The sequence below is a fragment of the Aricia agestis genome, chromosome 15, assembly GCF_905147365.1.
Source record: "Aricia agestis chromosome 15, ilAriAges1.1, whole genome shotgun sequence".
Lineage (NCBI taxonomy): Eukaryota > Metazoa > Arthropoda > Insecta > Lepidoptera > Lycaenidae > Aricia > Aricia agestis.
The window spans coordinates 10,547,334-10,691,512 of NC_056420.1; the positions used below are offsets into that span (position 1 = coordinate 10,547,334).

A 144,179-nucleotide genomic window follows, 5' to 3' on the forward strand; every position below is an offset into this window, starting at 1 on the left:
CTCGCTACCTTTTTTCAATAAATACTATCGATATTTTTGAATTGTTTAATTTCCCATCACTATTGATTATCGATATTTAACCAAAATGTAAATTACGAGATCCAAATGAACTCGTAATTTATTTTTGTTAAATTGTACAATTACGAGGCCCTTAAGTTCTCGTAAATTACTTTTGAGTTTTTCTCAATCATTTTTACTGCTATCTCCGGGCGGGGTCACATACTACAAGATACATTCATTGTTTATCGTTTCATATAAATAAAACAGGAAATCAGTCAGTTTTCAGAAAAATATTAAGGTTTTAAGGAAGCCACTCGTACGAGATCTAAAGAGTCTCGGTGCGTCATTGCGAAAGGAAAGATACGAATACTTTTCGGTCTCGTAATGCCAATTTGGCAGATCGTACAAAGCGCAGACACTATAGATTTTCAATTGCTATGCGGCAGCCGGCTTGGGGATTGGTGGGTTAAGTGATGATCAACCACGATTACCTTTAACCAGACTGGGTGGAGTCGGCTTCAAGATAGTAGACTTAATTTATTACATCAAAAATTAAACCTACTTAATTTTCTTTTTAAAACTAATAATTTATATTGTACTAAATATTGACCACAACTGCGTTGCGATAAAATGCGTTTGTAGTGGGTATCTGTACCCCCCGAGGAGAAAGGCTTGACCCCCGATGCCCGGAGAGCCTCTCGATGCAGACAGGCGGCGGCAAAGGCTGATGCAGCCGAAGAGGTGCCGGAAGCGGCAAGCACTGTGGAGGTCGCGGTTGAATGCATTGCGATTCCGCTCCTTCACGTGTAGCGTTGACGAAGTCATGGGGGGTTTTAGTCGGTAGACCTCTGTGGAGGGAGACCGACATACCCCTGTCCCTTCTCCCGAGGGGGCGGGGGATGCGTAATGCATTTCTCCTCCTCAAAAAAAAAAAGGTTATCTGCACATTGTCTACTTGCTATAAAAATTACGGCCGCTCGTCCTTTCCCAACTGAAAGGATTTTCATATAAATTTTACCAAGATTGATCCAGACGTAGGCGCAAACATGTACCATAAAGACAGACGGATATACAGACACTTTCGCATTTATAATATTAGTTTCCCTATAGCTTTAATAATACTAGAGATCGCCCAATGGTCCTTAAATTTAATTATCATCTTCTTTTGGCTCCTCGTTTAAAGTATTGACTATTTCAGGTTTAATAAAAAAACAACAATCCATTTTTAATTTGACAATAGACTTCAACCATAAAAAGAGTGTAATTCGTATGTATAGGCTTGTCATTCAAAAAGATGGTAGTGTGCACATTTTAGTGTGTCATGTGTGTAATATGTTTTATTTGTTTAAAAAATGTATGATAAAAGCATAATTTCAAAATTATATTAATTCGATGCACTCCTAATATAAACTATAACTGTGCAAAATTTCATTCACCTACGTTTCAGCATTTTTCGTCAAAAGGGATCAAAAGTTTTTCGCTCGCGTGTTTAATATATAATATGATGATTATGGGTGATTCGTAATGTATAGGCGTACGAATCACCCATAATCATCATATTATGACCTTTTAACTAATAACGAGGCAAACGCTTTAACATTAACTTTGATATGTAAATCAAAGATCGTTCCCTCAAACTCATTTCATTAATATCTCAATATCAGTACGCATATTAAGGTCATTGAAACCTTCGGTCCGAACAACCTTTAACAACTGTATACATAACCAGTCACCCCAGGGACTTACAAAATAGTTATGTTGTTTGTTCTCATGAGTAAGTATGGTTCAGTAATATCCCGGACTTACGCGATAGGTGGAACCGAGCGATTGGCGCGTAAGTCAAATTCGCGTATTTAAGTCGGGTTTCAACTTGCCATATTAATACATAATATAATATATTTTTTTTATGAAATAAGGGGGCTAACGAGCAAACGGGTCACCGGATGGAAAGCAACTTCCGTCGCCCATGGACACACGCAGCATCAGAACAGCTGCAGGTGCGTTGGCGGCCTTTTAAGAGGGAATAGGGTAATAGGGGAGGGTAGGGATGGGAAATTATAAGCATAAGGGAATAGGGTAGGGGATTGGGCCTCCGGTAAACTCACTCACTCGGCGAAACACAGCGCAAGCGCTGTTTCATGCCGGTTTTCTGTGAGAACGTGGTATTTCTCCGATCAAGCCGGCCCATTCGTGCCGAAGCATGGCTCTCCCACGTCTCGATGATAGGTGGGATTCGATTATAGATTCGACTTGCTTTAAGAAAAAGAATGAGAATTTGTGTCCAAAACAGCGGCGGACATCTAGAACATGATATGTAATAAAAACAATAATTAATAAATATTTACTGTTTACATGGTTTTGTTTCATTTTTAGAACTAACTATTATTATATATATAACTATATTACAATGCCCGGGGAGGCTATCATCTAAGTTTTTTTATGAAAACTACTATTACCCTATAATGTTATACATTTTTGGATAGCTGACAAAATGGAGATATTTTTAAGCTCATCTGCAAACAGACTTCCATAGATTTTTTTTGAGTAAAGAAAAACATCTTTATTTTTTTATTGTATTTTTGACTTTGGATAAACTTGTATCTATAAAGAGTTCTGAGTTTTGTTCAGCACCTTCGGACCATAGTAAATCTTGGTGCAAAATTTTACTTTTGGTAACATAATATTATGCCTGGAATACTTTATGCAAAAGCAAAATCGGCATGTTTCTATTTAAATTATGAGGAGTTCCTTCGATTACTTGGATCCCTTTACCAAATTTCTACCTTGGTACGCTAAGTACCAATTATACAGGGTGTAACAAAAATAAGTGATAATACTTTAGGGTGTGTACGTGTTCCTTGTAGAGAGTTCACTGTGAAAGTAGCAGCGCTGAAAGACCAAAATTTTTTTTCACTTTTGTATGGGGAAACTCGTGACGCTCGGGCCCTTGCCCATACAAAAGTGAAAAAAAAAATCGTCTTTCAGTGCTGCTACTTTCACAGTGAACTCTCTACAAGGAACACGTACACACCCTAAAGTATTATCACTTATTTTTGTTACACACTGTATAATATTATTTTAAAATAGTAAAAGGATTTTCGCAAAATCACTCATCTAACGACAGTGTATTGATCAAAGGTATCTGTCTCAACCTAAAAGACTATGAAAAGTGCTAAATAGGTTCAAAATACGATGATGCGTGGTTTGAGGAAAGTGATGATGATGACGAATAATTTAATATGCTTAGTAGCATTTAATGCTTTCAGTTCTTAAAACAACACCGAAACCCCCAAACATGTATATTCAAGGAGGTTGGAGTTCTGTTCACCACCTTCGAACCATGGTATAATAATATCTTGGTGCAAAATCTTACTTTTTGGTAAAATTTACTTGGTAATACTTCATTATTTATTCAAAATCACTATAATTTTCCATTTGAAATACTTCAGAGTTCAGATTATAAATCGAAATCACAATATCATCCAGATAAATATGCGGTTTTAGTATAAATAGCGAGGAATTCCCTCAATAACTTATGGATATTATATAATGAAGTCACCTTTTTTATGAACATGGTACCAAATTCGGATTAAACCCGGCCAAGTGCGAGTCGGACTCGCGCACGAAGAGTTTCGTACCGCTACATAGCAAAAATAGGCCAACAATTGTGATTTTTGTATGGGAGCCCCCCTTAATTTTTTTATTTTATTTTAATATTGTTATTAATTATTAAAGTACAAATATAATTAAGGCCTTGGTGAAAATTTCAAGTGCCTACCTGTTGCCGTTATTGATAAAGAGCAAAAAGAGCCAAACCTCCGTTCGTGCAAAAAATTTTTTTAACAGTTATACAGGATGTAACAAAAGTAAGTGATAATACTTAAGGGTGTGTACGTGTTCTTTGTAGAGAGTTGACTGTGAAAGTAGCAGCGCTAAAAGACCAATTTTTTTTTCACTTTGGTATGGGGAAACTCGTGACGGTCGGGCCCTTGCCCATACAAAAGTGAACTCTCTACAAGGAGCATGTACACACCCTAAAGCAGGGTTTCTCAAACTGGGGTACGCGAACCCCTAGGGATTCGCCATTCGACGGCAGGGGGTTCGCGACAAGATTTACGTAATGGTGGGTAGCTAGACAGGCAGAGTATTTCGAACTCCCACGCAAAGCGGTGAATTTCCTTTTACCGTTTGCTACAACATACTTATGTGAGAGTGGGTTTTCACACCGTCATAATAAAAACTAGATAGAGAAATCGATTTAATACCGAGTCAGAATTAAGGTTAAAATTGTCCAAAATTACTTCTAACATTGAATCCATTTGCGACAAGAAACGAGCACACCCATCACATTAAATATTAGAAAGACATTTCTTTTGGCGCTATGTACGTGTTACATTTTATTCAAATAAAAACCTTATTTGCTTCAACAGTCAATTGTATTAGTTGGTAAGGGGTTCGCTGTCACCCGGGAATTTTAACAGGGGTTCGTGGAGCCGAAAGATTGAGAAACCCTGCCCTAAAGTATTATCACTTATTTTTGTTACACACTGTATAATACATAAAATTTTTACCATGTTAGGGAAAATAATAAATATTATTTTAATTGTCTAAAAAGGGAAAAGAGGTCATAAGGTAAAGATGGCCAGTATTCCTGCTGGCCCTCTTAACGTGCAGGAAGTGATGTTTGATAAAATTAAAACAAAAAAATAACATATTTTCCTTATAAGTTATAACAAACAAAATACTTAGTATTTTTTAGAAAACCTGGTCATAGCAGAGTTTAACTATTCAAATAAAGACTATAATAAAATTCATTAGCATGCATTAAGTTAATGAAATGAATGCAAAAACGTTGAAGGGCCACAAACATAGTCCGTTTTAGAAAATTATTTTAATATTTCACGCTCTTATGTTATTTTTATATGAAACACTTTAACTGTATTTTAGTTTTTCATGCTTTAAAAATTTTATTTAATATTTGAAATCTGTATAAAATTGTTGTTAGTTAACTTTTCTACTGTACACAAAAATATACTTTTTTCTACGTAACCAACTATCAAAGGAAAAGTAAAATATGAAATAATTGTATACAAGCAGTCCCACACATTTTTACGTAAAAATTTGGCATTGCAGGTTTTTTGGGTCCAAAGTAAGTCTTTGACGTGGATCTTTTAATCCTCTTTCATGAAAATGCACGACGGATAACTATACAGTATGCGAGAATAGAAATACTAACTTATCAATTCTTCTGTAGAATTTCTAGTATAGATATGCTAAATCTGACCTAAAATAACAGTATGATGTTATTTTATGGCAGATATGAAGATCGTCTTCCAAGGCCAAGCCGTCCTGTTTGTGCCGATGCATAGCTAATTATGTTTTTAATCGCTTCCTTTGAATCACGTCAAATGGAACGTAATCTTATCTTTATCAATTATCTTCATGATTGCGGTCAATATTTCTGATTACCACAGAATACCCTTTGTTGTTGCAATCACAAACAATTATAATTTCGTATTTCGTGAATTTCCAATTACTTTCTTTTGTTGTGAATTGTTTTCTGTGCTGATGTGAATGTAAAATTGAGGCAAGGTAAGTGTTTAAAATGTAAGGATATAATATTGGAAACATGTTTAGTAAATGTTTATTTAAAGTCGTCTAGTACTTCTCTATAACATATTAATGAAAATATATGCACGTGCTCTTAATTAATAATCCATGAATATTTTACTGTAGGCCGTTTATATACCGTTTTATATCATTTTTATATAAACGTTAACAAAATTTTTAAGTTAAGAACGTTAGTGTATTTTTTCATTGCGCGTTTGAATTAGTAGTATTTTAAGTATTTATAGCTTTGAGCATTGACGCTACTACAAAAAAAATACCAAACCATTGTAGATATAACCATGATTAAAACAATTATTGTGAAGCTATCTGTAGTATATGCGCAGATGCAGTCGATTATGGGAATTCGTCGTCATCAAGAGAAGTTGAGTCTTTCGTCCCATACAATTTCGTCCCAGTGGGACGAATAGCTAGAAAAGAAGAAGTCGCGGACGAACAGTGTTTTATAAAGTTACTAACTGACCTGACAAACGGTGTTTTACCAAAAACGTTTTTTCGGGTATGTAAAATGGATGATGGCCGATTCTCGATTATACCCAAATAAGGACACATTTTTTTATCGATCCTGATTGATCTTAAATAATATTTATATACAAACTAAAAATTGTTTATTCAAATCTACAACTTTTTGCTAAATCTACTGATTTTTACTTGAAAGTCATAAAAACTCATTTAAACATGGAGCTGGATGAAAAAAAACTCGGTTCCAGGTATTCGTAATCGCTCATCTTGGTCCATCATGATTCATGGGTCATTGTGGCCGCATTACCCTCAATGTTCAGTTCATTGCGATTACGGTTCAAATACTCATAGTGAAATATCGAAAATTGGGCTACTCACCGAAGCGAAAAATTAAATTGATGAATCCTCAGAAAGTCATGTATCACGATGTTTTTCTCAGAAAATTAACGATAAATAGCTCTGCTAAGGAACATTACTTATTGCCAAAGTTTATTCTATGTAGTCATAGACTAAAGACCGCACTCAAAAACTTGATAACTTAACTTTAGTTTCATGAAGAATTTGACAGAAAATGGTGAGTGAATATAAAGTGAATAAATACATCTAAACTATTATACATACATCCATGTGGCTTTATAAAAGATTTTATTTCGTAGGTACTAGATAGCAAGTATTTTATACTAACCAACGTTTTAGTTTTGTGTATTTTAAATGTGTAGACGATTAATAATAATAATACTCGCTTTAATTACAATTTTGATAAATAATAATATAATTAATAATTATTATGGTATTGTGTGTGCGATATTTATCCTTGTATTTCGATTTAAGGCCTTATGACTATTTCCAGAAGATTGAATTGGAAACAAACACAACTTCGGTCTAATGTTAATGTGTTTGTTTGTTTTAGGGTTAATAATTTATACGTCATTAAATTGTGCAGTTTTGCATGCTAGGTATAATAAAATTGGTAATAATTGATACAAATCTATTTTACCGTTTAGCTTTTAGTGCCTACTTTGGTAGGAAAGCAGTTTATTGTTGTAAATATACAAAATTTTACTAAGAAACATTACATTAAGTTCCAATTAATTTTATATTATAAGTAACACATATTTCGTAATTTATGTATTTTTATAGTTTTCAAATTTCTATTTAGGGCGATCACAAAAAGTAAGGAAATGATACCACATGTAACTAATTCGGACGAAAACTTGGACGAAACGGACGCAAAGTTTCAGTTTACAAGTTTGAGTGAGTATAGACCACGTATTTTTTTTTTTTATGAAATAAGGGGGCAAACGAGCAAACGGGTCACCTGATGGAAAGCAACTTCCGTCTCCCATGGACACTCGCAGCATCAGAAGAGCTGCAAGTGCGTTGCCGACCTTTTAAGAGGGAATAGGGTAATAGGGGAAGGTAGGGAAGGGAAGGGAATAGTTGAGGGTATGGAAGGGAATAGGGTAGGGGTTAGAGGATTGGGCCTCCGGTAAACTCACTCACTCGGCGAAACACAGCGCAAGCGCTGTTTCACGCCGGTTTTCTGTGAGAACGTGGTATTTATCCGGTCGAGCCGGCCCATTCGTGCCGAAGCATGGCTCTCCCACGTATAAACATAGTACACTTTTTACAGATAGCTGACACGAAATACAGTTTCTGACCTAATAACTGCCGATACTGCATATAAAATGTCAAAATTCGTTTAAAAATTCTACACCATATTATAAAATATAGAGTACCTACTCACTATCGGTATATTACTCGATAGTTTTACTCCAAAGTCTAAATCGAGTAAAAATTTTCGTGTGGACCGCAAAACTCACAACTCGAAGTCTCACATCGAGCCGGCTCGATGGAATTAAATAAATGTAATTTCCTTCGAAACTCGACGCAAACCGTCGAGCACGATAATTTTTACTCGATTTGGAGTAAAACTATCGAGTAATACTGAATGTGTGGACGAAAGCCCAAGCCGTGGTTTTTACTCTACGTGATTTCTCGATCGAGTAAAACTGTATGTGAATACTTAGCATTACATCTATCATGTACTATAAGGCCCCAGAGACTCAAAGTGTATTTTGAGCATTTCTGCTCCTTTCATTATTTTTGGTTCAAATTCAAACATATTTCAGAAATACCATGGTACGAACACATACTGCTGAACAGACCGCTCAAAGTGGTGCTGGCTATGATCATCTCCGCAGTCGCGATACCGCTGTTAATCTACAACTTTTACTTCTTCACAACTTTTGACATGCCGCCCGACGCGTACTCCGTCGGAACTTGTTTAATACCCCGTGAGAACAGAATACCCTGTGGCATTGGCAACGTGCCTCAGGAGGAATGCCACTCCCAGTGCTGTTACGACCTGAGCAGCCACTACTGCTTCCACCGCGTACCCTCGAGATTCTCCTACATCAGCGCCCAGCCATGGCACGAGGACGTCCGAATCTATCCCCGAGTTTCCACAGTACCATACAACTTCCAAGACAGTCTACCCAACATCAAACTGTCGATCGATGAGAGATCGGACACGCATATCGTGCTACACATCTACGACCCAACAAAGCGGTCCTTTACCGGCAATAGATTGGACCAAAAGGAATATGTTTACGAGGTGTCAACACCAGAAATGGGTATCGTCGTAAATTCCACAAGAGGAACGATATTCAACATGGCGCGCGGCCCGCTTATAGCCTCCCAAAATATCTGGGAGACCTCGTTTATATTGACGAACGAGTCGATGTATGGCTTGGGTGAAATACCTCTGAGGGTAAACGTTACCAAAGTTTTGTATAACAATGATAAGGGCGTGGCGGGCGTTCCTCTCATTTTCGCGCGAGTTGAGGGGCGGTATCACGGGCTTTTGATAGAGAGTGATGACCCGACGGAGATCTCGGTTCACGGGGAGAACAGAATAGTGGTGAGGAGTATCACTAACTTGGGGTTCACATTCCACCTATTCGTGGGACCGAAACCGAGGGACGTCATGCAGGATGTCATGAAGATCATCGGTGGCAGTAACAAGTTGGAGTATTGGATGCTCGGCGCTCATGTCTGCAAGTGAGTAACAAATTGTACTAAATAAACAAAATAAATAATATCTGTATACCATACATCAGAGAAATAATTTTTGATTTGCAAAAATATATGTAGTAGATTTGTTAAACATAATTTACATACCTATCTTGTATAAGTAGGTATGTAAAGATTGGGACGCCTCCGTGGTCCAGTAGTTAAGAGCGTGGCTCTTGACTCGGTGGTTGTGGGTTCGATTTCCGCGTTAGAAACATGTTATTTCCAAGTTTAGTTAGGACAATGCAGGCTTATCACCTGATTGTCTGACAAGATGTTCCATGCGTCGGAATGGGCATGTAAAAAGTCGGTTCTGCGCCTGATCTCTCGCCAGTCGTGTCGGTCTTCCGTCCCACTGGGTTATGACTTATGATAGTAAAAGGAATGAAGAGAGTGCTCTTGTGCACTGCGCACACATTTGGGCACTATAAAATTACTCCTGCGTAACTGGCCTGGTTTCAATGAAACCACCACCACCGTCCACCGTCACCGAAACCGGTGTGGGAGTTATTATTATAATATTATTATGTAAAGATTTTTTTTGCACTATGATTATTTTGCACAGTATACAAATAAGTCTATGATTTTGCACTTCGTCTAGGTTTAATATGACACTTGAGAATATCTTATAGAAGTCCCATAGTAAACAAAATTTATTATTCTAAAACTTGAGAAGATCTTAATTTTCTGCATTAAGAGACAAACAACCCTTCAGTTTGACGAACTATTGCTAAGGGCTGGTTAATTTATAAAGAGTCTCGCGTATTTAAAGTGCTTACTTTAACGGTGGTATGAATAAAAAAATCTATGAACGTTGAGAGGCAGTTGGCAATTTTCCAATTTTACTACTGTTATTTTATGTAATAAATAAACATTATTATAGTTTAAAAACCAATTTTTTTATTTATTAGTTTACGACAAAATATTAAGGTAATTGGTACGCCGTACGGCTGAAATACATAAGGTCATACACAATTATTATTTTTTAACAAAAAATTAAAACCGACTTCCGAGGTAAAAACAGAAGTAATATTCTTAAAAATAATCTAAAAATAATCAAATAATTCTTATTCCTTATTATAGTGCCGTCTTTACACTTTGCCTAAACCTCAACTATTTCTACTACTACCAGCCCGGAAAAGTTCTGAGATCCTTGGCATAGAACTTACGCTAAGGTAAGATGGTACCGACTTCGAAAGCATTAAGATTGAGTACAGAAATAGTTGAGGTTTAGGCGAAGTGTGAAGACGGCACTATAACAAGGAATAAGAATTATTTGATTATTTTTAGATTATTTTTAAGAATATTACTTCTGTTTTTACCTCGGAAGTCGGTTTTAATTTTTTGTTAAAAAATAATAATTTTACCCTTTTTAGTTACCTATGGGACCACTTTACTTATAGCTTGTTGTCTTAGAGTTGTACATATTATTACTAGCGGTCGCCCGCGGCTCCGCCCGCGTGGATGTCGGTTACGGCAGCAAAAAGCCTACCCAGGAAAGACTCGGTCAGCAAAATGATTCCCAGGTCAATTCACAGACTCCAACACTGACATCGACGACGCGGACGCAGTCATTATCCGAAGGGATGCATATAGTGCACACTGCACATATATTGTCTTCCTCCCGCACGCGCACCCCCGATTGGTGACGCCCACTATCGTTATATTTTAATTTCGCCATAATTTCAAAACTAAACGTCCAATTTTAATCATTCAAAGACTAAATGTTATTTACATAAACTGTACTTAGTGATGAAATAATTTATTTTTATAAGGATTAATATTAGGGTTGCTGAGGATTCCTCTTCCGCTTCCTCATAATGAGGAAGTTCCGCAATATTTTGGGTTCCGCAACCGTTACCGCATCCTCATAAATAAGAATTAAAAAATCCTCTTCCGCTATCGCTTCCTCAAAATTTAAGAGGAATTTATGAGGAATTTCACTGCACGTCGCGTATCCAATCATGGCAACGCACACGCCAAAGCGCGAGAAGTGTATCATTCACTCATCCTTTTAGGGTTCCGTACCCAAAGGGTAAAAACGGGATGATTTTTTTGGCTTTTTTTTGCTCGTAATCAATCATGGCAACAGGTACGCACTTGAAATTTTCACAAAGTCCTTAATTGTATGTGTACTTTAATGATTAATAATAATATTAAAATAAAATAAAAAACTAAGGGGGGCTCCCATACAAAAACACAATTTTTTGGCCTATTTTTTCTCTTTAACGGTACGGAACCCTTCGTGCGCGAGTCCGACTTGCACTTGGCCGATTCTTTTTGTGTGCGTGTGTTGTGTGTGTTACTGAGCTCCTCCTTAAGAGGAGTCCACACCGCCGTTTTTCCATACAAACGTTGTCCCCTGTTTCCTCCCTGGATAATTCCGGTAGAGTTATGATTTTTTTCCTGAATATCTATGGCCTCTAGTAGCATGTCCCTATGTTTTCTTTTTTTTTTCATAATTTTATTATTAAAATAGATAAGAACGTCCAAAAACCCAAAAAAATGGCCAGATTTTCCTCTGTGTTCAAACACCCAGAAAACAAAACTGGCTAAAAAATACAAAAAAAAAATAAAACATAGGAACACAGCTCAAGCCTTGCTTTAATTCTTAATGAAAAAAGTACTTAAATCGGTTAAGTTTTGGAGAAGGAATCAGCGGACAACGATTCGATGATTTTCTGTTCTTTTATTAGAACTTTTGTCGTGTTGTCTCTATCGCGCTCTGCGGTGAAAGACTTGAGATTGGTGAGACAGCAATACATTTTCAAAAACTTATTTTCAATTTCTCTCGCCCCTGGTGTATCCTCTTAATTAACTGCTGGGCCGATTTTGATGATTCTTTATTGTGTGTGTTTTGAGAATGGTTTAGATTCATAGTTTGGTCCACTGGAAAATGCCCTTTTAATTATTTTTTTGTGTGATGTATGTACCTAGTTATTATGTAGGTACAGACTGGACAAAGGCTTTTGTTTTGGGTCCGCTAGTATTTTTTAATTTCCTATCATCCCATTCCTCATCCGCTTCCTCATCCGCTTCCTCATCCGCATCCTCTTCCCCAAAAAATATCCTCTTCCTCATCCGCATCCTCTAAATTTGCGCGTGACAATTCCTCTTCCTCCTCCTCTTCCTCATAATCACTTCCTCAACAACCCTAATTAATATCATAAGTAAAATAAACGCGTTTAAATGTAGTCCAAAATAAATTTTTAAATAAAAAAATGGTTATTGTGCCTCACTCGACATAGATAAGTATAGTGAGTCGCGAACTTTTTTGTAGATATTTATAAGATCTACAATTACTTAGAACATTTTATGGTTCTATCTTTTATAGTTTCGGCAGCGTACGCAAAATAAGTAACTTTTCTGGTTGATTTTACACCTGGCGTCCGAAAAACCCAAATATCTTACGAAACCCAATTTTTTCGAAAATAAAATGTAGCCTATGTTCAGCAGAAATAATGTAGGATTCATGGGCTTTTGCTTGGAGTAGTTTAAATAAAGCCAAAATCCTCGAACTTGTATCTATAAGGAGTCAAAAGTTCTGTTGGGTACCTTCGGAACCAGGGTACATCCTGGTGCAAAATCTTACTTTTTGGTAGTATATGCTTGAAACACTTCAGAAAAAATCGAAATCACTATATGTTTTCATCATATAAATTTTGAGGAGTTCCCTCGATTACTCATGGATCCCATCATCAGGTCACCACTTTTATGAACATGGTACCAAATTCGAGTCAAACCCTATACAACACAAAAAGAATTTTGTAAATCGGACCACAAACGGCTGAGTAATCGTTGAACATACATTAAAAAAAAAGGTACATACAGCCGAACGTATTACCTCCTCCTTTTTGGAAGTCGGTCAAAAATAGCATAAATTATATCAGTTGAAGTGATTCGTGCTAAAGGCCTGTTTCACTACTTCCTGATAAGGTGCCGGATAATATAATTATCCACAACTTATTTAACAAATGCTCCATACTCTGTCAAGTTAAGTTGTGGATAGCCTATCCGGCACTTATCAGGAAGTGGTGAACAGGCCCTAATTGTTAAAGCATTTTTAGACAACATTATTTATACAATTTTTCGCGGACACTTTCAGTGAGTTACCAGAGGAAGATCTTACCAGTTTCCTAGCCAAGGCAGCTGCTGAAAGTTTGCCGTACGAGAGCATTTGTGGCCATGGACCACTGGTCTTCGACAGCAATCAGTGTAGAGACAATATCACGAACACAGACTTCGAGGATGGAGCCAACCTGGTCAGAAGAAGCAACAAGCGATTTATACCACACATTTCTCCTTATGTAAGTTTATTGTATAAAATACCAGATGAGCCGGTGATCTTCGTATCACTTCTATCCTAATATTAGACTCCTGGACTTCTATGAATATTTCTATAAGACTAATCAGCCAAATCGGTTCAGCTGTTCTTCACTTTTAGTGAGACTAACAAAATTGAAAATTGATGTTTATTTGTATAGATAAATCAAATAACACGTGTTATAACTTAGTTCAAATACTTTTTTTTTATGAAATAAGGGGGCATACGAGCAAACGGGTCACCTGATGGAAAGCAACTTCCGTCGCCCATGGACACTCGCAGCATCAGAAGAGCTGCAGGTGCGTTGCCAGCCTTTTAAGAGGGAATAGGGTAATAGGGGAGGGTAGGGATGGGAAGGAAAGGGAATAGGGGAGGGTAGGGAAGGGAATAGTGTAGGGGATTGGGCCTCCCGGTAAACTCACTCACTCGGCGAAACACAGCGCAAGCGCTGTTTCACGTGTGAGAACGTGGTATTTCTTCGGTCGAGCCGGCCCATTCGTGCCGAAGCATAGCTCTCCCACGTACTTTTTAATGCCTTCTACTGCGGTGAATTAAAAAGTCTTCCACATTGGGTTTTTCGCGTAACTTTCTGCCGCGCACTGTAAAACTCTGGAATGAACTGTCACCAGCAGTATTTCCGGACCGATACGACCTGCAAACCTTCAAGAAAAGAGCGTATTCCCTCTTAAAAGGCCGGCAACGCACCTGCAGCTCTTCTGATGTTGCGAGTGTCCATGGGCGACGGTAGTTGCTTACCATCAGGTGACCCGTTTGCTCGTTTGCCCCCTTATTTAATAAAATAAAAATAAAAAAACATAATGATCTCCGCGGCTTACTCTACATTTTTGCTAAATTGTATAATATCGGTCCAGTAGTTCTGGCACAGATTACTAAGTACTACATAAGTTTTGGAGTTCATGCAGTATCCGATGCAAACAAACTTTGTCCGGTTTATTGTGGCGTTTAAATTACAATTACAGTTTGAACTGGCCATACTTAACGTTACACGTGGCCAAGAAGCCGCAAATCTAGATCCAGACTAGTAGGCAACTTTAATCAGCAAATATACGCTCTTGGCCCTTGGGACTTAAGTAAGGTTTAACGTAGTTAGTTACACGTTCTTTATTCTATGCTATTTATTTAATTAGATAGAAATCTGTCAGTTTTTCGTTAATTTTTAGGGTTCCGTATCAAAACGATAAATACGGGACCCTATTACTAAGACTTCGTTGTCTGTCCGTCTGTCTGTCTAAGTTAGACTTCTGAAATGTTCACAGATTGTGTATATCTGTTGCCGCTATAATGGCAACAGATATACACAACCTGTATATTAAAAAAAGTTGATATTTAAGGGGGGCTCCCATACAAGAAACGTGATTTTTTTGGTCTTTTTTTTTCTCGTAATTAATAATGGTAACAGCAAGGCACTTGAATTTTTTACAAAATCCCTAGTTATATTTGAAATGTAATAATTAGTAATAAAATTAAAATAAAGTACTTAAATATAAAATTAAAATATAAAATTAAAATAAAGTAAATAAGTAAAAACACAAATGTTTTGTCTACTTTCGCTCTATACCGGTACCCTTCGTGTTGAGTCCGACTCGCACTTGGCCGATTATTTAAACAACAAAACACTAAAATTATTCTACAATGTATAGTCAATTTTCTTTCAGAGTGCAGTGAGAACAATATAGAATACAAGATGGTCCCATAGATTCTATATATATATATATATATATATATATATATATATATATATATATATATATATATATATATATATATATATATATATATATATATATATACATGCAGGTACATGTTATGACGTAGGCATCCGCTAAGAAAGGATTTTCATCAATTCCAACTCCAAGGGGTTAAAATAGGGGATGAAAGTTTGTATATAATAATCCTTCTTAACGCGAGCGAAGCCGCGGGCAAAAGCTCGTATCTTATATGTCTGATATAATAATATAAATTACCTATTAAGGGTAAGTAACAGATATCAGAACTTTCTATATAACCTTCACATAATAGCGAAGGTCTTTTGTGTTTCACCATTCATCCATGTGAGATAGGATTTCACCTGGCCAATTATTTCTGAACTGAATGGCCAAGATAATCCTACGCGAAATATGATACTGTTGATACAATTTGTACTTTAAATATACTTAATCAATATTATTACTTACAAATGCTTACAAGTAGGTATAGTCTGAAAAAAAAGGTGTTGTCTAAAAAAAGGGTGTAGTTTGATGTACAGCAATTCGTTTATTGGACAGGAACTATACAGATTATTTTATCTGCAACAAATTAGTACACTTTAAGTTCGGGAAAAGGAACTATACTTGTGTCTAGTTCCTTTTCCCGAACTTAAAGTGTCTACTTACCTAATTGGTTCAGCGTTTAAAAAATAACGGACATACAGACTCGCTTTTTCATTTATTCATATTAGTCTACATAATTGGTCTTTTCTCCTCTATTATACTTATTATAATATTTATTATTTATAGTCTGTCAAGAAAGAAAAAAATAAAATAATTCTTAGATTGATTTGAAAGGGATGACACTACGATATTGCCACTTTTTAATTTTGAAGTAGGTACCAGATAGCTGAATATTTAGTTCTCTGACAGAATATTTGAAACTTTTGGAACTGGCACCGACTTCAAAATTATGAAGATTGAGTACAGAAATAGTTGAGGTTTAGCCGAATTCGGAAAAAGGCACTATTAGATAGGAAAAATTATTTAATACTTTTTAGTTCATATTATAAGGATGTTATTATTGTTTTTACCTTGGAAGTCGGTTTTAATTTTTTGTAAAAAATAATAATTTCACTCTTTTTAGTTACCTACTAACCATCGCGTAAGTATATTTAATATTCTACGTATCTTAATTGTTATTACAATTTGTTAAGAGTCAGACGTCGTGCTCACAAATATCAGGTAGATAATTTTAAACAATACATTTAAAAAAATCGAAGTGAACAGTAAACACGTGCTAGCCGCTAAGCAATTATTGTACCTATAAATTGCATAGGAATTCGATCTGTATATGTATCAAAATCGTGTAAATATAAACCGTATAAACAAAGTATTTTTTATACTAATTGCGATTGTATTTCTTATACCTATTACGATGTAGATTAGCTATGTATGTCCACACTGTGCACTTTCATCTTCAATTTTCGTCATCTTCTTTCATTCAACTTTCGTATTGGCGCATTCAATAATTGAATGCGTCAAAGAACGCAACGGCAAAATTGTATTTTTTTTTGTTCGGTTGGCCTGAAGGAAACGGGGCACTATGGGAAAAAGACTGACGAAAAATTTTGACGACAAAAATACAACCCCCTATGATCACCCCTTTTTATTATACCAATCGATAGGGAGCGCTAAGGGAAGCAAAAAAACTCAGATAAACTTTTCTCAAAAATCAACCCCTGTCGAATGACAGGCCGAAATGTGACCCTCGTTAGTATGGCGAAAATACTTCAACCCCTTAATATTATCTTAATCTTGGTAAATGTTTACAAACCTACCCCAATTTATTTGACAAACTACTACAAAAGAAAGTCGACGGAGCCCCGCTGCGCGGGGCTCCTATTTCTGGGTGTTGTGATCTAAGTTCCAACCTAACCTAACCTACTTTTGGACTTTCTGGATGTGTTTGTTTTTGTTTTGGCGGGGGGCCGCGCCCCCCGAGCCCCCGCCTTAGGGGGGGGGGGCTGCCCCCCCCCCCCCCCCCTTCAGTATCCGTGGCTAAGTAGTTAAGTAAGACCCACTCATCACAGCCTTGAGATGCCTTAAAAATACTTAATAAACATCAGAAAACAGATGATCTTATCTGAAGATTTAATTGACGTAGGTTTCTAAACCTTAGCCAAATTTCGGCCTGTCATTCGACAGGGGTTGATTTTTGAGAAAAGTTTATCTGAGCTTTTTTGCTTCCCTTGGCGCCTCCTATCGATTGGTATAATAAAAAGGGGTGGTCATAGGGGGTTGTATTTTTGTCGTCAAAATGTTTTTAAGTATTTTCGCCATACTAACGAGGTTCGTATATCGGCCTGTATCTGGCCGGGGGTTGATTTTTGAGAAAAGTTTATTTGAGCTTTCTTACTCCCCCCCTATCGATTGGTGTATTCAAAAGGGGTGGTTATAAGAGGTTGAATTTTTTCGTCCAATTTTTTAAAGTATTTTCTCCGTACTAACGAGGGTCATTTTTGAGAAAAGTTTATCTGAGCTTTTTTGCTCCCCTTGGTGCCCCCTATCGATTGGTATATTCAAAAAGGGTGGTTATAAGAGGTTAAAATTTTGACGAAAAATGTATATCTTTTTGTATTAAAATCGCTTTGAAATGTACCAAATAAATAAGGACATAACGTGATGACTGATGATATTTTATGGTGTTGTGTGTATATTGTATCCATATACAACCATGTGAGTTGTGACATTGGTGACCCTGACATGGTAGTGATGAGGATGATGATGATGATGATGATGATGAATGTAATTTGCATAGTAGCATATGCTTTCAGTTCTTAAAACAACGCCTAAACCCCCAAACTTGTATCTATAAGGAGTCCGGAGTTCTCTTAGTATCTTCGGAACCATAGTATACCTTGGTGCAAAATCTTACGTTTTGGTAGCATATGCTTAGGATGCTTCTCATAAAACCAAAATCACCATATGTTTCCATATAAATTTTGAGGAGTTCCCTCGATTACTCATAGATCTCATCATCAGATCACCACTTTTGTGAAAATGGGACCAAATTGGAGTAAAACCTAAAATAACAAAACAAAAATTTTGAAAATCGGTTCACAAACGGCGGAGTAGTGGTTGAACATACAAAAATAAAAATAAAAAAAATATCCACAGCCGAATAATATATATAACCTTCTCCTAAACCTAACCTTGAAAGTCGGTTAAAAAAGGGATGACACTACGATGTTGCCACTTTTAATTTCTTCACTTTCTTGACAGACTATAAATAATAAATATTATAATAAGTATAATAGAGGAGAAAAGACCAATTATTTACACTAATATGAATAAATGAAAAACTATATACGCATCTTCATTTTATACACTGCAATGAGAAGGAAATTAAAAAAATCACAAAAAAAAATTACGGAATACTCTCGCATTTCTCGGCTTTGATCAAAACAAGTGTAAAGTTCGGATCACTTTGAGAGCGTGCCTTTTTCATCTCTATCTCGGTTTATAAGTTTCTTCGCACTTTTATAACAAGTTCGGAAGCAAAACGTATAAAATAAAAGTAAGTTTCTTGTACGAAAGCAAATATTATGCAGCCTTTATGTATACTAGAACAAATATTGCTTCACAGTAGCGTTGAATCGTATTAGAAGGGCTTGTCTAACTTAAAATGACGCGCCGCTCTCTCGTATTCACAGTATAACATTTTTCAAATTAATTAATATCAACTATACTGTACCATAGTAAAAAGAGGGGAAGTAAGTTATCTTCATACAAAGGCGCCGCGCGCGGCTTGTATGTGTGCGCCATAGTATTAATGCGTCGCAACGTACGGCACACAACAAAATCTCGGCCAGTTTAGCTTCGTGGGTACCGCCGAGATTTTGTTGTGTGCCGTACGGGGCGACGCATTGATACTATGGCGCACACATACAAGCCGCGCGTGGTGCCTTTGTATGAAGATAACTTACTTCCCCTTCTTTTACTATGACTGTACTCGGCGATACATGGCGGTAGCGGTCATTGACTCCCTATCAAAAACTTGTCATTTTCTATATAAACCGCGATTGACAACGAAGTGTCAGATGTTGTCAATCGCGGCTTTATATAGAAAATTACAAGGTTTTTTACAGGGAGTCAATGACCGCTACGGCCATGTTTCGCCGAGTACACTATAGTGAAGTGGTGGGGCACGTCATTTCAAAGACAAGTCAGTCTAGTACCTATAGTTTTCAACATAATAACAATTATTAGTAATTAACAACATACGTACAATAAATTATTTAATAAAATATTTACATGACATACCAAAAATATGAACGATTACAATATTTACATAATAAATTGTAATCGTCCATATTTTTGATGTGTAAATATTTTGCAGTGAATCTTTGTACAGGAACCTAGGTAACTGCTGAATAATAACTCAAATATGGTAAATATTATCGTATGGGAAATTATCTTGGTATTACGTTTGTATGAGAACTGCGAGGTCACCCGGACTCTTAAGTAGTAGTAGATAAGTGTTTTATAATTGTGTTTTATAATTTTGAATTATATTCCTACAGATTCGATACCATGGTGAACTTCAAAATAGCAATGAAACAGAAAACACTACAGAAACAGAGATGCAACAAGATATAGAAGAAGAAAATAATGACGTAAATAGCACAACATGTGGTATTTTACCTAATTTTAAAAACATCATACTACGTGACAGTGAAACTTTGGATATATATAAAGGAGTAGTTGATAATGAAGAAGTAATATACCCGAACTACGAAGATGCATCTCATTACTTCATGGAAGACCTATGGCCATTTGAGGTTACCCCTGATGGGATTATATTAGAGAACAATTGGCCTTACGATGAATCAGAGAAAGTCTTGAATGAAACTGGACTGCCTTATTTTAGCAAAGTAATAATATTTTGGATCACTTTATTTCAAACTCTTATATATGTCGCAGGGAAAAGAAGATATCAGGGATATCCCGAAATCCCTAGGGATATCACGAAATCGCGGTAGATACCGAATATTCTTGTTCCTTACGTCTTCTTACTAAACAAATCTAGTGATATGTCATTTCACTAAACTAAATCTAGTGAAATGTCAGAAAAGCGGATATCGCCGAATAAAAATCGAGCTACGCATTTCTCTCGCTCGCTCAGCTCGCTTATGCCCACACGGGCACTAGTGGGAGTGAAACAAATGCGTCGCTCGAGCTGGCGCGACTCGTGTGATTTTAGTCGTTAAATTATTAGGTGTACGTTAAGTTTGAATGCGATTTTCTAAATATCACCTTTTACGACTCTCGAGTTTCAACATTTTTTAATATTTTCCAGACTTACGCGCATGTTACTTGCATGGTTCGATAGCCTGTTAAATGTATATTATGGGGATATTAATAACTCATTACCTATAATAAGATCCCTTCACACTGATAATGCCCCATTCGCGTTAAGAGGGCGACTAACGCAAAAAATCGTCCTTCTCTCTTCAAACTCACGCCCGTCTTTCATATGCCAGGTGAAAAAGGACGACGCGGATTCATTTAAATAATAAGAAAATTATTTTTTTCCTAATAACTCGATAAATATGTAACATTTAAAAAGCCGCTAGGTCAGTTCCTCAATGATAGAATTTTATACAATGTGTTAAAATATTAACTTAGTTTAATGCACGGTTATGGCAATATATGAAAAATTCGTGAAAATTAGATGCATCTTTGTGATCGAGAAAATTTTAAGATATCGTGTTTTTGCTAGGTCTGATTCTCGGAAATATAATGTAGTATCTATGTCTACAAAATGAAACAATTCGGGGCTTATTTTCAAGTATAAAAATGAATTATAAAATCGTCAATTTAGGGTTAGTCGCCCCCATAAGATAGTGATAGGGTATTAGAGCGAGCGAGAGAAATGCGTAGCTCGATTTTTATTCGGCGGTATCCGCTTTTCTGACATTTCACTAGATTTAGTTTAGTGAAATGACATATCACTAGATTTGTTTAGTAAGAAGACGTAAGAAACAAGAATATTCGGTATCTACCGCGATTTCGTGATATCCCTAGGGATTTCGGGATATCCCTGATATCTTCTTTTCCCTGCGACATATATATGCATTTAATCCCTTTCATTCAAAACAATAAGTTAAAATATTATTTTAAATGATGTACTAAAAAACCCTTTCTTTCAATCAAAATAACGAAATGAAATTTTCTATTCTAGGATTTTCAATTAGCATTCAACAAGACTCCGCAATGGAATTTAGTTCATTCAACTAGCAATAAATCCTATCTTTTCGAGCACCAGAACTATGGAAATAATTTCGTAAATGTATTCAGAGAACTTTTCAACGAATCAATGATTTGGTCGAGCAGCCAACGGATGCAGGGACAAATAGGAATTAATAGACAAAAGATTGATATATCCTGGACTAATCTCAGGAAAGAACTAGTCGAAGCTGCTTTAGGTGGAATATCAGGTCACTGGTTTTGGTCTACGCCGGTTTGTGGCGACACTGAAGCATTCGATATAGAGACTCATGCAAGCCTATGCGTAAAATGGTACATGGCAGAAACGTATTTTCCCATGATAAAGATACACTCGAAATCCAACCCCAGGCATCCATTAGCATTTACCGGAACCCACAAAGCATTGATACTTAAAGCGCTAAACGACAGAATAAGCTTCCTACCACACTTCTATACTATTCTGCAGAAAGGTCCTTTGCTACGACCGATGTTTTATCAGTTTCCTGAATCTGAGATTCTTCAAGACCTGAGTACTCAATTTAGTGTAGGCGATGACCTACTTATAGTCCCCAATTTGGAGCCAAGCCAAAGTCATGTCCACGTTTGGATGCCTCCTGGCACTTGGTATGAGTTTTGGAGTGGAATGAAGCTGACTGCTGCGGAAGGAGAAGTAGTTACTCTTACTACTACCGAATCTGACTTCCTTACTCTTATACGAGGAGGCTCCGTTGTAGCTATTCAACAGGTAATGCAATACCTCGTAAATGTTTTTTGTTTTAATGATTTTAATTATCTAACAACAATAATAACGCATTGCATAAGAGTTAGTAATAATATTAATATTATGTTTGTACTTCATTTTTAGGGTTTCATACCCAAAGAGTAAAAACGGGTTACGGGACCCTATTACAGAGACTTCGATGTCTGTCCGTCTGTCTGTCTCCAGGCTGTATCTCAAGAACCGCTATAGCTTGACTTCTGAATTTTTTACAGATTGTGTATTTCTGTTATAACAACAAAGACTAAAAACAAAGTAAAATTAATATTAATTGGGCTCCCATAGATACAACAAACGTTGTTTTTTGGCCATTTTTGCTCGTAATCAATAATGGCAACAGCTAGGCACTTGACATTTTCACAACATCCTTGATTGTATTAATCGTACTTTAATAATTAATAATAAAATTTAAATAAAATAAATATTTAAGAGGAAGCCCCCTTACAAAAAACACATTTTTTCCTACTTTCAATCTATAATGGTACGGAACCCTTCGTGGGCGAGGTCGACTCGCACTTGGCCGATTTTATTAAAAAGTTATTGATCAGAAATTGGCCTAGAGTCTAGAGTACACAGAACCTCAATCAACCAACTTCAAAAATAAAATATATTATTATAACGTCTTTCCTACGTCATTTACGATGAAATGGACTTTTCAAAATTAACCTTTTGATGTCATCAAATACAAGCATATTTTTGTCATTAAAGTTCATTCTGTTTTTAATTTTTAATACGAATTTTAAACGAAAATATTATAACTGTCTCATACCAAACATAATTTTCAACATGCTTTTATTTAAGTATCACTTTAATTTCATTATGCATAATTAAAAAAAAAACATTATAACATAATATTTATTTTTCAGGATACGAGAGATTCAGTCGAACAAACGCGATGGCTTTCCAGTTTCTCAATAATCATAGCATTAGAAAGTTTCAACGAAACCTTTGGAGCCAATGGAAGTCTATACATAACAGACAACATGACACTAAATTTTCAGGCAAATTCCCAGAATTTTACCATCACGGCTACTGGAGATGATTTTGATCCAATCTGTGATTGGTTTGGGGGCACCTGGGCCTACGATATAAGGAAAATTAGGGTCTACGGTCTTGAAGATGAGTTCAATAATTTTGACAATCATAGGGAAATAACTAGTTTTGTAGATATATGCCTTTTGGAGACGAGGGACGAAATTGTTGTTGATTTAACAGCAAATTAGGATACGGAAAGGCTTCAGGCTTCCGTCTCGAAATCAGCAGGCAGCGGGGCGGGAGCGGCAGCGATGCGTGACAATGTATAGATTTTTATGGATAAGCCGTACAATATGCTGCGCGGCGACCGGCTTTCAAGGCCTATCCATATAAATCTATACACTGTCCCACTCCTGCCCCGCTCGTTTCAAGACTGAAGCCTTATTATTTTGGAATGTGTTACGAGAACCTTTTATTACGTAACGCCTAATTTATTGGTTCATTACAAACTCTTTGTTCTAGTCTGCGCGAAATATCGTATGTAGGTTAATAAAAATATTGTTTTATTTCGTCTGAACAATAAATTTTTATATACCCACTCAGATTGTTTTCAATTGGACCTATGATTGAACTTCATTGATTTTTGAGCTAAAGCTTAGGCCAAACCTACGCGACCAGGCGACTGCGAAGCGGAGCGCGGTGTCAAGTTATCAATGTGTTTTTTGTATACAAAACACACATTTGACAACTTGATGCTCCGCTTCGCAGTCGCCTGGTCGCGTAGGTTTTTTGGCCTAAGCTTTAAGTTGGCACTATGCAAGTAATAAAAATCCCAATATTTTGTCTTGATCTCAATTTCCTTTGTTAATTTCTATTCCTTTTAATACTAATATTACTTACTAATACAAAACAGCAGTCCACAGCTTGTATAGTGAGCTGCAAAGGTTGATAGGATTATGTCGCCCGCAACTCCGTTGCGCCAAAATTCGTTTCACATTTTTCCGGGATAAAAAGCACCCTATGTCTATTCCCGGAACTCAAAAGTACCTCCTTACCAAATTTTAGCCAAATCGGTTCAGCAGTTTTGGCGTGAAGAGGTAACAGACAGAAACACAGACACACTTTCGCATTTATAATATTAGTAAAGTATGGATGGAGAGAAGATATAAAATGTTGATTATACTTTATGGTAACTTAATTTAATTTAAGTATTTATTTATATCAGGCTACATAGGCCCATACAATATATACATTAATGACTAACATACATACACTTAATAACTACACTTTATCACGATGTTATCGTGATAAAGTGTAGTAGACGACACGCTCGCTTCATTCCGGAGTCTCCCCCGGAACCTTCGGTAGACCACATCAGTCGGCCAGAATTCCTCCGCTTGAAAGGTTGAACTTAGGTTCTAACTCCCTCTAGTGAATTAAGTACCTGCTTTACAAGTATGTAGATTGTAGATACTTACAATATACTTTTGTAAAATATGTAGATCATATTATAATATTATTACATAGTTACTTTTTGCATTACTCTAACATCTATATTATACCCACATAAAGTATAAAGACCATCTTGATCAATCAGAAATGGTTCCTATGAAGTGCTCGTTACTTTTCAGTCATAAAGTACCTAGGTCATAAACTATTTAGCAAAATGATTAAAAGATTTTAAATGGAAAAATGTCTCAATAACTCTGAAGACTGAAAGTGGAGATATTCTGACAACTGACGACTGACGGTAAAAGTGACCGTGCCTTTCAAAACATTTAATACCCTCGGCAGTTTGTATTTATAACCCAAGAGCCAGACTTTCGTCATTCTATAAAATGGCTCTTGGACCAATAGGTATCGATTACGGTACGTAAAAGTCGAAAACAAAATTGAAACGTCAATCACAGTTTAGCCCATGTAGAGACGAGGTGGCTTTGATATACTTTCTACAGTTTACTGTTTCTGAAAAACATAGAAATATATTTCATTTGTAAGCTAACTTGGTTGTTGGTTATAAATTTTTATGACACATGGTTTGGACCTTACTGCTTATTATGAGATTCTTGTTATACTTCATATTTTGTTTTTATGCAGAGGATAAAAGTTATTAATATCGATAAACTACAAGTTATATTTAAAAAATTATCTTCAAAAATAAATATTGAGTCGATGTACATAATTCGGGCAATCTAGTCATTAAGTAATTAGGAAAAATTGAACAAACAAAATATAATTGTAAATTTTATTTTAAAGGTTAAGTAATTTTTATTATTTATTTTAAAAATTTAAAAAAAGTGGGCCACGTGCGAGTTTCTTACGCCGGTTCTTCTCGCCGGGTTAGTTCCCGAACCGGTGGTAGGCACCGTAGTATCAACATTCTGAAAGCATTTTCTTAAGAGCTCACCTGACTCTAAAAATCAAACATCGTCCTTCTCTCTTCACACTCACGCCCGTCTTTCATATGCCAGGTGAAAAAGGACGGCGCGGAATCATCGCAAAGTTAGTTTTACTTGAATAAAAGACGAACTATAATGATTATGAAAAAAGTGTTTTGAGCAAATTTAGGTTTTATCAATACCTTTTTAGATATTAAAAAATATTAAAGAAAAGGCAGCAACTTCGAAGATCCAAGCAAAAATGTGTCTAAAACAAGGTTTTTTGTAAAAAAGAAACTATCGAGCATTTTTTGAGTAATCGTGTTTTCGTCTTGAGCATTTAATCTTTATGAACTGAAGTTACTTGTGTCAAAAAATCAGTTTTCTAGACCTTACAGATTTTGAGATCTAGGTTAAAGTATGTAGTCAAGTTAGGGTCATATGGGCTCTTAAAATCTGAAATAAAACAACTTTTATTTCTTTTTTATTTTATTTATTACCGAGTACAAAACAACAATCAGTTTATGATGCAATCGCCGTTTATGTATCGTTATGGAGACGATAAGTACGAGCCACTGCGGGGTGGCTGTTATGTCAGGTGACCTGGTGAACTGTGATAACAGTCACACGCAAATAACTTGTTTATTGATCACAACACTTTAGGACAGTCGAGCTAATGACTCCGAGCAATTGTAACGAGAGTGACAATAAGAAAGACGACAAAACTCCAAGAATGCCGAACATCAAAGTCTTCACCGGAAGCTCCCACCCTGATCTCGCCAAAAGGATCGTAACACGCCTCGGACTGGACCTCGGAAGAGCCACGACCAAGAAATTCAGCAACAAGGAAACCAACGTCGAGATAGGAGAATCTGTGCGGGGTGAAGATGTCTACATCGTACAGAGTGGCTGCGGGGAAATCAACGACAATTTGATGGAACTCCTGATCATGATCAACGCTTGTAAAATAGCATCCGCCTCCCGAGTCACAGCCGTCATACCCTGCTTCCCATACTCCAGGCAAGACAAGAAAGAGAAGAGCCGAGCGCCGATTACAGCTAAGCTTCTAGCCAACCTCATATCAGTTTCTGGCGCTGATCACGTGATAACTATAGACCTCCACGCGTCTCAGATACAAGGGTTCTTCAACATACCCGTAGATAACTTATACTCGGAACCAGCTATCACCAAGTGGATTAAGGACAACATACCGGAATGGAAGGACAGCGTCATGGTGTCTCCAGACGCCGGTGGTGTTAAACGCATGACGTCCATAGCCGATAAACTCGACATCGCCTTCGCGATCATACACAAAGAAGGTCAGAGAGCGAACGTAGCAGAGTCCACGGTACTCGTCGGAGATGTGAGAAATAGGACGGCAATCATGGTCGACGACTTAGCAGACACCTGTGATACCATAGTGAAAGGAGCTGAAAAGTTGCGCGAAGCAGGAGCAAACAAGGTCTACGCGATTTTGACGCACGGAGTTCTCGCTGGTAACGCGATAGAGAAGATCAACAACTCTTGCCTCGAAGCCTTCGTCATAACGAACACCATACCTCAGGACAAGAACATGAAGGTGTGCCCTAAGCTGCAAGTGATGGATATATCAGTGATGCTAGCTGAGGCGATTCGCCGTACGCATTATGCGGAATCAGTGTCCTACCTTTTCACAAACGTACCTTATTGAATTAACGGACTTTGTGACTTAACTAAGATTGACGGCTCGCGAAGGCCGTTTTTATTAAGTTTTTAATAAAAATATATGGTTAATTTTGATTTTAATTCATTTATTTTAATCAGATGTTGCAACCAATGAAAGTTCTTGGCTTTACTCAATTATATTGTAACTAGATGATGCCCGCAACTCGTGATACGTGGGAAAGCCATGCTTCGGCACGAATGGGCCGGCTCGACCGGAGAAATACCACGTTCTCCCAGAAAGCCGGCGTGGCCCTTCCCTTCCCATCCCTACCCTCCCCTATTCCCTCTTAAAAGGCCGACAACGCACCTGCAGCTCTTCTGATGCTGCGAGTGTCCATGGGCGACGGAAGTTGCTTTCCATCAGGTGACCCGTTTGCTCGTTTGCCCCCTTATTTCATAAAAAAAGTCAATTTCGTTTCTCACTTTTTGCCATCAGATCCTGGTAGACCTAAAAATTATAATTTATAATCCTTTAAACGTCGAAAAACTGTCCTTCAACTTTATGCTTACAGATGGCGCTGCTGTGCAGTTGCTGATAATATTAATTAATACCTAATTGATAAATCATAATGAAGGAACCTCTGCTTATCAGCTGACAGCTTTACGAGCTGTCAAGTTAAAATGACAATTAATCTGGCGTGTTCCTATATTGAACCAGGTAATTAAGTTCAATGGCACGTACGATTTGTAGCGATTTGATTAGTTATTGAGGTGGCAGATAGCACTGGTTCGTACACTGAGACTAGGAAAGGAACGCTAATGTTGGAAATTGTGTTGGAAATAAACAAAACGGATAATGAATTAATCTAGAACATCTAGAAGAAAATAATGCAAATATTAGGTAGATATAGATAATAATAGCATTTTTAAGTAAAAAAATTAAAACCAATTAAAATGAAATTAATGTCAGCTTCAAGTTTGTTGCTACTTGCTTGTAAAGAGTCAAGGAACTTTCCTTGACAAACAAAACTTATGCTAAACTTTGACCCTTCCTTTGATTAAATATTTATTTTTAACTATACCTACATTATTGTTGTCAGTTATCACTAAAACCTCTTCTACCTCAGTATAAGTTCCCAAGTTGGTGTGTAAAAATGCTGACCCTTTACAAAAACGATGCAAGCCCGCCAGCTAGAGCGGTAATGATGGTAGCTGATATTCTTGGTGTTAAATATATTTCGCATACGATTAATCCTTTGCTCAGAGAACAGGATACAGAAGAAATGACAAAGGTAAATTCTATTTAGTTTTAAACTTGCAACTTATTATTTGAAACTTTTTGTAGAATATCATGTAGCAATGTACCATCGAGGAGGTTGATTCCTATGCAATTGACAGACCAACGTTATTAATTGGTCGAATATGTCAATTCAATGTTAATTGTGATCTGTCAGCTGGGTTTGACGTAACGCAACCAAACTACTTAGGTCCCCGATTTGCATAGGAATCAACTTCTCTGATAGTACCTACTAACACAGTTGTTAGAACATGGTTAGAACTATAACCATTATCCTTTTCAATGAATACCCACTGTTTTTTTTTTTCAGATTAATCCAATGAGAACAATACCATATTTAAAGGATGATGGACTTTCTTTAGCCGATAGGTAAATATTTACTTACCTTTAATTATTGGATAGTTCACTTTTCTGTTTGCTTTGAAGATGCTTTTTTTAAATTAAGTATTATTTTTTTTCAATTCATTCCATATTTTATTTCTTTAAGCCATGCTATGATGATATATTTGTTTGAAAAATATGGGACAGAAAAACATAGTCAACTGTATCCAAAAGATAATATCAAAGTGAGAGCAACTATTAATCAAAGATTATTCTTTGACTGTGGCATCTTATTCCCAAGATTAAGGTCTGTTATGGTTTGTATCTTTTTTTGAACCTATAAAAATAAGAAAATGAGAATTCAAGAGATCATAGAGCAACCGTGTTCAATATCTTATAAGCTGTAAAATAATATTATAATAGCTCCCACACCGATTTCATTGAAACCAGGCCAGCTACGCAGGAGTAATTTTATAGTGCCCATCCCACTGGGTTATGAGAGTAAAAGGAATAGAGAGTGCTCTTGTGTACTGCACACACGCAGTACACAAGAGCACTCTCTATTCCTTTTACTCTCATAACCCAGTGGGACGGAAGGCCGACACGACTGGCGAGAGATCAGGCGCAGGCCCGACTGCAGGACAGGCAGGAATCGAAACTACGAATACTTAGGTCCTTATTAATAAACCACTCTTACACTCCTATTTAATACAAAACTTGGCTGACACTCAAGTCCGTCTGAGACTGATTTTGAGACTGGATTTTCTCTATATCAGGATTCAGGGGTCGGCAAGTAGATTTTGGTGGGGTCCGGATACTGTGGGAAAATTTTTGCGAGGTCCAGAAAAAAACAATTGTTGTCCTATGTAGGTTAAAAATTTTTTTAATTAATTTTTTATTTAATAATTATTTTTAATTAATAAAAGTGTATGTATACTTATCTATGTATTAATTGATACTTTGTATAAAATACATTACAATATTGTGCGGTCCGAGATTCAACCTGTCGCAGTCCGCATGCGGACCGCCTACCATGGCTCTGTAATATTATGATATGCTATGGTAAGTCGGATAATCTGGTGTACTAAGTTGGCAACATTTCAGGCCCTTACCTACTCAGGAAGGCTAACAGAACTATCAAAGTCAATGATTCGAAACATAGAAGATGCCTACAGAGTGTTAGAGGCTTACCTCGCTGAGAACTTGTACATGGCTGATAAAGTAATCACACTGGCCGATATAAGCATAATGACTACTATGTCGACTCTAAGCGGTCTACATCCAATCAGCCATGAAAGGTTTGTTATCTGAAATTATTTTTTCTTTTCATTTCTTGTTATTTTTTTATTGTTCTTTAAGATTGGCTAAACACCTTCAAATAGTGTATTATAAAAAGCCTTTAAGAGATAAAATAAAAATGTTAACACTTTAACAGGTATCCTAAACTTGTGAAATGGTATGATAGTATGTCACAACAAGAGTACTGCAAGCGCATCAACGCACCAGGGGCTGCGGATCATGTAGCCGGTTTGAAAGCATTTATGGAGCACAATAAAAATAATGTGAAATCTAAAATTTAAATATTTTGGATTCTGTGATCATCATTACCTCTTAACCTACTTGGTGATAAGTAGGTAAGTTGTTAACTGCATCATGTACAAATATGCTCATTGCTCATTTTGATTCATATTTCTTATGCTGATCATATTTATAAAAATGGGTGTTAAGATTTTATAATGAAATGTAACTACAATAAATAATTCTTTAAAATGGTGTAGTATTTCAACTGAAGACCCTTATCTGTATAATATTGAGGACTGGAGGTTAAGTAAAACAACCAAACATGTTACGAATCACAGGTTTTTTCTTTTATTCCATAACTAAAAAGAAATGCAAAGAACTTTCAACTTTACACTCCAGTAACGTCTAGGGCTACCATATGGATAACTTTATGAGAAATTAATGATTACAAAAAACGTTACAGTAAACATTTTCCTATAAGTCTTGTGTAGTCTTTCGGGACGCCCGTCACACCTCAACATTATTAGCACTTAATTTATCGATTAAAGTACACAAACAATACTCCGACTTGCACACAGTGTCCACAGCATAGACCCCTCTCAAACGAGCTGGGAGATTCACCTCCCGGCCTGTTTCAGTCACTTGTCAAATTTAGAGGATAAATGTTCGTATGGGCGTTACCGACTATGCACGTTTGTCTTACGTTACGGCAAGAGGAAGCAACGATTAGCCATCCTCTTTCGGCGGAGTAAACCATCCTGCGAACAAACAAAATGTGAATTTTCTGGGAATAGTTGTGATTTGATAATGAATTGAAAGTTTATATCAGCCTTTCATGTTTCATGAATGGCTGAAAAAAATATCCGATTTTAGCACTCGTATTAAAATACGAGTAATATATAATATTTTTAAGATATTATATTATGGCAGAATAAAGAGGCTCGATTTTTATGTATCCGCGCGACCGATTGGCCGCTACACTACGAGATCACATGGCGGTGCGGCTTTTTATCTCGTTGTGTAGGGGCCAGACCATTTGGCCGAGCGGGCTTATCTAAATTGAGCCTGATGAATCTACTTTGCTGTAGTGTACACCAGTAAAAGAGTTACAATAGAGCAGGGGTGCCCAAACTGTGCGCCGCGGCGCCCTGGTGCGCCGTGGAAAGGCAAGAGGGGCGCCGTGAGTCGATCCTCCATCATTATCCGAAACCACAAATATTTTAAATAAAATTATAATATTAATTATACAAAGCAGGCAGATGATTAAATTTTTTTTGATTATTGTTTATCTGCTTAACGTAACTATAATAATCATTAAATGTGTTTATTTATGTATATTTTTGTAATAGCTAGGTAAAGAAAATAATGAACAAAATAATGAACTTGTAACTGTGCCGCATGCTGAAAAAGATTGGGAACCCCTGCAATAGAGTATAGACTGTACTCTATTGCAGGGGTTCCCAATCTTATAGAGTATAGAACTATAGACCATTCAGTATTACAAATTGATTCAGATGAATATGATAATATTATGAACTAGCCTGCATTGTTTTTCTTTTTCTAGAAAACCTGTTTAGTGGTACACCAACAACCAACAGTGAAACGCGATTTATAATAATAGAAAAGATATCAGCAGCATATTATGCTACATAGCAGGAGTAGAAGGTATTTCATTATAGACACTCTCCCACTTTGTTTATATTCCATAAGCAAAGTGGGAGACAGCCAAATTGCAACATATTTGACGTCTGGACAAGAAGAGGAAGGACCCATAGTAATAATAACAATTTATTTATAACTTGCTTATTCATACATACCATTCTTCTCATGTATCTGCACGAGGCACTTGAAGCTCTGCTGCGCGCGCGCAAGGCTGTACTGGGCCTGCGAGACCACTTTCGTCGCGCCAAACTGTATGCGCGCTTTGCCCTTGACGAGCGTCGCGGCGATTTGCATGATCACCGCTTCCACTGTGTACGCTGACGACCAACCCTGTTTGGTGAGGAGCTCCATGCATATCGCGCCGCCGACTAGCACGTAACCTCCTGGAAAATTCAAAATACGTAGTACGATTAAAATTTCTAGGTTTTTCCAGGTAGTTTGTTGTGCCGAAGTTTATCGCTACATTTGTATAAATCTATCCTATGTCCTTTTTCAAAGATCTGCATAGTATACTAGGAAATAATGAATGTTAATGTACTTTTATTAAAACGATCTATTTGCCGAAAAAAAATGCTACTTAGAACATCGTGCGCCTTTAATCTAATTATCAAGTGAACTGTTCAATAAAATTGAAGCGTGACAATTGATAGTGACATGGTGCTTGCAATGCCTCATATCAATCTCATAGATTTTCGATTTTCAACTATGTGAAATTATGCAAAATGATGACACCTGACAAATCAACTCACCTGATATGATGGGATAAACTACTCGGACGAAAGGCGGTTCAAACGGGTATGTCTCCTTGAACATGATGTTGAGGAGTATGGAGTCCTTGCCCTCCTTCTCCTTGAGGACGAGCAGGTCGTTGTGTAGGGGGCTGTCGGGGTCGACAGAACGCAGTCTTATGTTCCACTCGTATAGTGAGTCGTTAACTAATTCTGTAAGAGAAAAAGTTAATGATTACTTTGTGAGTAGGAAAGATATAGGAAGTAGGCAGCAGCACATGTCACGAAAATAATTTGGTAACGACAATTGGCGGCACTTTCTTTGTATAACAGAACGTAATGCAACTAAAGGTGGCAACACCGTCGTTGTCCGTAGCGTACTTTGAACGAAAATAAAGAAAGCATTTTTTATTAACAATTTAAAAAATATGTTATTTTTTTTTATATTTATCATACCAAAGTAAAAATCACAAACTATGTGATTGAGTAATATAACTCTGAACCATAAAGTTAATATATCTAACGGAATAGAGCAACAATCTCGAGCTGTCAAACAAAACCAAAATTGGTTTTCATCTGTGTGAAAAATATGTGTACGTATACACTTACACAAGCATGATTGAACATGAATTCTATAAGATTAAATTTTCAACGTGCGGCACGTGCCGACTGGACATCAAAAAAGGGTGCTGCTGTCATATATCACACGTCTCTTTTTACCACGCAGTGTTACTGATAGTGACATCTCTCTTGCTCAGGCCTTTGTTTCTCTATTCCGCTAGGTTTATAAACTTTATGCTCTGAACATAAGAAATAATGTATAGTGCTGATAAATACCAAAATCAATAAACTTTAAATGGACCTCACCTATAGAATACATATTGTTTTTGAAGGAATGCGAGCGGTATATGTCTCTGAGCTCCTTCATGAGGCGGTCTGTGGCCTGTAGGCTGCCGGACACACTGCCCGACAGGTAATCCTGCCTCTGGTTCTGCCGCAGTCGCTCCAACGTCAGTAAATGCTCCGCCTCCATGTCGTCCTGAAGTAACAATAATTTTGTGTTACATTGTCTTTGAAAATAAGAGTTGCCACAAACGAGCTGCAAGGACAGCCACAAACTCCACTACAAGAATATAAGAGTTGCCACAAACGAGCTGCAAGGACAGCCACAAACTCCACTACAAGAGTCCTTACTTATAATATTAAAAATGCGACAGTGTCTACATATATTATATTACCCCTACACGCCTAAACCGCTGAATAGATTTAGATGAAATTTGGTATACTTTGAGGGAGGGTAAAGGACAAAGGATAGTTTCTGTTGATGAAAAATGTACGGTTTCCATTCTACTTTTCTGGGATTTAAAGTTTCTGCATATCAAATTTCATCTCAATAGGTTAAGCCATTTAAGCGTGAAGACTAACAGATGGACAGACAGACAAACACACTTGATATTATAATATTAGTAAGGATTATTAATATTAGGATAATTAATAATTATTATAGATTAGTAATATTAGGATGGTTGTAGAGATAGAAGTAGTGCACCTTATTGCCAGGGCTCGGAACCGGTATTTTTTTAAACAGGTTAAAACACTCTTTAACCAGGTTTTTGGATAAGTGTTCATTCGGAGCAAAATAGAGATGCGAGCGGTATTGCTTCTGAAATTAACCTGGTTAATTTCTCGCGGAAAGTAACTAGTGCAGTGATATCTTCTATCCCTTTCTAGTGCACCATCTACTACCCAATAGGCCATAACTTGTTTATGTGTGGGCAATGGGTGATGGTCGTGGTGTGTGTGAGTGGGTGGGGCGAACATAACCGCGAACGGTTCTAACCGGTATTTTGAGCAGTGAGCAATTTCATTTTGCTCTTAGAACAAAACCAGAAATAATTTCGGTCCGTTCAGAGCGGAATCGAAATAAAAACGCTCTTTTGGAAATGTATGGCGTTTCTAACGAACAGGATCGCGAAGATTAAGCTGGTTTCCGAGCCCTGCCTATACAGTATACATTTATAGTAGGTCGTAAGTAGTGTACCTTATTGCTGCGCGCCGCGTCATCCACCATCTCCAGTGGGAGGTCGTCCTCGCCCTCAGATTCGTCGTCCTCAGCCGCCATCTCCTCGTCCTCCTCTGTGCCAGACTCAGCGCCGTTTGTCACAATCGGTACCCTGAAATTTAGGTTAAATATTGGTTAAAACTATGTTGAAGAGCGTCCGTGGCCGTTATACTTCAAACAGACATTACTTAACTTTCAAACAAATTAATGACTGATTGATTGGGTACCACCCTAAACCCCTACAGATTTAGATCAGCTGTACTCAACCCAGTTTGGGTTGCGGCCCGCGACTCCAAAACCCACACGAGTTTGTGGCCCGTAATGTATAAAAAAAGGTTGAGTACCACTGTTTAGATTCACAAATCAGTTTGTAAGATGGTGCTGCAGGGCAACATCTATCGGGTCCACTAGTTACTTATATATTATAATACTTTAGCACTTTTGTATAAAAAGTGAAAATGTTCCATCATTTTCATCTTGGATTCCATGGATGATGAAAAATTACTAGGCATAGATTGAACTACATATTATAGTAATATTGTTCTTGGTTTTACCTTCGTATTAGCTGTTGCCTGTTATTATCAGTGTTAGGTTAGCATTTCGATGCTGATAAGGTTGTTTATAAACATTACAATGTGAAATCCTATGATGGAAATATGAGTAGTGTAAATGCGCCGCCATATTCTTTTAAGGAGTGAGCACACTGAGACGGGCCGTGCCGGGGCTCATCGCAAAAATCCGCCTCCATACAATTTGTATGGAAGCGCAAATCCGCTGCGCCCCGACACACTGTGCGATACGCGCATCCGCATCCATACAAATTGTATGCAGGCGGATTTTTGCGATGAGCCCCGGCACGCTGAGCCCCAGCACGGCCCGTCTCAGTATGCTCACTCCTTTACTCATACTCTGCGCGCGAATTCCGAAGAATTTTATACAAACCTTTGGGTGTGCAATATTACTTGTGTTGTGAGTTTCTTTTTTTTATCATAGTCTAGAGATTATTATTGTTTCTTACGCGGTACTTTAAGAATACTCCACTCATTGCGATTGTTGCATATGCACATAATAATATGCACAGATAACAGACTATCAAAGGAAATTCATAATTCATAGGGGCGGGCTATCATAAATTGGTCGCGTTATTTCATAACCCAGCTGCCAGATCACGACTAACCTTATTGTGCGACTAACATTAAATTGACATAACCCGACCAAATGACGTAGGTCGGCCATCTGCCTATAAATCAACTTCTATGATAGTACAATAATATGGTGCTGCCAATAAGATGCTACCATCGAATCACGATGTACCAATAGCGAGGACGGTGCGCGCGCATTCACTGCAGTTTAAAAGTCGAATACCGCGTATTTTTCACCCATTTTTACAACATTACACATCAACATTTTCTAGGGAGATTGGCTATTGTTGGTGTGTGCATATCTTTCAGAATTTTCATAAGCCACCAACCACCAACAAATCTGCTCTTAGTTTGAGGACTGATTGCAAGATCTAGCAATTAACAAAAAATCTCTTTCTGATGATCTTACCTATGCTGGGGTGGTGCTGGATGGACGGGTAATGATAACGAGTCGAGATCTGGAGGCTCAGGGACACCATGTAATTTGCACAGCTCCCTCAATAATATGCCGACCTGAAAATACAAAATTTATAAATTAATTTAGGGGGGGCGTGTCCTAGGATGGCGGCAGTGTGTGTACATAGGGGCGGCAAAATTAAAGTGGCATATACTCATAAAAAACATAAATCTGGCCCTGCCAAGTTAATACCTGATTTATAACATGATTGTCTCTGCCCTGTGTGTTACTGAGTATCTGCACAGCGTTTGTCACGATGGAGTCCTCACTGTCCGCAAACCACACTGGAGGAGTGGTCGGGTATGTCTCCTAGAACAAAACATATTATTAGATATTTAAAAAAAAAAAGCCAAAGTGTGTCTGTCTGTCGCCCAAACCGCTGAACCTCTCAGAGATACTGTGAGCCCCGAGAAAGGACATAGGATACTTTTTATCTTGGGAAAATATTTGCTTATTGAAAATATTTGTTTTATTTATTTTTGTAATGAGTATGGTAAAACAAATTAAATAATTATTTTTTTAATTTATTCTGTATAGATTGTAGCTGACTACCAGTTGAGATGTGGTGATATTATGGCCATAATGAAAATCTACATATTATAATATTACCCCCTTACTAATAAACATTGTATAAGCTTTGAATAGTTATACAGTGTTTTGTTCCTGTAACACAAGTGACATTTTTAATTGGATTGAAGAAGACAAAACACTGTATAACTATTCAAAGCTTATACAGCGTTTATTAGTAAGGGGGATAATGTTTAATTAAATTATTATTTCCAGTCTTCTAATACCAGTTATAAAACTAAATGTTTGAAACTGTATTCCAACAAGAATCCTTCACTAACTCGTAGCAACTTCGAGTCCTTTGTTAGTGAATAGGTCAGCTTCGAAACAAAAAATGTTTAACACACACTTCAGACTTGACCTCTTTCAGCTAACAACATCTTGTATGTGAAAGGATATTTGCTTCTAGGACAGTGTTTTTAAACCTTTCAAAAACATTAAGGAAACTAAGGGCCAGAGTCACCACTTCCTGATAAGTGATGAATAGGCTATCCACCAGTTAAGTTGACAGATCAAGTATGGACAATCTGAAAAAAAGTTGTGAATAGCCTATTCAGCACTTTATCAAAAAGTGGTGAAACAGGCCCTTAATTTACTATCCTAAGTTCCAGTTAACATAAAAAATTAAGGTAAAATATCTGTGAATAGAATGTAATAATTGTAAATGAACTTTAAAAAAAAAATGTTTTTATATTTTTATATGCCTATAATGAAATATGTCTCATTTTTATGTTTACCTTATGACTATCTAAAAATGATGTATTCTTAAAAACATAAACAAACATTATTGCTACAGTACTTTGTCCTTGTCTGATGCTCTAGAATAGTGGTGTGACAGAACAGGCAAAACATTCAAGTTATATTTTTAACTAGCTGACCCAACAGACGTCTGTCTTAACGATAATTATTTAATTCAATTGGTATAATTAAGAAAAAAATAGATTACAATTAGTATCTCCATGCCAAATTTCATCAAAATAGATTGAATAGTTTAGGCAAAAATCATAAAAGTTTATTGTGCGGGAACCGTACATTGTCTAGAACGAAAAGTATCCCTTGTCCTTTCCCGAGACTCAAAGTATCTCCATACCAAAATTCATCAAAATCGATTGAATAGTTTACGCGCAAATCATAAAAGTATATTGTGCAGTAACCATACATTTTTCCAGGATAAAATGTATCCGGGACTCAAAGTATCTCGAGCCGTTTATGCGTGATGTCGTGACCAAGGGATATTTGGATTCATTTTTATTTATATAGATATAGGAATTAATGTATGAGGATCTCCATAACATAGAAGGTAAACTCAATATAAAACAACAAATGTTATCTTTTTTGAGCTTCTTGTATTTTATATACTGTGACTTGCGAGTATTTAATATGACTAACATACAGTCATCTCCTTAAGGTGACAAATTGAAATACAGTTCTTAGAAATACTGATAGGCTAATATACTTTTGTTTTGAAACCATTGCACAAAATACTATTGATACCTCATGTTATGATGCAATTTTAAATAAGATATCCAAGACAATAGCAATTGATTGTGAAATATTTGAACTTACAAATATACATTTATTTTGAAATTTTCTATTACATGTGAATGAGGTAAATGAAGTAAATTTTCATCATAGATTTTGATAAATCTTTAACCCTCTGAAATTTAGAGGGTTCATTACTTTAAGTCTAAGGGCCTGTTTCACCACTTTCTGATAAGTGCCAAAAAGGCTACCCACCACTTAACTTGACAGATTGGATAGCCTGTCAAAAAAGTTGTGGATAGCCTATATGGCAGTTTATTAGGAAGTGGTGAAACAAGCCCTAAATAATGTACAACCACTAGATAGTGTTAATGTTTTGTAAAACTAACATTTTAGTTTGTATTCTCAACCAGATTCTTTAAAAATATTTTTGTAGTTTTAGGAAGTGTGAAATAAAATACTGGTTTGTGTTTTAATGAACATTTAAGCCCGGGCGCGCACTAGCGGCCAAACCGCAGCGGCCAGATCGCGACGGCCATCGAGATAGATACCTTGTTATGAAATTGCCATAGACCACACGCACCTGGCCGCACGGTGGCCAGCAGCCACACCATACTTTCGATGGCTGCTTCTGCCTGGCCGCTAGTGCGCACCAGGCCTTATTCACATTATGTTGCCTACAACTTTGTTGGATGGAAATTTGATTTTTACACAGAAACTGTACTTTTTTGGAAATAAAATCATTGAATTCTAACATATTCCATCTCAATTGGTTCTGCAAGAAGAGATAACAGACAGGCAGACTTTATAGACAGGAAAATAATGCTAAATAATATTTGTCAACTGTGAACTTGTTTACAACAGTAGACTACAATAGTTCACATGTAAGTATAAGTAACTAATCAGGTACATGCTACACTTGAATGGGTATGACATGTCGTACTGTAAGCAATTGTTACTCGAGAATGACAAAACCAGTGATGCACAATAGACGAAATCGTAAAAAAGCAGGTAGACAGCATGACTAAACCTTTGTCCCAAAAACCGTATTTACCGTTACCCAAATATCGATCTTACGCTTTCGACTATATTTACTTGTCAAAAACCAAAACGATAGTGTTGATCAATAACACATTTAGAATGAGTTTAGGCATTCAAGATAAATAAATTCGGAAGGCACCTCTTCCAAATGGAAAACCAATCCTGTATTTCCTGAAAAATAACAAAATAACTTCCGTGTACCTTTGTTGACAGCCCTGCCCTCGTAAACAGGAGTCTTTGTCCAGGCTAGCGATAATCAATAAACGCCAACATACAATTTATAGTCGCACAAACTCCGCGAAACTTTATCATGCTAATAAATATAGGCACTTACGGTGATATTCGCATGTATTTCATATTTCTTTCCATTTTTGCCAACGAATCTGCAGGTCAGTTCGTCGACACTAGCTGACATTATCTGAAATCGCTCATGGCTTTTAGGAAACACTTGTTCTAACGTCTTAATTTCTAACTTAAGAGTATTTAAGCAAGCCATTAGTGCATAAGGACACTAATTTTAAACTAAATAACTACGTTTCACTTTTGAATACATATGAAATAACTCGACGTTCACTCCACACCAAGCAAAATGGCGGAACGCAATCACGGAAGGAACCTATTGACGATAGAGGGCGCATTAGAAAAACTTGATTATTGACGTGCACGCACAATTTATCACAATGCAAATAAAGTACTCTGTGGCATGATTCAACGTCAGAATTTTTTTATGAAATCAATAAATGTTTGATAATAAATTGTGGAGCATGTTTTTTGACGGAGTTACTTTTCCTTAGTTTTTATTATTCGTAGATTGTAATCCAAAGATCTTTAATCATATTTATCTTTATTTCTCACAGATAATGACGTTTATTATTTTTCTGTTCTGTACTGTCTAACGCGTTAACGGCGCGACTAGTAGTGAAAAACGCGAGAGTGTACAGTAATGCGCTCGCTTTCCTCGCGAGACCCTTTGCCTCGGGCGTAAAATACCGATACCGGACCGAGAGGGTCCGAGACAGGCGAGACGAGGCAAGCGCACCCATTTACACTCTCGCACTCGGGCCCGGCGCGGGCGCGGCCGCGCTCGCCGCGCTGTGTCTCGGCGAGAGTGTACAGCCGACATAATATGTTCCAAGTTCCAACTTAAATAAAACTTTGTGTTACTCAGTTAAATTGTGCTGTTGCATTTCACGCAAAAACAGAAGTATATAATAGACATGCAAAGTATGCAAACATGAACAGAAGCACAGTAGGCAAGAAGTTTACACCCTAATGGAGGTATCATAGTGAACAATAGATTGAAGATAAAAAATATGTCCTTGGATGACGTCATTGTTATGTGCTATCCCTTTTCTTTAGGGTAACCAAAGTTTTGAATATTCTAGGACAAACAAGTAGCCTTAACTAATTAGTACGGGAGCCCTAGAACAAACTTTCAAACAAATAAAAAAATGATTGTTCTAGAGCTTCCGCACTATACAGGGGGAGAACCTTGCTATAATTTACTAATTATTCTAATGCCCGGGCCGCACCTGTGTAGTGCTTCGTGCTTAAAACGATACCGTATCCAGGACAATCTGCGTGTATCGTAATCATAGCACAAAGCTTCGTACGATAGACGCATGTATGGCCGCGGCATTAGTCATACACTACGAATAATAAAAACTAAGGAATCGTAACTCCCACACTATTACCGTTTTAAATTTGGTTCCTTTTGATCTGTCATGTAACGTCAGCCTAGTACCGCTCAAGGTCACCTAAATATTGCAAATGTATTGAAATGTGTACCTATAAGGTACACTTTTTTGACAAGTTTGGCGTTTTGAAGCGCGTGTTAGGCGCGCGCTTCAAAACGCCCAATGTGTATTTTTAAAATGAGCCCAGTAGTTTTTGAGTTTATCCATTACAAACAAATCTTTCCACTTTAGAATATTGGTATGAAGTAAGATATTTTTCTTGGCTTTGTATATGAAATGGAGTAGAATTAAAAGACAGCTTCATATGAAAGATTTTTTATATTAAAGTCAAACAAAAAATTGGGGATTGATGGGTTTTAAGTAGTATTCTTATCAAATCAATCAAATCAAAATAATTTATTCATATAGGTCACACGGTAACACTTATGAACGTCAAGATTCTTAAATAGTTATTACAAAATAAACATCTCATTCTTAGATACATTAATACATGGTAATTATCACAATTTGACTTACATAAATTACTGACAAATTCCATTTTATATCTCTCTGATCATCTGATTTTAAACCTTTTTAACATTGGTTTTAATATATTTCTGTTATTTTTAAATAATGAACAAACAGGTAAAACGATAGCTTCTTGCACTTCCACAATTTGTTTCTTTTTAGGTGGTTCATTTTCATCGAGCTGAAAGAGGTAGCAATGTGAGATGAAAATGTAAATGATAATCTAAGTCTCAAAGTCAGCCATAAAATTTTAATGCTTACATATTTTTCAAGTATCGGCATTGCTGACGCTTTAGCGCAAGGAGTTTCTTGTGAGCTTGAAGGAATATTAAGACATTCCTGAAAAAAATAAGTGATATTAAGAAGAAGAAGACACAACTTTAAATGATTAGTTACCTTTTTTTTATGGAATAAGGGGGCAAACGAGTAAACGGGTCACCTGATGGAAAGCAACTTCCTTCGCCCATGGACACTCACAGCATCAGCTGCAGGTGCGTTGCCGGCCTTTTAAGAGGGAATAGGGTAATAGGGGAGGTTAGGGAAGGGAAGGGAAGGGAATAGGGTAGGGGATTGGGCCTCCGGTAAACTCACTCACTCGGCGAAACACAGCGCAAGCGCTGTTTCACGCCGGTTTTCTATGAGGACGTGGTATTTCTCCGGTCGAGCCGGCCCATTCGTGCCGAAGCATGGCTCTCCCACGTATAAAATTACCTGAAGTAATCTCATTTCTTTATTCATACTAATGTACTATCTTCATTGTCTGTGTGTCTGTCTTTCTGTCTGTTGCATGCTTTACAACTGGACCGATTTTTATGAAATTTGGCATAAACATAGATAAGATGTTGAGAAAGGACATAGGTCATAGGTTACTTTTATTGTGCATAAATACATAGTTCCCATGGGAAACGGTACAACCTAATTTTGCCACAAGGAAGCCGCAAGATACCTCTAGTATTTAGTAAAATAATTCACTATTAGAACTTACCAATGTTTCGCAACACCAACAAATCTTTGGTATAGCAGATTTCAATAAGCGGTCAGGTCTATTGACATCATAGTCTTCAAGTTCAGATCGAAAGTGTAGGCTACAAATTCTGGCAGATTTATAATAATTTGATTTTAATGGTATTTTAGATAACCAAGCTTGCCTCAGGTCAGGGTCACTAGGGAACCTGTAACGTAAAATAGGTGCCATAAATGTAAAACGCTAAGTAAAGTATTACCATTGAAATACAAGGACAATCCAATCCAAACTAACTAATAGTCATCCTAGCCTAATATATAAAACTTTTGTCCATAACACCTTTATCGGGTAGTAAATCATTTGCAGTTATATGTACGAACTACGAGGACAATCCAATCCAAAGTACAGCTAATGGTCACCCTAGCGAAATGTAAAAAATATTTCATTTAATTAACTTACCCGTGAAATTTCACACCACAATTTGGATACCATGCACTTTTACAACCTCGAAGTACACAACTCACTGTATTTTGTATTAAAAATAATATGCTTTATTTACTTTATGTAAAAAATCGAACAGAGATGCTGTCAACAATCGGCAGCCATTATGTTTTGACTACGTTCTGACATTTGCTTGTGTTGCTATTAAAAAAAACTAACATTATAAAATGGGAGTAATGTAAATAAAAAAAAACATAAGTTTATTTTTCTTTTTGCTTTTGATGTTATGCAACCAAAAACCACCCTTGAATTATTATTTATTTAATTGTAAGGTTTTTTTAATCGTGTATATGGGACGTATTTTAGGCTTAAAAACTAAAATTGATTTTGTTAATAGGGAAAATATAAAACACTTTGGCAACTCTGTGTTTTACAAGTGAGCGAGTGAGAACTATCAAAAGAAAAGAACAGGACATAACAAAAAGGTCAACAGAGTTCAAATATTTGATCTTCACTTTTTTGTTCTGTAGGAAAACTCCATTAGGGTGTAAACTTCTTGACAGTAGGTATAGGAATATTAGATATGTCATATTGCTATACTGTGACAGAAGTAAAGATGGCATAGACAGTGGCTGCGAAACCAAAGCCTGTTAAATAAAGAGGTAAAAAAATACATGTCAAAATGGCAGTGTCCTGTGTCACTGTCAAGTGTCAACTACTACTGCCATTTGTATTTACTATTTTGTAAATAAACATTATTTTTGAAAATTTAAATATAATGGTTAATAAAATTAATTGCAAATATTTGCAGTCATGAGTTATAAATTAGCCGGAAATTCTTCTAGAAGTTCATATAAAAGAAAACGTTCACCATCCGTCGATTCAGATCACAATAAGGATCGCCTTAAACTACCAAAAGACAGAAATATTTCTTCATCTTCTAAAGCCAACAATGAATTGGATGTAGAATTTAGTTTTTTAGATTATAAGAGAGATTTGAATAAAATAATTCTATACAGTAGCGATACGAACACTGTCGCCAATAGTATAGACGATTTTTGGATATTTGTTAATAAGTATGAATCTACTCTGAGGAAAGCTGGTAAACCAATTTTTGTTAAGGATTCCGACGACACAAAACATACTTATGTTGATGACATTCCAAAATCGTTTTCTAAACACCACTGTATAAATTTTGTAAGTAAAATAAAATTTGTGGATAGAGTTCAAGAAGATAGACATAAAAGATTGAACAAAGATATATTTAATGCATTTTTAAAGATAATATCAATATACTTAGATTTCAAGAATAAGGAAAAGTTTGAGAAGTTGAGGAAGTTAAGGAAAGCTCAAAGTGAATTACCTGTAGCCAGCTACAGGTACCTATATTTTATTAGTTATTTCTTTTTTTGTCATAAAAATTAACATAACATTAAAATTATAAAATGATAATTATAACAAGACTCCATAATATTGAAATGTTCATAGACGTTTTATTAATCACTAGCTATTTGACCGAGCTATGCTCGGTATTCGATAAAACATGAATTAAATGACATTTCTAAAAATTATTCCTAGCTAGATCGATTTATTGCCCCTGAAACCCCCTATATACTAAATTTCATGAAAATCGTTGGAGCTGATTCAGAGATTCCAATTATATATATATGTATATATACACAAGAATTGCTCGTTTAAAGATATAAGATAGGTGTCTTTTTTATCATTTCTTCTAATAGAATACAGTATATCTTTCTTCTGCTACAGGGAAGAAATAGTAGCAGCAGTGAAGAATGAAAAAGTGGTGATAGTTGCTGGAGACACGGGTTGTGGCAAGTCAACTCAGGTGCCACAGTATCTACATGTAGCTGGTTATCAAAATATTGGTAAATGTTTATATTTAAACTTGTTTTGTTGAAACTAAAATTAAGATAAAATTCTTTTTGTTGCTTGTGAAACCTACATTGGGTTTTGTTTTTCCTTAATGTAATTGAAGTTTTACATGTAATGCCCTACATTTTGTGTAGTAAAAAAGAAATTATAAGTAAAAATATACTAGTGTGCCTATACTAGATAGTAGTGCTTAAAACCTACATACCTACCCCTTCACTATAAAATTTATCCCTTTTTAAGACCCCAGGTTTCAGTGAGAGAGTAATGAAGAGATCATGTTTTATTTATCCACTAGAATGTTTTGTCTTGTCTAATGTGTTGAAGAAGTCTTTAGGCACATGACTACTAGGCACAGTTGACTGTTTAAATATTGTTATTAGTAGGTTATGTAACAAATGCATAGTACTATTTACTTCTTTCAGGATGTACTCAACCTCGGAGAATTGCATGTATCTCACTCTCGAAGCGAGTGGCATATGAAATGCTGACTCAGTTTGAAAGCAAAGTCGGATATCAAATTCGTTTTGAGAAGAGTAAGACAGCAGATACCAAAATTTGCTTTTTAACGGAAGGATTGTTGCTGAGACAGGTAAAAATTTGTCTGTGCACCTCAGGCGCGGTCCGAAGGGGGAGGGGTCACGGGGGACATGACCCCCCCAAAATCTGGGACAAATGGATAAATCTCAAAATCTTGCCAAATAATAAAAGGAAATTTCTAGCTACCCCATAGCAGCGACAAATATGCCATTTCTAAGTATAGAAAATGGCAAGTTTTTTGACAGGGAGACAATGACCGCTACTGTCCACCTACCCCCCCCCCCCCCCCCGCTACTGTCTGACCCCCTCCAAAATTTTAGGCTGCGACCGCGCCTGGTACACCTAATATTTTGTGTTATGGTTTTTGGTTGGACTGTTTTTTGGTTTTGAGCTTAATCTCTTTTAATAACTTTTGAGTACAAATTAGGTTATTTCTATGTTCCTTGTATTGTCGTGAAAAGGCATGTAACACAGAGTATATTATATCAAGTATATCAAATTGGATTGGCGCAAGTTAATCTATTTGCTAGCAACATACAAAAAATAAGGTTTATTTTTATGAAATTAAAAGGTTTTTTAATTTATTTTTATATTTCAGTTGATTTATTGAAAGTTAAATTCAGGTTTACCATTTATGACATATAAAAAAAACTACTTGTTAGATCTCGTGCAAACCAATTGTCGTTGGTAGTTTTTATAGTAATGTACAATATCATATGTTTTTTTAGACTTAACATGCCCCTACTATAGAAGTTAGAGGGGGGGGGGGGGGGGGGGGGGGGCACACATTTTACCACTTTAGAAGAGTCTCTCTCGCAAACTATTCAGGTTAGAAAAAAATGGTGTCAGAAACCTCAATATGATTTTTGAAGACCTACCTACCTATCTACCTACCCCATACACATAGGTTGGATGAAAAAAAATATCTTTTTTTTGTTTCAGTTGTACTTATGGGGACCCCTAAAATTTTTAATATTTTTTCCATTTTTGTATCAAAGTCTTAATGCAGTTCACAGACTACATCTACTAAACAAGTTTCAATAGTATAGCTCTTATGGTTTCGGAGAAAAGTGGCTGTGACGTACGGACGGACAGACAGGCAGACATGACGAATCTATAAGGGTTCCGTTTTTTGCCATTTGGCTACGGAACCCTAAAAACGTTTTGCATTTTTTCAGATGTCCTCAGAGAATCTACCTGAGTACGATGTGATAATACTGGACGAAATCCACGAGCGCCATTTGATGGGGGATTTTCTGTTGGGTATCCTAAAATGTCTGATACACACTCGCAGTGATATCAAGCTCGTACTGATGTCTGCTACTATCAACATACAGCTCTTCAAGGATTATTTTGCATCGGAATCCCCTGCTGTTATACAAGTCAGTTGTTTAGAGTTTTACTAAACTAGAAAGAGAAGAAGAGAGAAAGAGAAAGAAACAGAGAAGAGAAACTCTACTATTGGGACTTGACTATCTGTCTGTTCAACATTTTTTTTTTTTTTAATCTTTTTATTGTCAGCCTCATAGGTGAATACAGTGTTCCCTACATAAGGGACAGATCCAAATAACTATATAATTTTATTGGCTCTGGGAACAACGGCTCCGAAAGTACACTATTAATTTGCCTATGAGAATTGAGGGCGTATTAACCTTTTTAACTATTACGCTAGACATTAGAAATAAAGATGCCATTTATTTTTGTTATCTCTCTTAAAATTAAAAGAAAGTACTTATAATAAATAACTGTTCAAAAATTTACTGTTCTTTAGGAGCCAGAATTGTGACCATTATGTATTTAACTTTGCATGGCACTTACATTTAGTTTTTAGCGCAACTGTTCATCTATCATCACAAACTATCTAGCCTATTTGATTACATACCACGACCAGGTACCTCAAATATGATTATATTTCAGGTACCTGGTCGTCTATTCCCCATACAGTTGAACTACAAACCAATACTGATAGAGGACAAGCCGACCCGCGACGACAGACTTGACCCCCAGCCGTATGTGCAGCTCCTGCAGCTTATTGACAGCAAATACCCTTGTAAGTTTTGGCCTGAAAGCGTTACCTCATGATACGATACCGGATACGATATCGGTAGCTCTACCATGAGTTTAAAGCTATACCCCCTTACTAATAAACGCTGTATAAGCTTTGAATAGTTATACAGTGTTTTGTCTTCTTCAATCCAATTAAAAATGTCACTTGTGTGACAGGAACAAAACACTGTATAACTATTCAAAGCTTATACAACGTTTATTAGTAAGGGGGATAATATTTTTCGATACTCGATACCGACTATGTAAATTTTTAGTATGGCAAATTTTACAGCGCCTCTAGCGGTTACTTGCGGAACTCGCCATACTAAATATTTGCGAAGTCGGTATCGAGTATCGATAAATACTATAGCTTTAAACTCATGGTAGAGCTACGGATTGATAAGCAAGCCAAGACTATGCCAAGTCCTATGACAGATTTGGCCCCTGTATAGTAGGGTTGTTGAGGAAGTGATTATTGTTCGCGCCTTAGCTGCGAACACCTACACAATCGTCGAGCGCGGCCGTCGGCGCTCTTCCATCCCACTCACACGCACGAGAATATTCGCGGCGCGGTACGAGGTACACCGCGAGCCCCACTTCTAAACCTACAACCGCGGTGGGCACTCACAGTTTAAAATTAATATCTCAAATTCAAAATTATTGTAAAGGTATCTAGAATATAGCAAATTTGTTTAAAGAGCACAGTTTTTTAATTCATCTCTTATGTTCGACCGAACATAAAGTGGCGACCGTGAAAAAAGAAGATTTAAAAGATTTTCAGCTATTCGGATCGAAGCTAACGGAAAGTTCCGGCCATTTTGTCGAGTCATTCTGGGCCCACAAAGAGAAAAAATTATTGGAGACAATTGGATGCTATCTGGATTAATACTATTTGGAATAATATTCAACAAAAATTGAGGATAAAAGAAGAGGATTTGGTATTTTCGCCGAAACAAAGTGAGTCCGTTCCTTTTTATCCATTTATCATCTCATTTCATCCACATCCCATTCGAGTTTGTAGCAATTGTTGAAGCTCATAAATCGCATTTAGGTACATAATATCATAATTTCTAATCATCTGCTGCCTTTCAAAGCGCCTACTTTCGCATATTTGCCTACTTTTGTGATCTGGAAGTCAAGACCTCATTATTTGTCGCTTTCAGATTCCCTAATCTATTGCATTTATGTCTACTTTTGCGTCTTGAAAGTCCAAATTCATAATAATTCAATAATTTTTCGCTTTCAAATTGCCTACTTTTGCAAAGTTGCCTATTTTTACTGTCTGAAAGTCTAGACCTCAACTATTGTCGCTTTCAGATTTACTATACCTTTGCACTTTGCCTATTTTTGCGACTTGAAAGTCTTTACTACAATATATATCTGTACCTATTTGCCTACTTTCAAATTTATAAAATAAATTGCTAAACCAATTTGGCCTAATATTAAGTTTATCAAAGCTTACCTGCGCACGCGCATCCATTCATTACATTTCATCATAAAATCACTAAAACTATTTCATTATCATTTAATTAATAGTCATTCATAAATAATTATTTCACTATACTATACTATTTCACTATACTATTTACATTATCCTAAATTCTCATCTGTTTAAAAGATCATCATATTCATCCCATATTTTCCTAGTATAGGTTTATGTGCTAATAGTATTATTTCTCGATAATACAAAAGATCGAAACAATCTATTCCAGGGTGCTTGCGCGCGGCGCGTCACGGCTACCTTGCACATCCGAGAACGCATACGGACTGGGAGTATTCAGCGACTTACGCCGGCTGCCTGCAGCGCAGTGCCTACTGATCCTGCATTCCTGTGTTATCAGTAAACTCAGCTGTTCTATTCATTGAAGCGAGGCCGTATTGTATAACATTTTATCTTTACGACTTTGTTTACTTATTTTTCTTGATTATCTAACTTTGTGCCATGGAAACAGCATTGAAAGCTTTAAATGTAAAACGGGCTTCAATTAAAGGCCGTATTACTAAGTTTACTAATCAAATTACAGATTTAAAAAATAGTTCTGAGATTACGCAAACAGATATTAACATATTGGCTCAAAAGTTAGGTAAAATTCAGGATTTATTTAATGAGTTCGATGGTGTGCAAAATCAAATAGAGGGAATAGATGCAGAGAATTTAGATAATGAATTAGATATTCGAGATACTATTGAACAAACATTTTATACTTCTATAGCTGCCGCTCAGGGGTTAATTCAACAAAATTCTACAACTAAAAAATCGTGCCACGATCAAGGTCACAATAGCTTTGTTAGTGCGAATGACGACGATCAGAAAGTCAGTTTTCGTTTGCCTGTAATCAAAATTAGTAACTTTGATGGTACCTATTATAAATGGCTCGAATTTAGGGATACATTTTGCTCACTTATTCACGATAATAATAAAATAGAAAATATACATAAATTTCACTATCTTAATTCGTATTTGGAAGGTGAAGCAGCTCGAGTCATTAGTAATTTACAGGTCACTAATGATAATTATCCCGAAGCGTGGAAGCTTCTGTGCGAGCGGTATAACAATGTTAGACAATTAATAAATAATCATTTAAAACTTTTATTAAATATTGAACAAGCTCGCGAATCTGATAAGTCACTTAGGTTTATAGTGGACCATGTTACAAAAAACTTGCGTGCACTTCATAATTTAAATCAGCCCACCGAAAAATGGGATACGCTTATAATATATTTAATTTCGGCAAAATTAGATAACAATACACGAATAAAATGGGAGGAATATAGTCATGCCAACATTAACTCCTCAGAAATGCCATCTCTGGACAATTTTATATCATTTTTAAAGGCTCGCGCCGATGTGCTCGAATCTGTTTATCGAAATAAGCAGGAGTCAAATAAAAACATTAAGTCTGTTCAGAGTTTTCCTCATAACTCAAAGCATTCACAAATGCCGCAATCAACAAAATCATTTATAGTTGAAAATTCAAATAATTCTAAAAAATCTTTTGCCTACAGATGTGTGGTGTGTAAAGACAATCATCGAATTTATGAGTGTCCACAATTTTTAGATAAGTCAGTTGATGATCGGACTGCACTTGTAGGTAAATTAAAGCTATGCACTAATTGTTTGCGTGTAGGGCATAATTTACGCGGATGTAGACTAAATAGTTCGTGTAGAATATGTCACGATCGACACAGCACACTTCTATGTAGTTCGAAAGCGAACTCAAAGCATACTGAATCTATCGCGATGTCTGCGATGACTTCATCAGAGGTTCTTTTATGTACCGCACTTATTGAAGTCGTTAATCCTAACACTAATAAGTGTATAACTACTAGAGCACTATTAGACTGTGGTAGTCAATGCTCATTTATTTCAAGCAAATTAAAACAACAATTAAATTTAAATTCATTCAATTCTCATATTCAAAATATCGTAGGTATTGGTAACAATTCCTTACAAATCAACACCGAGCGATGTAATGTTATACTAAAATCTAGATTAAATTCATTTACAAAAAACCGGCCAAGTGCGAGTCGGACTCGCGCACCGAGGGTTCCGACAGCTTAAAGGTATTATAGACCTGAGTATTTGGTATGAATTTCAATTTAATACCTCTACGCGTTTATGAGGAAATGGGTAGTAAGTTTAAAATTATTAAAAAATATATATATTATGTGATGTAACTAAAAATTTATGGTTTTCGTAATTTTTCCTTTATCTATGCTATAAGACGTTGCTTCGTACCAAATTTCAAGATTCTGAGTTCACGGGAAGCACCCTGTAGGTTTTGATTCCCTTGCAAGTGTCGAAAATTTGCGGCATAAACGGCTGTATCTTTTGATTGCGTTGGCTTAGAAGTTTTATTTTTTCACAGCTTCAAGGGACAGTAGACCTGAGTAATTGATATAAATTTCAGCTTCATACCTCCACGCGTTCCTGAGAAAAAGGGTCTTGACAGACGGACGGACGGACAGACGGACAACAAAGTGATCCTATAAGGGTTCCGTTTTTTCCTTTTGAGGTACGGAACCCTAAAAACATTACATGCTTAGTGATGCCTGAAATAACGGGCAAAATACCAAAGACTTATATTAATATTAAAGGTCTGAACTTAAAGTCATTTGAGCTCGCAGACCCCAGCTTTAATAAGCCTGCTGACGTAGGACTACTTATCGGTGCTGATACTTTTTGGGACATTTTGCTGCCCAATCAGCACTCTATAGGGACCGGAAATCCCATCCTACGGCAGTCTAAATTAGGTTGGCTTATAGCAGGTCCCATGCGCTATACTCATGACAGCCACATTGATAGCAATGCAATTCAATGCAATTTTTCCAATATTACTGAACAAAATAGTAATAATGAACTAACGCAAATGCACAATGATCTCAGAAGATTCTGGGAATTAGAGAGTTTGCCACAAAAATCTTTACTCACAGATAAGGAGCGAGATTGTGAGAATCATTTTATTCAAAATACCAGACGTACTGCGGACGGGCGTTTTTGCGTCAAGTTGCCTTTTTCTGCCTCTCTTGACTGTTTAGGGGACTCCTATTTTATGGCTAAAAAACGATTTCTGAATTTAGAGCGTAGATTTAGGAAGCAACTCGAAATTAAATCCGCATATGTCGATTTTATAAACGAGTATGCTAATCTTGGCCATCTCTCAGTTTCAGACGTTGACCGACCGGAAAACGGTTGTTTTATCCCTCACCATCCAGTTATCCGCGAGAACAGCGAGTCCACTAGACTTCGTGTTGTTTTCGACGGGTCTGCCCGCACGAAATCGTCTAACTTGTCTATAAATGACATTCTAATGGTAGGACCGTCTATACAAGACTCTCTTTTTAATATTCTACTTCGGTTCCGTCAATATCGCTACATTTTAAGTGCCGATATAGAGAAGATGTACCGACAAATTTGGTTAGCAGAGTCTGATCGCAATTTTCAATTAATCCTTTGGCGCGATGCAGAGGACAAACCTTTACAAACTTTGCGACTAAATACGGTCACATACGGTTTCGCTAGCTCGAGTTTTCTTGCTACTCGTTGTCTTTGGCAAATAGGTGAGGAATGCAACGATCCTATTATAAAAAATATAATACAAAACGATTTCCTGGTCGACGATCTCCTAACTGGCCATGATGATGAATTTCAGCTCCGCTCTATTCAACAGACAATTTCAAAAAATCTCGCACAAGCAGGTTTTAATTTGCGTAAGTACCGCTCAAATTTACATACATTGTTGCCTTTTGCTGAATTTTTGCAATCTAACAATAATTTAATTGTAAGCGAGACAACAAATACTCTAGGTTTGAGCTGGGATCCTTCATCAGATATTCTCAAATTTCCAATCGCAATAGAACTTCCTACTGTTATTACAAAACGAAGTATACTTTCTACAACTTTCAAATTATTCGACCCCTTGGGCCTCCTATCTTTGTGCACTATTGTTCCCAAAATTTTATTGCAGACTCTGTGGTCTTTAAAACTTGATTGGGACGAACCAGCCCCTAATGAGATTGCGAGATCCTGGAAGACTTTTATTAATGGTCTTCAATCTATTGCGTCTCTATCTATTCCTAGGCCGGTAATTATTCCTAATTCTGTAAATAATGAAATTCATTGTTTTTGTGATGCATCACAACGCGCCTATGGTGCTTGTATTTATATACGTTCGACTAATGCCGAAGGTCAGGTACAAGTAAATTTACTTTGCGCTAAATCACGCGTTGCTCCTGCATCTACTCCTAGTACTATACCTCGTCTCGAACTATCGGGTGCTCTACTTGCAGCTGAACTCTGCTCTACTGTAACCAAAGCTTTACGTTGTAAAATCTCTCGAACGTTCTACTGGACTGACTCCAGTATTGTTTTGGCTTGGTTGCGTGTCGGGTCTAAAAATCTAAAAACATTTGTAGCCAATAGAGTAGCCGCCATTCGAGAGATTACTGAAACGAATTCTTGGCGGCATATTTCCACTAAGGATAATCCGTCAGATCTTTTAAGTCGCGGAGTCAATCCTAGCGAAGTCGCTAATTTAAAATTTTGGTGGCTTGGCCCACACTTCTTATCGTTACCGGAGGAGGAATGGCCGTCATCCCAGTTTCAGTCTAATATCGAGACGAACGATTTACCAGAAATTAAGGTTAATTTAATTAGCAATGACAATAATTCTAATATTTCAATTTTTAATGTTGAAAAATACTCAAAGCTCAGCACAATACAAAATATTTTTGGTTATATACATAGATTTATTTACAATTGCAAAAACCCTAAAAATAAAGTTACTGGTTCTTTAACAATTTCTGAAATTGACCAAGGTTTAAAGTATGTTATTTTCATTTCCCAGGCTGAGTCGTTTCCAAAGGAATTAAATTTATTATTAAAAGGGAAAGCTTTAAATCCTAAATCTAATGTTGCGGCACTTAACCCGTTTATTCATGACGGATTGATTCGAGTAGGTGGTCGTATCCAAGACTCTAGCTATGATTTTGATATGAAACATCCTATCTTACTGAGCTCGAAAAATCACGTAACCAAATTATTATTTGAACACGAACACCGCAAGCTTTTACACGCTGGTCCTCAAGCTCTATTAGCATCTCTACGTACTCGTTTCTGGCCTATCAATGGTAGAGACTTAGCGCGCCGGACCGTATTAAAATGCAACATTTGTAGAAGGTTTAAAGGTGAAGTAGCTAAGAATATAATGGGTAATTTACCGTCCGACAGAATTACGCCAGATTTTCCTTTTGTTATTGTTGGAACTGACTTTGCTGGGCCATTTATGATCACGGATCGTAAGGGTCGTGGTTGTAAAATCACTAAATGTTATTTATGTGTTTTTATATGTTTTAAGTATAAATGTATACATTTAGAAGCAGTGTCTGAGCTATCTAAGGATGCTTTCATACTTTGTCTCCGTCGTTTTGTTGCTCGACGAGGCATTCCACGCAAAATCTATTGCGACAATGGTGGCAATTATGTAGCGGCTGCTAAAGAAATTAAGAATTTTATAGACTCTAATGTTGATGCTCTATCTGATTTTGCAACCAAGGAGGGCATAGAATTTTGTTTTTCACCAGCTTACGCGCCTCACTTCAATGGCCTAATGGAAGCCGGTGTCAAGTCAGCTAAATTTCATTTGACGCGAATATTAGGCCAGACTCACTTAACTTTCGAAGAGCTCTCAACATTGTTCGCTCAAATAGAATCCATTTTAAACAGCCGCCCCTTATCTCCTCTAAGTTCTTCCCCAAACGATCTCTATCCCTTAACCCCGGGCCACTTTTTGATTGGAAAACCATTGAAGGCGCTACCATCTCCATCTCTCGAAGAGACCAATATTAATCGTCTTGATCGTTTCCAGCGAATACAAAAAATCAAGCAAGACTTCTGGAATCGCTGGAGCCAGGAATATATCTCCGAGCTACAAGCCCGCACCAAATGGCGTTTGAAAAGGCGGGACCTGCAGGCGGGCGATCTGGTCATACTAAAGGAGGAAACTCCACCTTTGCACTGGCGACTTGGACGGGTGGAGCGAACCTTTCCTGGCTCAGATGGCGCTATACGTGTAGCCGACATTGCTACTTCGCGAGGCATCGTGCGCCGTGCTCTAAATAGGATTTGCTGGCTGCCTAATCCTGATGAAGATGCTGGAAAGCAGTCGTGAGCTTTCCAGGGCCGGGTGCATGTTCGCGCCTTAGCTGCGAACACCTACACAATCGTCGAGCGCGGCCGTCGGCGCTCTTCCATCCCACTCACACGCACGAGAATATTCGCGGCGCGGTACGAGGTACACCGCGAGCCCCACTTCTAAACCTACAACCGCGGTGGGCACTCACAGTTTAAAATTAATATCTCAAATTCAAAATTATTGTAAAGGTATCTAGAATATAGCAAATTTGTTTAAAGAGCACAGTTTTTTAATTCATCTCTTATGTTCGACCGAACAATTATGATGCGGATGAGGAAGAGGATATTTTTTGAGGAAGAGGATGCGGATGAGGAAGAGGATGAGGAATAGGATTATAGGAAATTATAAATACTAGCGGACCCAAACCAAAAGCCTTTGTGCAGTCTGTACATAACTAGGTACATACATTACACAAAAAATAATTAAAAGGGTATTTTCCAGTGGACCAAACTATGAATCTATACCGTTCTCAAAACACAGAATAAAGAATCATCAAAATCGGTCCAGCAGTTAAGAGGAGCTCAGTAACATACACAACACACGCACACAAAAATAATCGGCTAAGTGCGAGTCGGACTCGTGCACGAAGGGTTCCGTACCGATATAGAGAAAAAATAGGCCAAAAATTGTGTTTTTTGTATGGGAGCCCCCCTTAATTTTTTATTTTATTTTATTATAAATCATTAAAGTACACATACAATTAAGGACTTTGTGAAAATTTCAAGTGAGTACCTATTGCCATTATTGATTACGAGCAAAAAAGGCCAAAAAAATCAAGTTTGTTGTATGGCAGCCCCCTTAAGTATTAATTTAATTTTGTTTTTAGTATTTGTTGTTATAGCGGCAACAAAAATACACAATCTGTGAAAATTTCAGAAGGCTAGCTATAGCTGTTCTTGAGATAAAGCTTGGAGACAGACAGACAGACGGACAGACATCGAAGTCTCAATAATAGGGTCCCGTTTTTATTAAGATCAGTGAATGATACAATTGTCGCGCTCTGGCGTGTGCGTTGCCATGATTGGATACGCCGTAGGCGACGCGCATTCGCAGTTAAATTCCTCATAAATTCCTCTTAAATTATGAGAAAGCGATAGCGGAAGAGGATTTTTTATTTTTATTTATGAGGATGCGGTAACGGATGAGGAATCTAAAATATTGCGGAACTTCCTCATTATGAGGAAGCGGAAGAGGAATCCTCAGCAACCCTACTGCATAGCCAGTACCTTTGTAAGTTTTGGCATGAAAGCTTTATCTCATGATACGATACGATGTCAGACCGATAAGCAATCCGAAGAGCTATGACAGGTTTGGCCTCAAGATGTTCAGCTTTGCAGCAAAGACTTTTAAGTTTGGCTCTTTCCTTTCTTTATCATCCGATACGATATCGTACCGATAAGGCAATAATACGACGATGCTAACAGATAATATCCCAAGCAAGTAGCAGCATACAATTATAATACACATTTATTGCTTGTTTGTAAGTATCTATAGTAATATTATTATTCTGCAGAGTTTGTTAGTTTGTTTGAACAAACTAACAAACTCTGTCCGATTTGAAAAATTCTTTCAGTGTTAGATAGCCCATTTATCGAGGAAGGCTATAGGCTATATTTTATCACGCTAAGACCAATAGAAATGAAGAAATAGAGGAAAATGTGGAAAAAACGGGGGGAAATTATTTGAAAGGGCTTATTTGAACGCGCTAATCTCAGGAACTACTGGTCCGATTTGAAAAATTCTTTCAGTGTTAGATAGTCCATTGATCGAGGAAGGCTATAAGCTATATTTTATCACGATAAGACTAATAAGAGCAAAGAAATAGTGGAAAATGTGGAAAAAACGGGGGGAAATTATTTGAAAGGGCTTATTTGAACGCGCTAATCTCAGGAACTACTGGTCCGATTTGAAAAATTCTTTCAGTGTTAGATAGTCCATTGATCGAGGAAGGCTATAAGCTATATTTTATCACGATAAGACTAATAAGAGCAAAGAAATAGTGGAAAATGTGGAAAAAACGGGGGGAAATTATTTGAAAGGGCTTATTTGAACGCGCTAATCTCAGGAACTGCTGGTCTGATTTGAAAAATTCTTTCAGTGTTAGATAACCTATTTATCGAGGAAGGTCATAGGCTATATTTTATTATTATTCTACTACTTACTAAATGTGGAAAAAACGCGGGAAATTATATGAAATTGCTTATTATCTTAAGATTCTTAAGAACTACTGGAGCAATTTTATGTTATTTGGCAAACATGAAGAATACACCACGTTATTACGTTTAAGGGACATAGGCTATTTTTTTGCGGAAAAATGTACGGTCGCGTGAAATTACTCAAGCGAAGCCGCGCGGAACATCTATATATAATAAAATCGTAGGAAAGTCAATAGTGTACATTGAATATTTTTGTACAATAAATAATACTTGGGACGTGATCTACTATACTAACGCGAACGAAGTCGCGGGCAACAGCTAGTGTAACATAATATTTCGTATAGGTAAGTACTATCATGGGATAAGTTGATAATCTGTATTGGTGCTCCCACACCGCCGTTAGAAAATGTTTAGTAACGTTAGTAAACAATTATTAGCAAACATTTAATCACAAATGTTAAAAAATGTTAAAAATGTTTTCATGTAAGAAAATGTTTAGTAAACGTAAGTTAACAAATTATAACAAAACAAATTACATATAACAAAATAAAACATGTGTTACCTTTTGTTTGTAAAGATTTTATAGGTGATGGTGGAGTAATACGGTGAGCCAATACCATATTTAAATGTTATTAAATGTTAGTAAACGTTAGTAAACATTTTCTAAGTGTAGGAGTACTTATAACATGTAACAGTTCCTAACAAAATGTAACAATTGACAACATTTGTTAGGAAATGTTTTTATGTTAGAAAATGTTTACAAACATTTTCTAACGGCAGTGTGGGAGCACCATAACATAAGAATGTTTTACAGGTGAAGAGCGTGGGGACCTTCTAATCTTCATGTCTGGTGTTCAAGAGATCACGGCTATCTGTGACGCCGCGCAGCAGTACGCTGAGAAAACTAAAAGGTGGATAGTGCTGCCGTTACACAGTGGACTGTCATTGGCTGAGCAGGACAAGGTACGGTTATAGACCTTATTAATTAAATGTTAAGGCTGATTTTCTACTGACAATTTGTTTAGCTGCGTTGTGAGGAATGATGGTCATGTTTTTTGAAGCTATTGGAATCGCTTTATTTGCCTAACTTCGCTCAGTGCAGCGATTTTTTTTACGGGTGGAAAAACTGTCTAGGGTTTTACTTTTAAAGTAGCTCCACAAAAATGGGTAAATGTGAGACACAAGGTGCGAGACCAAGTTAATGTGTGTTAATTATATTTTTTATGTTTAAATATACGTAATTTAAGTAAAATTAAGTCTCTTCCACTCCTTGTTTATCCCTTTGAACCTATTTGACGAAGTTTTATGCATTTCAGCAATATTCACTCATGGAACTCAGAAGAGGTTTTGTGTAATGCATGCAGATTACTTATATACTTTTAAGACGGGTTGCAAGGACCAGAACAATTTGCTATGTTCTAGAATCTTTTAATGTTTTAGGTTTTCGACTATCCACCAGAGGGTGTAAGAAAATGTATAGTTTCGACCAACATCGCTGAAACCTCCGTTACTATTGACGGGATCAGATTCGTTGCTGACTCTGGCAAGGTAAGACGTTTTTCAAAGTCATGTAAAAAAAGTTTAGATGTAAACATTTAAAAAATCTTGTACACAAATAATGCTGTTACAGCATACTTTTTTCTAAAATGTGACAGGTGTGAAGCATAATTTATGTGTTAATCCAGCAAATCTATCCATGGCTCTAAAAATACAGCATACAGAAAATACAGTCATAGTAAGTCATAATTCATTAAACTGGCATCCATTTATATACATAATAATACTCCCCACACCGGTTTCGGTGACGGTGGCCGGTTTCATTGAAACCAGGCCAGGTACGCAGGAGTAATTTTATAGTGCCCAAGTGTGTGCGCAGTGCACAGGAGCACTCTCTATTCCTTTTACTCTCATAACCCAGTGGGACGGAAGACCGACACGACTGGCGAGAGATCAGGCGCAGGACCGACTTTTTTACATGCCCATCCGACGCATGGATCATCTTACTTGTCAGACAATCAGGTGATCAGCCTGCATTGTCCTAACCAAACTTGGAAATAACATGTTTCCAACGCGGGATTCGAACCCACGACCTCCGGAGTCGAGAGCGACGCCCTAACCACTAGACCACGGAGGCGTTATATACATATAAATGTCATATAAAGAAACAGGTACCTATACTTGTTTTCAGGTTAAAGAGATGAGTTACGACTCGTCGAGTAAAATGCAGAAACTCAAAGAATACTGGATATCCAAGGCCAGTGCTGACCAGAGAATGGGCCGAGCGGGGAGAACTGGTGAGTGATATCTTTCTGTATAATAAGATGGTTTAAGCACGGACGTAAAAAAAATACGGACGTAGCATTACACTATAAAGAGGTGGAGCATGCAAGGTACGACAATTTCGTTTATTGTACACGTGACCGACACTCACACACGCAACTAGGTACTACAACCCGCTGTACATTGAGTGACGGCTCCAATGACACGCACACATCCTACACGGGAGGCAATAACTATGCTTCACTTGTGATTAGACGAGGTTACGTCCGTATTTTTTTACGTCCGTGGGTTTAAGCAGAATACTATTGCATATTATGGTTAAAAAATTAAGATGACGTATATTGTCTTAACTAGATATTGCTCACAAATTCGTTGCAATGACATTCAGTTATGACTTATGACACACATTTGCACAGTTTGTTGAATAAAATCATCCTATGTTCTTTCACGGGATTCAAAGTATCTCCATGCCAAATTTGAATCGAAATTGGTTCATCGGTTTGCTTACAATTTAGACATACTAGAGATCGCCCAATGGTCGAAATTCGACCTTAGTTTCAACGACATTAGGACTACTACCGATATTTTGTAAAAAAAATATTGACTATATCATTTTTTTTTCAACTCTTGTCTCTAGGACTCAGCTGATCTCAGACTGGCCGTGTAAGCATTGTCTAATAGTATCTAAGATTCAATAAAAAAAAAAAACTATAATCCATTTTCAATTTGTCAACTTCTTGTCAACAGACTTCAACCATAAATAAAAGAGTATAATAAATTCGTATGTATGGGTTTGTCACCCAAAAATCTGTCATCTTCTTGAGTGTGCGTATTGTAGTGTGTGTAATGTTTTATTCGTTAAAAAAATGTATGATAAAAGCATAACTTCAAAATAATATTAGCTCGATGCACTCCTTTACTATATAAACTATAACTGTGCAAAATTTCATTCACCTACGTTTCCGCATTTTTCGTCAAAAGGGATACAAAGTTTTTCGCTTGCGTATTAATATATAGATTTAATTGCACCCTGTTCCTATGTATAACGGCAAACTCCCAAGCAGAACGACGCTTTGGGCTATTTGCCCATTCCCATTCATATATTATTATCCTGGGCTGGGATGTTATTATCATACCTCCATAGATACTTACCTATCAAAAAAGATTTAGTGGCTTAAGCAAGATAACTGACATACACTTTCATCATAATAATAAAGTATGGATGTTTCAGGCCCCGGCGTCTGTTACCGCATATACTCCGAGCAGCAGTACACAGATTTTGATGACTTTAGCACCCCCGAGGTATCTCGAGTTCCCTTGGCGTCTCTACTGCTGCTTATGAGCTCCCTAGGAGTCAACGACGTCCGCCGTTTCCCTTTCGTGGATGCACCCCCCGAGCAGGCTATAGAAGACGCTATAATGGAGCTTAAACAGCATGTAAGTTAGTATGTAGGGAGAAACGTAAAAGCGCCATCTGTTGACTGGAAAAGTAGGACACAGTGTGAATTTAAATTCACTACTTTGGTTGTCAATAGATGGCGCTTTTAAATTTGAATAATGGAATGAATTTTACGTTTGATGAATTTTTCATCATAACCACTAGTGATAAAAATAATAAAAATAAAATATAATAGAGAAGGCATACTGTATAGTGTATAAACAAATGCAGTCAAGGATGATGTTATAATTAAAAAAAAAATGAGAGAAATAAATTAAAACATACTAAATTATATTAACTAGAGATCGCCCAATGGTCGAAATTCGACCCTACTTACAACGACATTAGGACTACTACATATATTTTGTAAAAAATATAGACTTCATCATAGTTTTTTTCTATTCTTGTCTCTGGGACTCAGCTGATCTCAGACTGGCCGTTTTAAGCATTGTCTAATAGCTAATAGTAACTAAAATTAAATAAAAAAACAATAATCCATTTTCAATTTGTCAACTTGTTGTCAATAGACTTCAACCATAAATAAAAGAGTATAATTCGTATGTATTGGCTTGTCACTCAAAAATCTGTCATTTTTCCTAGTAGTAGTGTCGGAGTGTGTGTAACGTTTTATTTGTTAAAAATATATATGATAAAAGCATAATATTTTAAAATAATATTAGCTCGATGCACTCCTTCACCATATAAACTATAACTGTGCGAAATTTCATGCACCTACGTTTCCCCATTTTTCGTAAAAAGGGTTACAAAGTTTTTCTCTCACGTATTAATATATAGATGGGTGCTTTCACAAAAATAGGGCAACTTTTGAGGGTATTTTGTCCTCATCATATTTTATTTGTTATCAAATTCCCTGTTAGTGTACATGATAGGTGATCAATTTATTTTGTCTTATCTAAAAGGGCCAGTCACTTTATGCCTTATTTTAGGAAATTTTTAGAGTTTTGCTCATTTAGGCATCTAGGGACTGACAACTTTAAACCCCTAATGCGCGAGTCTGACTCGCACTTAGCCGATTTTATATTATTTTAGGACTACTGGGTCGAAACTTCTTATCTATACTAATATTATAATTCTGCAGAGTTTGTTTGTTTGAACGCGCTAATCTCAGGAACTACTGGTCTGATTTGAAAAATTCTTTCAGTGTTAGATAGCCCATTTATCGAGGAAGGCTATAGGCTATATTTTATCACGCTAAGACTAATAAGAGCGAATAAATAGTGGAAAATGTGGAAAAAACGGGGGAAATTATATGAAAGGGCTTATTTGAACGCGCTAATCTCAGGAACTACTGGTCTGATTTGAAAAATTATTTCAGTGTTAGATAGCCTATTTACCGAGGAAGGCCATAGGCTTTATTTTATTATTCTACGACTAATAGGAGCGAAGAAATAGAGGAAAATATGGAAAAAACGGGGGAAATTATATGAAATTGCTTATTACCTTAAGATTCTTAAGAACTACTGGAGGAATTTTTATGTTATTTGGCAAACATGAAGAATAGACCACGTTAACGGACATAGGCTATTTTTTGCGGAAAAATGTACGGTCGCGTGAAATTCATAAATTACGCAAGCCAAGCCGCGCGGAACATCTATATATAATAAAATCGTAGGAAAGTCGATGCTGTACATTGAATATTTTTGTACAATAAATAATACTTGGGACGTGATCTACTATACTAACGCGGACGAAGTCGCGCACAACAGCTAGTATGATATATAAAGAGTGGAACTGTATCACCAAAGTATATATTTTTCAACATTTGGGCCAGACCAAAGCTGCTTGAAATTTGACTGCTCTTGATGAGTTTTAGATTTTGATATATTTTCAATAATTGTTTTTCTTAAGTCTATTATATTTCTTCAGTCGAGAAAGCTTAAACAATATATGTATTTCGTTAATATCCTGATGTTTTCATACTAAACGTCAGTCCGAGCGCCTTTAGAAGCTAGGGCCTGATGGTCTAGGGACTGATAATTTGGCATAAAATTGAACTTAAAATTCTGTTGCAAATAACATTATGAAGTCTTATATGATATTGCGAACAATGCTGACGTATTACTTATAAATATTGATTAATTCATAAGAATTTAATATCAATAAACCACAAAATTACTTATCTAGGGATTGAACAAGTGACTGGAATTACCACGTGGTGATTTTTAAAGTGACCGCCGCAAAGCGAGTGTTGTCAGAGAATAACTTCATGTAATACTCTAAAATTCACCAATAATATTTAACGTACATTCTAATAATGTGGAGAAATTTTAAAATTCGTAAGTGGGGCCTGGCGGAAAAAGTTGAGGACACTAAACTCATTCGAGAAAAAATAATTATTATTTATTTTTACTACAAAATACTCACATAATTAGCTGCGAGTACTTAAACATTTTAAAAAATATTAATAAAAATAAGTATAAACATAGTACTTTTTTAAATATGAATTCCTAAACACAAAATTTCGGAGAACGGACACGCCTAGAGCCTGACATTTGGGACATATAAAACAGATTTTAAATATATAATATAATGTTATTTTTAACATAATTTGGGGGATAAATTAAACACATTGTAAACTATTATTTAGCAATTGTGGTATTAAATAATTAGTATTGATTTTAACTGAAATGTGCTTCGGAAACGAAGTTTCCCTATTTTTGTGAAACCACCCAGATATCAAAGACACCTAAGTTTTAAGACGTAGTTATGGTGTATCAGTATCACCGTTATATTCACCTTTTCAGGGTGCTCTTACCTCCAACGAGAAGCTGACAGCTCTCGGAAAGACGTTATCCAACCTCCCTGTGGAAGTGTCACTTGCCAAGGCACTGGTGGTGGCCGCGGCGACTCTGCCCCCACATAAACTGGACTCCGCCCTAGCTCTAACCGCCGCCCTTGGGGTGAGAAGCATATACACGACACAGGCGCATAGGGATATTGAGTGCGAGGTAATGATAACTATTATTATTTATTAGCTAATGATTTTGACAGACATCTTGGCGTTCATTGAGAGAGGCCTATGTCCAGCAGTAGACTAGGTACGACTATACGACTATAGGCTGATATGATGATGATGAATGATTTTGACAGAAAATGTGTGTTTCTGCCAAAAGCGTATTTGTCTTCTGGGACCTTTCACTAATCAGGCAGAGAGCCGTTACGCGTTCAAGCGTTCTGCGCGTTTTACGTTCTAACGGTCAATCAAACAGAAGGGAATCAGACGCGGTCAGAATACCTCCTGTGTGAGCATAATATCTATGTAACGTAGTATCAACACAAAGAACGCAAAACTCCCCGTTTGAACGTTTGACCGCGTGACCGCTCTCTGTCTGCTAGGTCCTTTGGGCTCGCATGGGGAGTATACAACAAACGTTGCTTCAAAATAACAATAATATTGTTCCAGAACGCCCGCAAAGACGACGAGTCCGACCACGGCGACCCGCTCTCCCTGCTGGGGTTGTACTGCGGCTGGCTGCGGCAGAAGGCGACGGGCGGTGGACGGCAGTGGGCGCGGCGCCGCGGCCTGCACGACGCCCGCCTGTACGACCTCACGCAGTTGGCCGCGCACCTGACCCGCCTGCTGCAGGTAGATGAATCTGACCAAGACGACCCGCTGTAGTAGTACTCAACATAAGTACAATCGCTACTAGCAGTTAGCGAGCGGCTCCCGATCGGGACGGGCACGCAGCGTATACGTCGCATCCACTGCGTGTGCGCCGTAAATACGTCGCGGACGCGCAACAGTATAACAGAATTCTGTTGTTTGTTAACTCGCTGCAAACAAGCGATGAAAACGTTGCGTATTCGCCACGTATTTATGACGCGTCGGCAATGTATTCAACAACAACATGACAACAGCCTTAGACAGGCGGAAATGTTCGCGCTCGTGGCCCTCATAGTCGAAATTGTCTCATCTTATTTAAAACATTATTGAATCCTTTAATCATCAAAATATAAAGCACTTTTCTAATACACTCTACAGTTTCCTCTGCTATTTCAGGACAACAACCTAATGGAAGCGCCAGAAAAAGAGTCCATGTCGTCGGCAGAACGATCGCAGAGGCACGGTCAGATTAAGCAGTTAAAAGACATGAGGAGGTACGGTTTATTTCATACAGTAGGCCCGATATGAGTAGAACATAATATAAAAAATGTTATACTACGATACATAGTGAATAACGTTATTTGTGTATGTCTAAAAACTTTTACGACGTAGCCAGTTTTAAGTCAAAACTTTAATAGGCCGTCTACATTTATCCGAAGTGGGCAGGAAAGTGGGCAGCGCGAGAATGTAAATAGTCACTCGCGCTGCCACTCGTCATGCCGCTGCCGCTGCTGCTGCCGCTGCCCGACGCGGCAAGTATGTACAGGGCTGAGTGTAAACGTTGACTTGTGTCGATACCGCCGCAGAAGTATTCAGGGCAATATTGCCGGCTGCGTGAGTAGCCGCGACAGTGGCTGAATCATAAAGTTAATATATCTAGCGGAATAGAGCAACAATCTCGAGCTCTTAAACGAAACCGAAATTGGTTTCATCTGTGTGTAAAAATATGTGTACGTATACACACAAGCATGATTGAACCTGAATTCTATGAGATTAAATTGTCAACGTCCGGCACGTGCCGACTGAACGTCAAAAAAGAGTGCTGCTGTCATGTATCACACGTCTCTTTTTACCACGCAGTGTTACTGATAGTGACATCTCTTTTGCTCAGGCCTTTGTTTCTCAATTCCGCGTGGTAACTATATTAACTTTATGGGCTGAATACAAACGTCCCATAAACATTCATTTGTAAATAACATTTTTACAAAATAATTCCAGGAAATACAAGCAACAAGCGGCCGAGGATCTCAAAAAGCGTAAGCGTCTCAAGGTCAACACTTGGGAGGTCGTCGAAGAAGACAAGGAAGACAACGAGTTGGATATAAAAGACATCGAGTTTCGGATGACGAACGACGCGGGGAGAATACGGGCTCTGATCAGTGGCGCTAGCGCCAGTAGCGGCAGGGATTTGATCATGTTGAAGGTCAGTCATGTAGTAAAAAAATCATGAGGTGTAGTACAAAAGTTATGAGGTGTAGTACAAAAGTCATGAGGGTTAGTACAAAAGCCATGAAGTGGAGTACAAAAGTAATGAGGTGTAGTACAAAAGTCATGAGGGTTAGTACAAAAGCCATGAGGTGTAGTACAAAAGTCATGAGATGTAGTACAAAAGTCATGAGGTGTAGTACAAAGTAAACAGGTGAGATAATTTATTATATATTTTTCAGGTGGTCCTGTGTAGAGCATTATATCCTCAAGTTGCTATTGCTGACGAGTTCAATCACTGCAAAGTAAGTTAAATGACACATAAGAATACTTCAATATTCATAATTGTTATCCACACGTGTCCATTATTTGGTAAAGACACTGGCTATCAAAAAGTGCAGTCAGGGAATTTTTGTTTTATGAATGATATTCTACTATGAATCAATTTCTTCGATGGTACTGTGGGATATGCGTGTGGTGGCCAAAGGAAGATCTTCCGACCGAGCGAGGTGTTATGCTCGGTCAGGCCGAAGCCCCACGTGATTCATCTCAGCTGTCGTATATATACCGACGCGCTCAGAAAACTTCGATAGCGCGATGAAGGAATGTTAGGTGAATTGTGGGTACCGCCACAGTACTTGTTTAATTTCCAGTCAGTGTCTGAACAACTCTAACATACATACGGCAAGCTGTTTATATTCCTAATTTCCAGTCAGTGTCCAAACAACTCTACCATACATACAGCAAGCCGTTTATATTCCTGATTTTCAGTCAGTGTCCGAACAACTCTACCATACATACAGCAAGCCCTTTATATTCCTAATTTCCAGTCAGTGTCCGAACAACTCTACCATACATACAGCAAGCCCTTTATATTCCTAATTTCCAGTCAGTGTCCGAACAACTCTACCATACATACAGCAAGCCGTTTATATTCCTAATTTCCAGTCAGTGTCCGAACAACTCTACCATACATACAGCAAGCCGTTTATATTCCTCCATCCCACATCATGCTTCGGTAAGAACCCGAGGCTGCTGCAGCTGACCGACACCGACATAGCTGATCCGCCGCCGGGGTACAAGAGTAGACTGCCGCTGTCTTCGCAACACCAGTTGTTGTGTTATCTGTGAGTACCATGAGAAAACTGACGAGTTTATATTTCATTTCTATTTTTTTTATTTACCAAAAAACAAAGCAGCCCCCTTCTTTGTGATTTGTTAACTTCAAGGTCACTATTTTGACCTTTGAACTTTTTAAAAGTCAATTTTAAAAAGATAAACGTCAAAATTGTGGCCATAAGCAATGAAGTTTATGTTCATCAAAGTTTTATAATTCTAGGCTTTTTTTCGAGTCATGCCCGGTTTCTAAGGTTTTTTTGGCAATATTATAATTGATTAGTTAATATTTAGATTTTATACTGTAGCCATTTAAAAGCTCCAGGGGCTCCCATGCATAAACACGATACGATGTCGCGTCGTGGATGTGTACGACACGACGTCGTAACGTGTCTTCTGCTGTTAATAAGAAATCTAAGAAATAAAAGACAGATACTCAGAAGATACTGGATCCACCCATTTCTTTCAACCATGAATAACGGGAGCCACTTTATATAGATACAATGCCTTAAAAATAGACCACAACAATTACTTCGTGACACTTTACGACGTCGTGTCGTAGATTTCCACGACGTGACGTCGTATCTTGTTTATTTGTGGGAGGTTTCAAGGGCAACGGTGTTTACACTAACACACTGTATACTTTGAATATACATTGTCTCCCTTTGTATTTGAATTTTCACCCATACCACGGGCCATGGATAATCTATTATGTTTGACGGTTATTTCTAGATCTCTGCTGGAGACGACGAAGCCCTACATAGTGAACTCCATGCGCATGCCGGCTGCGCAAACATTGCTGCTGCTAGCTCACTCTATCGACACCAACATAGGATTCACGAGGTATACATAAATTAGGTACATAACCATCCATATCCATAATTATATTGTAAATGCTGTGCATTTGTCTGTCTGTTACATCTCAATGCGTCAATCGCTAAGTTGATTTTGATGAAATTGAGATATTTTGAATCCCGACTTCCGAGAAAGCACACACGATTGTTTTAAACATGATAAACAATTTTCGGCGCAGTGAAGTTGCAGGCAAAATCTAATCTCAAACAAAAACAATAAAAACTAACGTATATGGACCATGTTTATCTTTTACGATTAAGACTAATCTAATGGTAGAGCTTGCGAGGCAAGCTGAAATCCATATTAGCTTTGTCCACACTGTGCCTTTTTCTGTTCGTCAAGGGCATGCGTTATAGCGCAGTCAACAGTGAACGTGAGGCATGCCCGAGACGCATGCCCTCTGACCATATCCAAAACTTTCGCTTTGTTACTAAAAATGACAGTTGGCTTTGCGTTCGTTGACGCATTCAATTACTGAATGCGCCAAAACCAAAGTTGAATGAAAGAAGATGACGAAAATTGAAGACGAAAGCGCATAGTGTGGACATAGCTAATCGAAAACAAGAGACAAACGTAATTTTTTTCTACTTTCTTCTATTCTTATTATATTCTTATTCTACTTGTCCAAATTGTACTCTCCAACAGTATTTCACAGAAACGGTATATTTTCAAGATAAAAGTTGAATTCGAAGCGTAGTATGACGCCATAATTACTTTCCAGGCTTGTGTGCGACACGTGGCTTTTGTTGGAGTTTCCGTATTCGGAGACTGAGGGGCTGAACTTGCTGCTCAAAGCTACCAAGTTGCGGCAGACTTGGGACGCGCTCATCAACAGACGTCTGGCTGGTAATTTAAGTGTTATTACTCATAGTGTTAAAAATTACAGGATACTACGCCAAGATACCTTTGATTTCACGTTAGAAAAAAGTATATACAGTGTGTTAGTGTAAACACCGTTATCCTTGAAACCATCAAATGAGCCAGTCAAAATGAACAACTTTGAAAATGTAAATGCCGTCTTCATACCCGGATGCCCGGATCGGCAATTTGTATGGGTATGAAGACGGATTTTTTTGAGTTCCCAGCATTGTTCTCATAGAAAAAGTTGTTCATTTTGACGGGCTCATTTGATGGTTTCAAGGATAACGGTGTTTACACAAACTTCTTGTATATTATTATAACATAAGACAAAATTTAAAATTTAATACGTTTCTAAACTCGAATTAAGACGTGACATTCGATGTATGATTATTAGTCCTCTGGTATCTATTTCAAAATATGTAAGTAAGTGCCAAAGACAAGTAGCGATATTATATCTACATAACTGTACTATGCATACTATTATTAGAAAGGTGAAAGTTTGTCTGGTTGTCTGTCTGTCTGTTATCTCTTCACGCTGAAACCGCTGAACCGATTTTGCTGAAATTTGTAATGGAGATACTTTTTGTCCCGGGAAAGGATATAGGTCACTTTTCATCCCGGAAAAATGTACGGTTCCCTCGCGATAAACGAGTCATCTAGTTGACAATAGTTAAAACCACAGGTTTAAACGGCTTTCTTGTTTCAGATTCAAACCCGAACAAGTCTGTCGAGAATGAACTGCAAAAAGCCAAACATACAAAATCATATCAGGAACTACAATATGACTTGTCTACTGAGATGTGCTCCTATATGAATAGCGATGTTTGTTACACGATAAAGAGGTTACTACCTGGTGATATCAAAGTGTTGTATGTTAGAGATAGCGTGCACGCGAATATAGACCCTAACCCGTTCGATGAAGGCTTCGAATGCCGGCCCCATGAGAAAAAAGGAGGAGTGTATGTTACGGATAATATTGTGTATAATTGGTACGTATTTCAGACTATTATTATGCAAAATACTATTATAAATTTTAAAGTATAGCCTGCATGTTACCTATTTAGTTTTACGCTTAACTCATGGGATAATTATAAGTCTGTCGGTTACCTCTTTACCCTTAACCTATGGGGCTATGAGCCTATGACCGATTTTGAACTAATTAATAATAAACAAAATTATTGTTGATAAGTGACTCTAAAATATACACGACCAAATTATGAAGTATCTTTAATTCAATAAATTTCTTACATCATATCTTTTTTTTAATCTAGAACAGAAAGGACTTTATCGTAAAACGAGAATGCCATCCTTATAGGTATACAATACAAATTAGTTATAAATAAAAAAAATCATATTTTTTTTTAAATTCCAGTGTCGTGGATACAGAGTGGAGTGCCAACAACTATGAAGAAACATATGGTGTTGTTTGGACGTGCCCAGACTGCGAGCTGGCGGCGTGCTTTTCTCCTCTAGAACGACTACAGCACAAACAATACACATGTGCTTCTAGAAGCATAAAGAAGGAGGAGGAGAAAGCACCTGTAAGGGAAAATCGACCGAACGCCAAAGAGTTTAAGTGCGATTCTTGCGAGAGCACGTTATATTTGACACCGGTCGAAATGTTGAAACATAGAAAGGCGTGTAAAAGAAAATAAATTAAAAATATATTGTTTTTCAAGGTTAAGTTTCATTCGTTTATCCCAATACTACATTATAAGTTTTATATCGCTCGCCAAAAGTTGAAAGCCCAACGTTAGTTGACTTTTAGGGCCGCGCTACACCGGAATGGCAGCGGCGAGGCGAGCACTTTCAGTGTCATAGATTTTAAACTTTATCTTCATTTTTGTAATACATAGTATCGCTTGAGAAGTTGACTGTTTTTACTTTTAAGTTTAGTTTTAGATAAAGTTTAAAATCACATGACACTAAATGTGCTCGCCTCGCCGCTGCCATTCCGGTGTGGCGCGGCCCTTAGGTCTCCTTGGTAGCCTGGAATGAGTCGAGCGAGATAAGTTATTGGAAGATAATATAGACGTGCGCTGATTGCACTAGGTATAAAATTTATTAATATGTATTTAAGAAATTTAAATATAAAATAATATTTGATATTTGATCTTTTTAGAACAACTTCCTCATTCTTCACATAATATGCAACTTTGAAGCAAAGAGGAAAATTAAATTGACCTTTGTGAGTAAATGATGTCAAATAAAATCAACATTAAATCTGTAAATTCCGATAGTATTGCAGTCATAACTCATATGTATATGTCGCAGCCGACTGGTTTAAATAGCCGTTCAATCAAACAGCTAGCCCTTTGACTGAACAACGCCATTCAATCACACGGCTTTACGTCATTTAGTCGACTTGTTGACTACAACGTTCAACACTACAGCTAGACGACGCTTAGCCAACTGGTTTAATGGCAAATTAACTAGGGTGATAGCCTAACCTACTTTTGGACTTTCTGGATTGTGTTTGTTTTTGTTTTAGCGGGGGGCTGCGCCCCCCCTTTTATTTGATGACGGTCGCCGGATGCTGCCGCAGCACGCTCGCTGCGCTCGCTCGGCTCCCTCTGTGTTGTGGTCTAAGTTCTAACGTAACCTAACCAACTTTTGGACTTTCTGGATTGTGTTTGTTCTTGTTTTGGCGGGTGCTATGCCCCCCAAACCCCCCTTTCGGGGGGGCTGAAAAAACTGTATTCTAACTAATTTTGAACATATTTAGCACATACAATAATTATAGCTGATTTATTATTTATGGAATTGCAATAAATACCTTGGTGATGTATTTCATAATCCCGTAATTTCTCCTCGAATTATATTTGTTGAAATTTTGATTTATATGTGCCTCCATAATTTTTGTCTCTTTAATAACACTTGTAACTTTTATTAACTACTTTCTTTCCGAAAAACAACCACAAACAATACAACAAACACCTGCTAGTTGACGCTATATTGTAAATAAAACACACCTAGCGCCGCAGCGGTGCGCGCTGAACTACTTCAATTAGACGGCGGCTTTTGAATCAGCTGTAGTGTTGAACGTTTTGAGCGACTAAAATATTCAATCTAAAAGCTAGACGTGTGATTGAATGGCGTTGTTCAGTCAAAGGGCTAGCTGTTTGATTGAGCGGCTATTTAAACCAGTCGGCTGCGACATATATATTGCAAACTATAAGGGTGGGTTGCACCAGAGGCGTAGTTATAGTTAAGGTTGAGGTTATCGTCAAATATGGCTATTTCCTAGGGATTTGACAGTTAATTTGACATTTTGTTGTGGTTAAAGTTAAAACTTAAGTTATAGTAAGTTGGTGCAACCCACCCTTAAAGTAGCCGAAACACTAATAATAAACAAAATGGTGACAAGCTGCTTCGTATCGTAGTTCGTATCTCAATGGCAGTTATTATACGCAATATTATCACGATTCCGTGATAATGGTGTAATAGGCCGAATCGCAGTATCACAGTACACTTGTGAATCATGACAATATTGATGCGTGTATTATCTGTCATAGACAATGTTATCCACGCGCCAAAACATCTTTGCGAGACCTATAGCACTAAAGAATGCGTGCCATTTTGCTTACCCACATGATACAAATGCACTATAGACTGCATTTTTAGAATAGTTACTGTCCGTACTTAGTAGTTAGTACTCAGTACTTAATAGTTCTATTCGTGACTGTTTGTCTCGTGATAAAAGGTTTGTAGTAGTTATTATATCTGAGCAGCTGTTATTTCAGATTGAAGTTCCCGTGATAATGAGCCGTGTGCAGTGGAGATAAAGGTGTTGTTGGAGGTAATATAAGTGTGAATGGAGAACACGCGACGTCGTGACCGGCCTGTGCGATGCCCTTTTTAATTCGCACAATAACGCACCGTACCGCGTACGTACTCCTATGTGACACAGTGGGTGTTTATAATTATTGCCACATAGAAAGCACCAAATATTCAAATTTTATTTTAATTTAAGTAATAAACAGTTTGACAGGTGTATGAGGCTTATTATGTCTAAAGTTCTAAACCTTCTTTAAATTAAAAAAAAAGTATGTAATTAAATCTGATGGCGCGGCGAGCTCTGCAGTCCTGTTCATCAGAAGTCGCATTCCAAGATTACCATGACACCAATCAACTTCATCAACATCGTGCACCTAGCCGGTCTCCAGTTGGACGGGTCAGCACGGGTATTTCTGGTATTATTTCTGTCTGTCTGGCTGTCTGTCTCTCTGTTACCTCTTCACGCTTAAACCACTGAACAGATTTTGATGAAATTTGGCATGGAGACACTTTGAGTCCCGGGAAAAGACATAGGATACTTTTTATCCCGGAAAAGTGTACGGTTACTGCGCGATAAACGAATGTGCACAAGGTAAAAGATTCGATTAACTCAACTGATTGCGTGAAAATCGACTTGCAAAAAAGAGGAGGTTCTATTTTCGGCTGAAAACATTTTTTTAAAGAAACTGCCATGTTAAGGGTGGGTTGCATGGTGCATCAGAGGCGTAGTTATAGTTAAAATAAGGTTATCGTCAAATATGGCGTCCATTATGGACTTTTACTAGGGATATCACAGTTCATTTGACATTTTGTTATGGTTAAAGTTATAGTTAAAGTAAGTTGGTGCAACCCACTCTAAATTTACTAAAGTGCCTGACAGACGTACGAACTTAAAATACGCGGGTTTTAAGTTCGCGAACTTACTCGGCTCGCGTCGGTGACACACGAGAATCGCTCACACTGGTTTACCATGCCCCCAGGCTCGCGGCTCGCGGCTCTTTGCTGACACACAGGCGATTAAGATCGTCGAGCCAAGTCCGCGTACTTACCCGCACGTCTGTCACCCCTTTAAAGTAAAAAGCGTGTGTAAAGAATGTCGGTAGTGTGAGTCTGTCCGGCAGTCACCGTGAGAGATGCGCCGCGCCCCGCCCCTCGCACGCTGGTACTTACATTACCTACACATTGTCCATGAAATTTTAATTACGTACCAAGATTACTTCTATAGAGCTTAAAGTGTATGTCTCTTTAACCCACCAGTCCCCAAGCGGCAGCCGGCTGCCGCATGAAATTATGTTTGCGATACCCACGATGGAGGTATTAATTGAATGACAAGTTCAAAAATTCCTTGCTCTGTATCAGTCTTTCCCAAAAATGGGCGATAACGTCCCCGGTGGGCCGTGGGCGCTGAAGGTCTAAAAGGGGCGGTGTGGGACCCAGAAAAAAAATGGGGTGTTGTGTAGAGGCTTGGGGGTGATTTTGTATTTCATCGGGATGCATTTTGTGGTGAGAGTCCCGACGCATCATCTACCGACCTTCGAGAAGGAGGAGTTCTGGCCGATTGGAGTCGTCTACAGGAGGTTCCGAGGACGACTTCCGAACACGTCGCAGACAATACGTGTTAGTTTTAGTATAATAATTGTCTTTAGGGTATTTATAATATGGGCCAAGATGCCTGAATTAAATAAATAAATTTTTTTTTTTTAAATTGAAACAAATGGGGCGATAAAACATAATTTGCTCTCAAAGTGGGCAGTAGACAATATAAGTTTGGGAACCCCTGCTCTATATTCTAGATTATATTGGCTGTAGTTGTAGTAGTACCTAATCGAACTAAGCATTTAATGCCCAGCGGTCGAAACGACATTCGAGGCTTAAGAATTAATTATAGGCAAATTATAGGGCCCTTGACTTTTTAGTTTTTACTGTCTTGATTTCGAATCTTATAATCCTAGTTCCTACCTTTCTGTTATCATGAAATTGTAAAGTTCAAGCTAAATTAAACTAACGGTCAACATTCAGAATGTCGCACGATCGTTAACTGACATACTACACAAAATCCAACACTCAAAGGCATACTATTACTACCTCAGTTAGTTAGGACTATAGCTAAATATGTGCGTTTATTATTTAACGTGATCTTAAATACGGAGAATCTTTGCTCAAGCTGTATATACCTGTAATAGACTATTGCGTTAGATCTTATCATAGCTGTAGTAGATTTTAATTATGAATGTTGCCGCAATGTGTGGTTGGTATATCTTTAATAAAAAAAAAAAAAAAAAAAAAAAAAAAAAAAAAAAAAAAAAAAACGTGGGAGAGCCATGCTTCGGCACGAATGGGCCGGCTCGACCGGAGAAATACCACGTTCTCACAGAAAACCGGCGTGAAACAGCGCTTGCGCTGTGTTTCGTCGAGTGAGTGAGTTTACCGGAGGCCCAATCCCCTATCCTATTCCCTTCCCTACCCTCCCCTATTACCCTATTCCCTCTTAAAAGGCCGGCAACGCACCTGCAGCTTTTCTGATGCTGCGAGTGTCCATGGGCGACGGAAGCTGCTTTCCATCAGGTGTCCCGTTTGCTCGTTTGCCCCCTTATTTCATAAAAAAAAATGTGCTACTAAGAGGCTGTCGGGTCCTCAGATTTTGCTTGCAGTCCAATTTTAAGGGCGAATAGATCATAAGTTAAATACATTTCAAATCAGTAGAGTATAGTTATATTGGACTCCAAAACCGGGACAATCTTCCAAAAAGCAAAGTTGTAAATGCGACTTTCTCTTTCCCTCTTTTTCAGATTTTCCCCTTTAAAGCAGTACAGTGTACCTTTATTACTTCCATGCTTCCATGCTTTTATCCTTCAGTTCATACAACATTCACGAAATAAACTCATTACCACAGAGCTACTCGGCGACAGACTGACAGCACTACCAACATAACCAAAAATATTATATGCTATTCTAAACTCTATTCCCTTAAATTAAGGTATACCAATCCGCAGTTAATTTGGTTAGATGAGATGGGGGTTAAAAGTTAACCACCGCTTGTTGATCACGAGATAGTTTCCTGACGTCACGATTTTAATATTTTCATCTAGTTAAAACCTAGCAATTTCCAAGGCGTGACATACAGCATTCACTGAAAATATAGAACATATGTAGTGTTGTTTGTGATTTGTATATCAGACAGTGTTTGTATGTCTTATCCTTGATTATTCGCACATTGTTTTTTGAGTCTATGTAAATAAGTAAGTTTATTTTGTAACTGTATGAATCTGTAAAATTTGTGAACGTGTATTTGTGTTGCAAAAATAAATATTATTATTATAATTATATTATATATTTTAAGCTTTGTCCACACTGTGCCTTTTTTTGTTCATCAAGGGCATCAACATCGCACGTGAGGCATGCCCGCGACGCTAGAACACTTTTCTTTCCAACGCGGGTGGATTTTGACGCATTCGATTATTGAATATGCCAAACGAAAGTTAAATAAAAAGATGATGACGAAAATTGAAGATGAAATTGCATAGTGTGGACATAGCTATAGTCGGGCATGAAAGAGTGATTGAATGAACTAAATTTTCTTAACGTACCTAATTGAAATTATCACGATCGAATAGTGTTTTTTCCGCCTAATATATTTTTCACAGACGACGTTTGTACATCGTACCTACACTTTGAAAATTATTACGCACACACATTATTAAAGAAATTTTATGGATTTTAAAATTTCATTTTAGTAAACTATTAGTTTGATTTTGACTCTACATAATTGAAAACACTGATCAACATATTTTAATAGCAACCATTGATTTTAAATCCTAACAATAAAACTCTATGATAATTTTATTCTTACTACTCTAAGGGTGGGTTGTACCAACTTACTTTAACTTTAACCATAACAAAATGTCAAATGAACTGTCAAACTCCTAGTAAAAGTCCATAATGGACGCCATATTTGACGATAACCTTAACCTTAACTATAACTACGCCTCTGGTGTAACCCACCCTAAAAGATCAACCACTAAAACTACTTCGGTATAAATCCTATAAGGACTATTGTTACAACAATAAAAAGCGCAGGAATTAGCAAATAATGTAAAAACTCAAAGACACGGTGGATACAGAGCAGGGGCTCTCAAACTTTTATGATAATGACACCCCTAACGGAAAGGGAGCAAAGGGGTACCAGCTGAACAATAGGCTACGCGCAGAGGCGTCGTAAGGCGTGGGCGATGTTGGACAGCGAGGTTTTTTAGCATTGGCGAGTATAAAAAAAAAAAAACTATCAACAACATCCGTCGTCTTGCATCATGCTCCAGGGGCTTCGCGAAATATATCTTGCCAACATATGGTGGTAAGAAACACACAAGACGTACACACGTATATACGTGTGTACGTCTTGTGTGTTTCTTCAAGAAATCAGCCCAGCAAGCAAGAGCATAGTAAAAGGCTTTTACTATGGCAAGAGTGTGTACCACAGACATATATCAAGTGTACACGTTCTCTTGCAGTACCTACATAGCACTGCTAATTTTTATTTAAATATATTCGTCTTGTCAATAAAAAGTAGACGCTGGAGAATTTAAACGTAATCACGATCAAATGAGTGGTTTTTACCTCATATTTGAATCGTTTCAAAACAAATTCAAATTACCAAAAATCTATTTCTTGTCGTCAATTGTTAAATCACTCAATCAGTCAACATAAATCCTTCATTTCTTCTCATAGGAACCCTTGGGTTCCACGGTACGCACTTTGAGAATCCCTCCAGTAGGGTTTGCGTGCCGCCGCCCTATAAACCGTGTAAGTGTCGGCGTTATCGCGAGCACAGATGCTAAGCCGATGCTATCAGAAAAGGGCTTTAAGGATAGATAGTCCTGAGAAATATGGCCGTGTACCTGATATCTAGATAGGTAATGTCTCTAATGGTGCGGTGTGAACTTATGTGCTTCTTTGTAATGTCGACATAGCTGCCGCAGGATGACGTTGAATAGTATTTATTTCCGAAATTTCCAATAAGACTTAACCATAATATTATGTGCCTAAGTTTTGAAGTATTATTTTAAGTAGATTTAGTTTAAAACAAGTATCACCAGCCTGAGTCTATCTATAATAATATGTTTATCTACTGATTAAACAAGTAAAGTTTGTTAGTTTCTTTGCTACGATAGGTTCCGAAATAGCTTCACCAATTGTGACTAAATTTGAAATAGACATTGAGTGGATTACGGGAGAGACATTACATTTTTGCAGGAAAATGTACATTTGCCTCAGTGATGTTCTTTATTTACACGGGCAGAGTCGCGCGCAACTTTATTAACTTAGAAGTTATTTATTTTATTCTGTCACAAGTGCTCTACAATACAAGCACCCTGTAACCAGGACCTCTAGGACGATCGTCTTTCGGTAATATAAGTAGTCGGTGTTCGCGCATAAACTGACCTCTTGACCATGTCTGATAGTGGACACACCGCGGGTACTATAGAACAAGTAACAACAATCAACATAGAGACGGCCATGTTGTGTTTGGCGATTGTTATTTTATATTATATTGATTCACAGATTTAAAAGGGACTGATCCCGCATTGCTTCTGTGCAATTAGGAAGCTTAGCATGATCACAGAAGCAATGGGAGGAATAGAAATACGGACAGATTTTAGGAACAAAATTACAGCTTTTCCTTACCAACTGCATTATGTCACTAATTATATTAACAAGCTCAGCTGTGTGCTAGTGTTAACATAAGTGCAGCTAGGGAGAAAAGTTGTTAAGTGATTTGTAATTAAATTAATAAATGAATATTCATAAATCATACATTTTCAAAGAATACGTACTAAGATCTTGTATTCTATCAGGCTTCAAAGCACTCCTAAAGTCAATCTCTACCTTCTTCAGCGCAATTTTCAATCGACCGAGCACGGAACAAAGATATAATCTAGCCTCGTCGTATATTACCACCTAATTATAAGACCGATACGAAGGTGAAATAGTGCAAATAGGTGTATGCACGAAAGCGGGTCACAATCACACTAAATTACTACCAAGTGTTCCTACTTCCTACTCAACACTAGTAGATAAATACTCTAGTAATCTAGGGACTGGAAACGAGGGATTAATTCTAGTGTAGGTTACGTAGGGAGGACAATTACTAGCGGTTACTAGTTAGCACTAGGAACTTAGTCTACATAGGAACATAGAAGTCAGCTTAGAACACAGTCTAGACATAGGATTTAGGATTATGATCGCGATTTAAATGTTGATAAATATAAGGGTTAAGAAACAATCTTCGTAGAAAAATTTAACAGGCGCTGCATCAGCGCTGCCAGACGTCCCGATTTTGGCGGGACGTCTCGAATTTTTCATCAAAATTAAATGCCCGCGCGGGACAGGCTCAGTCCCGCTTTTCGGGGAAAGCCCGAACGTACGTGCAGCGTGCTGACTGCTGAGAAAGAAAGGTGCGTAGTGAAGATAAGAGTGTGGGAGGTAGAGGGGTGGATTTTCTTTGGCTACTTTAGCTATCTATTGTCACGTAAACTTTATTTTAACACAAATAAAAAGATAAAGATTCAAAAAACTTTTGATTTTAAGTATACCTTTTTTACTTTGTCCCGCTTTTAACTGAAGAATCCCGCTTTTTCACTCAAAAAGTTCCAAAGTCCCGACTGGCACAAAAAAAATCTGGCAACGCTGCGCTGCATACACCTAACAGGGAAGGATGTCCTACCCTTGCGCACTTAATAGGTACCGAATGTTTTTTCGACATTTATCTTTTGCTATTGTTTTGCATATAGAGTTGAATGATGCCTAAAAGCGTCAAGCCGTCGCGTCGTTAGGATCTACTTTCTACTCTTGAATCTAAAAGTAATAATAATAATAATAATAATTATTATATTATTATAATATATTTCTCACCACATAAATTAAAAAGACAGAAAGTAGGTACATAATTATAGACACAAAGTAGTATGATTATAATTGTAGATAAAGTAGTATAATTGTAGACACATAGCACATAGCTCGACAAATGGCACATAGCTCGACAAATGGCACATAGCTCGACAAATGGCATATAGCTCGACAAATGGCACATAGCTCGACAAATGGCACATAGCTCGACAAATGGCACATAGCTCGACAAATGGCATATAGCTCGACAAATGGCACATAGCTCGACAAATGGCATATTATCGGTAGGTTTCATGTGGGAGACTGGTGCCTAAACTGGGCCTGTATTTCAGGACACCGGCCTCTATCCCAGATTAAGAAGCTCTACAAAAGAATGATTATGTTTAGACGTAGATGTTCCAGTTTTAGATTACATAAGAAAAAGTGTGCTGTAATATACATCCGTACTCTACAAAATCATAATCTTGGCGTAGTAGTTTAAAAATTTCCAATAAACAGGTACAGAGCACTTGCCATACTTGGGCAAATCTTTATTACAATGTATAGCTACTGTGCAATCACGAAATGCAGTAATAAGCCCGTATCGGCGTATCTCACGACTGCGGGTTTTTTATCCACGCCAGCTAGTGCCTAGTACAAGTGTTAGTGCGATTTGTCATAGGCGATGCTATCGCCGTAATTCGGTCGCTGGTCGTGTCCTAAACTGTTGGGTTGGGTGTGCACAGGGCTTTATTTGCTAGGGTTTTAATTCTTTTAATGATGCTGCCACGCAACGGACTCCAAAATTCGTATATCGCGCGGGAACCGTATATTCCGGGATAAAAAGTATTCTATGTCCTTTCCCGGGACTTAAAGTATCTCCATACCAAATGGAAAAATCGATTGAGCGGCTTGGATTACGTAGTAACTATTTAGTAATGTGTGGTTTGGGCTTAAATAGGTGACAGAGAGACAAACAGTCCGACAGACAGACACACTTTCGCATTTATAACATGACTAGCTGTCCCGGCAAACGTTGTTTTGCCATAAAATGATTTTCCCTATTTTCCTGCTTTTTTCTTGGAGTTTTTTCTGATTTTTTTTTCTATAGACCTCACGGAGCCCGAGATCTTTCCAACGAATGTAAAACCGTGGAAATCGGTTTGTGCGTTCTGGAGTTATAGCCCATATATATATGAAGGAAAACCCGACTTATTTTTATATATTAGATTATTATTTAGATTATATGCAGTCTATGGACAAGGCATATTGGTAATACAAGCTGTAAATATAACCTCCTCCTTTTTGGAAGTCGGTTAAAAACACAAAATGAGAATACTACAGGGTGTGTCCCTTATGTAGAGTTCAGTGTAAGGGCATTTTCAAAAAAATGTGTACCCCTGGTTTTTACCTTGTCCCTTGACTTCGCTACAGATTATTTGTAAAAAATTACATACTTACATTTTGTAATTTTAATGTAGGAGCAAAAACAAGTTTTCTTTTATTAAAATACATTCACGTTTGTATAAAATTTTATTTAGTATGAGATTTATAAGGGTTTTTAAGTACCGAAACCTATTAAATTCACCTGTCCCCTTCCCAGAAGTTGTAACAAAATCTTTAATAACTATTTTTTTTCTTAAAGTAAGTTACTTAAAAAACATATGTTAGATTCCTAAATACTTAATGTATCAATTGAATGTCTTGTTATTGAAAAATCTAACATAATTTAACTACAAATTAATTAAAATTATAATCATGAAAAAACAACCCGGCCGGAATGTTCGGTTTAGTGACCGTTTTTTTTAGTTTTATAAACATACTACAAAAATATTTTCGGCACTAAATGATAGCACTATATTTCATTGTACATCGAGAAACTTCAATTTGAATTTAGCAGTTAAAAATCTGCTACAAGACGCGGACGCAGGTTGGGTGGTTCTTCAGGAACGGTTTATTTGTTCAGATAAGTGACCATATTTTGTAAGCATTATTATACTTTCTCCAACTGTTTTTACTGTTAACACGTTGCAAAATTAGCTTAGTATTTAGTAAAAAAAATGAAATTGTGATAACTATTATCGGTTATTTACAAACACTTTAAAAGTAAAAGAAAGTAATATTACGTGACTTCCGACTTGTGACTTTTCGTATGGTCACATATAATGGAACGGACAAGTCACAACAGGCGGAAACCATAAGGCTTAGTTCACATTTTAAATAAATTATTTTTTTATTCACAGATTTTATTAAGAAAATTGGTGATTTTTAAACTGGTACGATTAACGTACAAATATATTTTTTATTACTTATGTGTTAAGGTGACGCCGCGTTAAAGTAAAAAACCGTTTTGGATATGTTTTAGATTGCTAGTTTTCTATGAAAGGCCGGCCCGGCCTCTCACAGAAAACAAGCAATGGAACAGCAAAGAATGGAAAGGGCGTAAGCGACAAAATAGTTTTGTCGCGTAATTTAAAAACCATAAATACATTTCATATAAGCTATGGGCAAATTAAAGTGTATGCTTGAACCAATCCATGTACATTTTTGGAAGCTTAAATCACTCTCCTCTGTAGGGAAAAATAGGACTCCTTTTTTTTTACACAGGTCTATTTGATTGATTATTCTGTGTTATAAAAGTTGACCAATCGTGTTATGCTATGAGTAAATCAAAGACAAAGACATGATAAATACTGACAATGAACTTTAATTTCTTAGCTTTAGTCATTGAAAAATCGATATCGCTACAGCCAAATTATCAAGGCGTCGCCTTTACTTAACAATAACAAATATTTAAAATTTAAGTACCTAAAAGTTTTATTTTTTAAATAATTTTGATTTTATTTCCACTACTTTTCTATCAGTAAAGTTGAAAATCATTTTGTGTCATTGATATTTTTAGTTGCATATGCAAATGCATATAATGTCACTTTTTAGGCGATAGTGCATATTTTGGCAATTTTTCGTTGATAGTGCATATTTCGGTAGTTTAACTTCCATGGGCATTAAGATTGCAATCGGAAAATGTTGGTAGAAAATTATTATTGGCGTATAATAAATAAATAAAAAGTCTTTATTTCAAGAAATTAAAAATCCTGGATTTTATGAAATTATAAAAATTGGCGCTTTTATTAATGTCACTACCGGAAAAGTCAAAAAAAAAAAAAATATTTTATATTAAATGACTTTTGATTGTGCATATTTTGTGCATATTTCGACCATTTTTCGTGCATATTTGCATGGATATTTCGGCACTTTGATCGTGCATATAATCCGATGTCATTAATAACTTAGGAATTCGTAGAAATGTGAACACATCTTTATGATTATGAGATGTTCGTCCCTCTAATTAATGAAGTTAAATCTATGAAATCAAAGTATTTTTTACTTTTATAAGTAGTGCAACAATAAAAATGTTTAAATAAAAGGTTTTTGTGTTATAAAAACTTCTTTAAATATGTTAAATATTACTTACTCATGTAAAAAAATGAAAAATTAGCTAGTGGGTAGGTCACATAGTCACACAATGGATTAAAAATAATTGCTACTCTTGTTGATCCTTGAAATTATCTACATTTTTTTTAATAAACAATTAAAGATGCATTTCACTAGATTAAATTAACGAAGAAATCCATTTATTGCTGTATTTTTTTGTATTAAATTATATTTTACATTTAGTCGCACAACGGAATCTGTTTCGTCGAAAATTCGATTTTGTTTCAATAATATCAGAATAATATAACGTTTTCAGCGTTCTTTTTAACTTATTCCATTAGTTCAATATTTTTCCTTGTATATGACATTCAAATAAAGGTAAATAAATGACCTTAAAAAATATAGACATATTTTTGCAAGGGTACACGTTTTTTTGAAAATGCCCGTAAATGTAGCATCGCTGAACGCTAAACACAATCTAGAAATGCTAAAAACTTGCAGCTTTTCTTCAAGACTTAATGCAGTTGTCAAATTCTTCAGTCTGTATTCGCTCACTTGCTTTCTATCTGGGAGAAAGCCATCGACTAGGTAGATAAACTAATGCTGTGTGGACTGAAACACCAGAACATTCTATACAGGGTGTAACAAAACTAAGTAATAATACTTTAGGGCAGTTTAGGGTGTAGTTGTGTGAGCCCGTCAAAATTAACAACTTTTTCTATAAGAACAATGCTGGGAACTCAAAAAAAACGCAATCTTCATACCCATACGGATGCCCGGATCGGCAATTTGTAGGGAGATCGCAGACGACAGTCTTTTTGTGCGATCGAGTCTGCGGCGCCCATACAGTCGGCATGGCCGCGCCAGCAGACTCGATCGCACAAAAAGTCTGTCGCCTGCGATCTCCCTTATGGGTATAAAGACGGATTTTTCGAGTTTTTTTTAAATGAAATAAGGGGGCAAGCAAGGAAACGGGTCACCTGATGGAAAGCAACTTCCGTCGCCCATGGACACTCGCAGCATCAGAAGTGCTGCAGGTGCGTTGCCGGCATTTTAAGGAAAGGGAAGGGAATAGGGAAGGGTAGGGAAGGGAATAGGGTAGGTGATTGGGGCTCCGGTAAACTCACTCACTCGGCGAAACACGCGGTTTTGTTTCACGCCGGTTTTCTGTGAGAACGTGGTATTTCTCCGGTCGAGCCAGCCCATTCGTGCCCAAGCATAGCTCTCCCACGTTATTTCCCAGCATTGTTCTCATAGAAAAAGTTGTTCATTTTGACTGGCTCATTTGATGGTTTCAAGGATAACGGTGTTTACACTAACATATTGTATATTTTTTCCCAATACCTGTTAATTATGAAGGCTCGATGCACAAGCAGCCTAAGCGGGCCGCGATAGCGCGCTCGTGAGCGATGCCACCAGATACCAGCGCTTTGTTTCGTTGTAAAACTCGAAAATTAACATCATTTGCCAACGCCCGATCGCCACGACGATACCCGCGCTCCACTCGTTCTAAGACATGAGATGGAGCGATTTTAATCGAAATTCCTTAGTTTTGTCTGGAACTGTTCGAGTACAGCCTTGTTTTGGTTTTCTTGGTTTTGGGATTTATGTAGCACCATACTATAATATGGTGCTGCAATTTGTTTATGCTTACCGCAGGAACTGGTACAGATAGACAAGCTGACAAATTCCAGACACACTTTTGGTTTAATTATAATATTAAGGTGTTGATGGAGCCTAGTGATACTTTCTTAGAAAGTAGCGACAGTAGTAGAAATTGGAAGTAGCTTAAACCGATATACTTAAATTATTTTGTACGCGCAAGCTGGAATTCAAATTATAAGTACCGATTTGGGTACAACTTCATAAATTATAAACGAAAATTAATGTGTTGACTGTTTAAATAATATATTTTGTTCCTATATTCTTTTAATTATTTTTAGTCAGAACTTAAAACAATAGATCGGGCTTCAGCGACCCACGCCGACTTTCTCCATAGTTAATAGTTGTAATTTTGTTGTAATTTTAATCAATGTGCCTAAACATTATAATTTTGTAAAGTTAAAGTCGAATAAAGAAGTCGACAACTTTATAGTGGTAACGTATGCTGAGCATGCTTAACCGGGTCACAGTATAGCAATATGACATATCCCTACAGTAGTGAAACGAATGTACTTGCGCAGAGCAACGGAGGGGTACCCGCGGGGAAGCGGGCGGCGCGGGCCCGCGTACACAAACTCGCGGAGTTTGTGTACCTGCGCCCACAGGGGTGACGTTGGCGCGTTGTCTAAGAATTTTGTGTTGTAAAACGATAACTTATCTTATAAACAATGGAATATTATAATAAATGTTTAGTGTACGGATGTAAATCTGATTAAAAAAAGGATTTAAATGTTCTTAAATATCGGCTCACAGTTTACACTAATATTGTGTTGGCCTTGGCGGCATGTATTTGCATCTCTGTTTTATTGTTTACGTTGTAAGAAGTGTAACAAGGAGAGAAACAATATAGAATAAATTAAAAATCTGTCAAATATCCTGTTACATACTAATTAGTACCTATCTACCCAGGTACACATATTATCAAGTGTAACATACCGCGCCCTTACCGCGCACGTAATAAGAGTTTTGAAGTGCTTCTGTTACACCTGACGTGTGATGATAATTATTGGATATTTTATATATTCGAAATTTCGAATGCGTCTTCATTATTTTAATCCTTCGATCGTGATTCGTGGATCCTTGGAAATCTATTGTTATTCTATTGTGTCTCGCTCACCGGTGAGGTTATGGGGCTTGATGGGTTAATTAATTTTTTAAATAGAGAACTAAAATCATCTAAAAATAAAGTTTCACGTAAATATCTGGCAGTACGACATAATATGTACGATTCATCTACCGGCTCAAAAATTTCCTTTCCACTCCGGTCAAGACCTTGCTGGTCCAGTCCCTTATCTTTCCTATAATTAACTATGGTGACGTGTGCTGTTTAGATCTTAATGCCGACAAACTCGATAAACTCGACCGATTGTTTAATAATTGCCTCCGATTCATATTCAACCTTCGAAAATACGACCATGTTTCTTCGTATCGCTCCAAGCTACACCGGTTACCAGTACGTCAGCGCCGCTCTGTGCAGGCACCGTGTGTGCTATATTCACTGCTGCATCATCCCCATACTCCCGAATATCTCGCCCCTCACTTTCAATACCGTTGCAGCAGGCACGATAAAAACCTCCGATCCACTTCAAATCAGCTTTTAAGGTGCCCTTCTTACAAATCAATTTCCGTCCACTCTTCTTTTAATATCCAGGCTATTCTCCTCTGGAACGCTCTTCCTCCGGAAATCAGGATGTCAAAAACCAGAGATACTTTTAAGCGCAGGGTACGTGAGTTTTACTTGAAACAGTTGGCAGACTCTTAGTTTTCATAATAATTTATGGCATAAATTAATATTTACAATATTTTTAGCATCATCATTGATCAACTATATATTATTATAATTTAGTTATTATATAATAATATATTACGTATGGTTATTGCTTTTATTTATTTATAATTTTATGTGTGATAATATGTATATTATAAGTATAGTATAATATTATACAATATGTATATATTTTATAAGTATAATATATACATATATTTTTTTTTCTGTCTTTTCCTCTTTCAACTCGACTGGCACCTATACAACTTTGTCCTTGTATCGCCCAAAGGTTGACTGGTAGATAATGCCATACGGCATTAAGTCCACCTTTGTACCTATATGTGCATAAAGTTTTTTAAATAAATAAAATAAATAAATATGTAAATATAACACGCTGATTAAACAGATTAAATGATAACATTTGCATTACAAGCACAATATTTTATTTATATTTTATTTCCCGTTTCGTGGCAACCCTGGCATATCTGCTCGGTACCTGTCATCGTTTCGTTACTGTAGGGACTAATATTGCTATACTGTGACCGGGTGCAGCCTTTCATCTGGGTCAATTGATTCAGCCACGCAATAAAGCAGCTTGGAAACAGTGACGAATTAGCCCTTAATCAAATTAAGCAATTGCCTAGGGCACCACGTCTGAGGTTCTACCAGAAGAGTAAAGGTTCAAAGACCGATTCTAGTTGAGATACGGATATGCCCACAGGCATGGATTGCTTAGGGCATCAAGTAGTCTTAATCCGTCACTGGTTGGAAGGTAGTTTAAACTTCAGCGGGTGGTAGTGACTAGCGTGAAAATATACTCCCAAATACAAGCCAATTATACGGCCGCTAAGCTCGTGCCTTGCGCCATACCGATGTCGTAATGCAACGTTTTGTTTTATAAGTCGTCAAGATGCGGGGCCCGATTTTATTGGTGTAATTACAATCTGTTACACCTCTCCGACTCGATGCTAGTTCATAATGTAATAAACTCCGTGAACTTTCAAATTAAATGTTACTATGAATCTTCGAAACTGAGAAGTTTGAGCGGTATTTGATAGGTAGCGAGTAGGGACTACCATCAGATTTGATTCATGCTGGACCTATGTTATTCGGTTGGATAATGGAAAGTTAATGTTATTCACGACTAGCTCGACTTGATACAATTCGACCTAATTATGAATACTTAAATTGAATGCATGAATAAAAAATTATTGACCTACGAAAAAGTTTTCATTTCTTTCCATGTTGGCCTATGATGTCCATCAAGTGATGACGAATGTTGTAAGTATACATTCGACTATGATTGCCCGGTTGTGGGAAATAGATTCATTTTTAACTGCATCATAATTTTAATAACAATTATTGTTTTTTTGCTTTCAGATTTTCTGCAGGCTTACAGACGTAAGTAGGTACAAAATAATAAGTACTTACCTATATTATTTACAAAACTTTTGCTTGACCAGCAGGCATAACAAACATTAAAAACGCAAAAGAATGGAAATCCTGGACAGTGCACAGTGGAGAGATCTTATAAAATGGCGAATTACCATTGTCAATCTGTCACTTTCTCTAGTCTTCCGTAGAAAGAAACCGTTTCTATAGTAACCATCCTGCTGGAAAAACTTTATGATGCCTTCAGCGGTAGGTAGAGACCAAAGAGAATATAATCACTACCTTTTAGTAGTACGAACAACATCAAGTCTTGACGGACGTTGTTAATTGTTGTGCCTATGCGTACACTCACTCATTTACTTAAAGGTTGAGTTTATTTCGCGGAATATTGCTTAAAATAATAACAAACTAAATAAACTAGTCGTTGAAGTAAACTATATTTTCACTTGAATAAGTAACACGATTCAATGGCGCTAAACATGTTTTAAACATTTTCCACCATAACCATAATGTCAAACGCAAACTTTGTCGATGCTATCTACATCTATAACATTTATTACTTTGGTCTGGAATAATTGTATCTGTAACCAACAGATACAATACCAATTATGGAATATTCATTGAACAATAAAAATTATCTTTAACAATGGCAATATGACAAGTGTTGACAGGTGGACCTCAAAAGGACCCCCCAGGTTTAGCAAACGAAATTCAGCTTTAGTAGGATAGAAATAGAGAACAGTCTTTTTCGCGAAATATTTTACGCATCACAAAGTTCTACCAAATTATGAATGTACAGTGGTAATCTTATTGTGAATTATACGGCTTGTTAACTAACTAAAATATATATTGAGGGTGGGCTGAATTGGAAATTAAAGACAATTATGTAATCAAATGCAGCGCAAATTCGAGATTACAGCAACCCTACTTAGTTATGACTTATGTCTATTTCTCTTTTCTTCCTGTTGAAATATCTTGTTTTTGTCTCAACTCTCAGGTACTTAGGTATCTAGTTTTAAGGATTCGAATATCGTTCTTCTGATAAAGTAAGGCTCTTTTGCCAACTTAGATCTAAAGAAAAGTGCAGTTTTTAAAACAGACATGAACCAACTACATTTTAAGTCACGTGTATAACAGTTTTCGGAATTTTCTTGAACTGTAAAATTACTTATGCCCATTGCCCAGAGTCTGAGATTTTATAATGACAGTAGTGAGTTAATCTATTCAAGAGCATTGTTAATTTGTTAATAATTCGACGTTAGCCAATCAAAAGCACTAGACAATTTCCCAGAAACCGGGCATTAATCAAGCTGCAGTCTACAGCTCAGGCTCACGATGGTTTACTACGTCACCAAGAAGCCCATTTGGTGTTCTGGACCAAACTGAGGTGTTTCTACCAGATAATAATGAGTAATGACTCATGCCAAGATAATAGTCTGTCTCTAATGTATTCAAATCCCATAGTAAACAAATCCGACCAAGCTCGGCCTTAGATGGAGGTCACATGGTGTAGAGCGGTAATTTTATGATAATTGGTCCAATTTTCGGCACTCATTGTTTTGACGAGGGACCAGAATGGGTGGGAACTGATGATAATTACATTAGAACACGATAAAGTAGCCCTTATACTTCCGTGATGGAGCGATAGAGGTTGTGTGAATTAAGGGTTTTTCACAACCTTGGTAGAGCGACGTGCAATAGTTAATGGCCGTTTATAAAAAACCGCTAAAACCTTTTTTTTATAATCCAGCACTTGTTTTCGTACAAACTGCTTGAAGCATCAAAGAAGACAAAAGAGAGGAGGAAAGCTAAATAGCAAAAGAAATACGCGTTTTCCTAAATAGATCATGTTTTCTCCACTAAAACCTTCTACTTAATTTCACTTGAGCTATAGCTGAGAAACTATTATCTCTAGAATTATGTTTTGCATTTAGTTTGCACTTTGCCAACACAAAAAAGTCAGTGCGATGCTGTCAGCGCTTTGTCAGTATTCAGAACCGTAAAAAAAAACAAAGCGTTCAAATATGAATTCACGATTGAACATTTAGGAGCACATTGTAACAAAGCAGTAATCACACGCAATCGTATGGGAAAGGTAATTGTCGTGAGGGTAAACAGCCGCCGGGCGAGCAATTGGCGGAGCTGTGTTGCCAATTGCTCGTCTAAAAAGCTACTAAAATGTATCTGAAAACTACCAAAAAAATTCATTTAAAATTCGAATATGAACTGCTGGAAATGTTTGGTTATATGATACAAAGAAAGGGAAAGAACAAAAGGGACGCATCGTCTGCCGACCTTCGAGAAGGAGGAGTTCTGGCCGACTGGAGTCGTCTGTCAGGAGGTTCCGAGGACGACTTCCGAATACGTCGTCGCGCCCCACGTCGCAGACAATACGTGTTTAGTGTTAGTGTTAGTTTTAGTATAATTGTATGTATGTTAGTATATAAGGTATTTATGATATGGGCCAAGATGCCTGAATTAAATAAATAAAAATAAATAAAAAAAAACCACTTCTACCGTTTAAAACTAAAAAGTGTAACAATATTATTAGTCCAAAAATAGTACAATTACGTTGTACGCATAATTAAGTAAGAACTACTTAATTAAACGGCATTTTTTCGACATTTGCAGTCACAAGCTTATTATGATAAAGATAAAAATTTTACATTCATTCCTACATTTTTTTATCCTAACCTAGTAAGTATGTCCAAACTCCTAACTAGCCACTTGGGCGTGGATTTCACATTATTTTCATAATATGATATTTCTGTTGATAATTCCGCATCTAAAACTAGAAAATTGGCAACACTGCGTGGCGATTAACGAACTCACAACTCTTCTGTATGTAAGTCTAGTTGCTAACTTAGTAGTTTTAACTACCAAGTTGGCAACATTTTAACTAATAAGTTGGCAAGACTGCTTGGGATTGGCGCACTCACTAATTGCGTACGTAATGAATGCTCTCATTATACCCGATATGAGATTAAATTTCTCATCGGTAAACGGTAGGGAAATAGTCTAAAGTGGTATAGGTAAATAATAATTAAATAGCTAGTAATCATTAAATATTATCTAGTTGTCTAGACTTCAAAGCTCTAAGCAAATTCCTCATTCCTAAGAACATTTTTGAAATCTTCTGTATTTTCAATTCTTAATTTTTTCACGACGTAAACTACTTGTTAAATCAAAGTTTTCAACGTGTGTTGTACACGTTCAATTAAAGTTTATTTAAATTTATCTAACCCATTATTCCACATCGTAAATCCTATTCCTAATCTGTAGGCCTACTACGAAATCGTTTTGAGACTCAAACAATCGGACGAGAATGCCGCGTCCTGCTCTAACAACGTCATTTCACGTTTGTTAGAATAGGACGCGGCATTCTCGTACGATTGTTTGAGTCTCAAAATCGTTTCGTGGTACGGGCCCTGATGCGGCTCGAGTTCCCGCAAAAATCAGCGCTTGGGCTCAACTAAAAAGTTCCGAAATGCACATAATATTACCTTTAAATATAGGCAAGGATGTTTACTTACGTTTCTTCTTAAAGGATATCCCTAGCTAGAGTCTTCGGGACCCACTGCATTTTTTTTTTCTTTTTATCCATGACTCACCTGCAGTCTTGCCAACCTTACCATGATACGAATACATGGGTATTCCTGTTCCCACGGTGCCCAGCGCTCGCATGTCAAACTGTAGTCGCTTCCAGTTTCTGAGCTAAATCTGCCTTAATCGCCACCTTAAATGTCGCGTTTTGCTTTCTTTTGACGAGTTTTGGATGGCTTTTTCCGTAAGAGCTAAAATGTGTGTTACGGTTGTATTACTTTTTGTGCTTTGTTTAAGATTTTACAATACACTTCACTGAGATCTAAATGGAATTGAAATTATTTTAAACACTTTTATGGTCAAGTTTACATATGCTATTTTTTACTAATATTTATAGTTAATATTAAGTATCTGTGATATTATTATGATTTTTTATGATTAAATAATCATAAAAAGTCATGATAATATTTTATCGATTTGAAAAGTGCTATAGATATTGCATTTTTCAAATCGATAAAATCACCACAATATGACGAAGTAGTTACTTATTAAGTCATAGTACTGTTATGTAACTTACCACCAAGAAATTATCAAAAATTATTTCGGCTGTAGCTTTTAACTTTGTATTCCTATAGGCGTATAATAAGCATGTCCACAACCACAAAAGTTTGGAATGTCTTATTGTCGTCTCAAATAACATATTGTACAATATATTATTGTAAAAATATTATCACGAATTATGCTCCTAAATTGAATACTCGGGACCTTTGGTCATTAGGGCATTGTCCTTCAGGAATCGATATAATACAACAATGCAATTCTTCGACCTCTATCCCCAAGCGCACACATGACAGCGATTTATTCCCTATAAAAAGGCAAAATTTCCACCCGGGGCAATTCATATCGCACTCGGTCACATTTTTGAAGTACCCGCATGGCGCGCAAAAAACGAGAAAAGGATCATTTCGCTCCGGGCTATGGACGCGAACGGACGTCTCTTGTCGCTTGCTTGTGAGAGGGACCGCCGATCTTTGTTACACCGTATTAATATTTAAGTAACTATCGTGCCTCTTAATTATTTTTTTATAAAGCTGGATGCTTTCAATCAATCGTTTAAAACGTATGCCATATTAGAAAATCGTTTTATTATAACTATCATAGTTATAATGAAACGATTTTCTAATATGGATCATACACGGACCCTCTGAGAAGCTAAAAATAGTTTAATTATTATACTTTTTATTCGCTTTTCTAAGTTAGCCTTACAAAGCGCTAAATTTTGATCGCAGTCTTATTATAAATCATCTAAAGAACATTACTATTAACTGCATTCATAACTCAACACGTAATTTTTTTGTGGGTTAGTACGCGAATGCTTAACAGCGTCCAAATAAGAAAACTAGTCAGTACTGGAAATATTACATACATGGGTCGAATTGATAACGTCCTTTTTTGAAGTCGATTAGGTAATAAGTATAATTTTGGTTTAAACTTGTTTAATTTTGAAATATATCGGTGTGAGATGCGGCAATGTAAATGTCATACGCATAACAATGGACAGGTGCTCCGGGCTAGAAGGACCATATCAAAATACATTGCGCCGATATTAGTTATTTATGCTTTATATATCCGAGAATATATAGGCCTTAGTTATAAGATGTTAAATAAATGACCGTATCCTGAAGGAGCGTTGTCTTTATGCATTATTTTAAATAGTTTTTGGTTTGCGATGTAAAATTTTATATTAAGTCTGTAGCAGGTAGCAACAAGCAGTAATTACAAAAGTAGTTTTCTTATTTTTATTTTCTCTTTACATTAGATACGTTTGTGAAGCTATAATGTAAACCTGTAGTTTTATAAGTATAAAGTTTTGTGACTCGTCTCGTGGTTTGGGTTCAGGCGCTAAACAGCCAATAGAAAACGGTCCTCAAACTTCAAAATAACATATAGGTTAGTTTTATGATGGTTTTATCAATATTTGAGGTGTCATTTAACATGTCAAAGTTAGAAGGCACTTTGACTGTCTAAGAACAGTTCTCGCAACACGTAAGATGTGACCCTATATTTAGAGAAATCGTACAGTGCGATTATCACATAACTGCGCACGCGATTCTAACACTAATACCGTGTGTGTAGAACGTATATTCGTGTGGACGTATCAATTTGTCATTGATACAGGGCTGCACGCATAGAAATCATTATTCATATGTATCCGGCATGTTTTTTGTGTAATTCGTTTAATTGCCGCTAAACACAAGCAAGGTTGATGAATGAGCGGCTAACGACAGAGGTGGCCGATCATGAGGTCGACGTTACAAAAGATATAATTTATCAAAATATAATTGTCGGGTTAGGTATGCTTCATATTTAAATGCCGGTACTATACTGTACTTGGCGAAACGTGGCGGTAGCGGTCATCGACTCCATGTCGAAAACTTGTCATTTTCTATATATAAACCGCGATTGACAATGAAGTGTCAGATGTTGTCAATCGCGGCTTTGTATAGAAAATGACAAGTTTTTGACAGTCAATGACCGCTACCGCCATGTAGTACAGTATAGTAGTAGCTAGGGGCCAGATTATCGTAGTATCGTTTTTATTTTGTTTGTTGACAGTTGACAGCCGGATTTTGCTAGCTCGCTTCGCTCACACGCAATTTATTAGCCCAGAAATTCATTTACCACGAAAACCGTATAATTATGGTGTATTCTTTTCTGGGACTCAGAGTATCACCAAATTAAAATCAAACATTCGAATCAGTGTAGACAGATTTAGCATGTATATACTTATGTATAATGTATCATTATTCATATTGTATGGGTTAATCATTATTATACAATATTCATGTATAGGTACTAGCGATGGGCGAGCAATGAATAGGTTACAAAACTTACAAATTAATCAATGACAACTTTATCTTGAAGATCCTATTAGGGCCAGGACCGGCCGCATGTTAATTGTCAAATCCCTTGCCAGATTGAATTTGGAACGCCGCCATTACACGCGTGCCAACATGGCGCCGTTTCCCGCGCTAACACCAGTGGCGTAGCTAGGTTACCCGGGCAAGTAAAGTAGGCTCCAACTAGGGGCAACACAATTACTGGCAGGACATAGGGCAAGGTTGATCAGAGACGTTTCAAGAGTTCGTCTCGTGCCAATTAACATTTTCTATCTGAAAAAAAGAGTTAAAAAGTAACAGGTTGAATCAGAGATTTAAGAACCTGCCTGCTTACATGTTCCTAGTTTATAAGAACCAAAAAATTGTAACATCTGAGGAAGAATTTAGAGCAACCATGTACGTTGATTAATTTGTGGTGTACCTCCAAAAATTACCTTTAAAAACATATTTATACCAGCGGAACCCTAGGGCACTCCCATCTTACCCTTAGGGATGTTGGTAGCTACGCCACTGCACGCGTAATATATTCGGTAAATGTCTGCTAAACTGATTGGCGGGCAATGAGAGCTATTAGCGGTTATCCAGGCCATGACTCAACGTGACACCGCCCGTCCAAGCTACTTGAGCTGCTACGCTGAGGCCGTCAAAACAAGCTGCTTTGACGACAGAGCTCAAGGTATAGTGGACGGACAATTATATGTAATTAGCGTTGTGTTCTCCACGGCAGTGATTCTTGAGTAACGTTTACAATGATATATCTACATAGGCATGTATGTTACAGATTTTGATGTAACCATTTACTTTATAATATAAGCTACGCTGACATTGAAACTGTGAAACAATTAGCAACCGATTATACATTGTTACTAGATAATACCACAGAATAGATAATAGTATGTCAAGTAATTTTTTTTTTAAATGAAATAAGGGGGCAAACGAGCAAACGGGTCACCTGATGGAAAGCAACTTCCGTCGCCCATGGACACTCGCAGCATCAGAAGAGCTGCAAGTGCGTTGCCGGCCTTTTAAGAGGGAATAGGGTAATAGGGGAGGGTAGGGAAGGGAAGGGAATAGTTGAGGGTAGGGAAGGGAATAGAGTAGGGGTTAGGGGATTGGGCCTCCGGTAAACTCACTCACTCGGCGAAACACAGCGCAAGCGCTGTTTCACGCCGGTTTTCTGTGAGAACGTGGTATTTATCCGGGCGAGCCGGCCCATTCGTGCCGAAGCATGGCTCTCCCACGTATAAAATATTAATTAATTATAATACTCCAGTTTCTGTCGTTGTAAACGAATATCGGCTGTGAATGGTGAAGTGGCAGCGGTGTCAGAACATACCGCAGTCGATTTCTGACCTTATTTTAAATTGCGATATTGAGATGTATCCTAATTACGTATATTAGGATTATAGGAGAATGATGTATATTAGTGTATAAAGGTGAATGACCAAAAAAAAACCCATAGTCGATTAAAATAATTTATATCCAGCAAAGTACACCATTAATAGTAGATTGTAAATATGTAACTCATTTTATTAAAAACCATAACCGAAACGGATAATTTGAAAAAAATAAATCTGAGATTTTGAGACAGCGCTTTGAATCAACTATGTAGTTTCTTCCTTTGTTTTTGTGTTTTCCTCGTAAAAACGACGGTGACACGTATAAGAATATACAATTTAGAGAAAATAAAGGCAAAACCGGCCAAGTGCGTGTCGGGCCACGCGCAATATAAGGTTCCGTAGTACCGCTAGTTTTTGATATTTTTTGAATGGTCAATGAATGTACACATATTTTTATAACATGTTATAGTACATTACTAACAACATCGTTTAACGTTTTTAAAGGAATTTAAATTATAAGTTCCTTTAATACTTCTCCGAATAGTTACATTTTTAGTTGATCGACTATTACTCTGTAACTTATGAAGTCTTCTTAACGGTGATAGTTTTTCTTTTAAATTCAGCATCTTTCCTACTCCCGTGAATATTTTTCCAGAAGCAACCGTTTTGTTGGAAAAAGGGGGACACTGCAGGACTTTTTTTCCACTTTAAAACTTCATATTTCACATCTCTAAATCGGAAAATGATAATATGTTAGGAGAAGATATCCCACCTCTGCTCTGTATCAAGAATTTCGTGTATTAAGTGTTAGGAAACTCTACATACTAAGAGCAGGAATGGCTATGCACAAGCATATCCTTAGCTCCTCCCATTACATAACACTAATGAAACAACGGTCTTTTAGAGTTCCCGCAGTCGCTGTCAAAACTTCGTTCGCTCAAAAATTTGGCTTGTTTCTCCTGCCTTACACATACAATAACCTTATTAAATTATGCCAAATTGATAAGTTATCTTTTATGAAAGCTAAGACTGTTGTTTCTGAAACTCTTCTTGGAATTTCTTATGAGGAAGCTGAAAATATGATCAAAATTACCGAATAAAGTCATGCTCACATAAACACACACACACACACACACACACACACACACACACGCACACACACTCACACACACACACTCACACACACACACACACACACACAAGCACACATACACGCGCGCACACACACACACACACACACACACTCACACACGCACGCACACGCGCACATACCCACGCACACACATACACACACACAACACACACGCACACGCACTCGCGCATACACACACTCACACTAATAACATCAATAAAATAACTTTTAATTTAGTGTAATTATATTAGTAATTATTTTAAAAACATAAAATTATGTAATTATCGTAACTTCGTCTCGTCCCCACAGGACAGGCATCGCCTAGTGTGGGGATCCATTATCGCATATTATGTTAATTTTTGTTTTTTGGCCAATAAATATTTGTATTTGTATTTGTATTTTGTATTTGTTACACTTATAATATTTTAAAAAAACATATCCAACGACACCTCACACGGTGGGGTGGACGCGAAAAAAAATTTAATCCCCGCTAAAATATGTGTAGGGGAGGTACTTACCTTAAACATTTTTTTAAACATCTTATATATTATTTTGTCGGCATCATTAATATGTGCATTCATGCCGAATTACAGCTTTGTAGGTCCTATAGTCTCTGAGCAAAACCGCGGACAGACAGACGGACAGACAGGCGGGCGGACGGACAGACGGACGGACAGACCGAAACTATAAGAGTTCCTTGTTGACTACGGAAACCTAAAAAGAGATGTCTTATATTATATATTTTATGAGTAAACTAAATCACACGTGGCTTTTCACTGCATTCTGAACCGGTTGTATCACGGGGAGTGCTCTGAGGAATTGTTCGGAATCATACCACCTGCAACTTTTCGCACTCGTTCCACGCAAAAAATATACCAACCTCATCACATTGATGAGTGCCAGTCTTCCACCGTACGTTTTTCGGAAGAAAGCGTATTCCCTCTTAAACGCACCTGTAGATCTACTAATGTTGCGAGTGTCCGTAAGTGACGGTAATTGCTTTCTATCAGGTGACCCGTTTGCTCGTTTGCCCTTTTATTTTCGAAAAGACGTAGATAGTTAACTGATATCATGTAATAATCGTTAAAAATACATTGTACAGATTATACCATTTCTATACCAAACTGACATTCTATACTTTCAGGTATAAAAGTGATAAATATTTTAATATTAAATAAATACATGAATATAAGAATCAGTAGACAAATATAAATGTGTTTTTACTACGTTCTAATCGTCGCAATATCGTTTGTAGCATCATGTCCTCCTAAATATCATAGATTCCTATAAGAAAAGTCAATTGGTTACGATCGTTTTTAAAGTACTCGGTGATTGTTTAATCCAAAAAGGACATTGTATTTGGGATACAGTATAAGTAGTCTACTATGCCACATACAGGGTGTAACAAAAATTATTGATAATACTTTAGGGTGTGTACGTGTTCCTTGTAGAGAGTTCACTGTGAAAGTAGCAGCGCTGAAAGACCAAATTTTTTTTTCACTTTTGTATGGGGAAACTCGTGACGCTCGGGCCCTTGCCCATACAAAAGTGAAAAAAAAAATGGTATTTCAGCGCTGCTACTTTCACAGTGAACTCTTTACAAGGAACACGTACACACCCTAAAGTATTATCACTTATTTTTGTTACACACTGTATAAATGGTTTGAATCGATTACGGGTTTTTTTTCCATACATTTTTGGGCATTCACCTTTTTTATGTATTATGGCTACACTACTTACTTGTTAGTGTAGCGACAGGCGACAGCGGAAAGATCTTTCTCTACGTTACGAAAAATCAAATCGTGGCTAAGGGCTACCATGGTTGAAGAACGTCTAACCGGACTGGCATTTTTCCACGTCCATAAAAACGTACACATTAAAGTATATGAAGTGATAACGCGATTCGGGAGAAGACGTAAAAGAAAAATTGATTTTATTATTAAAAATCTATAAGTCTATATCTATTATACTTAATCAAAATTAAATTATAAGTACTTGTATCTTGACCACGACTATGTGATTTGCACTTGGTGCGATCCCTTGTCCTTTTCCGGGAGGTATTTCCATACAAAATTATATATTTGTATATTAACAAATTGGATCAGCGGTCGATCTTGAAGATGCAACAGGCTGATCCAATATTCTATAAAATATAAATAGATAAACTAACCATCATTGATACTTGCATTAATAATGTCATGGACTCGTGGATGTTCCAAAGACTAAAAATAAATACGTATAGTAAGACTGTCGACTGAACATCATACTCGGGTTGACCATAGACACAACACAGACTACAGAACTCCCAGTGTTTCCTGCGCGCGTGCTAATTGGTAATAATTGAGCCCACCCGCGGCGGCGTCACTATTTTTAAACTCCCCATCACTACTTGTCTATGAATCCTTTTAGTTTGTACTTTACAGTATTTGATTTGTTTTTTTTTAACCTGTGTCGGGTTTTAAGTAACTGTATCAGTTTGATAGTTGAAAAATAATATCTTTAATATTCCACGTAGGTTATATTTGAAGATAGTTGAAATATTATGTTCTTTACTGTTCATGATGTTCTTAACATCAACGTTTTTAATATACTTTAGGTAGGTATTAAATAATAACACTACGCAGTTATTTCCTAGTAAGAATTCGTTTCTCGCTCGTCATAACAAAACTTGTGGCAAAACAGAACGAGTTAGAGAAAAACGCAATTACGCATGATGTGTATTAATTTGTTTTTGAAAGCTGTGTTGTTCCATTTGACATTGACAGCTCGACAATAACTCACGTTATTGCCGCCTCTCTCGTTAGCGTTCGAATTTTAAATTCATCGCGAGTCATTTGCTCCTGCCATTTGAGATCGCTGCGCGCGACACACTACGTCATTAGTCAATCGCTGTTGGACGATGGAATATTTTGATAGTTACAAGCCGGCTGGAAAATAATTATGTATTTCATTGATGCTGGTAATTAAGTGGCCCTTTGGTTATTAATTGAAATTCTGTGTACGATAATATCAGCTATAAACATTAAGGACTCTTAAAGCCAAAAAGTAATTAATATTCAGCTTGATATGAAACCAGTCATTCAACGGACTATGTAAGACAATTTTACGTGCCATCATTACAAATTACAAACCAGTCCATTTAGGTTGTTATTATTTGTGGGAATTGTGGCTCTCTTTCTAATATGAAGCAAGATCTAATATGTTAGATCTTGCTTCATATTAGACTAGATGCAGTTGTCCATAAGTCGCAACGAAAGAACGTTATTGTACCAAAATTAGTTTATCGTGCGGGAACCGTCATTTTTTCTTTTATATTCCTGGGTATCAGAGGTGCCTCTCCTGGGTGCCTTTCCTGGGAATCAGAGTATCGCTAAACTAACAACTTAACTAATTTCATCATAATCAGTAGAAGTGGTATATCCCATCCCACAACCTGTACATTTTGTGGTACATTGATTTGTGCTTTAACATGGTAATTTTTATTTATATTATGTAGATTTGTTATCATCAGTCAATCAAGGTGTGACGACGGGATCCCTCAGAAAGCGAGGCTTTTAGCTAGTTATTTAAACGAGAAGAGGTAGTAGACATAATATAGACACAGTTTTACTTATTAAATTAGTATGGAAACTAATTGTAAAGTACCATGACTGTTCGCGCACTCTACAAAGGTCGGTGTAGGCTGCGTTCCAGATGACGTTAATTTTGACCAAAACGCTCAAAACGTCCCCTTCTGCCGTTCCCTTTGGCGACCGGGGTCGTTTTGATCGCGGCTATGACGTCACTCATGACGTCATCATTTTCGCTCAAAACGACCCTCGACGAAGATGGGTCAAAGTGGGCGTTCTAGTTTTTTTTTTAATTTTAACGTAACTATATCGCGAAAGCCATGTTCGGAAAGTTTTCAGGAGAGAGTAGAGACAAAAAAACTTTATATTATTTCATTACAAATAATATTTATATTACTTAAATAAATTAAATAACATTTAATGAAATATTTTGTTTGGAAAATAAATTGTTTTAAATGAAAGGTCAAATGATTTCTTATAAAATATTATAATAATTAATACTAATTTTCATCTCTCCTATACCTGTTGATTTATTCGTACTTGACTAAACATTATGCGGTATTGTTACCTAACATTTATATGTATATTGTGACAATTATAGTCAATATTCAAAGTATGTGGGTTTGTTATTAAAATATGATTCAATGTGAAAACTCAAATATAATAAAAGTTTAACTATATGTATTAAAATATGATTACATATGTAAAAAAATGTAATACTAAAAACCAAACAAATATAATATTATGTATTTTATTTGTAAAATAAATGTAACTATAAACAATAAAATTACTTTTATTTACGACTTGAAGAAAAGGATCATAATATCCAAGTTCGGTTCATTGTACCTATGTATAAAAAAAATTATAGTTCTTTTTTTTAAACTTTTCTCAAAACGCTCAAAACGATCCATAATCCGTTCCACTTGGGTTTGTATCGCTGACGCTCACATGCTAGTGGAACGGGAAAAACTACGGTCTTGAGCGTGAGCGTTTCTAACGTCATCTGGAACGCGGGGGTAATGTCGCGAATACGCCGCAATGGCGACATGACGAATGGCGGCCGCTTGTTCCAAATTTAAAATCTGCTGCGTAATGTTCCTAATTCCTTTTTCAAAGTTTCCTTGTACTTTTTAGGGGGCAAACCGGCAAAGAGCATAATATTTTTTTCAATAGGAAAACGAACCTAAAGAACCGCGCGTCGTCAGTATGTCTACGTCATACTATTTTTTTTCATTATTTAAGTTAAAACTTATGAATTATGGTTAACTATTTCTTAAGGTTATTTTTAAAAGTTAGGTTAGGTAGACCGTACTTGTGTCTACATTTAAACTATTTTAAACTAGTGATTGCTCCTTCGATCACTAATATACGTACGAAATCTAAATTCGCTGTTGAATCGTCAATTTTTTTTTCAATAACTAAGTACCCTTAATAGATGTTCTTTTTCGAGACTCAGGTGCCACAATTCCAAAACTTTATAAAAACCGCTTTTATCTTAAAGAGGTGACAAACAAGAAGACGGACATATTTGATATTAGGTATATTGTATTGATATATCAATCCATTTCAACTATTTCTGTCATTTTCCAAACAGTTTAATTAGCACTAACCTAACTTGTGTTACTAACATTAGTTTTCACAGTAACTGACATAGTTAAATTTGACTCGCAGCGGGATATCGGTTACTGCTCAATTATAACTGGATTAACATGTTAAACTCAATACGTGTAACTGAAATACATTTGATTTATAACAATTTTGCATTATATTTATTTATAAGTAACTATAGTAAATTCGAAATTGTGTCTGTCTTTCTATTTACGCTTTACGCAAAACCTACTGATAGTTACGTCATATTATTAGTAGATGAGTGATGTCGCCTGCAAGTTGCAAATTTGTTGCGCCAAAATTCGTTTATCAGGCAAGCAACGCACCTGCAACTCTTCTGATATTGCGAGTGTCCATGGACGACGGTAGTGGTGTTCCACCATGTGACCCAATTGCTCGTTTGCCCTCTAATTTTATTAAAAAAAACTCTAATCATGTCCTTTCCTGGGACTTAAAGCATCTCCATATTTTAATTTCAGCTAATTTGGTTCAGCAGTTTGGACGTGAAGAGGTAACAGCCAGATAGACAGACGGACACATTCGTAATTACAATATTAGTAACACATTAGATATTAATTCCTCAGTGTATGTAGGTATCTAGGAGTGAGCACACTGAGACGGGCCGTGCCGGGGCTCAGCGTGCCGGGGCTCATCGCAAAAATCCGCCTCTATACAATTTGTATGGAAGCGGATGCGCGTATCGCACACTGTGTCGGGGCGCAGCGGATTTCCGCTTCCATACAAATTGTATGGAGGCGGATTTTTGCGATGAGCCCCGGCACGGTCCGTTTCAGTGTGCTCACTCCTAAGAGCAAGACAAACTAACTTCAGCGTAACGGTTGCCGCCGAAATCTAGCTCATGTTATTTTGTTTTGTTTTTTTTTGTTATATCGACCAAAGCAAAAGCCATACCCGTACCTCAAAGTTACCAAAACTCCAATTAGCGAACAAAGTTAGTACCTACGGACTACCTGAATGCCCCCTCCAAAACTTTGCCGCCTTTTTCTAATTCAAAATTGAATGCCGATCGATTTTTGTTTTCAACTATTTTATAATTACCGAAATAACTTTCGGGCGAATATTCGAGAAATTTCGATAGAATCATTTGGGTTGAATCGTTACTGCAATATTTAATGCATTCTTTGGTGTAATCATGAGCAATTTCGAATACGGTTTTTAGAAAAAAAAAATACATTTCGGTTTTGGTTAATAACGAAAAATTGTTTAAGTTTTATAAAATTGTTTTGGAGTAGGTAATCAGCTTGTGCCTTGATGTTATAAAGATATCTTAAGAATTTTGTAACTCATTACATAGAGAAAATAATAATTATAGTATAATTACTGATCTGTGCTCATTAGTCGACTCGATTATAATAAGTCCAATGTACAGTCTGTCAAAAAAGTCATGAAATTAAAAAGTGGCAACATCGTAGTGTCATCCCTTTTTTCTTAGATTGATTTGAAATGGATGACACTACGATGTTGCCACTTTTTAATTTCATGACTTTTTTGACAGACTGTAATTCTGTAATTATTATATTAAAAAATAAGCAATATTGTTATAAAATATTGATTTTTTTTTATATTTTCCCCTAACTTATTTCAAACGTACCTACTGAGTTTTATGTTAAATTAATTTTATTTAGTTATGTTCAAAACAATATGACCAAACAACTTTCTTTTTCATAATTTCATAATAAAAACCAATTTCTAAAAAATAAGTCGAAAAAATAACCTCGGACTATTTTTTCTGAAAGTCATTTCAAATAGTCTATTTTCAACTAAAACACCGTTAAAACATAAATAAATTCCGTGTCTCCGTTCTACAAACCCGTTAAAACATAAATAAATTCCGTGTCTCCGTTCTACAAACCCGTTAAAACATAAATAAATTCCGTGTCTCCGTTCTACAAACGTAAGGAGTAAGAACCCTCGAAACACTTGTACATTTGCATTCCATTTCATTTCCTCGCACATCTTTTTTATTGCACTTTTATTCGGGGTTGTGTTTAAGGGTTGAGTTTGTTTTTTCGGGTTTTATGTGAGTACTTGGGTTATATTGTTATTAGCCGGTAAAGTTTATTAAGGATAAGATGGAATACCTTCTTAGGGTGCGTGGTTTTAGTAGATTACTTACGTAAAGAAACGTCTTCCGTGTAAGTTGTAACGTAAACGTAGATGCGTTGATGATGATTTCGGACATATTGAAATAAGACTTTCTGTGAAATTTTCAAAGAGTTATTTAATTGTATTAATACATTGAGAACTTTTGATACAACAACAGATACTTTAAATTCTTTTAAGTTTTTTTTTTTTTTTTTTTTTTTTAATGAAATAAGTGGGCAAACGAGCAAACGGGTTACCTGATGGAAAGCAACTTCCGTCGCCCATGGACACTCGCAGCATCAGAAGAGCTGCAAATGCGTTGCCGGCCTTTTAAGAGGGAATAGGGTAATAGAGGAAGGTAGGGAAGGGAAGGGAAGGGAATAGTTGAGGGTAGGGAAGGGAATAGGGTAGGGGTTAGGGGATTGGGCCTCCGGTAAACTCACTCACTCGGCGAAACACAGCGCAAGCGCTGTTTCACGCCGGTTTTCTGTGAGAACGTGGTATTTATCCGGTCGAGCCGGCCCATTCGTGCCGAAGCATGGCTCTCCCACGTATAAATGTCAAGTAACCTGCAGCTATTATAACTACTTAAATGAATTAAATTATTTTCGTACCCAAAAAAAAAATGCACTATTATTATTCAACCGAATAACGGCTGGATTATGATTTGCCAATGGATTAGTTACTCTGATCGTACAACGATGTATCATATAATTATAGAGATTCAAGGGTCGCTGCCTTTATCTCTCACTTTACTTTTCTATACCAGACAAAGACAAGCAGATCGTTTATCTTAAGGGAAACTACTTTCAATGGCACCTTAATTTTTTGTTTGAAAATTTGCATAACAATAAGACTGTATTATGAACTATGCCAATAATTGGATGTTTTGCCATTTTTTTAATAATGAGCACTTAAATATTAGCTAATCGCGGTGTCGGGTGCGGTAGGGGGACGGCGACGGGCGTGCGCGGAACTATTGATTGCGGGACACGGCGCGGCCCGCTCGTGACAAATTATCCGCATCCGAAACGACATGCTGTCTAGTCTCTAGACTGGTGGCTGGATGAACGGGACAGTAATGCTGTCTTGACCAGTATATTGCATATAGATGAACAAGAGCAGTATTGAAGAATCTCTCTAGTCTCTACGAGACGCTCCGTTACAAGTAAAATATTTAAACACAATTTGTGTACTGCTTATCTGATCAGTTTAAAAAGATAATACCTATCTAATTCACTCTCTACTACTAGAGATAGCCTCGGCATTAGAAGACGAGATGAACGTGGCAAAAGGCCCTCTACGTTGGCCTTCTATTAAAGTGCTATTAAAAAATGGCTCTAAAATTTATGTGGACTTCTACTTCAGTACCGCAGGACAAGATTGTCAACATAAAACTCTAAAGAAGACCTTTAGAGTTTTGTGTTGACAATCTTGTAGCTTGTACCTTATAGAGACACAAAAAACAAAATCACTGTAAAGGGATTCCATATTGAGTCTCTAGTCTCAAATATAGTGCCGTACGAGAAGATTTATTTAACAAAAACATACATCAGCCGTCCTGCTAATAGTGCTTGAAAAATCTTGGTTTTTCTATGGAAATGACAGAAATTTGAAAAGCTACGATTGCTATCAGTAATTCGGTTCGGCGTGTCCTACTGGTATACTTATTAACCCTTAACTGTAGTCGTGGGTCCACTGGACCCATGGTGATTCTTTAAACAAGCACTAGTAGCGCTGTGGGTAGTGGAGCTCCCCGCGCACCTCAGTACCTTTAGACAGTAAGCCGGTGCATACGCAGCAAGACGGACGTTTTTCGCGAGCTACTCCAATGGTAAGTAAATGATTATGCATGGGTCCATTGGACCCACGACTATAGATACGTATTTTTATAATTCTTGATTTGTAGTTGCTTTTTATGTTAAATTTCAGTTTTCATCATGGAAAATAATAAAAATATGTCAACCAATCGCGTAGACATAATAGAGCAATGACTGAATGCTGATTTAAGCAGTGATGCAGAAGAAAATTCGGTTTCTGTGAGAGATGCTCTAAATACTCACTCTATTAATGAGTTTTCTGATAATGACGAAGATTTTAAGAAAAAAAGTGATCATGACTTGAACTCTGAAATAAGCAGCTAAGACTGTTCACTTATGTACTAAGTGCCAGCAGCCTATTTGCATGACATGTGCAAAAGTTGTTTGCAGTACATGTTTGTAAGTAGGCTAAATGAAACTGGTGTCAAAATTTTTGTTTTAAAATTTATTTCTTTGTTTTTGGTATGTTTTTAGAAAACATATCTTTTTATTATAGAAAACATTTTTTGTTTTTACTTGGCGAGCAGTTTTATATTTTTTATAAAAATTTTTTCATAAGCTTGTTTTTAAGATTAAGGAAACCTGGACTGATTATAAAAAGTACAAATTAATGTTAGAAATGTATGTTCCTATTGTTGATTTTTTAAAACACTATGTTTGTTATATAATATAGAATAAAGCTAATAAACATTTTATTAATTATTCGGTATACTTTCATTTTTATTGCCTTTTAAAAATACATGGGTCCAATGGACCCCACAACTATAGAAACGTGATTATTGTTCACCACTGTAGTTAAGGGTTAAACACACTACGATTAATAAAAATAATGAATTTAGTAACCAAAGAAAATATATAATCAAGTCTACCATCTCCTACACTATATAAAAACTCATCAACTCATTTCTTACATCGAACAGAAATTTAAATGCTCCAAATTTAAAATATAGAGCACGCGGTGGGCGTGTGCCCGGCGGCCAATCACAAGTGTCGCGCGCGGCGACACGGTGACACTTTCCACCAATCGCGGCGCAGCTACTGTGACAGATGCGACCAACCGCGTCACGCCGCCCATGTACGCAAATACATAGATCTGAAGATTTCAATGCTTAGAATAAGTATGTAATATTAATGAGTTTTCTTTGCCAGAATTTGTCCCAAACAGTATCGAAGTGGCCCAATTTATTTGGTCACATTTATGCCTCAACATACCGTGTCTATTAAAATATACCCGTCTATGCATATAAAATTTTGCGACCATATCTTGACGATATTGATAACTGATAAGAAAGCATCGTTAAGGAATCTAGGTAGACAAGTATCTGCCAGCGAGAATGATTGAACTTTGTAACCCGTAGTTCGTAGAGTTTTTAATAATAAACGTAGGTACTTGTAAATTTAGGTAATTTTTGCAATCATACAGACGATCGTTTTTATAAATAAAGTTTATACTTACAGTAAAGAATTATTATGCATCTTGCTACGAAGCGTAGACTATGCTACGACGCGTAGCGCTTATCTACGACTACGAGTTAAAAACATAAGAAGCAAAATAAACCAAAAAAAATATATGAAAATAGCAAAATATATTCTAAATTTAAAAATAAATCCTTTGGAAAATATTTTAATCCGTGTGACACAACTAGCCAATGGCGTCGCCCCGTTATGTCATTGGCCAGTGCGACGTTTTCTAGATGTCATTGTTTGTCGCCGGCTTCCGAGAGCGGGACGGACGTATGTGACGTACGTGAGCCAGTTGAGACAGACGACATGGGAAAATTTTAAATTAGGAATTAAAATGTCGTTTGTGAACTTAAATAGGCAACTGATTTAGTTACCTACCCAAAGTGCTTATATTTAAATGCAATTAGAATCTGTTTCCAAACTTGTTTTCCAACTCCAAATTTAAAAATGAAGACACATTGCTCACGACTTCGTTATGTAATTTCTTGCGACGAAATTCATTTATCGCTTAGGAACTGTACATTTTTGCTCTTACATTCTAAATATTGATATTCAAATCTCTACCTCACCTACAGTTTTTAATGTAAATGTAATTCGGTTCAGTGGTTTTGGTTTTTTACATATTCACGTTACACATTCGTATTTATAATATTATTTTTATAGTATGGATATTATGCTCTCCTACCTGTTTTTATCAGAATTTCCAGTAAGCGGCTACCTATATCAAATTAAGTAAATTATATTCGATGATCGAATTATATCGACGCACAACATCTGACTGTAATGACGGTGTTAGGTGGTTCGATAATCGAAATCGGCACGGGCTGCTTGACCGGAGGCTTCCGTGTGCGTTTCGCGTGTTTGTTAGCATTATAATCATCATGTCAGGCAGTTTGAGTAAGAAAACAGAGGGGTCCTATAAGTTTGACCTGTCTAAGTGTGTGTTTCTATCCGTGTCATCGTAGCTTAGCATCCAAATTTCACACAGATGGATTGAAATCGATCTAGTTTTTTGTAATATAAGGGGCACTGCTTAAAGTTAGGTACCTTAAAATAATGGCTACATATTTAGATTAGAATGACGATGGTCGGTTTTGTTGAAAGTAGGTAGGTCATCTATGAAAGAGTTATTTTAAAGTTCAGCTGATGAGCACTTATTTATAAATGTATATGCTGTGAGTTGATGTTATCTACGTTGAATTATTACTAGTATAATATACAGAAATTAACAGTAAACTTGTATGGGCTAACCCTTCTAGATTTTTTCAAAATCTAGGTTCCCTCTTTTTTCTTTTAAGTTGTACTTACTCCAAACATTTATTGTTTTAATAGGCGTAGCAGGCTGGTATAATATTCATGTAGCTGTTTTTATTTGTTCCATCATGCATAGCATTATGCGTAAAAGCCAGTACGAAATTATACCAAAAATAATTACGCAAAATGAGCTTCTGATCACGTGCCTTCGCCAAATTTACCATAAATCACACAGGAGTTCTAGATTATTCGATAGCAATAATAACTCCAATTTACTAACTAAATTACCATGCTGAAATTCGGTAGGCATTTCAGGAATCCACAATAACACGCCATATTGTTCTCACAGTTTGTCACCCCGAAGCCAGAATTAGGACTCATTCTGTATTTAAATATTCAAAACATTTGAATAATTCCGTTCCTTATTTGAATCGGTATTCGAAATTTTAAATTGTGTCGCCGAAGGCTCACGCGCATTTCGGTGGAAGCCTGAATTTTGTAATTTAAAGAACGATTTATGAACAATTTTAAAATAATTTAAACTATTCTATTTACGTGTGAAATTTTATAAACACTAAAAAAAAACAAAATACGAGCTGTAGGTAGCTGGTAGGTAGTTTGAATGGTTTGGGAGAAATATTAAGTACTTATTAGATGAAATTCTTTGGAATTGAAAACTTCATTAGCGCCGTTGTGCACTTTTTGAGTTAAGTACATGGTAAAAAATGTTAAAGTCACGCTGCGTGCCACGTTACCTGATCAAAAATTTGTAAAACAGAAACAGAGCTGACCGCCGCGCGCCGGTGCGGCGTAGGAGAGGAGTAAATAATATAAACCCAGCTATGACGACTGAAAATGTTCTTTTCCGTTACAGATTTTCACTTTATAGTTTACGCGAATCTTAGCGAGCATGTATATCGCTAACTGGAGCCTAAACATTACAAAATTACAAAGTTGCAAAATTCCAGAGGCATTTCACAAATCACAATTCGAAATTTAAATATCAACTCACGACAACACTTTCTCACAGTGTGACAGCCTCGAGCCTCGAATACCAAACAAATTGTTGTAGAACGTTCCAAATTTGAAAGGCATTCGAAAATCGCATTGAATTCCAAATTTGAATAACTTGGGAACGTCTCTTTTGAATTTTATATGCAGCCAGTATTGGAAATGAAAATGAAATAGACCTAGGTAAAGGTAAAAATATTTTAACCTAACTTAATATTAAGTATATTCACAAATAAATAGGTAGCAAAGAGGATATCTTAAACTACGTAGCAATAGGTAGGTTTATAAGTTATTTTAGTTATAACTTAGGTCACTAGAAATTTCAAAATTATGCCCATTTTCCAAGGATGTTTGGCAATATAATAATTGATTGGGCCCTAACAAAAAAACACGAAGTTACACGTTGTTTAAATATACAGTGTGTAACAAAAATAAGTGATAATACTTTAGGGTGTTCACGTGTTCCTTGTAGAGAGTTCACTGTGAAAGTAGCAGCTCTGAAAGACGATTTTTTTTTCACTTTTGTATGGGCAAGGGCCCGAGCGTCACGAGTTTTCCATACAAAAGTGAAAAAATTTTTTGGTCTTTCAGCGCTGCTACTTTCACAGTGAACTCTCTATAAGGAACACGTACACACCCTGTAGATAAACTCCTAACAAACTCCTAGACATAGGTAAACCTTAGAAACCGGGTATTGGACAAAAATTATGTTATTAATTAAGTATTAACCAAGACGAAAACCTTTTCTTTTTAATCAAAAAACGCAGAACTTTATGATACAATGAAATCCTATGAAAATTAAAGTGAAAACCATGCAATTTGAGAATCGTACCATGATTGCTAACGCGAACTATAACATTAAATTGTGAATTTCCGAACGAAATTGCCTATCTTAATAATGAGCCCCGAATTCTGCTCCCTTAGAAGCCACACTCATTAACGGCAAACGAAAAAAATATAAAACGTCTAGAAAGCTCCATTTCAAACTTTTCATATTCAAATTTTGGATGTTAGGGCGCGTACACGTTAAATTTTTGATTTCTTGAGTCTTATTACGACGCTTTAATTTTTTACTTTATCCGTAACTAATAATTTCTACGTTAAATTCTTTAAATAATAATTTTCTTCAGAACATGTATGCAATTTATCAAAGTTGATTTACTATTATTAGGGAGAAGTGTCTTGGAAGAAAAAATGTAGAGCTAAATTAGTAAGCTATAGAGCTATATTATTACTAACATAGTTTGTAATAAAATAATTATTGTATTTACTAATTAACTTATGGACTCCAGTCTGAAATAAACATATTTTTTTTTAAATTACAGTAGAGTACACAGCGCATTGCGCAATGTTCTTAATATAATGTTGCAAGGTAGAAATGCTATTAAAATAAGAACTTGGCTGTCTTTTGGTTAAGTTTTTATTAAAGGTTAGTTGTATTTATTAACGCTAGTAACTTCATTAAAGTTTATGTAGAGGTGCCTTTAAAGTCTGTCTGAAATGAAAGATTAATGTTATAAATAAACCATGTATTTAATGATACCTACCTCAAAGGTTTTTTGGCATTATTCTATAAAACATAATAAAACAATGGACTTACGCGAAACCACGAAAACAAAACATAAACAAAATGAACGCAGCCTTAGGAAGCTCGCGTGACGTTACTTTTTAAACATAGAAGCCTCGTTCTTTTTGCGAATTAGAAGTGTTCTCTTCAAAACAAATTGCTGACAACAGGACGTTCGGATTCTTATTTTGAATGCGCCAACCACAATACTTTTCTACTGCTCGCGCAAGTCAATTTCACCTTTATGTAGCTATGTTAAGGTGTATTTTGCAGTGTATTCAAAGTTTTGATTGATTTGACGAAGAGATTAAGGCTGTGTGCACATCATTGCTATGGTTACGGGCTTGATTACATTTAAATGTGGTTAAACTATTAAGTAACAAAGAATATTATGCGTTTTAAAGGTTTATTATTAATTCTTAAGTATAGCATGGACTAGAGTGCAGTAGACTCAACGACGCGATTGGTCTACGCCGTAACATACTCTATATTTGCAATTATTTCTAGTACCAACTACCTAATAATATCAGTAAAAAGGTAAATTTGTGTGTACTTACTTGTTAAATTAATTTAATTCTGCACATTTTGTACATTATGTAAATACGAATTCGAAGGCGTAAACTGTTATAAATTCTCCTTTTGAAATATTATGCGTTAGTCTGCCCTAAGCTTTAAAAGTGTTCGAATTTCAAATGCAAATGTACATGTGTGGTGGTTGATTATGTAAATCTCTGTGACGTCGGCGTGCAGTGGAGTAGCAGTTTGATCCAACAATACTTTGTGAATAGGCCTTTTATTAGGGTTACGTATTTATGTTACGCTTAAAGACCGAAAACGCTCAGTGAGCGAAAAAATGGCTCACAACGCGTTGTGGTCATAATGCAACGGCCACGACGCGAAATTCGCGTCGTGTCACTCGTGGCAGAGTAGACAGAATGATAATGAAAACGGCTATGACGCGTTCGCGTTCTGGTAATCAGAAATACTAAATTTCACTATGACCACAACGCGTTGTGAGCCATTTTTTCGCTCACTGAGCGTTTTCGGTCTTTGAGCGTAACATTTACAAAGAATCTTTAATTTTGTGCTGTCTGTTCATCTTTTTGCTGTCCACCCTTGATAACTGAGGTAATTATGAATATTATTAATAGGAAATATTACGCATTTAGAACTAATGAGACGTTGTCAAACGTCGAACGAAACTTTTTGTTTACTGTCTGAGCTGGCGCTGCCTTTAGCGTGAAAACATTGCAGAAATATGTTTTATTGACGAAGCTGTTGAAGAGATGAAAGACCACTTATACAAGGTGCAATTAAACCTTCCTGCCAAATTTTGATATATTGATCCTTGTTAAAAATAAAAGTACACGTATTTTTTCTTTTATAATCACTCAGTACTAAAATGTTGAGAAATAGCTTCCGAGAGTTATCCTAAAAAACACTACAATTAATGGACACGTCACTGACAAAAACACTACAATCAATGTGACCCCGCGCTTTGTACTACTAATATAATATTATATTCTGTGCCCGCGCGCGCGCCTCCCCCCGCGTTACCCCTTCTCATTCCCGCCACGCCGCGAGTGACCGTTCTGCAACGATTTTAAATCGGATAAAATATGTCATTGAAAAAAAATAACACCCAATTGTTTTGGTTAAATGGACTCTCCTAGTAATACCTAAGCCCTGGAAAAAATTTGGCAGGAAGGTTTAATTGCAGCCTGTATATAGAACCTCAAAAGTCAGAGTGCATACTGCATAAGTGTCTACTGTTTGTCGCCAGCAGTATTTCCGGACCAATACGACGTGCAAACCTTCAAGAAGAGAGCGTATTCCCTGTTATAAGGCCGGCAACGCACCTTTTCTAGTGTTGCGAGTATCCATGGGCAATGGTAGTTGCTTTCCATCAGGGGACCCGTTTGCTCGTTTGCCCCCTTATTTTATAAAAAATATTGCGTACCTTGCTATAACAGCACGCTAATGAATTATATTTAATCGAGCATTGTTTGCCCGCTAGCATGTCGCGCTGTCACCGCATAACGAGCGTGACATTTACGTCACGTCGACATTTGACTGTCGTCACGTCGCGTGACACACCGTGTTAATATTTAAGCCCCCATTACGGGCGACATTCCGAAAATTGATTTCGTGCCTCGAACTAACAAAAAGTGAAAATTGAATCGAACACTGAATAAAATGGTCGTCGTTGTTGAAATCACTCGGCATTTCGTGAACATTTTCGTACATGAAATCAATGAAACTACGTTTGCTAGAAATTGGTATTTTACCGTCAAAATGTTGATACATTGTACAAAATATTATCATAATATTAGAATTTGTACCAATCTATACATAATATTATAAAACAAAGTCGCTTTTTTTGCCTCATGTCCCTTTAATCTTTAAAACTATATGCAACGGATTTTGATGATTCTTTCAGTGTTAGATAGCCCATTTATCGAGGAAGGCCATAGGCTATAATTTATCTCGCTAAGACTAATAGGAGCGAAGAAATAAAGGCAAATGTGGAAGAAACGGGGAAAATTATTTGAAAGGGCTAAAACGCGCTAATCTCAGGAACTAGTGGTCGATTTGAAGAAATTATTTGAAAAGGCTTATCTCGCGAACTACCGGAGCAATTTTTATATTATTTGGCACAGATAAGAAGTAGACCACGTGAAGGATCATAGGGTACCTATCGATTTTTATCATTTTTTCAGTGGCTATATATTTTATACCCGTGCGACGCTGGGGCGGGTCGCTAGTAATCAATATAATAAATGCGATAAATCCAAATTCACACACATTTGGATTTATCTAGATATTATAAAATATGTCCTTTACGTTCGATAGTTTATCGCCGAATAATGTACGTCACACATTTTGGTACAACGAAGTTAAATACTTTTGGGACAACCATTTTGCAGGCTCATGGCCTGTATACTTATTACTTACCTATGTCACCTGATCACTGAAACTTTTTATCCCTTTTTTTGTCAATAGGATTGACGTCAATATTAGTGCATTCTTTTACCCTAGACGGCAGCACCGGTACTAACAGTAAACAAAAAGTTTTGTTCGACGTTTGACCAAGTTTCTGCCAAATTTCTGATATGGCGTGCAGTGCAACATGTCGGATTATTGTTGGAGTATTTACTATATTATGTGCTAAGAGTACCCTTTTGTTGTAAAACGTTTTTTGCAAAATAAAAATAAGGTTCTTGCGGTAACCGTACACTTTCATATAATTAAACTAATCTCATATCCTTTCCTCCTAGGTAGGTATTCATTCTATTCATTCAATTTCATCTATTACGGATCAAGCAATTTCCGTTTGAATAGATGACAGACAGACACACTTAGGGCCTATTTCACCACTTTCTGATAAGTGCTGGATAGGCTGTCCACCACTTAGCTTGACAGATAGAGTATGGAGAATCTGTCAAAAAAGTTGTGGATAGCCTATGTGCCACTTTATCAGGAAGTGGTGAAACAAGCCCTTAGAATTTTTAGGTCCTGTTTCACGACTGCCTGATAAGTGCCGGATAGGCTATCCACCACTTAGCTTGACAGATAGAGTATGGAGAATCTGTCAAAAAAAGTTGTGGATAGCCTATGTGCCACTTTATCAGGAAGTGGTGAAACAAGCCCTTAGAATTTTTAGGTCCTGTTTCACGACTGCCTGATAAGTGCCGGATAGGCTATCCACCACTTAGCTTGACAGATAGAGTATGGAGAATCTGTCAAAAAAAGTTGTGGATAGCCTATGTGCCATTTTATCAGGAAGTGGTGAAACAGGCCCTTAGAATTTTTAGGTCCTGTTTCAAGACTGCCTGATAAGTACCGGAAAGGCTATCCACCACTTAACTTGACAGATAGAGTATGGAGAATCTGTCAAAAAAGGTGTATAGCCTATGCGGCACTTTATTAGAAAGTGGTGAAATAGGCCCTTCGATTTTTTAGGGCCTGCTTCACGAGTCACGACTTCCTGATAAGTGCCGGATAGGCTATCCACCACTTAACTTGACAGATAGAGTATGGAGAATCTGTCAAAAAAGTTGTGGATAGCCTATGCGGCACTTTATTAGAAAGTGGTGAAATAGGCCCTTAGAATTTTCAGGGCCTGCTTCACGAGTCACGACTTCCTGATAAGTGCCGGATAGGCTATCCACCACTTAACTTGAAAGATAGAGTATGGAGAATCTGTCAAAAAAGTTGTGGATAGCCTATGCGGCACTTTATTAGAAAGTGGTGAAATAGGCCCTTAGAATTTTCAGGGCCTGCTTCACGAGTCACGACTTCCTGATAAGTGCCGGATAGGCTATCCACCACTTAACTTGAAAGATAGAGTATGGAGAATCTGTCAAAAAAGTTGTGGATAGCCTATGCGGCACTTTATTAGAAAGTGGTGAAATAGGCCCTTAGAATTTTTAGGGCCTGCTTCACGACTTCCTGAATAGTACCGGATAGGAAGTGGTGAAACAGGCCCGTAATATAAAGTGTGGTAAAATCATTTGCGGGCATATAGAAATACAGACAGGCCCACTTTCGAACTTTATTACTATGGATAGTAGGAGTTGAAATTAAAATATTTGTATTACTGTATTTTGAACTTTATTTACGTATAGTAGTCGTTTGGCAAAGGAAGTATAACATGCTTTAATACTTTTTGGTTCTTACTTACAATACATACAAATTACAATAAGTATTATACAAACTTACACTACATTTAACTATTAAAATTTGAAAATAATTTACAGTGATACAATATTTGTAATATTTAGCACCAGAATAGCAAAAGATATTAAGTTACTGTACATTTTTATTTATTGTTTCTTTCATGAACTGTATGCACGATGCAAAATACAATAATATAAGTTACAAACATACTTATTCAACAACACAATCAGCATTAGCCTATGATGAGTATTAAATAGTAAAATAATTTGTACACCTACTTAGACCATGTATCATCATAGAAATTAATTCTGTAGTCTGTAGACCTAATTTTGTTGGGTTATATTATGATAAGACAAATTAAGACTACAGGCCCCTAGGTTAAGTATCTTTCGTTAAAAACGATGACGAAATTCGTTATCAAAATGTATGGGATTTGACATTAGTCTACGCAAGCGGAATGTCATTTAGCGATGACTTATGTCAAACCGCATAGAGTTTGATAACGAATTTCGACATCGTTTTTAACGAAAGGGACTTTGGCACAATAGACATAACGACCAGTAGTTCGACTGCAAAGAGACGGACAGGTTTCAATATCTGTCAAATTCGTCGGGTTTCACTAGGATTATGAACGGAATGTGCCTCGCGCTGGCTGATATAATTTATTTTTAAATATTTAAAATAAAGATTTCAAAATTGGATTCTGACAATTTTAATCGCATGTGCCAAAACACAAACAACAATGCGACCAAAGAGGAACACGTCCAGCGAATATGTCATAGTTTTAAATTCGTAGGTAACAAGTTAACAACCCTAGCGACGATTTTCGTCATAATACGTCAAATTCAAAAATTTCAACATCAGCTCTAAGTCGGCATACTCTATCATTCTGTCTACTCTGACTTTGGCTACGGTCTCAGTACTGTTGACTTCTCTGATGGTACCTACTAAGTATATAATATTATTATACAGTTTTCTTACAACCTGGTAAAAATTTCTGTAGGCCTGATTTAATGAGATCATATTAAGTCATTCTGTCGAGTCTACAGAGATTTTGAAAAGGTTGTACTGCTTTAATTCCGAAAAGATATTATTATGATACGTTTAATTTTGATGTAAATATAATTATTATTATTAAGTACAAATAATATGATACATTTTTACAATATTGCACAATTATTAAGGAATGCATCGAAATGAAAATACATAATTATTATCTAAATAGCTGCTATCCACTTAAAAATATAACACAGCATACACACATTGCTTTTTAAATTATAACTTAGTTTTTTTCTGTTTCTACATAATATCGGAATGTTTATCATAAAGGGGTTTGATAGTAACCGCGCTTTTTTCCAAAATGGCGGATTTATGTACTACGCTTGGTTTTGCACAGGATTGTACCCCTTGTAGGCTTGTGAACACTTCTCTCTCTTGTTTACAACTTCTATAATAATTGAAAAATATAAATTTACAATAATCTCGCTGAACAATTAAAATGAGCTGGTTAATTAACTAAGTTACCTTTAACAAGATTAATTTAAAGATAAGTTTCACGGTAAAATTAATAAAATTTTACGAGTGTTGCGCCTTAATTGAAAAGATATTTACAACGAGTAAATTATCATCTACGTAGCTAATATTTCACCTACAGAGAATACTAGGTACTGGCTTAACTATTATTTGGTTACTCTAATTAATCACAAATGCAATATTACACTCTTCAAGATGGATCTTTTGGAATTTCGTATCTGACTTTACAGCCGCACATACATTTTTATTACTTAAGGAGTTACTTAGTGAAGGTTCTAACATAAGTCCATACCTTTTCTGTCGCCCTTCATTTACTACTTAAGTAATCATTTAAATATGTCCCCGAGTGGCTATAACATTAGATTATGTATTGGAAGTCACTTATTAGCAAAATCTAAATCTATATTTTCAGGATTGCACTCTGTTCTGTATCTGATTGAGATGTGCCTCACTGTGGCTATTTCTGGTAGTCCTCGAGAAGAAAGCCGCGTTGCACCAACTCACTAGACACTTATGCAGTTGCTGGCTATGAACACTTTCACAATGTACTTTCAGGCTATTCAAGTCCTTGAAACACTCCCTACAACACCTGCAAGGGTAGTAGCCGTCTTTGTTTAAAGAAGGCACCTCTTCTTCTATGCAGTAGCTCAGTTTTTGCAAGGAAGGGGGAAAGTTTTGGCAGCCGAACGAGTTTAGGCTCGGCGGTAGGAAACTGAAAGGCAGAGGAGGGAAATTTGGAAGCATTCCAAACGGTGTCAATAAAAATGGATGCTGGGCGAATAGATCTCGATTATTGAGATAGGAATCGCGCAATTGCAACGAGTGATATGCGGCACTGAGATGGTTCTGATCTAAATAATTCTTAGGTTTGTCGACCTTTCTCGCTTGGTAGTATTTCTGAGAATCGATGTATGCGATCGCTCGTTCCTTCTCCTCTACTGATATGATTTCGATTTGTTCCTTCGCTTTACTTAAAAAGTTAGTATCGTTGACTTTGTGCTCTAGAAGTTTCTTATGTAAACTGGCATTGGAACTGTGTCTATCTCTGACGTGTCTGGAGGTGAATGCCGCAACGCAGCCGTCATAATTGCACTTGTACATAACTTTTAAGTGTAGATTTTGGTAGTGGGTCCTTAAAATAAAGATATTTTGAAAAAGCTTATCACAGACTCTACATTTAAGGGGATTATCGCTGTCTACGGGCACATCGGTGATAGTTACAAAGTACCCGTTGTCGAAATGTCCATGAATCTGATTGCAGTCTTCGGAAATATTGTCGTAGCTGGAAACTGACGAAGCGGGCGATCTGTCAGGGTAATCATGAGCCTCGTTTGAGGTATATGGTCTAGAATTATGCTCTGATTTTCTGTGGGAGAGAGGAAAATCTCCCCTAGATAAGCTTTCTAATCTTTTAAGTGAGTTTTCAGACGAATAAATGTCGTTGTTACGATTCAAATCATCGTTTGTTTTTGATGCATTAGGCTTATCTTCTGGTTCTTCTTTCACACTTAAATCTTGAACATTATAATCGACATCCTTTGGTTCTGTTTTAATCGGTGGTATTCCTTTCTGTACGTTATTGCTATTCGATTTTCTATCAGTTTCAACATTGTCAGCATCTGTGTCATGCTCTAATTTGACTCGTTTTAAGTCTATTCCATTTTCATTTTCAGCTTTATGATCTACGTCACTTTTGTTTACATCATCACAATGCGAAGAATAATTATTTTGTACACGAGTAGGGTTAAGATTTTTACGCTTCCTCTTCAACATTTCGGCACCAGTATTTTCATCTTTCTTCTTTTCTGAGCCTTCATTATTGTCACTATTATTTTGGTCGTCAGCTTCCGAATCATCTACCGAACCCATTGATTTATTTAACTGGGAATAGTAGTGATTGTCAATTAAATGATCGTTGTCATCATCATCTTCATCTCCGGCCACAACGACGATACCATCATCTTCATCCGATTCACCTTGGCCATCTTGATCTCTAATTTCAGCAGAACTAGACTCTCTTCTATATAATAATGTTTGGTCCATTGTAGAAGAGAAGTTCATGTCATTTTTAAAGTCTAGATTCATATTTGGTGGAAATTGCCTTATATTATTAGACGGATTCAATAGAGGATACGATCCAAAAGGATTCATTGGATTAATAACTGGAGGTATATTTAATCCAGAACCATGCGGTGAAATTAAAACTGGATGGGATTGTGCGCTTCTTCCATCATGGGGTGATATTTTTCTTCTTAAATGTGGTGAGTGTAGTTTTGGGTTTGGATTTGCGCTGTGCCTGTTTCTAGATCTTCTCGAACTAAACATCATGCTGCAACCTTCTACTGTACATTTGTGCATTTCTCGGAGGTGAACTGCCGAGAAGTGTATTTTTAATGCACCTTTATCACAGAAAGTTTTCAGACACACGTTACATTGTACTCTTTTCTTGCCTGTCGTAGGATTCACGAAATGAGTACCAAGGTTCAATGGCATCTGTGACGCACCCCATTGTCTCTTAGGGGGAATTAAGCTTTTCCCAATCATCAAATCACGCGTCTTCTGTGCTGCCTCTACATACGCATCTTTGCTTAAGTTAAGAACACTTTCTTCGTCAGATCTTAAACTGTTTCTCGTTTTACTTATTTCGTGGTTAGATTTGTTATCGACACTACTATCGGACCTCGAAGACATTTGTGGAAGAAGAGCTTGTAACGACGCAAGACCCATTGGATTTTGACTAAGAGCAGCTACCATAGCTGCTTGATGGCAGAGCGATGATGATATTGGTGGAACTCCCATGTTGTTTGGTAGAGGAAAATTTAAATATTGCTGTCTAAGTAAATCCGCCTTAGCTTTTTTCCTTGAGCTAGCTTCAAAGTCTCTTCTGTCGTCATGGTTTATTTCGTTGTTTTTAAATTTTCTAAAATCAAAAGGCTGCATATTTTGTAGTTGATTTAATGGAGATGAGTTAGGAGGAGTATTTGCGAGTATAGGACTAGACGAAGCTGATTTGTGATTTTCGTGAGATGGAGAAAATTCAGAGGATGACCGTCGAGGAGATTTGTCCTTAACATCATCGTTTCGTTCTCTCTTAGGAGATGACGAATTCGATTTCGCCTTCTCTGAATCGTTGCCGTGAGTTTCTTTTTCATTGATTTTGCCGTTTAAATCTCTATGTTTTGTTTCAAACATGTGTTGAAAATATTTCAACGACTCGTTATTGCCTGATCTTTCTATGAGTTTTCTGAATTCAGCTTCTAACTTCAACTGCTCTAAGGCTCTCGAGTCGTAGTGGGCGTCCATGAATTTTTCTGAATTGGTTTGATCGTAGTAATGGTTCACTCCAGGTGGGGACGGTAGGCCATTCTCCTTGTAGATCGGGAGGGATGTCTTATGAAGAGCTCTCGCTTCTTGGAAGTTCAGAATCTGCTGAAGGGCCATATTGTGTTCGGGCCCTCGACCACTCCATCTCTCGGCAGTACTGGATTGAGTTTCCTGTAACAAAAAAAGTTATAATTTAAAAAAGGTTATGTTTTTTTTTCATAAGTTTTATCCATCTTTGAAATATCGTTGAGAATGCTCAATATGTAGATTATTTATGTAGGGAATATCGTTGCCTCGCTTAAAAGATTTAAAACTGATTGACTGGAGATTACCGTGATCAGAAGTCATTTAATTTGATTGGCACTGGGCAATAGCAAAAACTAAACTGTATCATTAAGGTTTAAGACTAAATCGATAAAATTATACATGAGTTAATAACGAAACATATCTATATATAATTTAAAGACGGGTTCGAATGCTAACCATCGCCACACCTTGCGTTTCCAAACGCTAATATCAAATTAATTCTAAGAACGAAGAGCAATTGGGTAAAATTGTGTAAAATGACGGTTGGGGCCCGACTCGAGAAAGAACTCGAATAGAAAAGTGGCTCTGTCGCGTGTTTGGAACGATTTAATCCCAAAACCAAATTACTATTCATTTGAGTATTCGGGGCCGGTATTGACAATCGGCACAACCTAATCTAAGTTTAATTATACGACATAAACGTTGTAAATGGAAGGGTGTTCGTAGAAATACGTTTAACCTATGAGGTATGTAACAAAAAGTTAAAATATTATCTGGAATTTGAATGTATGTAGATAAGTTTCTTATTCTCCGTAGAAACATGGAAAAAATTTACAGATTTATTACAAGATTTTTTTTCTTTTTATTATATTTTTAATTTAAGAAGTATGATAGATATTCTCTATTTAAAATGATTATTTTTAATAATCTTAAAATAATTTTAAATCTACGACTAGTTATCTACCCTACTACATACGCAAAATGAAATATTAAACTGCGATACACACTTATGTGAAAAACAAATTCTCTGGAATTCATTTCCACACGATCTAAATCACGGTAGATAAACCTTTACGGATCGTTAAACGTCGTTTAAGCGGTGCCACCGGGCTGTGGTTTCGGGGACTCAAATAGTTTGTCACTCGATTATGGCGCGAGCGAGGCGTGTCATTATATTCTGGAAGATTATATTGTCGTTTGCCGTCGGGCCAATTACCCACAATTTACCCTAATCCCGGTACCGATTCCACAAAACGGATAAACACAGGGATAATAAAGTGTCGTTTAGCTAAAATATACGTTTGTATCCCGAAATTGGGCGGTTACAGACGTTTGGATAAAAGTTTAAAGTACGCTTATGATAGGTATTTTATTAGTTTTTTGCTGCTATTATAATGCATTTTTAAAAAGATAATGAGTGTTTTTGTGGTTTATACTTCAAAGGACTTTTAGTCGTTTGATGGTGTTTTGTGTAAAGGTTAAAATATTTTAGGAGAAAACGTACATACCAAATCTATTAATCTTTTGAATTCGGGTTTTGGTAAACTTTCTTTAGGTTTATGTAATTCTATTTAAATAAATAATTAAAATTATACCTACTATATAATTACATGTTAATCGCAAGTATTTATGATAATACATTTCAGTATATTTTTTTTAGTTCACTGACCGTTGGAGTACAAGTCTTAATTACAAAAGGATCAATTTTTAATAAATTGTTCTGCCTTTACCAAACCAAACTTAATCATACTGAAATGCACTCTATTCTACCGTAATAAGGCTGCTTTTACATTTCCAGCATAATGTCGTGACATGCCATATTGTTCTGAATATGATACATGGTCAGAACGGGTTTGAGTGATGCGCAGAATGCCATTTTGCGTAATGATCCTTTAGTGCGCGGAGTTTACGAGAAAATACAAAAATAAACATACTAGATGTGTGTGGAATGCGTAATTATTTCTGTCTGTAATAGTAAATGCGTAGTTAACTGTTTCGATGGAAAAGAGAAGAAACTTGACTGTTAAATCGTTGAATTCGAGAAGGAAATTGATATTAAAATGCGCCTAGGGATGATTTTCTTTGATAAAATGCTATGAAAGGAGTTGCAATTAAATTTTAGTAACAAGTACTATTTACAGCCAACAAACCAGATGGGGAGATGATCTAGCATTAACAGCTGGACGCCACTGGAGAAGAGTAGCACTAGACAGAACTGAGTGGAAAAGGCTGGAGGAGGCCTATGCCGAGAGCTACACTGACCTTCGAGACATCCTATAGCTTGAAGGCAGAATGAGGATATTTACAGTACCTACCTGGTAGGTTCCTTACTAATAAATACACTCTTTACGCATAATAGTATAATCTATAGCGTATAAGTCTATTATAGCAGTCTGTGTTTGTCATCTAACAATTTCAATGTGACAGGCAAAGACAAAGACGTTTTATATTTTTTCTGTATAAGTATAAATAGTAAGGTAATAATAATTATATGTACCTATAACCTAGCATTCCGATGGACTATTAGATGTAACAAGTTGTAGAAATAAGTATTAACAAGTGATTACCCGAGCTGTGTTATTAAATGTGCTTATCACGCCATTAACATCAAACATTTAAGCACACAATTATAATTATTGTACATTGCTAAGGTTTACGCAGTTCTAATCGGTACGTAGAATACAATAATTTTACTAAAGTAAATAATTATTATTTTATATTACTTTGATACATCGAAGTAAGCAAATTCAAAGCTACACTGCTTTATAGGTTAGAGTTTAGACAGACAAAATATAATACCTAATACAATAAGACAAATTGGTTGTCTAAAATAGAAAACACTACGTAAAATTTTTTTTCGTTGTTCAATTTTAAGGGTTATAATAACTTTTTCACATAAGTGACAAAATTATTTTAATCGAGGTTTGCGTAAACGTCGATTATAGTGCATGCGGTTGATGTGGGCCTTTTGGACAACACTAATTTTAGAGTAATTACTAACCGTACATTTTACACAATTTATCTTTAGGAAAAAATAGGTATATACGAAATATAGTACTTGTACTCCTCCTTTTTTTGAAAGTTGTTTCACAATTTATACGTTAATTATTGGCGAATACTAAGATTTCGAGCTAGCTAAGTTTCTCGAGCTATAGTGCCTTTGTTGTCTAAACACTGTGTCGACAGAGTATCAATATTTGTCGTTTGTTTAACAATACCATCATCTGGTGGTGGGCGGTGTGCCAGTTCGTTCCATTAACATACATACATACAAACAATCACGTTCATTAGAAGTGAAAATGAAATTGATATATCGATTCATCGTTATGCAATGGATTAGGTGGGCTACAGTGTTTTTGGTAATCTTAGTTAATGTTTTGTCGTTTGAAAAAGTTTAAAATTAAAATTTACTAGCCGACATCAAAACTTTCTTACAAAAATTCAGAATACGCGACTATAATAATATTATGAAGCTGTACTAGAAAAAATGAATGACAATTGACAAATGAAAAAAGGAAACATGAGAAAATAACAATATAGTGAGAAATATAAAAAATTGCAATTCAGTTCTGTATTTTTGTACTGGTTTGACATTTGTCAGTTTGACAGTTTTGACAATTCATTTGCTGAATTATTGAGAGGAATTGCTAAATGTGACCTTTTTAGCCCCGTAGTAAGCACACTTCTCAATTATTATTGCGCTTAAAATATATCAAATAAAACAAGTCTATACTAGATATAGTTAAATACCTTTTCTTCCCACGGGCGAAACACTTCTATCATAGTATCGTCTATATCCATATTCAATTGACACAACACCAATCACAACAAAACTAATCTTGTTTAACTTTACACGGACCGGACGTCATGACTTAACGCTTTTCCAGTGACAACTGATAATCTACTCAAGATTATCCACTCACAAGGGGTGTCAAGCGGGGGTGGAACAATAAAAAACAATAAGAACAATAGAACAACAAAAAACAATGCAACAATAAGCAAAAACAATTGCGCAAACGACAAAAGTGCATTGTCTTGAAATGCGAAAGTGTTTTGCAAAATTCGTTAATGCGTTATCCCTTTGAAGAGGAACAAAGTAATCCGACAAAGCCACCGACGAAAAAGGGATCTAAGCTAAAAAAGGCTCCTAGTTTCTAACTATCTAGTCTGCGACTGTATCTATTGATTTTCTATAAACTCTAGGCAATTTCCGATTAATCTCAAAATCGAAAAAGTATGCAGTTAACAGTCATTAAATTTAATATATCATTCAAAAAAGAATATATATTATTTTATAAATAATTATTTATAAATAATTGAAATATTATTTTCGTAAATAGCCATTTGAGACGAAAAAAACTACCATACAGAGAAAACTTTAAACAATCGTTCGGATCGATGAGAATTGACATTTTACTTACATTGACGTACAGGCTAACATAAAGAAAGGATCTAAAATCTAAATAAGTAAATAAATTAATGAAAAATTAATGTTTATTTATTACATTAACAACATTTTTGATCTTACATTACAAAACAATAATAAAAAAATAAAGAAACTAATTTGGTTTAAGTAATAATGATTTAAAATTAAACCATTTTAACTTAAACCAAATTAGACGCTTCAAAATTACTTTTAAGCGAAAATCCTTAACCTGTTGTCAACATTATAGAGACACGAACTTCGCCGTATAATTTAAACTCCATTTTGTATGATCACTTAAGTTTAACGTAATGATAGTGTGGCTTATCTTAATCTTAACGCACCTCGGTCTTAGTAATTGGATATGGGGTTCGATTATTGATCGGATTATTGTGACAAACCCGTGTTACCGGTCGATGCCTCTGGGTTATAAGGTTTTACAGGATATAGTCTACTGATGTGAAGGCAGAGGCATTATCTATATTTCTATACTAATAATATAAGATGAAAAGTATGTGTATTCGTTTGCATCGAATAGGCTAATCGATTTTGATTAAATGGGGCAAAAATATTAAATGAGGTAAAGAATGGTGAAAGAGTAAAGACATAATATTATTAAAGGCTAGTTTACTGCGGGAAAAGTACGGTATTTGTAGGACTTCATTCTGAACGAAAGTAAATTGCAGACTCAGAGCAAATAAAAATATTTTTTATTTGGTCTGAGATTGCAGATAATAAAAGAAAATTCTTTAATAAAGTAGACTTAAATATTTAAAGCTTAAGCAATAAGCATGTTAAAGTACCTAGTTGCAGTCGAATGAAATTAGGCAAAGGTTTTTCAGCATTATTGTGACAATTTTTCTTTTTAAAACGGAGAAATTGTGAATGCTTGACATGATAATATTTACAAGGAATCTTAACTACTGAACACTTAGGGGCTAGGTATTATATTTTTTATATAAAATATTTCGAGCGACATACTTTATACTCTGCCACAAAATATAGCAAACTGGAATATTTCGTTACAATTTTTCGGTTTTTACCCAGTTTTTACTTTTTATACGTTTTTGGCGTCTAAGCGGCGACGAAACGTCCTGGCTTAGGTAAATAATTGCACAATACTTTTCAATGGCTGCTCAAAGACAGATAAGACCTCACAATGGGTAAAAAAGTATTTGTGAATGGAAGATTTGCGAAAACAATGGCAAAAAGGGTGGCGACAGATTTGTCGGTTGTCTTTGTTGGTAACAATAAGATCAAAGCTAAAATCTTTTTATGGTGCAAAAAAGGTTTTCCCCAGCCATTTTTGGCGATGTAAATTTTTATCTAGGCAGGTAAGTTAGGTATCCCCGGGTAGGCCACGATGAACCAGGTGTTCCAGTGCATCGTCGCGGAGTAATGTGGAATGGTGTAACCACGAGTTGAGCCTGAAGAGGCAGACGTGGTGGGGCTGCGGTCGTCGTGTATCACACGTTTCCCGTTGTCCCACCTTCAGGAGCAGGAACATCGGTGGTCCTGCCCAGGCCCCGAGGATGCGTAAAAGCATTCCCCAAAGCAAAGTTAGGTACTTTAGATGCAGTAGGTAGGTACATAAAATTGTTTTATTAAAGTCTAAACAACGAATCAAGGCGTAAACTTAAATGTATTGCATTTTTTTTACCTAATTTTATGCCATGTAATGTTGTTTATAGTAAAATAACTATAATACATAATATAACTACCTAGTAATTGGTATTAAATATAAAAAAAAAACATTTGAAGTAGAAAATTCATTAATCGGATGAAACTTGAATATTATTTTGTACATTAATTTATAAGCCTACAAATAAAATCAACGAAAACAAAACACTAAACCAAATGTGAAACTTATTCAATAATCAATCATTAAAATATATCAACAGGTAATTTGTTACTCCAAAAACAACTCGTATTTCAAGTAAAACTAGTTCACCTATAAAATGTCAAATCGTCCAACTAAATCCCGCTAACATGACTTAAAATATTGTAATTGCGATGAAATTATTAGGTGTAAAGTTATTTTATGGTTAGGCCTAGAGCTAGCGGCTATCTGATCTGGCCTATGCCGACAGGCTGATGAAAGACTGGGAAACATCTTAGACATGTTATAGACATGATATTATTTATTACGGTCACATGGTAGAACTTAAATCCGTAAAAGTTAAAAGTCGACCAAGTTTTGTGGCATTGTTCTTCTTTATTGGAAAATATGTGATTTAAATTGGTAGAGTTATAGCTAATTACTTTTTAGGGTTCCGTACCCAAAGAATAAAAATAGGACCCTATGAATAAGACTTTGATGTCTGTCCGTCTGTCCATCTGTCTCTCTCCAGGCTGTAACTCACGAACGGTAATAGCTAGAGAGTTGAAATTTTCACAGATTATGTATTTCAGTTGCCGCTATAACAACTGAATTTGAGGGGGGGCACATAACAAACGTGATTATTCAAACTTTTTTTGTTCGGAATCAACGATGAAAACAGGTAGCCACTTGAAATGTTCACAATATACTCAGCTGGATTTATACTTTAATAATTATAATAAATTTTTAAACCCATATAATGGTACAGAACCCATACAAAAAAAATACAATTTTTTACTATTTTTGCTCTATAATGGTACGGAACCCTTTGTGCGCGAGTCCAACTCGCACTTGGCCGATTTTTTTATATAGATACAAATTACTTAATTGCAACAAAATAAATACAATATGATGTTCAAATTCTTGAAGCGGTGAGGACTGAGGTGTGAACTTTATAATGTAGTGCATGGTAATGACGGCAGTAAAAAATAGATGGCGTTACGTGTGCTTCATGGGTTTTAAATATTATTGTTAACAAAATACCTACATAATATTATCTAAGTATATCTTATATATAAAAATGGATTTCCAAATGTGTTAGTCGCGCTAAAACTCGAAAACGGCTGAACGGATTGGGCTGATTTTAGTCTTAAAATATTCGTAGAAGTCCAGGGATGGTTTTAAAGTGACACGAAGTTCACCGGGACAGCTAGTATTATATAACAATGGATTTTCAATTGTGTTAGTAACGCTAAAACTCGAAAACGGCTGAACGGATTGGGCTAATTTTAGTTTTAAAATATTCGTAGAAGTCCAGGGAAGGTTTTAAAGTGACACGAAGTTTACCGGGACAGCTAGTAATGCTATAATTATTGCAACCGGAAAGGTTTGCCGTTATAATCAGTAACTAGGTACCAGCGCAAAACTTACAATATGTACACACACACTCACACACACACACACACACACACTACAGCATACACACTATCAAAATCATTATACTTTAGGCCTCATCATTGTAAAAATACCATCATAAAAATACCAAAATACCGTTCAGTTAATATAAAGACTTTACGAAAGTTTTATTTCAATATGCCTTACAGACTAAAAGTAAAGACGTACTTAATACTTATATCACATGGCTGTACCGACTATAAAAATCATTATCCTTTAAACCTCGTCATAGTAAAAATACCAGGGGTTTCAGTTAATATAACGACGATTTATTTCAATATGCCTTACAGACTAAAAGTAAATACGGCGACGTAATAACAGTCATTATGTCTAAGTGTTCTGTACACTTTATATTGGAAACGCTCAGAGAATATCTGAGCAGTTTTTTTACAGCTTTCTGAATCAATTTCACTACAAATGTGTTTGAAATAATGAGATTGACCACCGTGAGATTATTAATAAGAATGATATTTTACAAGTTTATTAACGATTATAAACGAAAATTTTAATGAACATAAAATAATAATTTCTTACGTCTTTCCAGTCAAAAGTAAGTTTATCTGTTTAAACTGTATACTAACGAAAAATTGTTGCTAATGCTTTGTTTTTATTAACTGACTTCAAAAAAATGAGGTGATCAATTCGACGTGTATGTAGGTATGTAATATTTCCAGAACTGCTCAATTTTCGTATAATAGGTATGTTAGTCTATATCAGCGTCTGAACAAATGTACCAAATTTCAAAAGTGTATGTATGTAAGTATGTATGTTTTTATGTTGGTGTTCGCATATCTCTGGAACTACTGTTCTGATTTCAGTAAGTAATTCTTTTTTTGTTGTACTAGGTAAGTATTGCTCAACTTAGGGAATAGTTTCATCAAAATCGGTTCAGCAGTTTTGGAGATAGGTAGTTTTAATTCTCAATTACGTACAATTTTGAAGTCGGTTTTATCTTTTTAAAATACAGTTATTATTTGTATGTATCAATTTAGGCAAAGGCTAATTCTTTGTAGAGTTTTGTTCCACGCTCTTTTAATTAATGTAAGTGAAGCCTACGAGTATAAGAAGAGTTTTATAAGACCACTCTACGCCACTGATATGCTTCAAATATTTTATTATATATAGCCTAGAAACTAGGTTTTGTCAAAACAAATCTATCAGCTCCAGTATATAATAATAATATAATAATAATAATAATATCTATGGACGCTTCACACCACGTCAATCTGGCCCCGTGGTAAGTACCTGAAGGACTTCTGTTCCGGGTACCAGACAACGGAAATATATTTAATACTATTCATAATATATTTAAGATTTTTATTATATGATACACATATTTAATACACATCCATGACCCAGGAACTTCGAAAACTTTTTGTTCCGTCGGCGGGACTCGAACCCGCGACCCCCGGCTTGAGCTACCAACGCGCTCACCACTGAGCCACAGAGGTCGTCAATTCATGTCTCATGTCTCAACTATAATCCTAATTCCTAGCGTAACTAGCATGAAGTCAAAACTGTTTGGACTCCTATATCGAAAGATATAAATTTGGTTTTCGTTATAATAAACATGTTTTGAATGTTGAATATAATTTCATAGTTCAAGATATCCCCTAGCGCGGTCGGCGCAAGATCAAAGAATTGACCGGCTTCTTTCATACTATGTTTCAATGAATTTTGTTAAAATGCCAACAAATTAACTCAAACAACATAATTGTGCGGTTGCAATGCTCTCTTGTGCCAAAATTGCGGGCAGTTTTGTCTTTAGAGTAAGACTCCAGTCTCCATAGTCATCAAAAGATGTCTCTCAAACAAAAGTAAATTAGTTTGCACCCATAATATGACCCCTTCTTAATTCATGAGTTATAGATAGTGGGATAGGGATGGAGGCCAATGATGATGATGATAAATGTGCGGTCGATACGTGTCATTTAAATTAGCAGCATTATATGCATCATATTAAGCTTTGTTTACTTCTAGATCAAAATACAAAATACTTTTTAATAGTACGTGAAACAATCGTGAAGCAACAGATTTTTGGAGTGCAGACAATCATATTTGCATTTAGAATAACGCGTAGTATCATTACAACAAGACTGCATCAATACAAGATCAAAACTAAGTTAATGTTGTACTTAAATGAGAGATATGCTTCATAGCAACTCAAACTAAAAACTTACGGCCGCGCTCATATACATTTAATGAAGGCTATACTTAAATTTAATGAGGAGTTTGACAGATAATGTATGGCGTTATTGGCTTATGCCAAAATCTTTATTTAATTACAGTTAAGTAATTAATATTCTGACTGAGTGCGGCACTTACTGAATACTGTTATTCTGTGTAAAATGTAATATGATTAATAATTATTATCTATCATCTTTGTCATTTATATTTACCTTGTACCCTCATTATCTTATTTTAATCCAACAATCGAAAGAAACAGCGAAATAGTATTCTACACGACAAACTCACGTCCAACGACTGATTTGGAGTACAAACAAAGAAAGAGTTTATAAAAATCAAATGGGGAAGACTATTCTTCAGTTTAATATTGCCAAGCGAGGCTATATCAGAACTGTAAATGTTATATTCAAGTAAGAGCTTATCGGGAAACGTACATATGGCTAGGAAGAATTTTAAACTAAAACCTCCATGTTATTCAATGTAAAAATAGCCTATATCCCGGCGATGTAATATCTCTATCAACTACCCATCTTTCTTGTTTACGTACTGTTTAACATTACTCAGCTGTCTATCGGGTGGCAATTTTTCATCTCGACACATCGTATTTACACTTCCTATCATACTGCCATTAGTGGAAAATCTGAGATGACGGATTGACAGTTTACTATTTAGTTTTTTGTTTTATGTAAAGCGAGAAAGACTAATTGCTGATTCTATTTTAAAACCTTATCCAATATTTTTATTGTGGTATGAAAGTATAGTTTGCGATTTTTACTCACAAATATGTAATTAAATAACTAAGTGAATTTAATGAGAAAGCTATTATTACAATCAACAATGTACAGGATTTAATGGGATGTTACTAATATAACTTTACCTAAGGCTGAAGTTCATTGGTTTCTAATTGAATAATTTCAGAACCATATTATAAGTTTTAGTTTACTACTAATTCTAACTAATAACTATAAATATTAGTATTAGTTTGCAATTCAGAGTATAATTATAATATCTAATTTAATTAACCATTAAAACTTAAAGCAACGACCAAAACAGCTTTTCGTAGCGCGGTCCTACGCGAACTCTACATCAATTATTCTAATTAGATTTAAACTTTTACGTAAGTACTACATAATATAAAAGTAAGTAATAAATAATATTAATAAACTTTTAAATTATATTTGCAATATAATGTAGTTTAAAAACTGTGGAATAACGTCTATCGCATAAAAGCTTTGAACTATTTCGTTTTAAGAGCTTTCGATAATTTAAGAGCTTATTTTGAATCAGCTTATTTAATACGTTTAACTGTAAAGAACATTAAAAGTTTCTTGCAGCTTATTTGTAAAATAGTAAATACGAGCTTAACGTCTTAATTAAGTCGTAGAGTGTCATTATAAAATAATAAAATATGACAATAGTAAATTAAGTAGAGACAAAAAAAAATACTTACACAAAATATTTTTTAAACACATTAACTTGTAGTAACCTAAAATTACTTTTTCTGATTATTATAACATTTAGCACTTTTCAATAACCTAAAATTACTTTTTTTCTTACCTGAATCATGAATGCTGATTCATACACACACTGCACTGTACATTTCACTGTCCACAACACACACGTCTGCCTTTCGGTCTCCCTGGCCGGACACTGGCGGCAGAGCGGGACGCAAGATGCGGGCATGCACGAAGGATGCCAAAGGAGACTGGGCAGATGCGACAGGACTCCGGCGAAAAGAGACGACTACACTGCGTGACATTAAAAACTGTGTCTCTACTGTACGACACACACGACAACGCGTTTTAGACTCTATCACCGCGGAGTAAGATTGAAATTTATCACGCACGAGAGAGAAGATACGTCGTTTTGAACGCGCGAGCCAGATGTCCTCTAATGTGTCGCACAATTTAGAGCATTAGCCTTACAGGGATGGAAATAGAGGTGTTTTTCGCGCGGTGCACCGCTGCCGCTTGTGTCGTCTGTATCGAGAGGGTTTGTGTCGCATTGTGTCGCTTTAGTGCGGAGGTGTCTGGTGTGCGACAGGGACAGCCTCAGGGTGGGAGGAGGTGTCACCAGCTTTAGGGACAGATGAGCACGGGGAGTTGCAAGAGCGTTGCTAAAGAGTATTTTAATTAAAACATTTCGCGTTCTCTAAAATAGTATATAGTTGGAGCTTACTCTGTATCACATATAGACTCTATGTAATACATATGTTGGCCGGCTCTATATTTCAGTTACTGCATATATTTGCTACATTATATTAAGTATATTGATATGAAGTATTATGGTATTTGCTAGATACTAACTATCAGGATCTAGTGGCAATTGGATGACACAATCTTGGGAGTGGATGCGAAGCGTGATTAAAAAAAATGACACTATCGTTGCTTTTTGGCCACCCGCCAGATGTATGGGCCTGTATTCACTTTGATGAGTCCGAGTGTAGGTGATTAGTGCAGGTGATTCGTGATTAGGAGAAACTAAAGGACTCACACTAATCAGTCGCTGTACACATTTACTTTCACCTGATCACTAATCATCTGCACTCGCACTAATCAAAGTGATCGAATACAGGCCCTAAAGTGTCTTTAGTGACATTCCCAGAAGTTTGTAACATAGGATGTCACAATGACAATTTAGTAAATTACAGAGTCTCTGAGAGATTTTGGAACGCCCCAAAATAGCCTTGAAGTCTACATGTTCAATACGCTGTTAATCAAAGTATTGATCAATTGATCTCTTCTTACAGATTTGGACAAAAAATGTTGGATAACACTTTCCGGTATAGTATAAATATCTCATAGTAGAGTAACTAATCTGACCTTAAACCAGAAAAAAGTTTTACGTGACACTGTATTGTAATAGGCTACTTTCAAGTTATCTTAAATTACGCAAATGTGTGCGTGTTCCCGATTTCAGTAGTCTATTATGATGGTCTACTATACTGTATTATACGATTTTATTGTATATTCTGTATAGTAATATCTCCCTTCTGTTCAGTGGCTCATGACTCAGCTTCTGTTTTGTGTGGAGGTCTCGGGTTCAAAACGCCTTGAGCAAACAATTTGATGAATATGTTTTCGTTGCCGGCTTATTTATGTTTTTATGATGAATTATTATGTATTTTATATGATACATAAGGTAGGTATGTACTATGAACCATGTAACAAAAAAACGAATATGACGAAAAATTGAATATTTTTTTTTATTAATTGGTAGAGATGTAGGTATCATGTAGAGCTAGGTTTTTGTTTGGTATACAGGGTGTAACAAAATTAGGTGATAATACTTTGTGTGTATCATTGGGTTTCCTATATAGAGTTTGCTGTGAAAGTAGCAGCGCTGAAAGAGTAACTTTGTTTTCACCTTTGTAGGTATGTAAAAAAATGATAAAAGTTTTGTGATATAAAACTAAACTATGTTATAAAAAACAAGAAATTACAATATTAACTATGACATAATTTCTAAATGCCTAAAGTTCTTGCTCAAAAATACCGCCAAAGATGTTGATATGTGATACCAACATGAAGAAACCATGTAAATAGTACAGTAATTTATTAACGTCGGCCATCAATCAGAGGTCCCAAACAATGGGTAACAAATGCGTGTCCCTAAAGGTCTGGTGGGACGGTGGGACCCGACAAACGTTGTTATTAAAAATTCATTATGTATCGTTTGTAGCCGGAATGAGAAATGGAGATAGATTCGTACCAGACTGAGTTTTTAATTAATTTTATTGAAAAAGAAGGACGAAAATGATTTTGGTACTTAATGTTTGGACTTGGAGGTTATGAAAAATAAAGAAATAGTTTCGGATTTTTAAGGCATGTGCATAACGGCTATATTACATTATATGTATACGTAATACGGTATAGAAGAATATATATGTTGTATGATGTATAAAGAATTAAGTACTTCCATACTAATATTATAAATACGAAAGTGTGTCTGTCTGTCTGGTACCTCTTCACGCTAAAACCGCTGAACCGATTTTGCTGAAATTTGGCATGGAGATACTTTAAGTCCCGGGAAAGGACATAGGATACTTTTTGTTCCGATAAAATGTACGGTCCCCGCGCCATTAACGAGTTTTGGCGCAACGGAGTTGCGGGCATCATCTAGTAAATATTTAAGATCCACTCTCATTTTTTGCCAATTCATTAAACTCAAAGATATATTTTTTAATTTCTACTACAAATTTACACTCACTTCGAATATTTTTTCTAATTTAACAAGTCAAACTGCTCTTCCTATTACCATACAGTAATGGCCCAAAAGGTTTAACTATAGAGCTATATCGGGCCATCTGTGTTCGACCAGCAAATTGGGCGCTATCGTCCTTAGATCGACACACGCAATAAAATATATAACGATTCCTTCCCGTCCATTGTATTAAAATAAAAACCGTCACCTGTCGTGTCATTTGGTCCCAATAAACATGCCGCCAAAGAAATAAAAAAAAAAATTTAAAAAAAAACGAAAAATTCGGCAAAGTGACCCGACTCGCCTGACAGTTCGTCTAGGAGTATCCTACACATGAAAATAGATTTTGCTGGTTCGTTATAAAGTTGGTTTTCGATTGACGGGTAATTTTATTGTTTTTGGAATTTGAGGGACAGTTTTTTAGTGGATCGTTTTGACTCGGTTGAATTTACGATGTGATACATTACTGGTCGAAATAAAATGTTGGTCGGACTTCATTAGGCGGTTTTTGTAGGGCGGTTTCGCATTGTCAAGGAATAATAGGTTTTGGAACTTTGATGATACCTTCCGAATACATCGTTAGGGGTTTTTTGATTTATTTTTAATTAAATGTCAAGACGCAAAAAGTTTTCGCAAAAAAAAAAAATACAAATTGCAAAAGTGTCACAGTCCTTTGTTGTCAAAATTAGAAGCTGGGTTGAGAGATCGGTGCATGTCTGTCGGTCGGTTTTCTTTTGTTCTGTGTGCGAAAAAAAGTTTTTTTGCTATCTCATTTTTTAAGCGCACAATATTTAAAATGTGAATTTAGTAGTAAGCGTGTTTTACACTGTTTAATCAGTTCGCTTCATCGTTAAAATGAAATGATTTTGATTTTTTCGTAAATTTCACTTGAAACAATAAATTAATGGTACCCCTTTATATCCACAGAGACGTAGGCGGCTAGCGTCTTTTACATTGTTCAGATCGCATCTTTGTTAAAATGAAATGATTTTGGTTTTTTCGTAAATTTCACTTGAAACAATAAATTAATGGTACCCCTTTATATCCACAGAGACGTAGGCGGCTAGCGTCTTTTACACTGTTCAGATCGCTTCTTTGTTAAAATGAAATGATTTTAGTTTTTTCGTAAATTTCACTTGAAACAATAAATTAATGTATTAAAGGCGTACCCCTTTATATCCACAGAGACGTAGGCGGCTAACAGATCAAAGAGTTAGCCCACAAAGAGATTTTGATACAAAGTAATAGGCTTAGTAACATTCGAAATTGTCACAAAAAGCGCAGTAGGCAGTAGCGCCACCGCATAATGGCACAAAGACATGGTGACATGCCATTGTGCCTTTCCCATTGTGCCATTGTACAGTCGGAAGATTACAATTTCATCCTTTTAACGCATAGGCCACCTACGTAGTCGCAACTGGAGTTAATTTTATTTGTATTGTGCCTTTTTGTGCCGAAAATAAAAGAAATTATGGGTACGGTCAGCCTTTACGGTACGTAGAGTAAAAGTTATGTTTTTGTTGTCCCATTGTTGGCTGGCGCTTATAATTAAACTTTGTTCGGGTGCTGATCGCGTAAATGCTCATACGCCGTGAAATCTCCGAATATCCAATTTCTTACGAGAATATTTTGATGATTGATGTTTGTAGTCTTGACCAGTATTGTGAGTTAACAATAAAGATCTCAAAGTTTACTAAAGGTACTATCAGAGAAGATGATTCCTAGGCAGATGGCGGACCTAAGTAATTTGGTCGCATTTTATACGTGGGAGAGCCATGCTTCGGCACGAATGGGCCGGCTCGACCGGATAAATACCACGTTCTCACAGAAAACCGGCGTGAAACAGCGCTTGCGCTGTGTTTCGCCGAGTGAGTGAGTTTACCGGAGGCCCAATCCCCTAACCCCTACCCTATTCCCTTCCCTACCCTCAACTATTCCCTTCCCTTCCCTACCCTCCCCTATTACCCTATTCCCTCTTAAAAGGCCGGCAACGCACTTGCAGCTCTTCTGATGCTGCGAGTGTCCATGGGCGACGGAAGTTGCTTTCCATCAGGTTACCCGTTTGCTCGTTTGCCCCCTTATTTCATAAAAAAAAAATTAAGTCAAACCCATTCGACCGATCACAGCTAGCATCGAATTGACATAAGCCGACCACATGACGTAGGTCCGTCAACTGCATAGGAATCAATTTCCTCGATGGTACATTAAAAAATCTTTAATAATATTTATTACTTATCAGTTTTTTTTATGCTAAATAAAATTAATTGAAACCTGAATGTACAATCGCGAGAGCCTGTAGACCGGTGTTAATTTTGGTTTAATAATATGTAATTATATCAGGGGTCGTTTAAAAGGTAAGAGAGAATTGAAAATCTCTAGGATAGTATCATGTGCAACACAACTATCAGTGTTAACAGCAAAAAATCTTACTATTAAATGGAACTTATTTTCTGCAGAAACATTTCGGCTTACTTTGAACTTATATTTAAAGTACTATTGCTCTAACGTAACACATCAACAATTGGTGCTAGCCATCAATCAGCTGTTATCACAGCAACAATGACTTCTAATAATGTCAGAGATAAGCAATTGATACAATTGAGCCGACATATCAATTAAATAACACTTTCAATAATTACCGCTAATGGCTTAAAAGCTTTCAATAAAATATCTGAAGCTATTAATTAAGCAATAGCAATTAATGTTATCAGTGCTATAGTTTAGGTGTTGCTATTGAATTTTGTTGTCATTTGTTCCCACATTGTTGATCAGATCTTGCTTCTTTAATCTTATAAATGTTAATTTAGCCGCTATAGTAATACAGCGTTTTAAAATTTTGTCCTTATTTGAGTCGATTCGTTTAAAAAAGTTGTCTGACATATTTTGTATACGTATCTACTTTTTAAATGGCTACGCGTCTACAGACATTATTCAAGGTATGAATTTTTCTTTCTTACTTCCCAAATTAGTGGCTCATTACATGCAAAACAAATAATTTTGTGTTTGGCTGTGTCTCATGCAAAGCACTGCATGAGACACAGAGACACAAACCGATAAATTAAGCAATAAGCAAAAAGTCCATAATGAGAAGAGAATTTTAATTTTTGTTAGCTTGTTCACGACGACGCAGGAGGTAACCTTATGACTAATGGTAGCATTAGCTCACATTAATACGATATTAATGAATAAGAAAACACATGCTGAATAAATTAATTTTCTAACGGGGCAATAATTTGGTATAATTTAATAGGTTTAAGAATTATAATGGCGATTAATATGGTCGCCGGCGCCACAAAGGTGGATCAATAGACCCCTGTGGCGCGACACGGCACTGGGTGACAAGAACTGTGACGAAACAGACCATCAGAATACTCAAACGATTTTACACACGCTCGAATATTAATTTTTATTTCATTATTTCATCTGTTTTATTATTTAAAATTACATCATTAAATGTCATCTTTATGTTATCATTAATTTGTGAAAATGATAAACGATTGAACAAGTTTTCCTAAACTTGTATGTATTATGAGTTAGCCATTTATATTTTTGTACATTTCTTATTCGATTAATCTGTATAACTCTAGGAATTTCTTCTTTCTTTAGTCTGTAATTCCTTTCGACACGTGGCATATTGCCAGCAAATTCCGAGATTGTTCCTCAGTGTGAAGGCATTGCGGAAATGCACGGAACGCTAGCACTAGTCTTGATATGCTATACAGCTCATATTTCTAGTGCTCTATTTTATTAATATACCTACTAACATGTATGATGTATGTTTAGAAAACATGCTTTAATATACAACATGAATTCAGCTACAGATAGCATCGTTTAAATACGATGCATTTTAATTTAAATACGATATTTTTTATTTTTTTATGACTAACAGAATATAATAAAAGTTTTTAGAAGCTCTTTTTCTTTTATAATATTATGTAACTTTTTTTTTTTTTGGAAATATTAGATACTTAATAGTGCCTTTTTAAAAACTCATAATAAAAAATCTTTCTGACGTTCTTATCTTTATTAAAAATATGGAAGAGAAACATAGATCATGCGTCCAACTATCGTCCTTGTGAACGTAATTTCGCGGAGTACCTCAAGGCAGTTATCTAGGTCCAATATTTCTTAATGTTTATAAAAACGCTTTCTTTACGAGCTTTTGTCACGACAGCGGCCAATCGGATGTCCACATAATTTACTGTAACGTTTCCTATTAACTCAGGGTAGGGTAGATTCATACTAGATGGGGTATGTTATGTAGGGTAAATTGTCACAAACTTAATATAGCAAATTAACCTTATTTGCTGACATTCCAACTCCATATTTTTTTTGTCCTATTTTTAATGCCTTATATTTTTTTACGAAAAAAGGCACTTACACGTGATTTCGCGAGACTTACTAACATTTAATTATTTTCATCATAAAAATGTATAAATCTTGTAGACAAAAGGTGACTTTACTGCATTATTTTTTACATTGACTGTTCGCTTCGCTAGTGTGGATTGAGCCTTATAAGGATAATGTAATATTGTGCACCGTGCTGTGAGAATTCATTCTGTCGCGTTTGATTCAGTGTTTTAATTTAATACATTTACATATAACACAGTTATTGTGATTCAAACAAATAAATTAAGAGACGATTACTAATATTGTTTAAGACACATATTTTATACTTTATAGTGAACTCCTATAATATATTCATAGACGACTTAGTTCTTTATTGCCTAGCTAGCCTAATTTTTTTTTTATGAAATAAGGGGGCAAACGAGCAAACGGGTCACCTGATCAACTTCCGTCGCCCATGGGCACTTGCAGCATCAGAAGAGCTGCAGGTGCGTTACCGGCCTTTTAAGAGGGAATAGGGTAATAGGGGAGGGTAGGGATGGGAAGGGAAGGGAAGGGAATAGGGGAGGGTAGGGAAGGGAATAGGGTAGGGGATTGGGCCTCCGGTAAACTCACTCACTCGGCGAAACACAGCGTAAGCGCTGTTTCACGCCGGTTTTCTGTGAGAACGTGGTATTTCTCCGGTCGAGCCGGCCCATTCGTGCCGAAGCATGGCTCTCCCACGTGTAAATGGGTTGGTATAGATTTATACTTTACATTTAGTAGATCTAACATATTCTAATCATTTTCTAAGTATCTGGTTCTGCTTAGTCTATCTCATCCGGGCATTAGGCACTTTACTTTGATGTGTAATTCTATTTGAATATACCTTATATTATACCCTATAATGTATAGGTATTTGGTATCCCATACCAAATATATTTGATATAAATATAAATATTATTAAAGCTAACCTAATTCTATTGTATATTTATTGCTACTCTTAAAAACATTGTTATTTAAAACCTCCTAGTTGGTAGATTATAGGAGACTTTTTTTACATATCTAATGTATTACATTCTCGTGTCACGGTGTTTGTGCGCGAACTCCTCCAAAACGGCTCAACCGATTTTAATGAAATTTTGTATGTACTATCAGAGAAGTTGATTCCTAGGCAGATGGGGGACCTACGTAGTTTGGTCGCGTTACGTCAAACCCAGCCGACAGATCACAATTAACATTGAATTGACATGATACGACCAAATGACATTGGTCTGTCAACTGCCTAGGAATCAATTTCCTCGATGGTACATACATATTTTGTTAGGCCTGAGAATAGGTTTTTATCAAATTTTTATATTGATGCTAGAAATAATTTATATGGCAAAACAACGTTGCCGGGTCAGCTAGTTTTGTCCTAAAATTTAGCGCACTGATATTATTGATAGCCATATTTTAGTGTATACCTGTCGACAGTGTTGGTTTATCCCGTAGGGTCGGCAAGGCCCGACGCAGCGGGGCGTCAGTCGCTCTCTTTACCACTTTTTATCTCCCCTTCTTTTTATGCCGACGCTACAAAGAAAGTTCCCGTGTCGTATACCTTAATGATTTTTTTATTATTAATTGTTGTGTTTGGGAATTGAAAAATGACCGGCCGGTGATACAGTTCGCATAACAGCTGTGTTATCGAGGTTTATAAGTCGATGTGTTTTACTTTTGAGCTGGAGATAAACTATCTTTGAAGTTAAAGCTGAAGAAATGTTTACTTTGTTTTTGCATTTGTGTGCACATTGCTCTGGCTACTTGCTGAGATACCCAGCCTGAAAAAGTTTGAAAAAAAGAAGCTAAGTACTATTTTTTTATAAATTTTTTGACACTTTTTTCGAAGCTACACTTTACGAAATACGATACAAATGACAAAATTTTTAGGCTCTCTATTTTTCTGTGAATAGTGTCTTGTATCATGATGACATTTTTTCCAAAACGTTATACAGTGTGTAACAAAAATAAGTGATAATACTTTCTACAACGTACACACCCTGTGTACGTGTTCCTTGTAGAGAGTTCACTGTGAAAGTAGCAGCTCTAAAAGACGATTTTTTTTCACTTTTGTATGGGCAAGGGTCCGAGCGTTACGAGTTTCCCCATACAAAAGTGAAAAAAATTTTTGGTCTTTCAGTGCTGCTACTTTCACAGTGAACTCTCTACAAGGAACACGTACACACCCTACAGTATTATCACATATTTTTGTTACACCCTGTATAATAAAAAATATTATGTTCAGGTGAATATCATTAAAAAACATAATTGTTACCAGTAGCTTCACCTAAGCTACGTCCTACGGACTACCATAGTATAGCCCCTGTGCCATCAATTTCCATTAACCCTAAAATACCTACCATAAAAATATGATCGTTAATACCGGGGTTTTGTTTAAACGTATAAGCGGTGATACCACATGCCCCTTAATGTCGGGGCGGTCCGGACCCACGATACTCCTGTCTAATAATTAAGAGGACGTGATGAATGGTTGAAATTCGATTAGATTTTAATGGTTTGGCGGATGGGATAGTCATTGTCAGGTTTAGGTAGAAGGCTATACCGCTATAACGTGATTTAAAACAAAAGCCCGATTTTGACAGGTCTTCGTTTAATTTAATCCTGGGTTAAAACTTAATAAATATAATGCAAGTTAATCAAAGTGTTGAAATTTTTATTTTTATTTTTTGACGCACTTTAGAGCACTACATTTTTATATCACGTATGCGCTATATTACGTCTAATGTTTATACGTAAAATAACTTCCTATTAGTATGGCACAAGGCTTAGAGTTTACTTTAATGAACATAGGACTGTTTCGTATTTAAAGCATAAAAGAAGCTTTTCGTCCCTGACTTCTACAACACGTACTCACCACTCGAATATCCACTGGCCGATCAGGGATTATAGGTATATAAACTATGGTATAAGTATACTGTATAATATGTATACGATGTTATGAGTACCGGTCGGCAGAGCGCCGCGGCCGTATCGCACGAGGTGAGAGCGGCTTTATCGCACCATCATCTATAACACCATGGCCCGGGTAGACCAGTGTGCGGACAGAGGGTTAGAATTTATTGTGTGATGAAAAAGAATGTATTTCTCCAAACTTTCTTAGTTTCATTTCTGACTATAATATGAACTGTCGTATCGGAAATATTACGATGCAGTTTTTTTTGGATTTATTATATCAGATCAGTGTCACTGCATCTAAGTATAAAAGGTTTTCAAATTTCTTTTTGCATCGAATATCACCTTAGCAGATGATATTTATGATATTTAGATACATACCTAGTTAAAAATTAAAATCCGTTTTAGGCGTAATCATTACTAATCAGGCACTAAGCCTTCTGTGTAGTACAGTCTCTCCTTTATTATTTTGAGTAGAATAGCCTGTACAGAATAGCCTCAATACATAGTTTCATAATATTATCATATTTTGGATTTCTCTATCTCCACATTCGTCTGTGGCAGGAGCGGTCGTCGGGGCCGCGGTGCGCCCGCGCCGGGCGAAACATCAACCATTTTAATTATGTTCGGGACACCATTAACAATAAATCTGTGGCCGGCACCGGTTTATAGCTAATTATAAATGTATACTCTGTGACCAATTATTCAATTATTTTCACGAATGCTATTGTTTTGTTTCAGTAGCTTTAGTATTTAGAAGCTATAAAGGCGTAGGGCTCAGGCTTAGTACTAGAAAGTTTTCTAGAAAGTGCAAGCTTTATATGGAAACCAGATGTTGTTTGACAAAAACTAAAGTATGTAACATAAGTATGTATGTAACAAAAAGTCAAACATAGGTACTTATGTGTCATTCGTCAAGTCCAGCAATTGTCAAAATAAATTATACAGGGTGTAACAAAAATAAGTGATAATACTTTAGGGTGTGTACGTGTTCCTTGTAGACAGTTCACTGTGAAAGTAGCAGCGCTGAAAGACCAAAATTTTTTTTCACTTTTGTATGGGGAAACTCGTGACGCTCGGGCCCTTGCCCATACAAAAGTGAAAAAAAATTTGGTCTTTCAGAGCTGCTACTTTCACAGTGAACTCTCTACAAGGAACACGTACACACCCTAAAGTATTATCACTTATTTTTGTTACACACTGTAGATCCGAAATCGATCCATGAAACGCCGTTTGTTATGTAAATCTGTTTTATTTTCGCGTAGAATGCAGTCATTCCAAATGGCGCGGTAGGGCAGATATAATTTTCTACTAGTGAGACTTGGTATACTGATTACAGAAATGACGAAGTACGTCATTTCGGTCGCCCAAGTTTAATTAACAATCAGGAAGCAAATGTCACAGTGACACTATCAGTGTCATGACGAGCTTATCGAATTGTCACGTCGGACGTATGTGTGTCAGCTTCGTGGAAGCGATATCGTGACGGCGGTGTCTCAGTGTGTCTCTGGGCCAGTTGGGACCACCAGGGTTATCGGACACTTGTGGAGACGCGTTTAGAAGAGACGATACGAGTATTGACTATTTCACGCGTGTTTTAGGAGATGATTTAAATAATAATAACTCCCACACTGGTTTCGGTGACGGTCCGGAGTAAATTTATATTGCCCAAGTGTGTGCGCAGTACACAAGAGCACTCTCTATTCCTTTTACTCTCATAACCCAGGGGGGCCGAAGACCGACACGACTGGCGAGAGATCAGGCGCAGGACCGACATTTACATACCCATCCGACGCATGTATCATCTTACTTGTCAGACAATCATGTGATCAGCCTGCATTATCCTAACCAAACTTGTAAATAACATGTTTCCAACGCGGGAATCGAACCCACGACCTCCGAGTCAAGAACCACGCTCTAAACCACTGGACCACGAAGGCGATGGAGATGTTATTTGGGAGATGA

The 144,179-nt window shown here is 36.5% G+C and overlaps 7 protein-coding genes and 1 long non-coding RNA gene across 10 annotated transcripts; 5 read left to right on the plus strand and 3 right to left on the minus strand.

The window, feature by feature from the left end:
• The first annotated feature begins 5,486 nt into the window (after positions 1–5,486).
• LOC121734290 (maltase-glucoamylase, intestinal-like) lies at positions 5,487–23,791 on the plus strand. Of its 2 annotated transcripts, none has more exons than XM_042124814.1 (7): positions 5,487–5,592; positions 7,231–7,344; positions 8,223–9,153; positions 13,271–13,472; positions 19,782–20,132; positions 21,443–22,213; positions 23,113–23,791. In XM_042124814.1, exons 2-7 carry the CDS (start codon positions 7,272–7,274, stop codon positions 23,467–23,469), a joined length of 2,685 nt encoding a protein of 894 aa, XP_041980748.1. In that variant the 5' UTR covers positions 5,487–5,592; positions 7,231–7,271; the 3' UTR covers positions 23,470–23,791. The 2 variants fall into 2 exon arrangements, with proteins under 2 accessions (XP_041980748.1, XP_041980747.1); XM_042124813.1 differs by having other exon boundaries at positions 7,250–7,344.
• Positions 23,792–26,241: 2,450 nt separating this feature from the next.
• Positions 26,242–27,384, plus strand: LOC121734296 (ribose-phosphate pyrophosphokinase 2-like). The gene has a single exon (XM_042124822.1). It carries the CDS (start codon positions 26,276–26,278, stop codon positions 27,287–27,289), a length of 1,014 nt encoding a protein of 337 aa, XP_041980756.1. The 5' UTR covers positions 26,242–26,275; the 3' UTR covers positions 27,290–27,384.
• A 656-nt stretch (positions 27,385–28,040) lies between these two features.
• LOC121734508 (glutathione S-transferase 1-like) lies at positions 28,041–30,608 on the plus strand. 2 transcript variants are annotated; one of them, XM_042125130.1, is made up of 6 exons: positions 28,041–28,144; positions 28,344–28,535; positions 28,851–28,909; positions 29,028–29,178; positions 29,966–30,159; positions 30,297–30,608. In XM_042125130.1, the coding sequence occupies exons 2-6, from the start codon at positions 28,398–28,400 to the stop codon at positions 30,439–30,441; spliced, it is 687 nt and encodes a 228-aa protein (XP_041981064.1). In that variant the 5' UTR covers positions 28,041–28,144; positions 28,344–28,397; the 3' UTR covers positions 30,442–30,608. The 2 variants fall into 2 exon arrangements, with proteins under 2 accessions (XP_041981064.1, XP_041981065.1); XM_042125131.1 differs by having other exon boundaries at positions 28,371–28,535.
• A 95-nt stretch (positions 30,609–30,703) lies between these two features.
• LOC121734507 (ubiquitin-conjugating enzyme E2 Q2) lies at positions 30,704–40,138 on the minus strand. The gene is made up of 8 exons (XM_042125129.1): positions 39,858–40,138; positions 36,626–36,742; positions 36,386–36,489; positions 34,814–34,946; positions 33,640–33,811; positions 32,794–32,985; positions 32,200–32,427; positions 30,704–31,140 (listed from the first exon to the last, which is right to left on the minus strand). The coding sequence occupies exons 1-8, from the start codon at positions 40,017–40,019 to the stop codon at positions 31,109–31,111; spliced, it is 1,140 nt and encodes a 379-aa protein (XP_041981063.1). The 5' UTR covers positions 40,020–40,138; the 3' UTR covers positions 30,704–31,108.
• A 1,490-nt stretch (positions 40,139–41,628) lies between these two features.
• LOC121734509 lies at positions 41,629–42,729 on the minus strand. Its single transcript, XR_006036715.1, has 3 exons — positions 42,713–42,729; positions 41,989–42,066; positions 41,629–41,908 (listed from the first exon to the last, which is right to left on the minus strand). It is a non-coding gene; the product is annotated as an uncharacterized LOC121734509 (long non-coding RNA).
• Positions 42,730–43,893: 1,164 nt separating this feature from the next.
• On the plus strand, positions 43,894–70,733 carry LOC121734504 (probable ATP-dependent RNA helicase DHX34). Its single transcript, XM_042125127.1, has 19 exons — positions 43,894–44,511; positions 44,900–45,018; positions 45,448–45,614; positions 46,741–46,944; positions 47,480–47,612; positions 58,273–58,421; positions 58,899–59,006; positions 59,647–59,752; positions 60,970–61,175; positions 63,942–64,145; positions 64,601–64,783; positions 65,198–65,295; positions 66,020–66,224; positions 66,469–66,531; positions 67,175–67,353; positions 68,075–68,185; positions 68,919–69,043; positions 69,765–70,047; positions 70,431–70,733. Exons 1-19 carry the CDS (start codon positions 43,946–43,948, stop codon positions 70,711–70,713), a joined length of 3,492 nt encoding a protein of 1,163 aa, XP_041981061.1. The 5' UTR covers positions 43,894–43,945; the 3' UTR covers positions 70,714–70,733.
• Positions 53,863–55,423, plus strand: LOC121734506. Its single transcript, XM_042125128.1, has 2 exons — positions 53,863–54,035; positions 54,090–55,423. Exon 2 carries the CDS (start codon positions 54,103–54,105, stop codon positions 55,276–55,278), a length of 1,176 nt encoding a protein of 391 aa, XP_041981062.1. The 5' UTR covers positions 53,863–54,035; positions 54,090–54,102; the 3' UTR covers positions 55,279–55,423.
• Positions 70,734–117,282: 46,549 nt separating the features above from the next.
• LOC121734330 (zinc finger protein basonuclin-2-like) lies at positions 117,283–132,367 on the minus strand. Its single transcript, XM_042124864.1, has 2 exons — positions 132,291–132,367; positions 117,283–120,993 (listed from the first exon to the last, which is right to left on the minus strand). Exons 1-2 carry the CDS (start codon positions 132,297–132,299, stop codon positions 117,907–117,909), a joined length of 3,096 nt encoding a protein of 1,031 aa, XP_041980798.1. The 5' UTR covers positions 132,300–132,367; the 3' UTR covers positions 117,283–117,906.
• Positions 132,368–144,179: the final 11,812 nt, after the last annotated feature.

What these genes read in the sequence shown, in the direction of transcription:
- LOC121734508 (XM_042125130.1), top strand. Translation starts at nt 28,398, where the DNA reads ATGCTGACCCTTTACAAAAACGATGCAAGCCCGCCAGCTAGAGCGGTA. An exon ending in CAAGATTAAGGTCTGTTATG is followed by an intron (nt 29,179 to 29,965) that starts GTTTGTATCTTT and finishes GCAACATTTCAG; the next exon opens with GCCCTTACCTACTCAGGAAG. An exon ending in CATCCAATCAGCCATGAAAG is followed by an intron (nt 30,160 to 30,296) that starts GTTTGTTATCTG and finishes ACACTTTAACAG; the next exon opens with GTATCCTAAACTTGTGAAAT.
- LOC121734290 (XM_042124814.1), top strand. Translation starts at nt 7,272, where the DNA reads ATGATACCACATGTAACTAATTCGGACGAAAACTTGGACGAAACGGAC. An exon ending in CTCGGCGCTCATGTCTGCAA is followed by an intron (nt 9,154 to 13,270) that starts GTGAGTAACAAA and finishes GGACACTTTCAG; the next exon opens with TGAGTTACCAGAGGAAGATC. An exon ending in CCGTTGTAGCTATTCAACAG is followed by an intron (nt 22,214 to 23,112) that starts GTAATGCAATAC and finishes TTTATTTTTCAG; the next exon opens with GATACGAGAGATTCAGTCGA.
- LOC121734504 (XM_042125127.1), top strand. Translation starts at nt 43,946, where the DNA reads ATGAGTTATAAATTAGCCGGAAATTCTTCTAGAAGTTCATATAAAAGA. An exon ending in AATCCCCTGCTGTTATACAA is followed by an intron (nt 46,945 to 47,479) that starts GTCAGTTGTTTA and finishes ATTATATTTCAG; the next exon opens with GTACCTGGTCGTCTATTCCC. An exon ending in GATAATATTGTGTATAATTG is followed by an intron (nt 70,048 to 70,430) that starts GTACGTATTTCA and finishes TTTAAATTCCAG; the next exon opens with TGTCGTGGATACAGAGTGGA.
- LOC121734507 (XM_042125129.1), bottom strand. Translation starts at nt 40,019, where the DNA reads ATGGCTTGCTTAAATACTCTTAAGTTAGAAATTAAGACGTTAGAACAA. An exon ending in AAACAATATGTATTCTATAG is followed by an intron (nt 32,986 to 33,639) that starts GTGAGGTCCATT and finishes TTTCTCTTACAG; the next exon opens with AATTAGTTAACGACTCACTA. An exon ending in AGTTTATCCCATCATATCAG is followed by an intron (nt 32,428 to 32,793) that starts GTGAGTTGATTT and finishes TGAATTTTCCAG; the next exon opens with GAGGTTACGTGCTAGTCGGC.
- LOC121734296 (XM_042124822.1), top strand. Translation starts at nt 26,276, where the DNA reads ATGACTCCGAGCAATTGTAACGAGAGTGACAATAAGAAAGACGACAAA.
- LOC121734506 (XM_042125128.1), top strand. Translation starts at nt 54,103, where the DNA reads ATGAAACATCCTATCTTACTGAGCTCGAAAAATCACGTAACCAAATTA.